This window comes from Panthera leo, chromosome A2, assembly GCF_018350215.1.
Source record: "Panthera leo isolate Ple1 chromosome A2, P.leo_Ple1_pat1.1, whole genome shotgun sequence".
Taxonomy (NCBI): domain Eukaryota; kingdom Metazoa; phylum Chordata; class Mammalia; order Carnivora; family Felidae; genus Panthera; species Panthera leo.
In genome coordinates this window covers 1,280,960-1,403,850 of record NC_056680.1, presented here as the reverse complement: position 1 = coordinate 1,403,850, position 122,891 = coordinate 1,280,960, and the positions used below count along the sequence as shown (strand labels likewise).

The following is a 122,891-nucleotide window of genomic DNA, read 5'->3' as shown; positions in this document are numbered from 1 at the left end:
TGTCATCGGTGGAAGGGGGGCTGTGAGTTCCCCAGCACTTCTGGCCTGCCACAGTCCTGGACAGTCCTCACGCACGAGGTGCGGATTCTGGCTGCTGGAGTCTCGACACCGAGGTCATGTCCAACAGAAAAGGTCAGGGCAGCAGCAGGGGCAAATCCGGTCCCCAAGTGACCTGACTCATCCTGTCCTATGGTTCTAAATTCTCCCGGAGCCTTCAGACTTCCACCCACGATTTTAGTCTTGAGCTCTAGAGTAAACCACCGGCAGACGACCCACACCTTCTCAGGGGGCTGGTCGGCAACTCCTGTCATTGATTGTAAAATGCACCCAGATCTCAAAATTGTGAACGCGGAAAGAGACTGGGACATGTTCAAATCAAAGACATACATTATTACCTTTGTTAAATACACGCTTAATTTTAGAAGAGTTAAGATTGACAAAAAAGTTGCAAAGTTGGTACAGGATATTCCTATGCCCTGGCATCCTGTCCCCCCCCCTCCCACCCCACCCCCATTTTCACATGTTACATTAGTAAGATGTACTTGTAGCAGCCAAGGAACCCATATCAACACATTATTACTAACTAAAGCCCAATTTTTATTTGAATTTCCTTAGTTTTTCCCTAACATCTTTTTCTGCCCCAGTGTCCTCTGGGCTGTGAAGGTTTTGGTACCTCGAAAGTTTTCAGGAGCACTAGTCAGGCATTTGGTCCCTCAATTTGTTTGTTTTTCTGATGTTTGCTGTCCTTCTTTCTTTCTTTTTTTTTTAAGTTTACCTGTTTTTGAGAGACTGAGAGAGAGAGTGAGCAGGGGAGGGGCAGAGAGAGAGAGAGAGGGAGAGAGGGAACCCCAAGCAGGCTCTGCGCGGACTCAGAGCTTGAACCCAGGAACCGTGAGATCATGACCTGAGCAGAAATCAAGAGTCTGACGCTTAACCGACTGAGCCGCCCAGGTGCCCCATTTTTCTTCTAGTTGGTGTGGGGTTATGGGGTTTGGGGGAGGAAGACCCAAACAGAGATAGAAGGCTATTCTCATCAGATGACATCTCAGCGGGTCGATACCTATGACCCAGATGTTGACATTGGCCGCCTGGCTACTATTATCTTTTAAATGATGGTGGACATTCCCCTCCCCCGAGGAAGCAAAACTAAAGAGGCTGACAACGTCTAGTGTTGATAAGAACGGGGAGCCACCGGAACACCTTTCCTGCTGATCCCAGCTGGAGTGATCCATTGGAAAGCTGTCGGCCGGATCCACTGGAGTTGACTGCACACACCCCACGTCTCTGGGATCCCCCCCTCAGTGCATGCCCAAGAGAAATGTGTCTGAGTCCACACTAAAAGACGTGCGCTGGGGCGCCTGGGTGGCTCAGGAGTTGAACATCTGACTTCGGTCACGTCACGATCTCACGGTTTGTGAACTCAAGCTCGACTTCAGGTGAGCCCCACTTCTCTCTCTCTCTCTCTCTGCCCATCCTGGGATTCTCTCTCTCTCTCTCTCTCCCCATCACTCACTTGCACCCCCCGTCTCTAAAATAATAATAATAAAATAATAATAATGATAAGAAAAGACGTGCACTGAAATGTTCACAAGGACTTTATTTACAATAGTCAATCACTGGAAATGATTTTTTGAAAGTTTTTTTCATCTCATTTATTTGAGAAAGAGAGAGAGAGTGAGTGGGGGAGAGGGGCAGAGGGAAAGAAAGAATCTTAAGCAGACGTGGGGTTCCATCCTAACACCCTGGGATCGTGACCTGAGCCAAAATCAAGAGTGGGACGCTCAACCCACTGAGCCACCCAGGCGCCCCTTGGAAATGATGTAGATGTCCTTCCAGAAGAGAGTGGGTGGAGAAAGTGTGGTGGTACGCAGGGAAAGGGATGCCACACGGCGCCGAAGAGGCAAGAAGTGACACACGCCAGCGTGGGTGGGCCACCAATGCGGTGGCCAGGTAAAGGCAGTGAAACAGCACGAGAGGGACTTACCTTTTTTCTTCTTCTTTTTTGAGCAGTTAGTTCATTTGTTTGGCTGGTGTTTTGTTCATCATCAAGTTTTAACTTTTAGTTCCAATGTAGCTTCCACACAGTGTTACACGAGGTTCAGGTGTGCAACGTAGCGACTCAACAATTCTCTGCGCTTCTCCCCGTTCATCGGAAGGGTGCACTGCCCCTGTTTCATCCGCCTCCCATCCCCGAAAGGGACGGACTTCTTAACTCCGTTTATGCGAAGGTCAAAACCAGGAAAATGAACGAACGGTGTTGGAAGTCAGGTACAGGTTGTCTCCAGGGGTTGGGGTGTTGACTAAGAAGGGGCTGGCTGTGTTCCAGCTTGTGGTCCGGGTGCTGGTGACTTGGAGATGGAAGGGGGGGGGGGATTCATCAAGCTAGAGTCACTTGAGAGTAGCGAGTGCACTTCTGTCTGTTTTGTACGTATGTCACCCCTCATATGAAAAGAAGAAAGAATAGGGGCGCCTGGGTGGCTCAGTCGGTTGAGCGTCCGACTTCGGCTCAGGTCATGATCTCGCGGTTTGTGGGTTCGAGCCCCGCGTCGGGCTCTGTGCTGACAGCTCAGAGCCTGGATCCTGCTTCGGATTCTGCGTCTCCCTCTCTCTCTGCCCCTCCCCCGCTCATGTTCTCTCTCTCTCTCTCTCTCTCTCTCTCTCTCTCTGTGTCAAAAATAAATAAACATTAAAAATTTTAAAAATAGGGGCGCCTGGGTGGCGCAGTCGGTTAAGCGTCTGACTTCAGCCAGGTCACGATCTCGCGGTCCGTGAGTTCGAGCCCCGCGTCAGGCTCCGGGCTGATGGCTCGGAGCCTGGAGGCTGTTTCCGATTCTGTGTCTCCCTCTCTCTCTGCCCCTCCCCCGTTCATGCTCTGTCTCTCTCTGTCCCAAAAATAAATAAAAAACGTTGAAAAAAAAATTTTAAAAATAAATAAATAAATAAAGAAAGAAGAAAGACGAGAATAAATGAAACCAGGTCTGGGGTGGTGGGAATGTAAAATGCAGCTGCTTCTATGGAAAACAGTTTTAGAGGTCCTCAAAAAATTAAACATAGAGTTACTGTATGATCCAGTAGTTTCGTTCCCAGGTATATACTCAAAAATATTGAAAACAGGGACTCAAACAGACACTTGTACACCCATGTTCACAGCAGCGTGATTCACAATAGCCAAAAGGTAGAAACACCCGGAGCGTCCATTGATGGACGAGTGAACACGGTGTGTCCATCGACATGCTGAAGTAGGATCCAGTCTCAGGAAGGAAGGACGTCCTCCCACCTGCCACCACGTGGATGGACCCGGAGGACAGTGTGTGCGGTGACAGAAGCCAGACACAGAAGGACACGTCCCGCGTGACCCCACTCACAGGGGGTCCCTAGAGGAGTCCCGTCCACCGAGTCAGAGAGTGGATGGTGGGAGCCAGGTGGGGGTGGGGGGGGTAGTCCGTGCTTCATGGGGACACGGTCTCAGTCTGGGGAGATGGAAAGTTCTGGAGATGGATGGTGGGGGCGGCTGCACGACAGTGTGAGCACGGCTGATGCCACTGAGCTGTGCACTTGGAAACGTTACAATGGCGACCACATTTACGGGGGTGAGCGATTCATAATGTATATAATTTTCAAATCACTATTTTGTACACCTGAAACTAACATATAGTGTTATGTTAACTGTGCTTCAATAAAAAAAAAAATTTAAATGGTTAATATGGTAAATGTTAAGTGTATTTTATCACAATTATTTATTTATTTATTTTCCTAAATGGCTGTTTTAGTTTTGAGGGGGTGGGCAGAGAGAGAATCCCAAGCCGGGTCCGTGCTGTCAGCACAGAGCCTGATGCGGGGCTTGAACTCACAAACTGTGAGATCGTGACCTGAGCCAAAGTCAGCCACTCAACCGCCTGAGCCACCCAGGAGCCCCATCACGATTTTTTAAAAAGCGGTAGCAAATATAATCATAACAGCCAGATTTTGAGACCAGGGTAGGCTTCTGCCCCAGAAATACAGAACCCTCTGGGAGTCTGCATTCCTGTTGTGTCATTTGCTTGCTCCTAGGGTCAATGAGATCACTCTTGGCAAGACGGGATGCATCTGTGTTGCAGGGAACAAGGATTACAAAGCTGTATGCCAAGTTAAAGGTCATCCAGCAGATGAAACTGTGGAAAGATGTCCTCGCGGAGAAAGATTTACACGATGTGTGATGTGAAGAAAGCAAGGTGAGGGTTAGCGAGCTGAGCAAGTTCATGTTTGTATTTAAATATATACATATATACATACATAAACACGCTTGCATATAAGTAGGGTCTTTCTGGCTCACAAGAAACACATCGCAGGGGTTGCAACTGGAAAGGGACAAGTAGACTGTTGGAGTCTCCCGACGATGGGCCTACGCACGTGCACACCCTTGGCCATGTGACTTTGCAGGGTCTCCCGGTAGAGCTGTCAAAACATACATCCCGGCTCTGTGAACTCTAGGCCTAACGACGTGTATCAGTCATCCACTGCTGCGTAACAAGCCGCTACGAAACACAGTGGCTGCGAACAACCATCATGTAGTTTGCTCCTTGCTCTGTAAGATTAGCACATTGGACTGAGCCCAGCTGGACAGCTCTCCTGGCGGTCTTGCCTGGGTCTTTTTACACACACGTGGTCGTTCAGTGGGTCAGCGGTAGGCTGTTTGGTCTAAAGGGCTTTAGGTGGGCTGGCTCATCTCTATTTTCTGGCCTCATCCTCCAGTAGGCGAGCTCACGGTAAGAGGACAAGAACGGAAGCGTCCAGACCTCTAGAAGATATTTTGGGAGGGGCTTTAAGGGCCCATACTTTCTCCTCTAAGGAGAGTTGGCTTAGGACAGGGTCTAATCCAGTCCACCCCTTATTTTTGTAAATAAAGTTTTATTGGAAACAAACACACGCATTCACTTACACATCATCCAAGACTGCTTTTCCACCACCACTGGACGGTTGAGCTGTTAGAGCCAAAGTATCGACTCCCTGGTCCTTTGCGGAAAGTGTGCCAGCCCCTGACACAAGACATAACATGTGCCTTTTGGAAACAGCTGCCTAATCATGCCTGCCATGCTTGCAGGGGGCTGGGGCAAAGCACCCCTGGACCCTCAAATGTAACAGAAAGCTCCCCAACGTTCTCCTGCTGGACTCGGCCCCAGGGACTGTGGTTTGCTGACCCCCTGCTTAAGATTACAGGAGCTCAGGGATGCCTGGGTGGCTCAGCCAGTTGAGGGTCCGACTTCGGCTCAGGTCATGATCCCACAGTTCATGGGTTCGAGCCTGGCGTTGGGCTCTGTGCTGACAGCTCAGAGCCTGGAGCCTGCTTCATGTTCTGTGTCTCCCTCTCTCTCTGCCCCTCCCCTGCTCGCTCGCTCTCTCTCTCTCTCTCTCTCTCTCTCTCAAAAATAAACATTAAAATATTTAAGGTTTTTTTTTTTTTTTCATGCTAAAGACCAGCATGCACAGAATAACTTCTGATTGTCAGGTGCTTTGGAAAATCTCAGTGAATTCACCAACTTTCCCCCAGCGGGGAAACCATGGAGCTGCTGGCTCCTGGGGCTCCCTTTAAAGTCTCAGAAATGACAGCAGTAACTGCAGAGAAGTGAAGAACTGTAGGTTCCTTCTGTTCCAGGATCCAGGCCACTGTCATCTCTGAAGCCCAGGGTTTCTCAGTTCCCTGCAATGGGAACTCTACCATTTCCAGTTATTGAGCACCAACTGTATGCCCGGGCTAAGCCAAGCACTTTACACACAGTCTCTCTTGACCCTGCAAGGATCCCAGGAGGGATAGTCTTTTCCTGTCAGTTTCCTGTGGCTGCTGTAGCAAAGGACCACAAACTGAAACCCACAAATTTACTACTATATGTACATTGTATCTGGAGAACCCTGACTAACACACTGGGCTAAAATCAAGGTGTCAGCAGGACCTCACTCCCTTCTGGAGGGTCTAGGGAAGGATTCATTTCCTTGCCTTTTCCAGCTTCTAGAAGCTGCCTGCATTCCTTGGCTTGTGGTCCTTCCTCCATCGTCAGACCCAGCAGCATCTCAGGCCGCTACCTCCCTGACCATCTTCCACTTTGAAGGAGCCTTATGCTGACCTTGGGTCCCCCCGGATAATCCAGGATAAACTTGTCATCTTAAGGTTGGCTAATTCACAACTGCAGTTCTATCTACAACCTTAATTCTCTTCTGTGTAACCTATTCACGTGTTCCTGTAATTAGGATGTGGACATCTTGGAGGAAGGGACATTTATCTACCTGCCATACCTTATAAACATTCCATTTTGCAGGTGAAAAAAGTCACCAAGGCTTAGATGGGGTTAGTGACTTACCTGAGTCACGAGCAGCTAGTCGGTGGCCAGGCTGGGTTGATCTAACTGCAGAGCCTGTGAACGAGTGCTGTTACATGCAGGACTCCAAGTGCCTGTGGGCAGAGGGAGGGCAATGGGGGGCTGAATATAGGGTTTAGAAAAGCGGGGACCCAGTCTCTCAATAAGTGAAGTAGGCAGAACTATTGGAGGGCTCACCACGCCCCCCGCAGTAAACTCACTGTGGTCTGAGGTTGCACCTCTTCCGTCCCCTCCGTCCCGGCCACTGCACCTGCCCCCCACAAACTTTGACGGGATCTGGACGCTGATCTTTTTCTGGGCAGCTCAGAACTATCCGTGGTACTGAAACACCCCCCCACTCCTTACCCCCCACCACTTGCCTGTCTTGGCCAAGTGTTTGGGTCTGTAGCGTTCTAACTCCTGCTTTGTCTCACTAACTACACCCCAGGACTCCTTTTTTTCTTTTCCAGGTCCTTCCTTGGCATCAAGTTGGGGAGAGGTGGGGCGTCAGCCTTGAAATCTAGGGCGGCCCAAGAGCTTAGAGCTTTCCTGGAATCTCTAAATACTTTCACATTTGGAGAGTCCCAATGGTTGTGCAGTAAGTAGATTCATGATGGAAGAGTGCCCTCCCTTTAATGACACGTCTCTTAGTCACTCCTGGACAACCTCAAGGGTCCCCACGTTCTGGCTTCAAATTAGACCAGTTGGTTCGAGCGTGCTGATGAAAAACAAGGCGAAACAAACAAAAACAAAACTCTCTTCTGTTATTTTGACCGCATGGCAGAGCCTCCAGAAGCCATCTGGTCAAGCACATAGGTTTCTTGGAGTCTGTTGTTGTTGTTGTTGTTGTTGTTATTGTTGTTCTTAATTGCGGCAAAATACACATGCCATAAAATTTATCATTTTAAAAAACTGTTAAATTTTTTATTTATTTTGAGAGTGCGTGCTCAAGAGTGGGGAAGGGGCAGAGAGAGAGAATCCCAAGCAGACCCTGTGCTATCAGGGCAGAGCTGTACTCGGGGCTCAATCCCACAACCGTGAGGTCGTGACCTGAGCCAAAATCAAGAGTCAGGTGCTCAACCGACTGAGCCGCCCAGGCGCCCCTAAAATTTACCAACTTAACCAGTTTTAAGTGTACATTTTAGTGGCATTAAGTACACTCACAGTGTTGTGCAACCATCACCACCATTGATCTCCAAAACCCTTCATCTTCCCAAATGGAAATTTCTCTCCCCATTAAACACTTAACTCCCCCCTGCACTCCCCCACCCTTTGGTCCCATCACCTACTTCCTGTCTCCATGACTTTCCCAATTTTATGTCACTTTTATGTTCCAGGATCCCATCCAGGGTACTGCATAATACTTAGTAGACATATCTTCTTGAGCTCCTCTTGGCTGAGGCGGTTTCTCAGATGTTCTTGCTTTCGATGACCTTGACAATTTTGAGGAGTGCTGATCAGGCATGTTACAGAATGTCTCTCAACTGGGGCTTGTCTGGAGCTATGGGTTTTAGGGAAGGAGGTCACAGAGTTGAAGGGTCATCCCACATCAAGAGTCCAGCTATCAACAAGACTTATCACTCTTGATGTTAATCTTTGAGGTATGTTGTCAGGTGTCTGCACTGTAAATTTACTCTCCCCTCCCCCCTTTCCATCCTGTACTCTTTGGAAGGACGCTGTTATGCATAGCCCACGCTTTGGAATTTGGAAGTTACGTTCCCTCTCCTTGAAGATGGAGTGTTGGTGTGAATTGTTTTGAATTCTTCTGTCTGGGAGGGCTATTTTCCACTTATTTCTTTAATCATTTATCAGTACGGAGTCATAGATATTCATGTCGTGTTTGGGGTTTAATCCAATATTGCTTTATTTCATTGCAAAAATTGTTTTAGCTTTAGGGACTCTTTCAGTGGGTTCCCGTGTCCCGTTGACATACCCTTCTGTGATTACAAGATGCTCCAGGCTCATATTATGTATTTCCTCAGTCTAGAACCAGCCATCTCTCCACGGAGCCCTGGTTCCTTTTGTTGGAGAATGGTGTTAGAAACCCAGGTCTGGGTGCTGGGCGTCGTGGATTTTTGTGTTACACATGATGGGACAGAGATACATGATGTGAGTCTGCACAAGTGGCTTCTGTTAAGCACATCAGAGTGTGGGACAATGTTGTTCTCTAAAGTCATAGTCTGTCAGAGTTTTTGCTATTTTCAGTCTTGGTGGAAATACAACCTCTTCCTCTTGTCTGAAGGGTCTGAGCCCTCCAGGTCACTTCGACCCAGAGAAGTACTCTGGATTTCCAAACCAGGTGCAGAGCGTCTAGGCTGTCTAGACACAACATTTCACACAACAGTTTCCAAGGAAACAGGACCTTGCGTCGGTATCTTAGCCCAAGCTTCACGGCAGCCTCTTTACTCGTAAGTCTGCTGAGCTTTGAGCCCATCAGACTCCACTCCATGTAAATATCACCTAAACTCTGCTTTTCCCATAAATCTTATCATCTGTTTCCTTTTTTTCCTTTTCTGGTAAGACACTCCATTCCTCCTCTGTTATGTGGTCTCCTGCCGTAGCAAGTTAAAAAGCGAAACCTTCTGGGACCACAGTTGTGTCCCTGGAGGTCTTTAGATGGGTTTTAACAAGTGAAGGGGACGGTGGTGGGGAAAAGGCTATTTCTGAAACACAGAGAAAGAAGCTGGGATTAGCTTTTGCTAATGTCGGATGAGCCATCCGTAGATCCGGGCCACAGCTCTAGCCTGAGCATAATGGGGTCAGGAAGTTTGTTCATTGTTCAAACGTCCAGTGGATGCTGCGATAATCAAAAAAAGGAGAGAGAAATGAGACATATTTCCACATCCTCTTTATGGGAGGAAAGAAGGGAAGGGTCCTGGGCAAGAGTGGGGTTGCAACATGGGTGGGAGCAGGCAGGGCCAGGATTGACCACCCAGAGACTTAGTCCCCATCGTACAAGGATAAAAGTCCTCACGAGCTTCTTCTCCCTTCTATGGGTTCCCCTCTTCTCCCTATGAACCGTCCGCAGTGGAGAGTCCCTGGAATTAGGATTGCCAGATGTAGCAATTAAATATACAGGATTCCAAGTTAGAGTTGATTTCAGACAAACAATGGACAATTTTTGTTATGTAAATATGTCCCGAATATTCAATGGGTCACGCTTACACTAAACAAAATTCACTGTTTACCTGAAATTCAAATTTAATGGGCAGTCCTGTATCCTAGGTGGCATTCCTACCCAGAAATCCAAACATCTGCCAAACACACACCAGCCTGTTGGGGGGAAAGGGCCGAGTCCCTTCCTGAGTAGCCATATTTATTATCACGTGACAAAGTCATGTGATCATACTTCCTTAACGGGGATTGGCTCCCCAGCCAAAGCAACCAGCCATAGGTTGGGGAAGCAGCCTATCAGGTGGGCAGGCGTTCTAGCCAATAGAGGTTTAGACAGTGACTCAGTGGCCCAATCGCAGCTTCGGTCTGTGAGAATATTGCAGGTGGATGTCCTAGGTTGAATGTGAGTTCAAATCCTGTCTCCGGCAGTTGCCTGTTTTGGAGGAGAGTCATCAGCCTCTGATTTTGATATGAACCCCATATGGGCATTAAGCGAGATGCTATAGATGAAGCTTACAGTAAATGCTCCATAATTATGCCCATTATTATATTATCATAACTACCAATGTCAATATAATTAACACTTTTGCTCTCCCTTCTCCCCATGACATTAGGCCAGCAGGGAATAAATATCATTACCCCACTTTACAGCTGAGGAAACCAAGGACAGGGATCCGCTGTCTGGCTGAGTTCCTGGTGGAGCGGTGGCTGGGACCAGGCCCTTCCGGGGTCCAAGGGCCACCTCCCTGGAAGCCTGGCTTGCACCTCGGTTGCCACCTCACCTCGGCACCCTCCCAGCAATCCTGGTCCCTGTGACCAGGAACACAGGTGACGCAAGATGATGGGTTCGTTGCTGGGACCTCCTCTCCGGCTACCAGGGGACTGAAACAGCCTAACTGGGGTCTCTGGGGGCTAGAAGTGCCAAATCATTCACGCCGACACCAGGCCTAGCCCTAGGGACTCCACCCCTCACAAGCAGAAATGAAAGGCGTTTTCTCACTCGGAACCAGAGGACTCATTAGAGACCACCTCTGTCTCCAATATCTAGGTTCCTCACCTGCCAGCTGGCACTGTAACAATCGGCCACGTGGGTGTATTCGTTGGACGCTTGAGACAGACAAGTGTGGGCACGAATGTCATAGCTCTGGAACCTCGGCCACTGCGGCAGGGATGGGAAGTTCGTACGACACTTTGGAAAACTGACATCATCTACGAGACGTGAACATACACTTACCCATGACCCTGGATGTGAAGCCAGGAGAAACGAGAGCACTTACCCACCAAAAAATATGCACAAGCATGTACATCATTTAGACAAATTACACGTCATCAGAATGAAAACCTTTTGTGCTTAAAAGAGCTCCACTGAGAAAATGAAAAGACAACCCACAGAAAGGGAGAAAATATCTGTGTATCAGGTATCTGATAAGGGACGTGTATTTTGAACGTGTAGAGAACCCTTACAAGTCAACAGTTTATAAATAATCCAACTGGGGGACACCCGCGTGGCTCAGTTGGTTACGCACCCAGCTCTTGATTTTAGCTCAGGTCATGATCTCGCGGTCCGTGAGTTCGAGCCCCGCGTCGGGCTCTGTGCTGACAGCTCAGAGCCCGGAGCCTGCTTTGGATCTGTGACTCCCTCTCTCTCTCTGCCCCTCCACCGCTCATGCTCTGTCTCTCTCTGTCTCTCAAAAATAAATAAACATTAACAAAAAAAAGTCTCTTACCGTTTGCCTCCCTCCCTCCCTTCCTCTCTGTTTGTCACTATTTTTTTTCCCTTCCCTTCCCCCATGGTCTTCTGTTAAGTTTCTCAAGATCCACATATGAATGAAAACATATATCTGTCTTTCTCTGACTGAATTATTTCACTCAGCATAATACCTTCCAGTCCTATCCACGCTGCTGCAGACGGCATGATTTCATTCTCTGGTGCTCTTATCTACTCAGGAAAAAGTATGCTATATTTTTTTTAAAGATTAAAAAAAAGCTTTTTAGGGGCGCCTGGGTGGCTCAGTCGGTGAAGTGTCCGACTTCAGCTCAGGTCACGATCTCGCGGTCCGTGAGTTCGAGCCCCGCGTCGGGCTCTGGGCTGACGGCTCAGAGCCTGGAGCCTGCTTCCCGTTCTGTGTCTCCCTCTCTCTCTGCCCCGCCCCCATTCATGCTCTGTCGCTCTCTGTCTCAAAAATAAATAAACGTTAAAAAAAATTAAAAAAAAAAACTTTTTAATGTTTACATTTATTTTTGAGAGAGAAAGAGAGAGAGAGAGCGTGAGAGAGCATGAGTGGGGGAGGGGCAGAGAGAGGGAGACACAGAATCCCAAGCAGGCTCCGGGCTCTGAGCTGCCGGCACAGAGCCCGACGCGGGGCCCCCATCTGTGATACTTTTGTATCACAAAAGACTCAGACGGTATATGATGGTCCACCACTGCACATCTCTTTCCAACTCTGTATTCAGGGCTGTCTCAAAGGTCGATTGAAAATCAGCTGCGGTGGGAGCATTTACACCACAGAAATTGGGGAAGGCGACAACCTCCCCCCACCTCTAGATAGCTGTTAAACATTCAACAGCACACCGTGCTTGGAATATAGGTGGGGCAACATAAATCTTGGAACCAGGACCAACTAAGATACAGTTAGCTCTACGGATGCCCCGCTGATTTGAAGATGGGAATAGATGATTACTGTCTAAGCCACGGAGCTTTGGTGTAGTTTGTTACCCAGCGTTAGCACAACACTTGCCAACTCATACACCAGGCGTTCACCTTATTGGACTGAGAGAGCTTCAAAGCAGTGAAGCCAAGTGAAGATGAGAAAATCTGTTAAAGGTGACACAGTTGGGTTCAAAGGTAGCTGGGATTAGGAAACAAACATGAGCCCTGGGTTCAAATCTAGAGACTTAATAGCTGTGGGGTTTGGGTTCATGGACCTCACTTCTCTGAGCCTCTGCCTTCAAGACAAAATTGAAATGACCCTCACTCATTATCTCAGAGATCAAAATAGAAGAACACATATGGGAAGTAGCACAGGCACTCGGTGAATGCTCTCGTAAGCTGATGCCTACTGACCTTGCCAAGCTCACCTTCCTCTGTCCCCCTCTTTGCTCGCCCTGCTCCAATCACGCCAGCTCTCTCTCCGTTCTTCCGTGCTAACTTTGTCCTGACATCTGCCTGGTCATTTTCCCCAAAGCTTCTCTTGGCCATGACTTTGTTCTCCTGCTCATTGCCAAAGTCGGCACAGAGTAGACACTCAGTATGTTGTTATTGAATGAATGGATGAATAGACAGAAGGATGGACAGACAGGAGGATGGCTGGCTGGCTGATGGGTGATGGATGGATGGATGGACAGATGGATGGATAATGCATGGATGGGTGGGTCATTTATGGATGAAAGAACTGGTCGGGATGGAGCTGGGATTGATCACATGTGTCCAAACCTCTGGCTAGATGCCATGCTGGGGGCTCCAAGCCAAGATCATTTCAGAGAACAGTGGCCCCTTCTCTGAACCTGGCTAGCACTGCTCTCTGCTGGATGTCCTAAATATTGCAGTAGTCTACCAGAATCCCATAGGCAAAAATTGGCCCTTGTTCAAAACCATTCTTCAGTACACCCTGGATCACAAGTCCTACTAGGGTCTCACTGGGCTAAAACCCGGGTGTGATCAGGGCTGGTTCCTTCTGGGGCCCCAGGGAGACCCTCCTCAAGCCTTTTCCATCTCCCAGAGGAACCGCCTCCTTGGCCTGAGGCCCCGCCCATCTCTTTGACTCTGACCCTTTGCCTCCTTCTCATGAGGACCTCCTGAGGGTGCTGCCCTCCCGCCCGACTGGTAGTCCAGGGTCATCCTCGTCTCAGGGTCCTCATCTGTAAAATCCCTTTAACCATATGAGGCGACCTATCTACCTCATACGGTAAAAGATTAGGACGTGGACATCTTTGGGGGCCATTATTCTGCCAACCACAGCATCCAAGACATATCGGTAAGTGAAGGCAAGCAACGGATCAGCACGCTGACATGTTTTTCAGTGTTTATTTATATTTATTTTGAGAAATAGAGAGAGAACCCCGAGCAGGCTGTGCACTGTCCGGTGCCCCAGCATGTTCTCATTTGTATGAAAATGCATTCACCTCCAAACGGACCAGGTAGAGACCAACGTGCATAAATGTAGAGAGAAGGGTCTGGAAGGGAACATCCCCAACTGCTAACCACTGTTAGCACTGTTTTCCTCTGGGAAGAGGATATTGAGGCGTGAGGAAGATGGGTTTTGGAGAAGGCCATGAGATAGAAAAGCCAAAAGGTATGCTGTGTCCCTGCAAGTCTGAACTCAAAAGATGCGATAAACACTAAAATACTAGAGGAAAAATAGGATGAGAAACAAGATATTACATAATCTCAAAATATCTCCCCTAAGATATTTATTGGTAAATGAAATATCTCCCCTAAGATATTATTGGTAAGGGGAGCGACAGATCAGCTTGCTCTCATGTGGGTTTTTCTTTACGTTTATTTGTTTACCTTGAAAGAGAGAGGGAGAGGCAGAGAGAGAGGGAGAGAGATTTTGAGGTTTTACAGATATCTGTTTTTAATTTCCAACCTAATTACATTGTAGGAAACTATTCTGCATGATTTCAATCATTTTGTATGTATTACATGTTTCATGACCCAGCTCATTATCCAATCGTCTTGATGAATATTCCATGTGTTTTTGTCTTTAATTAATTAATTTTGTATAGCTCCACGTGCTTTTGAAGAGAATGTACATATTGCTTTTGTTGGTTGATAGTGTTGCTCAAATCATCTATATCTTAACTGATTTTCTGTTTACTCTACTAATTATTGAGAGAGGGATATTGATATCTCTTATCATAATTGTGAATTTGACTTTTTTCTTCTCATTCCAGTCAAATTTTCCTTCATGTATTTTGAACACAGTTATTAGGGGCATACATGTTTAGGATTGCTACGTCCTTTTGATGAATTGTTAATGACCTTCTTTATCCATGTTAGTATTCTTTGTTCTGAATTCTTTTTTTTTTTTCCTAATAGAGATATAGCTACTCCAGATTTCTTACGATTAGTGTTTGGATGGTGTATCCTTTTTCCATCTTTTCCATTTTTTTCCTGCCAATGTAAAGTCCCCCCCTCCATCACTTGTAGCATTCCCCACCTCAGCTTTATTTTTTAAAAAAAAGTTTTTTTTAATGTTTATTTATTTTTGAGACAGGAGAGACAGAGCATGAACGGGGGAGGGTCAGACAGAGAGGGAGACACAATATCTGAAACAGGCTCCAGGCTCTGAGCTGTCAGCACAGAGCCCGACGCGGGGCTCGAACTCACGGACCGTGAGATCATGACCTGAGTGAAGTCGGACGCTTAACTGACTGAGCCACCCAGTCGCCCCCCCACCTCAGCTTTATTGAGCTATACTTTACATACAATTAAATTCACTTTACTATAAAATTACAATTTGATAACTTTGGGCCATTATTTATGGATGTATAACCACATCATGATCCCAATATAGGATATTTCCGTCACCTCAAAGTTTTTTCTCCTTTGCAGTCAACCCTCCCCTCATCCCTGCCCTCAAGGCCACCACTGATATGTTTTCTGTCAATATTGTTTTCCTATGTTTTTTTAATCCACTTGTCTGTTGGTGGATACTTAAGTAGCTTCCACTTTTTGGCTGCTATGAATAAAGATGCCATGATCATTTGCCTACAAGTCTGTGTTTGGAAATGTGTCTTAATTTCTTCTGGGTAAATCCCTGTGAGTGGAATTGCTGGTGCATATGGTAAATGTATCTTTAACTTTGTAACAAACCGCTAAGCCATGTTCCAGCGTGGTGGTGCCATTTTGTGTTTACTCCAGCCATTCCTGAAAGTTCCAATCTCTAAGCACCTTTGCCAATACTTGGTGTTAATGGGCTTTTAAATTTATTCTTTCTAATAGATATACTGTGATAACCCACTGGGGAACATTTCTCTAATGACTAATTCTGCCAAGTATCTTTTCATGTGCTTAAGGGATGGCTATCCATAATCTTCTTTGGTAAAAGTATGTGCTGTTCAAATCTAATTTATTTAAGAAATTGTGTGGCTTATTTTCTTATTATTTCTTAGTATTTTCTTTTCATTTGTCACATGTGTATTGTGAATACTTTCCCCAGGTGGTGCTTGTCTTATCACTTTTTAAACATTTTCTTGAATAGCATTTTCTTTTTAACTTTGGTAAAGTCTACCTTATTGCTTTCAAAAAATGGTTTGTCCTTTTTGTATCTTATAGAAAAGAAAGAAAGAAAGAAAGAAAGAAAGAAAGAAAGAAAGAAAGATCCGTGCCCAAAGTCATAAAAACTTTCTCTTGTGTTTTCCTCCAGAAGCTTTAAACTTTTAGCCTTTACATTTAGGTCTGTGATCCATTCTGAGTTATATTTGTGTATGTACATTAAGAGTAAAGGGGTGCCTGGGTGGCTCAGTTGGTTAAGCGTCCAACTTCAGCTCAGGTCATGATCTCGCAGTCCGTGAGTTTGAGCCCCGCGTCGGGCTCTGTGCTGACCGCTCAGAGCCTGGAGCCTGCTTCGGATTCTCTGTCTCCCTTTCTCTCTGGCCCTCCCCTGCTCATGCTCTGTCTCCCTCTGTCTCAAAAATAAATTAAAAAAATAAAAATAAAAAAAATTTAAGAGTAGAGACGCGAGGGTGCCTGGGTGGCTCAGTCGGTCAAGCACTGAGTTTGGCTCAGGTCATGATCTCATGGTTGGTTTGTGAGTTCGAGTGCCTCATTGGGCTCTGTGCTGACATCTCAGAGCCCGGAGCCTGCTACAGATCCTGCGCGTCCCTCTCTCTCTGCCCCTCCCCCTCTCATACTCTGTGTGTGTGTGTCTCTCTCTCTGCCTCAAAAATAAATTAATATTAAATCATTAAAAAAAAAAAAAAAAAAAAGAATAGAGATAGGGATGCCTGGCCAGCTCAGCCGGTAGAGCATGCAACTCTTCATCTTGGTCATGAATTCAAGCCCCATGTTGGCTGTTGAGATTACTTACACACACACAAAAAAAAAGATTAAGGACAACTTTCTTTCTATTTTGATATTCAGGTGTTACAGCAGCAATTGCTGAAAAGGCTATTGTTTCCCACACTGAGTTATTTGGCAGTTTTGTTGCAAAGAAATTGACAATATAACCGTGAGTCTACTCCTTGGACTCTCTCTCTCTCTTTTTTTTTATTGTCTTGATTACTATAAGTTTACAATAAATCTAAGAACAGGTGGTCCTCCAGGGGTGCCTGGCTGGGTCCGGGGGTAGAGCATGAGACTTGGAGTCCTGTGTTGGGTGTAGAGATCCCTAAAGAAAATAAATAAACTTTAACAAACTTCAGATAGTCCTTCAATCTTGTTCTTTTAAAAATTGTTTTTAAGCCTTTATATTTAAAGCCCAACCTATAGTTGGGGCCATGCTGACAGTTTCTGTCCCTGGACTAGTGTTTAGACATTTATATTTAATAGAAGTATGGTTATGGCTAGGTTTATTTGTTTATTTTAATGTTTTATTTATTTTTGAGAGCAGAGGAGGGGCAGAGAGAGAGGGAGAGAGGGAGGCACAGAATCTGAAACAGGCTCTAGGCTCAGCTGTGAGCACAGAGCCGGACGCGGGGCTCGAACTCTGACTGCCAAGATCATGACCTGAGCTGAAGTCGGATGCTCAACCAATTGAGCCACCCAGGCACCCCAATATCAGTTTCATTTTTTACCTATAATTGCTTTGTTTTATTTTATTTTATTTTATTTTATTTTAAGTGTTTTTTTTTTTTTTTTTTTGAGAGAGAGAGCGAGAGCAGGGGAAGGGCAGAGAGAGACAGAGACGGGAATCCCAAGCAGTCTCTATGCAGCAGAGAGCCTGATGCAGGCCTTGAACTCATAAACCACAAGATCGTGACCTGAGCCGAAGTCGGATGCTTAACTGAGTCACCCAGGCTCCCTGTTTTATTTTATTTTAATTTTTTATTTAATCAATTTATTTTTTTAAGTAGTCTTCACCCCCAGCATGGAGCTCAACGCCGGGTTTGAACTCACAACCCCGGGATCAAGAGCTGAGCTGAGATCAGGAGTCAGATGCTCCGGGCATCTGGGTGGCTCAGTTGGTGACGCAACTGACTCTTGGTTTCAGTTCAGGTCATCATCTCACGGTCATGATCTCAGAATCGTGACATTGAACTGGGCTGGGCGTGGAGCCTGCTTGGGATTCTCTCTCTCTCCCTCTTCCTCTGCCCCTCCCCTGCTAGTGTTCTCATTCTCTCTCTCTCTCTCTCTCTCTCAAAATAAATAAACTTAAAAAAAATGCTCTAGGGGCCCCTGGCTGGCTCAATCAGTTAAGTGTCTGACTCTTGATTTCGGCTCAGGTCATGATCTCACCATTCGTGAGTTCGAGCCCCACGTGGGGCTCTGTGCTGACAGTGCGGAGCCTGCTTGAGATTCTCTCTCTTTTTCTCTCTGCCCCTCCCCACCTCTTATATGCTCTAGAATAAATCTCATGATACATTGCCCTTACTTTTTACGTAGAGTCAATGATCATTTAAAGAAATGAAGAAGTAATCCTATTCCTCACGTTTGAAACATTTCTTAGGCTCTTCCTTCCTTTGCGTAGATCCACATTTCTGCTTGCTGTTATTTTCCTTCTGTCCAAAGAACATCCTTTGATATCATCTCTTTCAATGTCAATCCACTGGTCACAAACGTACTTGGCTTTTATTTGTCTGGGAATGTGTGTCGTCTTTGCTGCTAGGTAAAGAATTTTAGCGTTTTTGTTTTGATTGCTTTGTTCCTTTTGGCACATAAAAATATCGTAGCCCAATGTCCTCCAGTGTGAATTGTTTGTTAAAAATTTCAGTCATTCTGGGGCGCCTGGGTGGTTCAGTCGGTTCAGCGCCAGGCTTCGGCTCAGGTCATGATCTCCCGGTTCATGAGTTCGAGCCCCACGTTGGGCTCTGGGCTGACAGCTCAGAACCTGGAGCCTGCTTTGGATTCTGTGCCTCCCTCTCTCTCTGCCCCTCCCCTGCTCGGTCTTGCTCTGTTTCACAAAAATGAATAAATGTTAAAAATTGAAAAAAAAATTGAGTCATTCTTATTTTTGTTTCCATGCATGTAATGTGTCTTTTTCCTCTGATGTTTAAAAAATATTTTTTTCTTTATCTTTGGTTTCTGGTTTATTTTAGTTTTTTGAAATAATCTCCAAACCCCACATGGGACTGCAACGCATGACCCCGAGTCAGAAGTTGCACGCTCCAGGGCCTGAGCTAGACAGATGCCCCCCTAATCCTTTTTTTTAAATTTATTTTTTAATTTACATCCAAGTTACTTATAGTGCAATAATGATTTCAGGAGCAGATTCCAGTGAGTCAGCCCCTACGGATAACACCCAGTGCTCATCCCAGCGAGTGTCCTCCCTAATGCCCCTTGCCCATTTAGCCCATCCCCCCACCCGCGACTCCCCTCCGGCAACTCTGTTTGTTCTCTGTATTTAAGGGTCTCTTAGTGTTTGTCCCCCTCCCTGCTTTTATATTATTTTTGTTTCCCTTCCCTTATGTTCATCTGTTTTGTCTCTTAAAGCCCTCATATGAGTGAAGTCATAGGATATTTGTCTTTCTTTAATTTCACTTAGCATAATACCCCCCAGTTCCATCCACGTAGTTGCAAATGGCAAGATTTCATTCTTTTTGATTGTTGAGTAATACTCCATTGTGTGCGTGCGTGTGTGTGTGTGTGTGTGTGTGTGTGTGTGTATACACACCACATCTTCTTTAGGCATTCATCCGTCTTCGGTGGACTTTTGGGCTCTTTCCATCCTTTGGCTATTGTCGATAGTGCTGCTATAAACATGGGGGTGCATGTGTCCCTTCGAAACAGCACACCTGTATCCCTTGGATAAATGCCTAGTAGTGCAATTGCTGGGTCGTAGGGTGGTTCTATTTTTAGTTTTTTGAGGAAACCCCAGACTGTTTTCCAGAGTGGCTGCACCAGCTTGCATTCCCACCAGCAGTGCACAAGAGATCCTCTTTCTCCGCATCCTCGCCAACATCTGTTGTTGCCTGAATTACTGTTAGCCATTCTGACACGTGTCAGGTGGTATCTCATTGTGGTTTTGATCTGCATTTCCCCGATGACGAGTGATGTTGAGCATGTTTTCATATGTCGGTTGGCCATCTGGATGTCTTCTTTGGAGAAGACATGTCTATTCATATCTTTTGCCCATTTCTTCACTGGATTATTTGTGTTTTGGGTGTTGAGTTTGATAAGTTCTTTATAGATTTTGGATACTAACCCTTTATCTGACGTGTCATTTGCAAATATCTTCTCCCATTCCGTCGGTTGCCTTTTAGTTTTGCCGATCGTTTCCTTCGCTGTGCAGAAACTTTTTGTTTTGATCAGGTCCCAACAGTTCATTTTTGCTTTTGTTTCCCTTGCCTCTGGAGACGTGTTGAATAAGAAGGTGCTGTGGCCAAGGTCAAAGAGGTTTTGCCCGCTTTCTCCTTGATTTGATGGCTTCCTGTCTTACGTTTAGGTCTGTCATCCATTTTGAGTTTATTTTTGTGTCTGGTGTGAGAAAGTGGTCCAGGTTCATTCTTCTGCATGTCGCTGTCCAGTTTTCCCAGCACCACTTGCTGAAGAGACTGTCTTTATTCCATTGGATATTCTTTCCTGCTTTGTTGGATTAGTTGGCCATATGTTTGTGGGTCCATTTCTGGGTTCTCTATTCTCTAATTCTTTAGTTATAACATGACTGGGTATGCTTTTCCCTATTTTTTAAAAAAAGAATAATACCTTTTTAAAAAGTGTTTATTCATTTATTTATTTTTGAGAGAGAGACAGAGAACATGAGGGGGAGGGACAGAGAGAGAGAGAATCCAAAGCAGGCTCCAGGCTCCGATCTGTCAGCACAGAGCCTGATTCAGGACTTGAAGTCACCAACCATGAGATTATGACCTGAGCCGAAGTCGGGTGCTTAACCAACTGAACCACCCAGGTGCCCCTGCTTTTCTCTATTTTTTATTATTCTTGGCATTCATTAAGGTTCGTAGACCTGTGGGTTTATGGTTTTCATCATATTTGGAAATTTTTGGCCATTTGGGTTTGTTTGTTTATTTGTTTGTTTGTTTACAGAGAGACTGAGCGAGTGAGCCAGTGCTCGGGAAGGGGAAGGATACAGAGAGAGAATCCCAAGCAGGATCCACGTTCAGCATGGAGCCCCACTTGGGGCTCAATCCCACGACCATGAAACCATGACGTGAGCTGAAATCAAGGGTTGGATACTTAACCGACTGAGCCACCCAGGAGCCCCTTGCTTGTTTAGTTTCTTTTTCTTTTTCTTTTTTCTTTTTTTTTTTTTTTTTTTGGTCATTCCTTTTCCTCTTTCCTTATGGAGCTCCAATTATATGTATGTTAGATTCTGATATTATCCTGCGGGTCACTGAGGTTCTGTTCATCCTGTAAGCATTCTTTGTCCTCTGTGTGTTTCACTGTGGATAGTTTTTATTATAAAATTTTCTTTTTTTTTAATTTTTTTTTAATGTTTATTTATTTTTGAGACAGAGAGAGAGCATGAACGGGGGAGGGACAGAGAGAGAGGGAGACACAGAATCTGAAACGGGCTCCAGGCTCTGAGCTGTCAGCACAGAGCCCGACGCGGGGCTCGAACTCACGGACCATGAGATCATGACCTGAGCCGAAGTCGGACGCCCAATCGACTGAGCCACCCAGGCGCCCCTAAAATTTTCAATGTCACTAGTGATCTACAATTCCCAATGTCTACTCTATTGCTAAGTCCATGCAGGGAGCATTTTTCATACTGTACTTTTTGGATTAGAGGTTTATGTTTTATTCTCCCCCGTTTCTCAGCCGCTGGTTTTTGGCCTGGCCTGGTGGATCTTCACCATATGCACGCGCAGTGACATTCAGCAAAAGACTCATGGGGACGCTTATGAAAATTTATAAGTTCTTTCTCCAGATAGCTCTCTGCTCTCTGCTACATTGTTCTGAAAATTCTAGCCACCTGGACCTCCCTCATCTCCCGTCTTTGTCCCCTCACTTCATGAACCTGTTGTGCTCTGTTTGGGTTTTCCCGCCTAATCACAGTCCGGATGGTGCCTACAGTATTTTAGCCAGTTCTCCTGCTGTTTAGCGTGGGAGGGCAAGTCCCATAGCAGTTACCTACTGTATTCTTTTAACAGTTGGTCAGGAATCTGTTGCATGTATATGCCAGAACTTACACATCCAGTCTCCAGTTCTTCTCTGTACGGTTGGGTAACCTCTAAGGAGTTATGTAATACTTCCTACCATAGGCCGGTTTTGCCCGTAATTGAACTTGACATCGATAGGATCATATCATGCACACTCCTTTGTGTTGGGCTTGTTTCCTTCCACATTGTGTCTGTGCAATTTATCCGTTTTGTTCTGTGTATTAGTAATCTGACCTTTTTCACGGCTGCGTAGTACTCCACGGTATGGTGGCCGCAAAGTTGTGCATCCATTTTCTGTTGATGGACATTTGGGCTATTGTGGATTTTGGACTAATAGAAATACAGCTCCTCCGAGTCTTTGGTGGAGGTATTTCTGCATTCTTGTTGGGAACAGTAGTGAAATTTCTGGGGCATAGGGTCTACGCGTGTTATCTTTAAAACGTAACAGCCAGGAGTGCCTGGCTGGCTCAGTCTGTGGAGCAGGTGAATTTTGATCTCCTGCTCCTGAGTTCATGCTCCGCGGTGGGGGTAGAGTTTACTTAAAAACACAAGCAAACACAGACAGCCAGGCAGATTTCCAAAGAAGCTGTGTAGTATTACATGCCTACCTGGACAGGAAGAGCAAAACTTCGGGTGCTCCACAACATTACAACTCTCGACAGTGTCATTCTTTCTGATTGTAGCCATTCTCCTCCCGGTACAGAGGCGTCTCATTGTCTTTTAAATTGGTGTTTCTCCGATATGACCAAAGAGATAGAGCAACTTTTGCTTTTTATCTTTTGGCCACTGGGGTGTTGCCTTTTGTGAAGTGCATGCCATATTTTAACTGGGTTTTCTCTTCGTGATTTGTAGGAATTTTTGTTTTGCTCTGCTTTTGTGGATTAAAGTCCTTAGTCGGATGTATAAACATTGCAACTATCTCATCCCAGCTGGTGGCTTGCCTTTTTGCTCTGGTAGGGGTGCACGCGGAGGGCGGGCGCCGCGTGTCTCGTCGCCCGGCACCCACTAGGCCCCCACGAATGTGTGCGGAGCCAACCGGCCTCGCTGGACCTCCAGCTCCCGGCCTCCGTTTCTCCACGTGGACATGTTATTCCCGTCCGGCCCGTGTCACGGGGTTTTCAGAGACGCGCTGGAGGCACCGCATCCGCTCCCCGCTGCGTCGGGTTTGGGGCTTCTCGAGCAGTGTCAGCTTTTCGATTCAGGAAAGGCGGAGCTGGATTCCTTCCCAGGAACTTGCCTGAGAAGCTCCACGTGGGAGCCCCGCCCACAGCAGGCCCCACCCACTGCTGTCACTTGGTTCAGGGGCGGGGCAGGGAGGGCGCTCCTGGGGGGCGTGGTTAGAACCCGAAACAAGGAAGTGGGTGGAGTTATGGGGGCCGCTGGCCAATGACAGAGAAGAGCCCAGAGCCGGCGCGTGCGAAGCTAAGCGGACGGTGAGGGCGTTGTCTGCGTTTCCATTGGGCGGCAGGCGTCGCCAGGGAAACGTGGTGGCCTGGAGATGTAGGGGCGGGGCCCTTGGGGGAGGCGGGGCTTCCGGGGGCGGGTCGCCGGGCCTGGGCTCCTGTCGTCAGCTGACCCGCCGCCATCTTGTCCGCCATTTGCCAGCGGCGCGGCGCGGAGCCGGAGGGGAGCGGGAGTGCGAGCGCGGCCTGCGGAGCGGGTCGCCGCCGCCGCCGCCGCCGCCGCCGCCGCCCCGCGGACAGCCGCCGACCTGGCCTGGGAGCCCGCGCCACCGCGGCAGCCGGCAGCGCAGCGCTCCGCGGGCGGCAGGCGCGGCCCCCGGGCCCCCGCACGGTGCCCTGCCGCGGGCCTCCCGGGGCTCGAACCCGGCGGCGTCCGCCGCGATGGCCCTCAAGATGGTCAAGGGCAGCATCGACCGCATGTTCGACAAGAACCTGCAGGACCTGGTGCGCGGCATCCGCAACCACAAAGAGGACGAGGTGAGCCGGCGCGCCGCACCGGGCCGGCCTGGCTCTGCCCGACCCCGACGCCAGTACCACCCGGGACCCCGACTCCGGCCTCCTGCTCGCCCCCGAGGCCTCGAGCCCCGCCTGCTTGCGACCCGGGCCGCCGCTCGCCTCTTTCTGCCTGAGCCTCAGTTTACCCCTGGCAGACGCGAGCAGCGATTCTCAGGACCTCCCGTACCTCCCGTGTGTGCCGGATCACCTGGGGGCCCTGCCGCTGGGTGCCCTCCCCCCACTCCCCCCCCCGTAGTCTCGGTTTACCCTCTGGGCGATGGAAGCCCGCCTCCCCGTCGCCGCAGGTGGCCCGGGAAGAGACTTTGGAGGGCTCTAACTCCGCTCCAGGCCTCTAGACTCCTGGTTGGGGGGCCCTCCTCTCCGCGGGCCGCTCCCGGAGGAGCCCATAATGGGATTGGTATGCGTCCGGGTGGCCCTCTGGGGCCCGATCCGGGAATCGGGCCTTGCCTCCTGGGCCCGCGTCCCCGGGAAGGTGGAGCCGCCCCTCTTAGGGAGGGAGGGGAGACCGCGGGAGCCCTGACTCAAAATAAGGAAGCCGCTGGGGGGTCCTGGAATGGGGAAGCCGACTTCAACCAGAAAGCCGAAAGTCGGGGCGAGGAAAAGGCCGTCCACGAGTAAAATCGTAACCGTGGGCACCGTTTCCTTCCCTGCGCCCCTCCCCCCAGCCAGTGACCTAGATTTGAGAGGAACGGGGACGGTCAGTGGCCACCAGGCCGCCGGCTTCCTTGAGGAGGTGTCAGCCCACACTTGCACAGGGGGTCACGAAGGCGCACCCCGCTTTCCCAGGTGGAGGGGGAGGCTGCCCGGTGGCGGGCGGTTGTTGCGTGCGGTGCGGGTCCCACGGGTCCCACTGCCCGACGCCATCCGCCCTCCTCACAATGGCGCCGGGAAAGTCGGGCACGCCAGGGTGGGAAGTGCAGGGAAGGGAGGGAATTTGCCCGAGGCACCCGCAGCCCCCGGGCCGTGTACCGGCCGGAGTTCCTGCCGCCGTTGCACTTTTTCAGAACGGGCGTGACCTCGCTGGGCGGTCATTTGCACCCTCCTATCCTTCCTTGGCTGTCCCTGGTTTTGCACCGTTAGCCGCTCCCGCTCGCAGGGGTGGTTACGGTGCGCGTCTCACTGGGTCCTGGCCTTCAGGTTCGGTGACGGGAGAGGGGCTGGTTGGCCTGGGTTTTGTCTCTCCCAGCTGGGAGGGGCCGAGTGAATCTGCAACCTGTTCACACCGCACGTTTCTTTTGTGCGCTGGTTCTCCTCCTGATTTCCCTGGGTCAGCGGATGTCGCTGGGCCGCCTGTTCTGGGATTGCGAGGAGGCACCGAGGCCGCTCCCGTTCGGGCGCCTGGTGTTTGGGGGAAGCTCGCTGTCCCCGGGCAGTTCCCTGAGCCGAAGTTGATTCATTGAGAATCGCTGGCACCTTTCCGCGGGCTTGGAGCCCTTTCCACGGGGATGCTGGAGGGGGAAGAGTCTTCGAAGGCCCGTGTCTGTGTGGGTCCTGCCCTCCACCTGTGGGCGATTCCCAGAGGACGTGGTGTGTTGCCCCCCCCCCCCCGTTTCCTCGTCAACAGATCGGGGTGACCTGGAGGCTGGCTGCTGGGGTGTTCTCTAGTCGCCTCGCCGCTCGGCTGCTTCTGCACCCTCTGGCTGCACTGGGTCCTCCCCTGCTTCCCCACCGCACCCCAGTGAGGACTCGACACTAGGCGCTTTCTCCGCGGCACTTTAGCGCACTCCAAAGTTGGCTTGATGATAGGTTTTAGCCGAAATCTTCGGTGCGGCATCCTACAAGTGAGGCTCGACGGGGCCTTGAAAGGCCACGTGGAAATGCAGCATGATCTCTGGCGATTCAGTCGTGTGGTTGGACATCGGGAGGCTTGCGTCCAGGTTCTCGGGCTTATTGACTGGGTGACGAGGGAAGTGCCTCTGGTACAAAGTGGGGGTGGCAGCGTCTGGGTGGCTCCGTCCGTTAAGCGTCCGACTTCGGCTAAGGTCGTGATCTCGAGGTCCATGGGTTCGAGCCCCGCATCGGGTCCAGCTCTGCGCTGACAGCTGGGAGCCTGGAGCCCGCTTCGGATCCTGTGTCTCCCTCTCTCTCTGCCCCTCTCCCGCTTGCACTCTGTGTCTCTCTCAAAACAAATAAGCGTGAAAAAAAACATTTTTAAGTCGGGTGACAGCCACCCCCTTCGAGTGCTTCTGAGGATGCTGCGGGTGACGTAATGCAGGTTTGCACCAGGGCACCCACGAAGCTGTCTGCTTGGCTGTTTCCAGACCTCAGCCTCTGACCCCTTAGTGGGTTGTGAGTTCAATTTAACGAGTTATGTTGAAAGAGAAGCTAGAAAATCCCAGTCCCGCATGCACATAGAGTCACTGCCGTTCATCGAAGCTTATTTCAGCTACGCGTGTGCATGCACGCGTGTTGGGTTATTACGGAAACACGTCTCTCAAAATGAGTCCAAAAAGTTTGAAAACAGTGGTCGAATTCATATGTGTCTGGGGTGCTTAGTTTATTTTTAATCTTTAAGACACAGCACAAATAATGTTGGCAGGGAGGGCAAAATCCACTTACGGATATCCTTGCTTCTAAACTTTGGATATGACGGGGGGGGGACCCCAAATGACTTCTAAAGTTTGTGTTTAAATTTTTTTTAATGTTGATTGTGAGAGAGAGAGAGAGAGAGCAGGAGTGGGCAGCGAGAGAGGGAGAGAAAGAAGCCTAAGGAGGCTCCGTGCTGTCGGTTCAAAGCCCGACATGGGGCTCAAACCTACAGTGAGGTCATGACCTGGGCCAAAGTTGGATGCTTAACCAAGTGAGCCACCCAGGCGCCCCTAAGTTATTCTTCTGGGTACTCTTCATATTTGGGGGAAAGCTGCTTTTTCAATCTTTTTAGGTTGTAAAATCACACCCATACTTTTAAAAATGTACTCGATGTTTATTAAAGAAACAGGGGAATGCTCCTTCCCTGTAAATCAATTTGAGGTATGTGTTTTGAGTGTTTTTTTCTGTGCTGAGAAATGATGAGCATTTCTGAGTGTTGAGGTTTCGTTCTGCATCCTGGGCGCCTGGCCACGCCCAGTGGTGACTCTTGATCTCAGAGTTGTGAGTTTGAGCCCCACTTGGGTGTAGAGATTACTTGAAAAAAAGGTTCTTTTGGGGGCGCCCGGGTGGCTCAGTTGGTTGAGTGTCTGACTTCAGCTTGGGTCATGATCTAACGGTTCATGAGTTCAAGCCCCACATCGGGCTCACTGCTGTCAGCACAGAGCCTGCTCCGGATCCTCTGTCCCCTCCCTCTCTCTGCCCCTCCCCCGCTCATTCCCTCTCCCTCCCTCTCTCTCAAAAATAAACAAACATTTAAAAAAAAAAGGTTCTGTGTGCATCTTGCTTGTAGGGTCGTGGTCCTTACTGACTGCTTCCCAGGATGCAGCATATGAAGACGCCCCACGGTATTTTTAACATCTGCCTAGTCTGGATGTGCCTTAGTTTATTTGCTTGCCGCCCCCCCCCCCCCCCCCCCCCCCCCCCCCCCCCCCCCCCCCCGCACTGAAGTGGCTTCACATTGTTAGGCACAGGCCCTGATTGGGTCCACTAGTATCTGAGTAGTATTGTTCTGGCTTGGGTATAAACATTTCCAAACCATTTAACTGGTGTTTCAGAACTTTAAAAATTCAGTTTGTGTAGAGTAATATTTTGAAATGAGATGTAACCTAGGATTAAGATTGAGCTGTAGGGGCCTGGGGACTCCTGTCGGTTGAGCGTCTGACTTCAGCTCAGGTCGTGATCTCACAGTTTGTGGGTTCGAGCCCCGCGTCAGGCTCTGTGCTGACAGCTCGGAGCCTGGAGCCTGCTTCCAATTCTGTGTCTCTGTCTCTCTCTCTGCCCCTCCCCTGTTCACCCTGTGTCTCTCTCTCTGTCTCTCTCTCAAAAATAAATAAACATTAAAAAAAAAAAGGCTGAACTGTATGCAAGAGCTCATATTCTGTTGTTTCTCATCTCAAAAATGGCAGTTTCCTGGGGTTCAGCCCAGGAGGTTTGTGGGACCCGCCAGGCTGTGAGGTGCATGTAGAACCTAGATGGGATCGGGTCTCGGGACTGTTGTTGAAGCACGTATCTCGTCTGGCCCAGGGCAGGCCCTCCGTTTGTGAGAGATCCTTTTGTTTCAGTGACTTCTAGGGAGAGTAAAGATATGAAGTTTGAACTGAGTTCTTTTCCTTTTCTTTCTTTAAAAAAAATTTTTTTTTGATGTTTGTTTATTTTGGGGGGGTGGGGGAGAGAACAAGTGGGAGAGGGCCAGAGAGCAAGGGAGACACAGAATCCAAAGCAGGGTCCGGGCTCTGAGCTGTCAGCACAGAGCCCGACACGGGGCTCGAACCGACAAGCCGTGAGATCATGAACTGAGCTGAAGTTGGATGCGTAACCGACGGAGCCACCCAGGTGCCCCAGTTTTTTTCCTTTTCTTTAATAACATTGGTCATTACCCTAAATCAGGATCTCCCTCGGCACTGCCGACATTCAGGACTGGATCATTTTCTGGGGGGCTGGCCCAGACTCTGTGGGGTTGAGCAGCATCCCTGGCCCCGCCCACTCGATGCCAGGAGCACCCTCAGTCTGACAACCACAGATGTCCCCAGACATGGCCCAGGAGAATCTCTGACCCAAATTGATAAGAAAAATCTCCCTGAATTCCCTAACATTCTTCCCTTTCTCCGGGCACCCTGTGTTTCCCACGTTGTCACCATGTTGTTGGACCTTGTGGTATTGTGATACTGGAGATCGGAGCTCCTGGGTGGCTCAGTCGGTTGAGCGTCCGACTTCAGCTCAGGTCATGATCTCGTGGTTCGTGGGTTCGAGCCCCGCGTTGCTCTGTGCTGACAGCTCGGAGCCAGGAGCCTGCTTCCGATTCCGTGTCTCCCCCTCTTTCTCTCTGCCCCTCCCCTGCTTGCACGCTGTGTGCATCTCTCTCTCTCTCTCTCTCAAAAATAAACGTTAAACAAAATTTAATTAAAAAAAAAAAGGAAATATATATTTTGGTCCTCATCCCTGGCTCTAGGCAGAGCTTCTAAAATCTTTGTAATTTCCTAAGCAATAAAAGTACTAGGAACATCCTCATTTATTTTTTGGTCTCCGACCCTGTTCCTGACCCTGAGCTCCTAGATCTCTCGGCATTTCCTGGGTGACAGGAGTGACTTTTGTTCTAATGAGATGACTTGGTGGCTCCTGGGTGGGCCATCTTCTGGGAGGGGAGATGGGCCAGGGATTGAATTAACGACCTGTCCCGCCTGGGTGATGACGCCTCTGCAAACCTCTCCAAACTGTGTGTTGGGGGAGGGTCTTGGTGAAAGCGTCCCCGTGCCGGGAGGGCGACGCGGCGGCTGGCCCACTCCTACCCTCGGGACCCTCCTGGAGCCCTCCCTGTGTGTGTGTGTCATTTGTCACACCCTCTGTTACATACTCGACTGGTAAACGTGACCGTGACCCGGCCATGACCGGGTGCTTCCCTGGGTTCCCTGTGCTGCTTTGGCACCTTAGCCGGGCCCGAGAGGAGGGGGTCTTTCAGAGCGCGGGTGACCACGTGGACGGGGCTCTGTACTGACCAGGCGGTGTGGCCACCTGACGGCGTCACAGCCGGGTCCGGGTCGTGCGGGGACCCACCCTGCGTGTGGCAATCGAGGAAGACTGTTCGCGGGCAGACGCAGAGGGTGTGCTTTCCAGATTTGCTTTGCTCCTCATCCTCATAAGTTGCGGGGCGATGGCACATAGCACGTTACACAGTTCAGTTAACGTAATTGCCTGAAGTTCTTTGAGTGAACCGCTTTGCTGGTGAGTTTATCGCCTAACCTCGTGTCCCTGCCCGGTGCTTGCTTCTGCCTGCACCGAGCTCTCTGCCGCTGGCTTCTGGCCGCTGCTCCGGCTGATCTCGGCTCAGGTCATGATGTCGTGGTTGTGAGATCGAGCTCTGTGTTGGGCTCCACCTTAAGCGTGGATCCTGCTTGAGATTCTCTCTCTCTCCCTCTCTGCCTCTCTCTGTCTCTCTGTCGCCAAAACAACGGTGCGTAGCTGTCAGCACAGTGTCACTTTAGGACACTTCCGTCACACCCAAAAGAAACCCGTGTCCGTCTACAGATACTTCCCCACCCCCTCCCCCAGCCTCCTGGATCTGCTTCTGTCTTCATGGATTTGCATCGAAGTGTTTTGAAGAGCGTTCCTGCCCCTTAGGTGGACCTTGGTACCCCTTGGTCGTCTGTCCCGTGTGAGACCCGAGGGTGATGCGGGCCACGAAGGTGACAGGAATGACCTTGATTGGCTGCCAGGCACCGCCTGTTGTGTGTGCAGGGTTGGGGGGGGTGCTGGGGGCTGGCTGTGGGGGAGGGGAGAGGGGTGGGGCTGGGAGGCTGCCGGAGTCCCACCGTCTCCAGTTACTGGGACCGAGTGGGTCTGGGGCGGCGCGTGAGGCCTTCCCCGAGGTGGCCGCGGCTCCTCTTGGCCGCAGGGGCGTTGGAGCCCGTCCAGGGCACAACGCTAGCGTGGCGTCCTGAGTTGTCGCTGACACTCGAGTGTGGTCGGTAGAACAGCTCCCTTCGTTTCCCAACCGACTTTTCCTACGTTTTGGGGTCAAAATGTATCGAAATGATGGTGATGGTGGTCAGCACCCTGGTTGTTCTTCATAAGGCGGAGAAAGCCGTCCCCACCCTGTCCCAGTTGTCGTGAGGACTTGACATTTTCTGGTCTGAGAAACTCGAGTGGCTCAAACACTGACTTACACTCCGGCGGAACATCCCGTGCATGCCAGGCTCTGGGGGTCGCAGCCCGTAAGGGGCCCCGGGCTCACGCTCATGGACAGGGTGGTGTGGGCTCCAAGACCCTGAGCCGGGGAGCCAGTGGGGCCCGCGGACAGAGCTGAGTGTTTGGGACAGTCCAGAGAACCTTGTGAAAACGTCAAGGGCTGGAGGAAGTGTGCTGCCCCTTCAGCAGGTGAGCGGATGGACGAACTGGCCCACGCAGGTGACAGACAGACCGTGGCCCGTCCGGCACTAAAAACGGGCCATCGAGCCGCACAGAGACACGGGGGACCCTCAGACGCACAGCACTCGGTGACAGAAGCCAGGCTGAGGAGGCGACACACGGGGTGGTTCCCAGTCCGGGATGCTCTGGACGAGGCAGGACCGCGGAGGCACGGCTGCCGGGGTGGGGGAGGGTGAATGGGAGGAGCACAGGAGTTTCAGGGCCGTGGGTCTACTCCGGACGACACCGTGGTGGTGGGCAGGTGTCCGTGACATTCGTCCGAACCCACGGGGTGTGCCGCGCCGGGAGCGACCTCGTGTCCCCTGTGGACCGTGGTTCGTCACGTTCGGTGCTGGGTGGGGATGTGGATGATGGGGCCGCCGGTGCGTTTATGGGGAGAAAGTGCTGCAGGGAATCCTGCTAGGTGACCAGGGTCGAAATGGCTACTTACAATAGACCTGAGGAGTCCTGTAGAAGGGAAGTTTGTGTCCTTTGTTCGAAATTAAATTCTCTAGCGAAGAAGGTGCAGAGAGGGCATCGTCCATTTCAGTGCTCGGTTTGCTGTTTGAGAGTCCGAATCATGCTCGCCCCTCCGATTTCTCTCTTTTTCACTAAACGGCAAGGATACGTAGCTATTCGTACCTTAGGCTTTAAGCTCTTTCTAACGTATGTTTTTAATAGCGTTGTCTGGACGCGGATCCCGATCCGCCCACCCACCCTGACCAGCCTGTTCCTTGTTAGCGATGTTGCGTGTAAATGAGAGATTAACGTGGCCACGGGGCTCCGCTTGCCTTCCTTCGACTTGCTGCGACCCCGTTCGAGGTCAGTCCTGAATCCTCCTGCGTGAGCACGTGCTCTCCGGTCCTTCGTCACCTCCCCGCCTTTCCCAGGTGCGCGGGCCGTGAGCCAGGCGCCTCCTCTCTACCCACAGCTCCAGTTCAAGCAGGCTCACGTGTCCCTCCGCCCGGGAGTGCCCCGAGGTGCAGGGACAGATGTCATCGGCCTGGCCGGTTCAGCCAGTGCAGCACGTGGCTCTTGATCTGCGAGTTTGAGCCCCACGTTAGGCATAGAGATTACCTAAATAAATAGATAAATAAAGATTCTCTCCTGATCTTCAGTTTTTGGCCGTTTGACTTGGGGATGTGTGGGTGTGGTTTTCTTTCAGTTTTCTGTTGGTTGGTGCTGAGCTTCTCGAACCTGTATGTGTACATCTTTCACTGAATGTGGGGAGTTTCAGCCGTTCTCGTTTCAGATGTGTTCTCTGTCCCCCCTTCCTTTCCTGGGACTCCGATTACATGCCTGTCCTGCCGCGTGCTCTTGTCCCACAGACCTGGGGCTCTGCCTCTCTTTCCTCGAACTTTTCTCCCCTTCAGACCGGACGGTTACTATTGTCGCACCTTCCAATGCGCTGACTTCTCTCTCCAGCTCCAGTTTGCCCTTCAGTCCGTTCTGTGCATTCTTTGTTCCAGAAATTATCTTTCTGGAACCTCCGCTTGCTTATTTTATACCACTTGTGTTTGCTGAGAGTTCTCCTCCTCCTCTTTGTGAGCGCCTCCTTTTCTCTGCTTCCTGAGAGCACGGTCACAGTGGCCAAGCTGCGGCCTTCGTGTGCTAATTCCATCCTTTGGGCTACCTCCAGGCCAGTGTTCGTGGATTGTCTCTTTTTCTTGGGTACGGGTAACATTATCCTGTTTCTTGTTTTGAGTAGCTTCAGACCGAACCCTGGACGTTGTGACTGATACGTTTTTGGAGGCTCCAGACGGTGTTATTTTCTCTGAGGCGTGTTGATGGGGGGGCAGGGTTACTTTAAGGGGCAGTTAGCTTGTTGTCTGGGCTGAGACTCCAGCTCTGCCCTCCTCGCTGTGGGCAGGGGCGGGTGCAGTGTGTTCGTGTCTTTTTGCTTTAGCTGGAACGTGCCGTGCATGCCTAGCTCTGGGGTCAGCCTCGGATTTGGGCTGAGTTTCTTTTTTTTTTTTTTTTTTTTCAACGTTTTTTTTATTTATTTTTGGGACAGAGAGAGACAGAGCATGAACGGGAGAGGGGCAGAGAGAGAGGGAGACACAGAATCGGAAACAGGCTCCAGGCTCCGAGCCATCAGCCCAGAGCCTGACGCGGGGCTCGAACTCACGGACCGCGAGATCGTGACCTGGCTGAAGTCGGACGCTTAACCGACTGCGCCACCCAGGCGCCCCTTGGGCTGAGTTTCTATGTTAGCGTGTGGGCACCATCGCCCCCCCACCAGTTCCCCACCCCCTGGGATTTCCTTCCTTGAGTGGCAGCTGCCCTGTGTTCTGGTTCTGGAAGCCAGGAGCCCCAGGCCTTGGCTGCTCTGTGGGGTGCTGGAGATAAAAGCCAGGAGAGACATTACCCGGTGCTTTTGTGTCTCCAGATAGTTTTAAAGCCACATCTGGGGGAGCCTGGGACTGATGGGAGCTCCGTGGACGGCGGCAGAAGTGGACTCTGGCTCTCCTGAAAGCCGGGGTGGGGAGGTCCCTAGACTGTGTGCAAACGCGTCAGCAGCAGCAGAACATTTGAGTTTGTGCTTAGGGGCCGTCACGAGTCCTGCCACTGCACGGTCAGCCCCCCCGTTCTTGAGTGTGCGCCTGGGAGCGCTGCCGGGCCATCACCTGGCCCCGTGTTCCGTGCGTAAGCATGAGTCCCCCCACACTTGTCACTGTCTGCCTGTTCTTTCCATTTCATTCATTCGTTCATTCATTCATTCAGAGTAGGCTCCGCGCCCAGTGTGGGGCTTGAACTCTCGACCCTGGGATCAAGAGTTGGATGCCCCACCCATTCAGCCAGACAGCCCCCTGTTTTTTCCCCTTTTACATGGTTAACGGTCATGATCCAGGATGCAGGAAGGGCCATCTGTGTGCAGGGACAGCAAGTGAAGATTCCCAAGTGGGATTTAGTAACCGGAAGCCTGTTGGAAGGATACAGTGACACTCGCTCCATTGCACCGACACTCGGTCGTAAAATATTCACGAACTCCTCCCTGGCCGAGAGAGGGCTCCGATGGCTCCTGTCCCCAGGAGCCTGTGCTTCAGGCAGAGGAGCGTCTCGGGGCCGAGCGGGGTGTGGCCTCGGGGGACGGGAACGCAGGGTGCACGGCCACCATACAGGACACTTGGGGCAGGAGTCCGCCACGGGCTTGCCACCCTGGTCTCTCGGGATGCGGTCACCCTGGGGACGGCATCCAGGGGCTGACCACTGAGTCCTGCCGGCAGGTGCCCAACCGGGCACATCCTAGCGGTGGTTGCTGTTGGCAGCATAACAGACGGGAGGCTCCTCGTGCTGCATGGAGTGCTGGGCACGTGCGGGGCTGGGGCACTGACCCGACAAACTCGTTCCGAGCCCTGCGGTGGCCACTCGCTTCGTGGCTCCTCTCTGAGGCCTCTTCGGGGCAGGGGTGAAAGGAGCCTTGCGCCCCCCCTCCCCCCCAGAGGGGCACGCCAGTGGCTCTTGACTTCGTGTGTCAGTACTGCTTCGGGTCAAGCCCGTTTGAGTGGTAGATGTGCTGAATCAGCAAGGAAACCCAAGGGAATCCTCAGACCGTGTCCCCGCAACCCCTGCGGCGTGACTCCTGGAGTCGAAAAGGTGGGCGGTTTGCAAGTGTCCATCCTTCAAACGGATAAACACGAGGTGGCCTACGTGTGTGGGGGGGAGACCGAGCAAGGCACAGACCCTGTGCTACCGCGGGCACGAGCCCCGCCATGGTGCCCGTTGAGAGAAGCCAGCGGGCGCCAGGGAGACGCCCAGACGAGCTCGCTGCCGCCAGGGCAGGACCGGACGGGAGAGCTGGGTGTCGAGCAGCCCGCGTCAGCGGGTGGACGGCGGGACCTGGGGGTTACTTCCGGGCCTTGTGCGAGTCTCAGTGCGAGCTGTTAAAACTAGCGGACCCCGTGCCGGACCCCGTGCCTTAACGTTGTTCTGCGTTGAAGTTCTTTTTTAACTTTTAAAGCGCTGCGACACAGAAAACCACCGCTAGGGGGCGCCTGGACGGCTCAATGGGAAGAGGGCATAGGATTCTTGGTCTGGGGGCTGTGAGTTAAGCCCCGCGTTGAGTGCAGACGTTGCTTTAAAAGAAAGAGAAGGGAAACGTCAGCTGTGCACACAAGTTGCGAAAGTGGAATAACATGTTGAGGCACCTGCTTCCGTGGCAGGGAGTCCGGCTCTCGCCGTCGTCCTGTCCTCTCAGGACTGAGGGGCCCCCGGGCGTCTTGCCGAAGCGGCTTCTTTAAGTGCCAGCTCTGTTAGACGCTCGCGTGCCGTACGAGTCACCCGCGCGGTTCCTCGCTGGTGCGTTCAGGAGTCGGGCAGCCGTCACCGCAGTGAGCTTCAGGGCACCGTGTCACCCCAGCCCCCCTCCCCAGCCCCCGACACCCACCAGCCTGCTTCCTGTGCGTGTGGATGTGCCTGCTCGGGGCGTTTCACGCCAGCGGAATCACACGGCGGGCGGCCTCTTGTGTTTGCCTGCTTTCTTGACCGTTTTAGACACTTGGGATTTTCCAACGCTGTCTGCTTCCCTTTTAGGCAAAGTATATCTCTCAGTGCATTGATGAAATCAAGCAAGAGCTGAAGCAAGACAACATTGCAGTAAAAGCCAACGCGGTCTGCAAGCTGACCTACGTAAGTACCGCGGACTGTTTGCTCAGGCGGTGCCCCCCCAACCCCGACGCCGTCAGGCGGGTTGTAGATTCCACCATCCCTCCATCCGTCCTTCTGTCCACCGTGCGCTTCTACCCGCCTGCCAGACATGGACACCGTCAGCCCCAGGCGCCTGCCTTGGCACAAAGTTGAGGGAAGGCACGCCGCGATGACCCTGGGGCTCGGGGCATGGCGGGCCCCGCCTGGCCTGGGCCAGGCCCCCCTCTTCTGGCCCCTCTGCTGGTCAGAAGGGAGGTGGAAGGCTTGCCAGGGGCGCCTCGTCACTTCGGGGGTGTGGGGAATTTTAACCAGTACTCCTGGATGCTAGTATTTCAACCACAGGCCTTCATCCTGTGTTTGTGATTAACGTGGCCCTGTGGTTTTCACTGGGAAGGCAAGCCCGTCAGAAGGAGAAATGAAATGCCCCGGGGTGTGTGCGTGGAGAGGCCTGCCTGTTCGGGAAGCGTGTGGCGGTCCTGTAGGAGCTGAGACAGAATGTTGGACGTTGGGGCTCAAGCCTCGGCGTGCGAGTGAAAATCAGTGCGCCTGTCTCTTCAACAGTTACAGATGTTGGGCTATGACATCAGCTGGGCTGCCTTCAACATCATAGAAGTGATGAGCGCCTCCAAGTTCACGTTCAAGGTGAGGCGGACGAGCTTGCTTTGAGACCTGAACCGCGTGGTGGCAGAGGGTGAGGGTGGCCGGGGGCCACGCCACGCAGAAACAGAGTGCGGGACACGAGCGTCCTGTTCCAATCAAACCTCCACACCTCAGACATCACCAGCTCACGTTTGTCACGTTATTTGTTAGCACCATTTGTGTGATTTCCTTTTTCAACTTCGAGGAATGTCAGTGAAATGATGGGTCTGTAGGATTATGTATGTGTATCTCATTTTTAGTGTTTATTTTTGAGAGAAAGCGTGTGCACGGGGGAGGGACGGGGGCGGGGGGACAGTGGATCCGAAGCAGGCTCTGAGCTGACAGCAGCCAGCCAGATGCGGGGCTCAAACCCACGAACCGTGAGATCATGACCTCAGTTGAAGTCAGATGCTCAACTGACTGAGCCACCCTGGCGCCCTATGTTTTTTGACGCCAGGAAAGATAAATGTGTAACTGTCCAAAAAACAAGAAAGCACCGACGGTCTTGCACAGAGGCCACCACTTGTCACCTGGCCCCAGGGCCTCGTGGTCCTTTCTGAGCGTTTTCGTTCACCTCGCAGGGGTCCTGCTTGTGAGGGATCTGGAGCGCTGCCTCCTCACTCGATATCATAACTCGTAAATATTCTGAAAAACGATCGGCCGTCTGTGTGGCCCAGTTGAGGGCACTCCGTAGTCTTCCTGGGGTCTCACCAGCCGGGCAGCGGAGACCACTTCCAGGTCCCCGGGGCCTCGCGCCCGCCTAAGGGTCACTGCCTGGGTCAGCCCCGCGCTCCCTCTGAAGGACACCGTCATCCTGCCCACCGGTTGCTCTCGGTGAAGAAACAAAATGTTGTGTTGCCAGAATCGGGAGGCGCTCTGCACGTGTACGAGAGCATCTCGTCCGTGTGCCAGTGTGACGTAGGTGTCTGCGTCAGCCTGGCAGAGGGACCCGAGTGCTAAGAAAACCCAGTGCCTGTGATGACTTACAGATTCGATGTAAAGGGAGCTCCTGGCTGCCCAGGAGGCTGTCAGGACACATGCTGGGGAGAGGACCGGCTGGTCTGGCGGACCTTATGAGAACTTGCATTTCAAAGGCCGGGTCTGGAACTCAGGAGCAGTTTCCTCCTCCTCCTCCTCCTCCTCCTAGAATGACTTTCTGGCACCCACCCACCAGTGTTCCCGCGGCCAGCTGCAGGCTGTCACTGCCTGACCAGGGGCTGCTTGGCACAGAGCTCGGGGGGGGCGCCCGGCCCCTGCCTCGTGTGTGACGCCCTGTGTCTGACTCACAGCGGATCGGCTACCTCGCTGCTTCCCAGTGCTTTCACGAGGGGACCGACGTCATCATGCTGACGACGAACCAGATCCGCAAGGTAGGCTGTCCTTGGCCCTCACCGAGTGCCCTCGAGTCACCCTGTCCCCGTAGTATCCTCCACGCTGGCTTTTCTGCTGCTCCGAACGAGCGGCGAGGCCCACGAGCTCTCGCTGTCGTGACTCCCTTCGCAAGCCCGTGGCTCGTGAACGTGGCCACGGCATCGGCAGGAGACGCCCAGGAGTGGTGTGGCGGGCCGTCTCCCTGCCCTCGGGCAGTGGCGAGCTGGAGGTTGCCAGACGTCCCCCTTCCCTGTCCCGGGAGGGGGGGGGGGGGCGGCTCTGGGAGTTGGAGGGCTGTCTCAGGCCCCTGTCCCTCTGGGAGTGCTCCTCGGGGCTGCACGCCCTGCCCGCGGGGGCCTCCCTGCCCGGGGCCCTTTTAGTCACGCTGCGTACACATCTCAGTCGCGTGTAAGTTTTTGTGTCTTAGTCTCGAAGATCACCGAGTGGTAACTTTCTTCCTCGGCCGCAGAGCTTCGAGCATCTTTTGTGCAGTAGTGAGGGGGTGTCAGGGAGAGGCAGAGCTCACCGGCGGTGGGGTTTGCGGGCCGGACCCCGTGAGTTGCGGTCGCCCTCGCGGGGGCACCTGGTGACCCGGGCCGGGCTCCCGGCCGGGGTGTGTGTGGGCGCTTGGCGTGGGCCAGGCCACTGGTCTGAGCGCGCGAGCCCGTGGTCGTGAGGAGGTAGCGGTGGTCAGGCTGTATGGCAGAAGTGGACGCCACAGGGCCTCGAGGGGCAAGCCCGGCCGGGAGCGGCCACTGGGGGAGCCTACCGGGAGGAGGGGGCCCCTCCGGCTGCTTGGACCCCCAGGCGCCAGCCCGCCCGCCCGGCGAGAACGGTCTCTGGCCCAGTGCCAGGGCGCAGCCGTGCCCCCACCCACCCCTTTGTAAGGACCTCCGTTCAGACGTCTCCGCCTGGACGTGTGCTAGAGGCGGGTCGCTTGGGTCTCTGCTGTCAGCACAGAGCCCGACATGGGGCCTGATCTCACAGACCCATGAGATCACAACCTGGGCCGAAATGAAGAGTTGGACGTTGAACCGACTGAGCCCCCACGTGTGTCATTTAAATAAACCCGTGACTTCTGAAACACGGCTTCCACAGACCGGCCCCACCCCCGTCCCCTTGGCTGGGGCTCCTCCCACTTAATGGTGACGCAGGCGTCCTCCCCAGAAACTTCTGTCTCTGAAAAGCCCCGCGTAAGTCTCGCTGAAGAAGGAGCCTGGCCGTCCAGGGCCTGGGCTCCCCCTTGGTTCCGTCCCGTCAGCCTGGGCTGGAGTGGGTTTCCCAAGTTGGCCTCTTCAGGTTGTCCCCACAGTCTGGAAGGTCAACTCCTAAAATGCCTCTCAGTCTGTTTTTACCACGTATAGATGGGGTTTGGGGGTTCCTTAGGAAAGCATCCCCAGGGCAGGTTTCTGGCACAGACGATGCTTCCCTGGCGTGGAGGCCGGGCCCTTCTGCGCTGTGTAACCAGAGGCCTCTGGCGGCTGCCCGCCCGAAACACGAGCCTTGGGCCGTAGGTGCCGTGCCTTTGGGCGGGGCCGGAGGAGTGGCCCCTGGTTCTGGTCTGGGGACCCCCGCCGCAGGCCTGGGGGGCGGTTAGGGCCGGCCGGATGTGCCTTCCCCTCACGTCGGGGATCACAAACAGGCGGGCAGTTCGCGAGCCAGGCACTGGTACAGGCTCGGCCCCGCCTGTGGTCACGGCCTTGGGACGCCGGGCTGTGTCTGTGCGGAGGGCGGTGCCCGCCGTGGGCCTCTGTGCCCAGCGGGGCGGGGACGGCTCTCCCACCGTCCCAGCTCTTCGGGGACAGTCCCAGAATGGGCTGCTGCTCGCTACTCCCCAGACAGGCACAGCCCCAGACTGCGGGCCGGGAGCCCGTGATGCCCGGGTGGCACCTGCCCGCTGACCCTCCTCCTTCCCTTTCCAGGACCTGAGCAGCCCCAGCCAGTACGACACTGGCGTTGCACTGACTGGCCTGTCCTGTTTTGTTACCCCAGATCTTGCCAGAGACTTGGCCAACGACATCATGACACTGGTGAGTTTGCGAGAGTACCCGACCCCCCTTGGCCTTTGCCCCGTGACGTGACTTGGTCCGTCCAGGTGCCTGGAAAATGGAGGTTAACCGTCACACCAGGGACACTCGGGCACGTGGGAGTGGGCCGGGTTCCCCCGGAAGAGACGGGGCACCGGGTTGCCGTGTCCCCCACCCCCTCACCGGTGGGGCCCCGGGCTCCGGCTGTCTCCACCCTCACATCCCTTCGTCACCTTCTTTCACTAGCCCTGCCCGGGGCCCGGGGCGAGCGCCCACGTCCCCCGGCGCGTCCCTGCCACTTACTGCCTCCCTGCCCGGTGGTGGCCGTGGCGGTTGTGGCAGCAGGCCCTGCACGTGGTTAGCGTGGTTCTTCCGGCTCCATCCCTGATGCCGTGTTTCCCTCTGGCCACAACTTGACTTCCGGTGGTTCGGTCACCTGAAGGGCCAGGGCCCCACCCAGGGCTCCTCTCTAGGCTGTCAGAGCATCTTTCTAAAACGCAGATGTCCTCTTAGAAGTCGTGGTCCTCAGGGGCACCAGCCGTACACCTGAATCTTCAGCTAATTGGGAGGCCTTTTCCCATCCGGTTTTATCTGGGCAGAGCAGAAGGGCGGCTGCGTTCCGCCCCCGGACAGGTCCGTCCGTCCAGGTCAGCCTGTTTGCCGTGTGGATGCATCAGTCTCAGCCTGTGGTCTCAGACTGTGTGTGCCAGCAGCTTCTAGAACGGGGGCCGGTGTGCCTCGGCCCTGCCCCATGCAGCTGGCCCGGTCGTAACTGACTTTGCCCACACTCGCCCCCGCCCGCTCGTTCACATCGTGTCCCTGGTGGCTCTCGAGAGCCAGAGCAAGAGTTCTGCCCTTCCGGCCCAGACGGTGCTGGGTCGTGGGGCTGGGAGCTGTCTCGGGGCAAGGTCCCCAGGGCCCATGCGCGTCGGAGGCAGGAGGCCTTTCTGGCCAGAGCAGAGTCCCGAAAGGACAAGAGTCCGAGACGGTCACGTGTGGAGGGGACCCTGGCACCCTGCTGTGGGAACGGGCCTCGGCAGCTGGAGGCTCGTGAGGCAGAGGCTTGCTTTCCAGTTCAGGGCCCCGTCCCTCTGTCTGTCCCTCATCGGGTTCCAGCCAGTGTATGACAAGGGTCTCAGCCTCCGGAGGGCGGACCTGGGGTCACAGGCACAGGGAAGCAGGTTTCAGTTCTGTCCACGACACTATCATGTGACCCCTGGGCTGGGGGCAGTGGAGCAGGTGAGCAGGCCTGGTTTGGAGGCCAGAAACCAGATGAGCTGGAGAGAGGGCTTTCCTTCGGGTGATGGAGGGGAGACTCGGGCAGATGCAGGACAGGTGAGCAGGACAGGTGAGCTGGGTGGCTGCGGGGAGGGCGACAGGGGCAGCGGGGGAGGTGAGCAGGGCCGGCGCCGGGAGAGTAGCGGTGTGGCGGGGAGGCTGACCGGACCTCTATCCCTGCAGATGTCGCACACCAAGCCGTACATTCGGAAGAAGGCTGTCCTGATCATGTACAAGGTGTTCCTGAAGTACCCCGAGTCCCTACGCCCCGCGTTCCCCCGCCTGAAGGAGAAGCTGGAGGACCCCGATCCCGGTTTGTCGATTGGCCAGGGGGGTGGCTGGGGGCGCGGGGCTCCGTGGCATCTGTGAGCCCCTGGTGCAGGATGCTGCAGGGAAAGCGTTGAAGGGGCACTGGGTCCCGGTCTCGCGTCCTGGGATCTCTCCAGACAGCGCCTCCTTCCCTTCTGGCACCTGCTTCCCGCGCTCTGGCCTGGAACCCGCCGTTTCTCCGAGGAGCCTGGCCCCGTTTGTGGGCCAGGTGTGGGGTTTAGGCGCCGAGCTCTGGGTGCTGGGTGTCCGTGTCCCCTTGCCGCTGGGCTGCCCTTTTTCCAGCCTCTCAGCAGACCCCCGCCGTCCCCACACTGGGGAGTGCCCGCTGTCTGGTCACACCTTAGCGCTCATGACTTGATGCCGGTGTCTTGGCCCCAGTCCCCGCCACGGGGCTCGTGCCTACTTGTCCTCTACAAATCCTTCCTTCGTTGAGGACTCCCCAGGCTGAGCAGTGTCAGGTGGCTTCTGTGACACAAGGCAGGTCCCAGCTTGTCTCTCGGGAGAGCCTGCCTTGTCTTCAGGAGAATCACAGGCCGTGGAAAGTTTTGTTAGGAAAGTAGGAGCGAGGCGGCAGGCGTGGTGGGTGTCCTGAGCCTGGAGTTCCTTGGGACCTGCAGGGGAGCAGCCCACAGACTCAGGCGACGGGCCGTGTCTGTTGCCTTGGCTTTGGCCGCTGGGAGCCTAGCCCTGACGTGACTGGTACTTCAACCCGGCCCACAGGTGATGGGCAGTGTGCCAGGCACAGAGCAGGGCTCCCTGCACTTGGGGGGACCAGCCTGAGGAGGACGCCCCTCCTCGAGAAGGCTGTACCTCCCCGTGTCGTTGAGACTCTTAACTGCTGCAGAGGGACTCCCTTGCTGATGGGACACCCCCTTATTTCACAGGGGTCCAGTCGGCCGCAGTCAATGTCATCTGTGAACTGGCCAGGCGTAACCCCAAAAACTACCTTTCCCTTGCCCCCCTGTTCTTCAAGCTGATGACCTCCTCAACCAACAACTGGGTCCTCATCAAGATTATCAAACTGGCAAGTATCCCTCCTGACCTTCCCTTCCTCCCACGCAAAACGGCCCCGGCGTGTCCTAGGAGTCCCCTGGGCGTGTGGGTGCGGGTCGGAGTCCGCACGGTTCTGTTCCTGCCACGAGTGATCCCCCCCGGCTTCTGTCGTCCCTAGTTTGGTGCTCTGACCCCCTTGGAGCCAAGGTTGGGCAAGAAGCTGATCGAGCCTCTCACCAACCTGATCCACAGGTGAGCCCTCGACCCCCACGTGACCTCGTCTGCCGCACGCAGCCCCGTGCCCCCTCTGGGCCCTCGGGGGGACCCGGGGAGAGTCCTGGTGGCAAGAAGCAAACACACGCCATGGGACTTGGCTCTGGACCATGAGCTGTGCCACCGAGGCTCATGCCGGCCCTCCCGGGACACTGGGAGCTGTGAATCCGTTTTTGGAAACAGCACCAGTGAAAACAAAAGGAAGGAAGACCCCTAGCTTACCAGTAGGCCCTGGCCGTCTGGCTGGGTCTCTGGCCAGTTCCGGAACGTTGCAAGAGCTCCCACTCCACTCTGGGTACCTGCGCTTGAAGCACGGACGCTGAGTGGCGGATGGCACCAGAGATCTGCTCTCCAGGGGACCTGGGAGGATGGGCGGTGGGAGGAACGGGGGTTTCGTGGCCACATCAGACCTAGCGCCACGTGCCCTGCGTGAGGCCTTGGGCTCAGAGCATCTTTGGTTTTAAACGACAGGCATCTTTGCATGTGGTGCGGCTCTGTGGTCTTCAGAGGGGATTAACGGGGAGCCATGAGTCTCGTGACTATGGTGTGGACGGGCTGCTGGCCCCTGTTCTCTGGGACAGGTGGCGGCCATGCTGTCAGGTTTAGGTGACTCGGGATCAAGAGCGTCACCTCGGAGGATGTCAGAGTGGAGTAGACGCACCTGGTGCCTGCCCTTGGGTGTCACCCTGGGCCGTACTGGATGCCCCCAGGGGTAGCACTGGGGCCACGGACGTCTGTGCTGTGCCCACCTGTGTGTGGGCCCCTGAGGCGGGGCAGGGGGCCGTCCCAGGTCCGGAGAGACATTTAGGGCAGGTGGCATTCCCTCACGGACATCACAAAACGGGTTCTGGGGACATCAGAGGTCACCGCCGGCGGTTAGAAAGGGAGGGTAGTGTCCCCCGGGGACTGCCGCGGACCCAGGCGACGGGAGCGTGCGGGGCCACCAGGCCTGCCTCCGCCTCGGGCCTCCCGGTCCTCACCCTCTGCTCTTCCTCCGCCAGCACATCCGCCATGTCTCTCCTGTACGAGTGCGTGAACACCGTCATCGCAGGTGAGGGGCCCGCCCTCCCCCATCGGGACCCCCGGGGGCCACAACCGGCCGTGGGACACATGCGCCCAGGGCCCCTGCCCGCCTCCGGCCTCCAGTGCCGCGTCCTGCCGCCCTCGGCCACGCACCTCCCCTGCCAGCAAGACTCTCCTTCCTGAGTATTCTAGAGCGAGGCTCCGGCCCCGTGCCGTCCCCCGTGAACCCTCGAGCACAGAACCTACCGCGGGAAGGTTTCACAGGGCGGGATCGGAAGGCGCTTCCCTGGTTTGAGTCCGGCTGTGGGCCACACAGAGTGCTGGGGGGGTGCGTCTGCCCCTCCACCTGCTGTGTTTGGCGGAGCCAGAGTCGTTGCCCCAGGCCGGCTGGCCGTGTCCTAGTTTGCCGTCTGGGTCACTTGTTCCTGGATGTAGTGGCCCATGGGTTCACCTGCTCTCTGCCTGATTATCTGGCCCAAGCTTTTGGGAAGGCAGCCTTCTGGTCCCTCCTCACAGCCCCGTGGACAGCCTGAAATACATCACAGGAGGCTGGCCCGGGGTCCACACTTTGTGATTGGAACTTCGTGGGCCATGGGTGTTCAGAGGCTCAGTGACACTAGTGGAAAGGGAGGGCGGGTGGGTGGGCATTGGGGCAGGCTGGCACCCAGAGGCAGCAAACGCAGAACGTGGAGAGGTTTCTCTGTGTCTGGAGGGGTCGATGGGGGAAACCGAGGTGTGGCAGGATCAGAGCTATCCTTGGTGACGGGCAGGAGATCTGGGAGGAGTAGGCCAAGGCGGGCCTGGCACGTTGCAGGGTCGTGGGTCTCAGGTGGGGGTGGAGCAGGCTCTGGAAATTGCCCTGGACGGGGGTGCCTGCCTCGGGGCTCTCTCTCTGTGTTCTTGGCCACAGAGACCCAGCGCTCAGGTTCTCACCGGGGGTCGGTCAGCAGGCGCCTCTGCCGGGCTCGGGCGGAGACCCCAGACCCCAGGAGGGGAGCAGGTCCTCGGCACAAACCTTGTGTCTGCACGGACAGCTCCGGGACACGAGCCCCCTGCGGGCGAGGGCGGCGGGAGCCCCGGAGTCAGGTTCCAAACGCGGTCTCAAGCCGGCCTGTCCTGGGAGAGTGCCAGGCGTGCCTGTGCTGTGTGGCGCCCCGACCGACGCCCCCAGAGGACGTGAGGCGAGGACTGGCGAGTCCCTGAGACAAGGTTTTCTGTTTCAGTGCTCATCTCCCTGTCCTCCGGCATGCCGAACCACAGCGCCAGCATCCAGGTACGCCCCCCCACCCCCCTATCACGACGCGTCGTGCCCTGCGCCAGGCCCTGTGCGGCGCGCGTCTATGGAGTTGACAAGGGAGCAAGGGGAACACACGTTCGTGCCCCTGGAGTGTGTACGTGGGCGGTCCCCAAACTATGTCCCTGTCGGAGCCCACAGGCCGCCCTCCTGCCGCGGGGAGCAGGGCCGGGTGTCCCCCTGCCCCTCCTGGTCCCAGGAACCTGTGAGCCGGACCAGGGCGCGCGGCAGGCCTGGGGTCGCAGGATTCACTGTTGTCTCAGAGGCGTGACCACTGTCGCCTTCTCCTCTGCAGCTCTGTGTCCAGAAATTGAGGATATTGATAGAAGACTCCGACCAGAACTGTGAGTTCCTCTCTGTACCCGCACCCGGAGCCTGTGTGGCGCTGGGGCTCTCGATCCCGCACGAGCACAGGCGCTGGGGCTCTTCCGCTGTGCCCCCTAGTGTGCACGGGGTGCCGCGGGCTTCGGCAGCGTTTTAAAGAAGCCAGTCTTTCTCCGCTTGGCCGCAGCCCCTGCCCGCTGCCCTCGTGCACCACCGTCTCAGTGTATGACTCAGTGGTGACGGCCCCTCCCGCGTTCAGCTGGCGGAGCTTGAGACCGTGGGTCGTGTGCCCACGCGCCCGGGGAGGTGCGACCCGGGCGAGGTCCCCGAGCCCCAGTTCCAGCGTGGAGCTAAGGGGGCTGCTGGGGAGACGCAGTCGGGGGGTCAGAGGAGAGCTGCAGGGTGAGGCCTCCCCGGGACCGTCCAGGGGGGCCAGCTCCCCCGTTGGCCTTGCTCGTGCGCCTGCGTGTTCTATAGACGTGCTCCATCAGGGCTCCTGGCCTGTCACGCGCCCCGGAGCCCGGACCGGAGCGTCAGGGGCTTCTGAGGGCCCGGGAGCACTGGCCCCACGTTTTCAGTCCAGATCTGTTTGCGGCAGGGGCTGCCGGACCTGTCCCGCGAAGGGCCAGACAGGGCCCCGTCGCCCCCACCGTCGTGACCACGGGCCACGTGCTCACGCGAGGCTTTTACAGAAACGGGCTCTGTTGGGACCTGGCCCGTGGAGGCCCGCGCTTCACTGCCCTGCTTCGGCGACCCCGTGTGTGGGTCGCTCAGGGGGAGACAGTGGCGCCCCGCGTGCGGGAGGTCACCTGGCCTGCAGCGCCCACTGTTGAGGACACCCGGGGGCCGGCGTGCGGCCCGTCCTGGCGGCGTCCACGTCGTCGCTGTCTCCGCACAGGCCCCGAGGGCTGTGAAGGCGCGTCCGGGCTAACGGGGTCTCGCCGTCTCCGCAGTGAAGTACCTGGGCCTGCTGGCCATGTCCAAGATCCTCAGGACGCACCCCAAGTCCGTGCAGGCCCACAAGGACCTCGTCCTGCAGTGTCTGGACGACAAGGACGAGTCCATCCGCCTGCGGGCCCTCGACCTCCTGTACGGAATGGTGTGTGCCCCGCCCCGGCCTGTGCTCCCCGCTCCCCCGCACGCGTCCCCGGGCTCCTCCCTCACCGGCTCCTCCCCTCCCCCCAGGTGTCCAAGAAGAACCTGGTGGAGATCGTCAAGAAGCTGATGAGCCACGTGGACAAGGCCGAGGGCACGACCTACCGCGACGAGCTGCTCACCAAGATCATCGACATCTGCAGCCAGTGCAACTATCAGCACATCACCAACTTCCAGTGGTCCGTGCCCCACAGCCCCGGGGGGCGGGCGCCGGCACGGGGCGCGCTCCTCAAGGGCTCCCTCCCGCAGGTACATCAGCGTCCTGGTGGAGCTGACCCGGCTGGAAGGCACCCGCCACGGCCACCTCATCGCCGCGCAGATGCTGGACGTGGCCATCCGCGTGAAGGCCATCCGCAAGTTCGCCGTGTCGCAGATGTCCGCGCTGCTCGACAGCGCCCACCTGGTGGCCAGCAGCACCCAGCGCAACGGCATCTGCGAGGTGCTCTACGCGGCCGCCTGGATCTGCGGGGAGTTCTCCGAGTGAGTGCGCTCCCCAGGGAGAGGCGTGGCGGCTGCCCCGGGCCCCCTTCCTGGGCCGCCGTCTCTGGGGACGGCGCGGCGTCAAGTGCACATTTCCGACCACGAGCCCCAGCGAGGAGCCGGTCGCGGCGTGGCCCGGGGTGACGGGGTTTCTCCCCAGTGTCCTCTCCTCCCTGCCCGTCGCAGCCGCGGAGGTTCTGTCGCTACAACGATGCTGTCGAGCTGGTTTTGTTTTCTTTTCGTTTTTTTTTTTTTTTCTTTTTTTTTTTTTTTTTTGTGCCGCTACTCCGTCATCGTCCCGTCGTTGCTGTGGCTTCTTCCCTAGAGTCCTGTCCATCTGGCCTGGTGCCTGGGGATGGGGGAGCGCCCACGTGACCCCTGTGGCGGGGCGGCCTGCTCATCGGGCCCTTCTTGTCCGCAGGCACCTGCAGGAGCCCCAGCAGACCCTCGAGGCCATGCTGCGGCCTAAAGTCACTACCCTACCCGGCCACATCCAGGCCGTGTACGTGCAGAACGTGGTCAAGCTCTACGCGTCCATCCTGCAGCAGAAGGAGCAGGCGGCGGAGCCGGAGGCGGCCCAGGACGTCACCCAGCTCATGGTGGAGCGGCTGCCCCAGTTTGTGCAGAGCGCGGACCTGGAGGTCCAGGAGCGGGTGAGCGTTCCTCTGGGGTCTGCCTCCGGAAGAGCCTGTGTCTCTCGTTTGTGGCCGGCTTCGCCTTTCCCAGAGGGCATCTTGGGAGAAATCTGCTTTCCGGGGCTCCCTCCCGGCCCCGGGGATGTGGGCGGGTTCCGGGCCCCCCCCCCCCCCCCCCCCGGCGGGGGAGGCGCCGGTTGGTCCTCCGCAGGTGGAGTGCAGCGAGAAGGGGGCAGGTCGTGAGAGAGAGAACGAGGGGGAGGTGCCGGCCTGCAGGGGAAGTATCGGAATCAAGCCGGTTGGCAGCAGGTTCCCGGGTGGGGTGGCGGGTGGCCGGGGACCGGGCCGCTTGCTGCGGGGACACTGGTCTGGCACGTGCTGCCTACAGCAGGCGGGTGGGAGGGAGCTCGGGGGGGGGGGGGGCCGTTTCTGGTGCCCCGGGGGCAGCGGACGGCTCTGTTATCCAGACCTCACAGAAGCGTTCAGTGCCCCGGCCTGGAGCCCTGCGTCAGGCTGGGAGCCACACTCGAGCCGAGTCCCGGGTCGGGGTCCGCAGAGGACGGGCAGCACGGCGGCGCCCGGTGCCTCCTGGAAGTTGCGGTTTCGGCTTGTCTGGGTCTCGGAGGACAGTGCCGTCTCTGCTTGTGACTCCGTCTCGTTTGGGGGCCCGTTTCAGTCTCTGTCTCCTGCAGACTGACCCGGCGGCCAGGGCTGCTATCTTCCTCCCCGGGTGCTTCTGTGTGGCCCGTGGCTTCTCTCGGTGCCTTTGGTACATACGTACACGCGCGTATGTTTTCTTAACGTTTATTTGTTTTGAGAGAGCGCATGCGCACAGCAGAGGGGCGCAGAGAGAGAGGGGACAGAGGATGTAAAGCAGGCTCCATGTCGACAGCAGATAGCCCGATGTGGGGCTTGAACTCACCAGCCTTGAGATCACACTTCTTGTGCTGCTCTCGGTGCCTTCTAGACGTTCTCAGTAGGGTCAGACGAGAGACAGCCACTCTCCTGGGCTGGGCAATGCGTTAGGGTGCTAAGTGGCCTATAGGGCCAGTCCTCCGTGACCAAACTGTGACTCCCCTGTGGTCTCCTCAGGCGTCCTGCGTCTTGCAGCTGGTCAAGCACATCCAGAAGCTTCAGGCCAAGGACGTGCCGGTAGCAGAAGAAGTGAGTGCCCTCTTTGCTGGAGAGCTGAACCCAGTGGCTCCCAAGGCGCAGAAGAAGGTTCCAGTTCCTGAAGGGTGAGCTGCGCGGCCCGTCAGAGGACTTGGGCCAGGATGGCAGGAAGAGCAGTGAAAGAACCACAGTGGGGTCTTGACTGGTGTCCCTGTCCCAGCTGCCGCCCCCCGGAAGTAGACGGGGCAGCCCTTGCCTACAGATACCGGGTATGACGAGCCGGCACGGGGTCCCCAGAACACGAGGAGGGTCACGAGGGGCCCCTAGACTCTCACTGGGCAGCCATGATCTCAAGCGGCGGCCTAGCTTTTGCGTCCTCGTCTCCGAGAGGACAGGGGTGTCCCCGTCTCATCTGCCCCATGAGCGTGCGAGGCTGGCACTCGGGCTGGAGCTGCCTCGTGACCCCCCTGCATCTTATAGCCTGGACCTGGACGCTTGGATCAACGAGCCGCCCTCGGACAGCGAGTCTGAGGACGAGAAGCCCAAGGCCATCTTCCACGACGAGGAGCAGCGCCATGCCAAGCAGCGGCAGCCGGAGGCAGAGGAGGAGGAGCTGGCCCGGGTGAGCACCGGGTGCGGGGAGGCCGGGCTTCGTTCCCACTGGGGCCTCCGGGGCGGACGGCCTCGCTCAGGGCAGACCCTGGACCCTGAGCCCCCAGGTGGCTGAGCATGTTCCTGTCCTGTCCGATCTGAGCTTTGTCCCAGTCCCCTCAGGGGAGCACTGAGCCAACCTGGGAGGTCTGGGTTGGGTTTTGTGCAAATGAGAAGCGGTTTCTCTTAAGGCCTGAGCTCCTCAGAGAGAGTCATAGGGCCTGGTTTGGCAGGCAGGGGGTTTCACTCGTGCTTTCCGGGTGGAGGGTTTTATTGTCTTTTATTTTAAGAAAATTTTTTTAATGGTTATCTTGGGGGTAGAGAGAGAGAGAGAGAGAGAGTGCATGTGCTCATGTGCACAAGCGGGAGAGGGCAGAGGGAAAGGGAGGCACAGACTCTGAAGCAGCTCCAGGCTCTGAGCTGTCAGCACAGAGCCCAACGTAGGGCTCGAACTCCCGGACCGTGATATCATGAGCTGAGCCAAAGTCGGACGCTTAACCGACTGAGCCACCCTGGCCGCGCCCTTGGAAGATTTTATTTTACTTTAAAAAATGTTTTTTCTTGGGGCGCCTGGGTGGCTCAGTCAGTTAAGCGTCCGACTTCGGCTCAGGTCACGATCTCGCGGTCCGTGAGTTCGAGCCCCGCGTCGGGCTCTGGGCTGACGTCTCAGAGCCTGGCGCCTGCTTCCGATTCTGTGTCTCCCTCGCTCTCTGCCCCTCCCCCGTTCATGCTCTGTCTCTCTCTCTCTCTGTCTCAAAAATAAATAAACGTTAAAAAAAAAAAATGTTTTTTCTTAATGTTTACAATTTACTTGGGAGAGAGAGACCGGGACAGCGTGAGTAGGGGAGGGGCAGAAAGAGAGACACAGAATCTGAAACAGGTTCCAGGCTCTGAGCTGTCAGCACAGAGCCTGACACGGGGCTCGAACTCATGAATTGTGAGATTGTGAGCTGAGCCAAAGTCAGATGCTCAACGCACTGAGCCCTGCAGGCGCCCCTCCGGTGGAAGGTTTTATAACAACATGCAGCATTCAGACAGCTCAGAAAAGTCCAGAGATACTGCATCCCCTCAGCTCCCCACCACACCATGCCTTATTGTCCTGAAACAAGGGGTCCCCTCGTGGCCTGTCCTGCTCTCCTCCTGCCCATCTGCAGGCTGAGCCTTCAGGCAGTGTGATCTGACTCCCAGCTCAGCTCTTCTTCGTGACTGAGCGACCTCAGACAGCTCACCCAACCTCTCTGAGCTCACATCCTTGAAACAGAAGGCCATCTCCACATCCCGGGGTCATTTCTGAGCTCTTGCTGTCCCCCCACTTGTTCCTGCTGCGGTCTCCCTATTGGTCAGGGGCCACCAGTAAAGTACTGGGGCATTCCGGGCCCACCTGGGGCCTGGAACATGGACGCAGTCCGCGCCTGGAAGGGAGGGTCTGTTCCACGAGCATTCACTGACTTGCACTTCGAATCCTGTCCCTGCAGCGTCGAGAAGCCCGGAAGCAGGAACAGGCTAACAACCCTTTCTACATCAAAAGTTCCCCCTCTCCCCAAAAGGTGAGGCTGGCCCCAAGTCGTCCTTGAGAGACACTCCCCTACCCCTGAGCCCCACAGCGCCCCCATCCGCTCTCGGGAGGACACCAGGGGCCCCCAGCTCCAGGCCAGTGTTTGGTTGTCACGGTAGGTCCACGTGGCCCAACTGCCAGGTGGGTCTGAACACCAAGACCCGGGAGCGGGTGTGGATGTGGGGTATTCCACATGACTAGAATGTTCTAGATCTTAATCCAGGTGGTGCCTGCTGCCTTCCTCCGTGTCCTCCCCCCGCTGGGCTCCCCCCGGTCGACACGGCTCCATATGGGTGCTCCATTGCCCTCCTCTGGGGATTGCCAGGTCACCTCGTGGCTCCGCTCAACTTTCTGAGGGGCCGAGGTGGCCCACACCTGGCGTGCACCCTCACCAGCTCCTGTGATGTCTGACTTTGATTTTAGCGCTCGCAGGGGGTTTGGGCTGCATTACTTTTCTGACTCGAAGTAGGTGACGCAGACAGAAAGCTGTGCCTCGGCCCTGTGCCTGTTGGTGCTGACGGACCGTTCCCCAGTCTTAGGGGGCTGTGCTCCCCAGGGTGCCCCGTCGCATTTGCAGCGGTCCCGCACACCGCCGGCTGCGTGCGTGTGTCCTCCTGGGCCGTGGCCCCACCTCAGGAGTCTCCGTCTGTCCGTGCGTCCTGCCCGGTAACGCTCACTGCTTGCTTCTCCAGCGGTACCAGGACATGCCCGGAGTGGAACATATCCCCGTGGTGCAGATAGACCTCTCGGTGCCCCTGAAAGTGCCAGGCAAGTATTTGCACAGGCGGTGTGAGCCCCGGGAACCCATGAGCGAGGGGGTGGGGGCCCGAGTCTGGGTCCCGGATGCTGCCAAGGGCCAGCCTTACCAGCCCCGGACCTGCCCCCTCCTGCATCCTTGGCTGGAGTAGGTTCCAGATTGGAGGGTGAGTGGGGGGTACACGCCAAGGGCCCCAGCCTCTCCATGCTGGCGCCGCCTCGTTTCTCCCTGGACCCTGCCGCGCCCCCACCGCCGCCCCCACCGCCACCCCCACCCCCGCCGCCACGCACCCGCACGTCCGCACTCGGAAAGCCTCTGCCTGCTCCCGGGCAGCCACGGTGGCAGCCCCTGTGAGCTCCCTCGCCCCCTTTTAGCGCAGACCACGGTGGGCCGTGGGCCGCTCGCCCTGCTGAGCCCCCAGGGGCCACCCTCCCGCACGTGGCTCTCGGGGCCAGGGCGGCGCTGAGCACCGTGGGGCGCACGCCTGCAGGGATGCCCGTGTCGGACCAGTACGTGAAGCTGCAGGAGGAGAGGGAGCACCGGCAGAGGCTGGAGAAGGACAGGAGGCGGAGGAAGAAGAAGGACAAGGACAAGAGGGGCAAGCCGCGGCGCCACAGCTCGCTGCACACAGAGAGCGACGAGGACATCGCCCCGGCGCAGCGGGTGGACATCGTCACCGAGGAGATGCCTGAGGTCGGCCCGCTGGGGCCACGACGGGCGGGGAGCAGGTTCCCTCCACGGGCAGGTGTCCCGCGGGCACCACCGCCGCTCCCGGGGCCACGCTCGGGCGGGCCTTCCCGTCACTGGCGTTCTCGGGGGGCCCCTGGCATCCCGACCTCTTGCCTACGGAGTGCCCGTGGGGGGGCGGGGGCTTCACAGACCCCGGGGGGCTCGGGCCGGACGGACTGGATGCGCTTTCTCTCTCCCCTCAGAACGCTCTCCCCAGCGACGAGGACGACAAAGACCCCAACGACCCTTACAGGGCCCTGGACGTCGACCTGGACAGGTAAGCACGGGGGCGGAGCCGGGCCGTCCTGTTTCCTGTGTCCCCGTCAAGTGCTCGCTGTGATGCACCCGCCTGCCCCCAGGCCCCTGGCCGACAGCGAGAGGCTGCCCGTCCAGAAACACAGAAACGCCGAGACTACCAAGTCCCCCGAAAAGGAGGACGTCCTTGTCGTGGAGAAGAAGATCAAAAAGCCCAGGAAGAAAGAGAAGAAGCACAGAGAGAAAGAGCGAGAGAAGAAGGAGAAGAGAAAGGAGGAGAAGGAGGTGGGCGCAGGCAGCCGGGTGCAGGGACCCCGCAGCCCCCCACGCTGAACGCCACATCGCCCCACGCCGGCCCGCGTGGCCACGGCGGGGCAGGCCTGGGGGTCGTGCCGGTGGGCGGCCGTCCGGGGCTGCCCGCCGTGGCGCCGGTAGGGCGGGAGGTGCCGCCCGGTCTCCCCACGCGCGGGTCCCCGTGGAGCCGGAGCGGCCGCGTCCGGTCAGGGCGGCGCCGCCCGTGCTCCTCTGGAGCCTGCGTTGCTGCTTCACCGAAGGCGCGTCTTCCTGTGGTTCCAGGGCGAGGACTTCGATTTTTGGCTGTCCACCACCCCGCTGCCCGCCGCGGCCCCGGCCCCGGCCCCGGTAAGAGCCTGGTGGCCTGTGCCGGCCCCACCCGGTCCTCCACTGGACACACGGGTGCACATCCGGGCTGTCCGCCCCAAGGTTGCGTGGGCGCACAGACCGGCGAGGTTGGGGCCGGCCCAGCCGGTGGCTGTAGGAACGGCCCCCGTCCCAGCCTGCAGCCCCTCGGCCGGGCCGGGCCGCCTCTCCCCTCTGGCGGCCGTGCGCTTCGGTGCCGACCGGATGCCCCGTGTGCTGAGGGAGGCCGGGCCGGGATGCGGGGCTGGGGGCGCAGAGGACACCCTGTCCCGGGTGCCAGTTGGCTCCTCGAGCGCTGCTGCCCGGCTTCCTGCAGGGAGACCCTGGAGCGAACGCCGTCACCGCTGCCCCTGAGGGAGGGGGCGAGGAGCCCAGGAGAGAGGAGCGAGGCGACGATGAGGACGGAGACAATGAGCGAGACCCCGAAAAGGTGAGGGCGCGTGCCTTGGCTGCCCTCGTGGAGTGGCCGCGTGGCTGTGCAGGAGAGGGTCGTTCCCGAATCCCGCGAACGGGGGTCATGGGGGTCCTGGTGGCGGCTTCTCGTTTTTACGTCTTATTCGGTAGTAACTCACCCATGGGAAGTCGCACCTTTTCACAGTCTGTGGTTCAGGGGCGTTCACCGTGTTGTGTTACCATCACCGGTGCCTAATTCCAGAACATTCCCTCTCCCCAAAAGAAACCACGTCCCCACCCGCGGTCACCCCCCACCCCCTCCCCGGCCCCCACGAGCCCCCTTCCTGTCCCCGGATGAACCTGTTCTGGACATTTCACACGCGCAGACTCACACCCCGCGTGGCCCCTCGTGTCTGGTCCCCTCCCTGAGTGTCGTGTGTTCGGGGTCCGTCCTCGGGCAGTGGGTGCGGACGCCTCGTTTCTGCTTGCGGCCGAGGGACGTGCGCGTGTGCGGTGGACACGTGCGTGTCCGTTCACCCACTGAAGTTTTCACCTCTTGGTTGTCGTGAGTCGTGTTCCCGCGAGGGTGTGTGTGCGGGTTTGGGCGTGGACGTGTGTTCTTGTGCCTGCGCTGAGGAGCTGCCGGGCCACGTGTCCACGTGTGGGTTCTGGCTGGTCTCCCTGTGCGTTTTCACCCGTCGGCGGTGAGCCGCTAGGTCCTCGCCTGCTCCCCGTGGACCCGGGGCTTGCTGGTCTGTGCACTCTGCCGCGCGTGCTCCTTCCCTCGGCTCGCTAGCCCTGCGTCTCGGAGACGTCGTGTCGTCGCGACGCGTCCGCGGGCTGCCGAGTGGCCTCGGTGCGGGTCGTGCCTCGCTGGGCAGCAGCGGCCAGAGAGCGCTGAGGGTTGAGCCTGGTCTCTCTGCTCCAGAAGGCTTCGAAGCATAAGAAGAAGAAGCACAAGAAGGAGAAGGAGGAGAGACCCAAGGACAAGAAGAAACCCAAGAAGAAGCAGCCTCCAGGTGAAGAGGCGGCAGAGCCCGTGGAGAACGGCGCGCTCGCTGACGAGCCTCTCCCGGTGAGGGGTACTTCACTCGCCCCCCGCGGGCCGGAGGCGCCCCCACGGCCCGCCGAGGCCTCGACGCAGGGACAGACCCGGGCCGAGTCTAGGAGCCGCGTCTGCGGGCCGGCGGGCAGTGGGGCCTCGGTGGGCGCGGGCGGGTGACCCCGGGGCTGTGGGATTCGGGGGGGTGGCGCTCTCGTGTGGCGGGACGTCCCCGAGGTGCAGGCGTGCGCTGCCCGGGACCCCCGGGGGCTCCCCGGACCCCGCTTCTCGTCGGTCCCGACGTTCCCACCGGAGCGCTTGGCAGCTGGCGACGGGCCCGGCCCGTGAGCCGCCGCCGCCCTCGGGTTCTCGCTGGCCGAAGCTGAGCGTTTTCCTCTCTTCCTAGCCCATGTCCAGCTACTGCCTCCTGGCCGAGAACTCCTACATCAAGATGGTGAGTGCCGTGGGCATCGCAGGGGGGCTGGGGCGGCCTTGGGCTCCTTTCTCGGGGCGTGAAGAGGGACGCGGTAGGGCTCGGGGGTAGTGAGCGAGCCTTTCTAGGGAGAGAGGCGCACGTGGGCGCTTGCCGCCACGTGGGCCCGCAGGGCCGGCTGGCCGTGGGGGCCCCGAGGGCCGACGTGATGGCCAGCGGCTCTCAGAGAAAGGGCGGGAGCGGCCGGGACCACGGATGGGACCGGAGCGGTTTCCCTCGCGTGAGGGTTCGAGCACTTTCCCCTCTCGGACACGTTGTACGTTTGCACGGCGGGGTTGCCGGCACTCCCGGGCCCCTCGTGCGGGCCCCGGAGGCTGAGGCCGGCCTTGCCCTGCAGACCTACGACATCCAGGGCAGCCTGCAGAAGGACAGCCAGGTCACCGTGTCCATCGTCCTGGAGAACCAGAGCAGCAGCTTCCTGAAGGGCATGGAGTTCAACGTGCTGGACTCGCTCAACACCAGGCTGGCCCGGCCAGAGGGCTCCTCCGTCCACGACGGCGTCCCCGTGCCTTTCCAGTTGCCCCCAGGTGCGTGGGCCGTCAGGCAGGGCGTCGGGGCTCCCGCCGACCCAGGTCCTCTTAGTCCCAGGAGCCCCCTTTCCTCCTGTCACCTGCTTCCCGACCGGGGCGGGCAACGCTGACGACAGGCTCCGGGCGGGGGCAGTGCCGGACCCCAGCTGGGCAGCGCCCCGTGCCGCTCTCGGGACCCACTCCTTGTCCCCTTGTCCTCTTCCAGGCATCTCCAACGAGGCCCAGTTTGTATTCACCATTCAGAGTATCGTCATGGCCCAGAAGCTCAAGGGGACCCTGTCCTTCATTGCCAAGGTAACGGGGCTGGAGGCGGGGCCCAGAGCCCACGGCCGCGTCCCCGCTCCGCGGCCCCCTGCGCCCCCCTCACCCGGTGCCCCCGCTCCCACAGAACGATGAAGGGTCGACCCACGAGAAGCTGGACTTCAAGCTCCACTTCAGCTGTACCTCGTACTTGGTCACGACGCCCTGCTACAGGTGCGTGGTGCCCACCTCCCTCCCGCTTCCGCTCGTCGCGCAGTTAGCTGGCAGACACCCCTGGCCTAAGGCAGGAGGGCCCGGTCTGCCGTTGGCGCAGAAGGTCGGCTCTGGCGAGCGTCCGCCAGCCCGGGCCACGTGGCAGATACACGGGCCTCGTGGCCCAGGCGGCAGACGGGTTCTCTCCTGGTGCCAGAGGCCAGAGGCCGCGATGGAGGGTCGGCAGGGCTAGACGCTTTTCGTGCCACGCTTGTTGGCGTGCAGGTGCCGTCTTCTCCCCGTGTCCTCACGCGGTCGTTCCTCTGCGTGTCTGCGTCCTGATCTCCTCTGTTTAGAAGGACGTTGGTCTTACTGGTTTAGGACCCTGTTTCCAAATACAGTCACATCCTGAGCTCCAGGGGTCGGGAGTCAACATAGGAATTTGGGGGACGCGGGTTACCCCGTGACATCGTACAGGACCGTCAGAGACCTCGAGCCGCAGGCACACGAAGGAAGGTGTCACGCCTGGGGCTGGGGGCCCACCGGTCGTCAGCCTTCCTGTCCTGTGTTCTTCTCACAGTGACGCCTTTGCCAAGTTGCTGGAGTCTGGGGACCTGAGCATGAGCTCAATCAAAGTCGACGGCATTAGTATGTCCTTCCAGAACCTTCTAGCAAAGATCTGTTTTCATCATCATTTTTCCGGTAAGGCCTCCGACGTGGCCGGCAGATGGGGCGGCTTTACGCGTGCGCGGTCGGCCCTCTGCCCCCCGCCCCCCGCGGGCCGGCCCGGGCCTCAGCCTGCGCCCTCTGTTACAGTGGTGGAGAGAGTGGACTCCTGCGCCTCCATGTACAGCCGCTCCATCCAGGGCCACCACGTCTGCCTCCTGCTGAAGAAGGTGAGCCCCGGCCCCCCCTCCCCTGTGCTCTCGAGGCCCCAGGGCTTCTTGGGTTTCGGCGTCTCGCTGAGCTCAGCCCGCCTGTTTCGCTGAGGGCTCGTGAGCCTCCTTCCGAGAGGAGGCCGGCCACCTGCTTCCCCGGCCTGGTCTTGGCGTCAGGCCTGGCAGCCCGCCCGTCAGAGTCGGGAGGGGCGCCCGGTCCTGGGGCGCCTCCTCACCCGGTCCTCGGGCTTTCCAGGGGAGCCGTGTGGGCCTGGGGGCGGCCTCGGTGAAAGTTTCCATCGGGCGGTGTCGGGTCCTTTCCTCGGCGGCCGTGGGTCCTCGGTCCACGAGCTGCGTCTCGGGCCGGCCGCGGTGGCGTATGGTCCCTCCGCCCGAGTCGCCGAGTCCGCGTGGGTTGTCTTCCGTGGGTCTCTTCTGTGGCGCCCAGCGGGTCCCAGCGGTACCTTCCTTCGCTCCTGACGGTGACAGTTTGTGTCTTTTCTCGTTATTCTTGGCCGTCCTGGCGGGCGGTTTATCGTTTTTCTTGATTTTTTTCAAAGGTAAATTTAAAAGCTACCCTTTAAGGAACTTTGTTTTTTTAAGGCAATAAATAAATTTCGTTCAGCTTTGTTTTTCCTTCCCTTTTTCTGCCTGCTTTGGGCTTATTTTCTGTTTTGCATGTTTGTTCAGGTAGGAGCTGAGGTTTTCCTTCTTTCGAGAAGAGTTTAATGCTTCGTTTACCTTGAAGCCGTGGTTTAGCTGAACGCCACGGGTGTTTAAATATTTCGTGTCTATGTCTAAACAGTTCTAACGTTTTCTGATTCCTGCTCCCAGGTCCTGTAGAGTGCACGGGTCACTTAGAACCGTGTTGTTTGGTTTCCCGTGTTCAGATGGCTTTTTGCTTCGGGTTTGTAGCGTGATGCCACCGTGGTTGGGGGACACACCGCTTCTGATTTCGATCCTTCGAAAGTATTGAGATTTGCGTTCTGGCCCTGGACGTGGTCATTCGTGGCAGGGGTGGCGCTCGTGGATGCGTGGAGGCAGTGAGTGTTCTGCCGGTGGAGCGGGCCCCACCGGTGGTGGTCTCGATTCTTCTGGGCCCTTGGAGTCTGTGTTGCCGGCCCGGCGGCTGCCTGAGTGGGTGGTGTGAGGTTAGTGACAGGTTGTCTGTCCCCCCAGAGTTGTTGGCTTCGCTCTGTGTGTCTGCTATTAGGTGTGTGGACCGAGAAAGTCGTGGCGTCTTGACATGTGCACCTGTTTGTTTATCCACGTCGACCTCCTTCTTTATCTCGGGTTGTTTTCTCTGCTGCGAAGTTCTCCGGTCTGATGTCGGACAAAAAGCCACTCTCGCTTTCTCGTGACGGGTGCTGACGCGGCGTGTCTTCTTGAGTGCGTCCTTCCTGTGTTGGAAGGCGTTCTCACCGGTGGGTGCCGTCATCCCACTGACGACCCCGGGTCTCCTCCTCCGTCTGGTCTTCCGCTTCTCCCCTGCCCTCCCTCTCCTGCACACGCCATGCCGCCCGCTCCACACCTGCCTCCAGCCGCTTCTGGGACAGGCCTGGGGGCCGCGGAGCCTCGTCCAGGGCTAGTTTTGCTGGGCGCGTTAGCTTGGCAGATCTTTGTCTCAGTGCTTTAAAATCACGCCGCTTCCGGGGTGCCTTGGCGGGCTCAGTCAGTGGAGGGTGTGGCTTGATCTCGGGGCTCTAGAGTTGAAGCCCCACGCTCGGTACAGAGAGGACTCACTTTTTTTAATATTTATTTTTGAGAGAGAGAGACAGAGCATGAACAGGGGAAGGGCAGAGAGAGGCAAAGAGAGACACGGAATCTGTCCAGGCTCTAAGCTGTCAGCACAGAGCGTGACCAGGGGCTTGAACTTGTGAACCGCGAGATCCTGGCCTGAGCCAAAGTCGGACGCTTCACCGATTGAGCCACCCAGGTGCCTCGAGAGGACTTAAAAGTAAAATCTTCCAGAAGATCGTCACACTGCCTCGTTTCACAGTCGCAGTTTCTGGACGAGAGCTGCACCCCGTTATTCTTTTCACAGAGAGGCGCCGTGTCCTCTCCGGGTTTTTCTTGGTTGGCGCGGACTTCTCCGGGTCTGTCAGGAGTGTGCTACGCCTCTTGAGTGTTTGCAAAATTCGGGAAGTTTCCCGCTGTTACTTAAGTCCTTTCTTAGCGCCGGGTTCTTCTTAGCACCGGGCCTGCCTGGCCCCGCCCTCTGCCGTGCCAGCCATTCTGCCCGTGGGCCCACCCGTGGGTGTCTCGTTTTGACGACTGTGTATTCCAGGTCTGGAACGTCCGCCGGGCGTTCTCGAGATCTTGCCTGTCTTTGCTGGGATGTTCCGTCTTCCTGTTTGCTTCAACAGTGCTCCTGACTGCGTGTTGGGGGGTGGTTTTTTTTTGTTGTTTGTTTTTTAATTTTTTTTTTTTTAGTGTTTATTTGTGAGACAGAGAGAGACAGAGCATGAACGGGGGAGGGTCAGAGAGAGGGAGACACAGAATCTGAAACAGGCTCCAGGCTCTGAGCTGTCAGCACAGAGCCCGACGTGGGGCTCGAACTCACGGACCGCGAGATCATGACCTGAGCCGAAGTTGGCCGCTTAACCGACTGAGCCACCCAGGCGCCCCATGGGGGGTGTTTATAGTAGGGACTTACAAGCCTGTGTCCCATCGGAAGATGCCACGTCCTCCTCATCCTGGCCTGGCCGTTGGCTGCCTTTTCCACAGAGCTGAGCTGAGGTCTCCCGGGTCTCTGGGTGCCCAGTAACCGGGGCCTTGTTAATCCCGCGGGGAACACGGCATGGGCTGCAGGTGCCTGACCTTTGGTCCCAGCGCCCGTCTGTCTCTGTGACCTTTGTCCCGCTTGTCGGAGCTGCCGCACGCGGGCACCGGCCCTGGGACCAGGGGGACAGTGGCTCGCAGACACGTTTACAGGCCGCTTTCCCCAAGGCCCCCCAGCCAGAAGGTGGGCCGTTGCCCAGATTGGGGTTCTCCGGTCCCAGCCTCGGTGGCGGGGGGCGGGGGGGGGGGGCTGGCGCTCCGGGGCACCTCCCTTGTCTGGACTCGCGAAGCACCAGCACCGAGGGAGGTGGTGACAGACACAAACGGCACATTCGGCCACGAGGCGGCCTCTGGGCGTCGCGTTCCACACCCTGCACAGGCCTGACGGCCGATTCCCCTTTTCCAGGGGGAGAAGTCCGTGTCGGTGGACGGGAAGTGCAGCGACGCGACGCTGCTGAGCAACCTGCTGGCGGAGATGAAAGCGACGCTGGCCGAGTGCTGAGCCCGGCCCCCCGCCCCCACCCCGGCCCCCGCTCGGGTCGCGAGGTGACACGCTGTACTGACGCATCTTGTCGGCGTTCCTACTTTGCCTCTTCCCGTCTCTTCAGCGAGGAGCCCCGAGGCTGCCCGAGGAGCCGGCTGCGGCGCCCGGTGGACCGTGTGGGGTGGCGCGCCCTGATCCCGCGAGGCCACCCGAGTGCCCCACGGCCCCCACACTCCCTGCCTGGGGGCGCCTGCTCACCCTCCTCCCTCGCGGCCGCGGGCCAGGACACCCGGTGGCCCCGGGGCCGTGCAGGCTGCTGTCGTGTTCCCCGCGTCCCACCCACGTGTTCATGCGTTGCCACGGCTGCCACCCAGGGTGGGGTCTAGTCGGGATCCCTGACGGAGTGGGGCCTGGACCTTGTTGGTTTACATTTCTTTCCTGTCCAGTGAAATGTGTCTCGGTCGGTGGTGTTTGGCGAGTGGTGGGGACTATTTGCGATTCTAGGTCCCTCCTGTCGCCGAACGCTCCCCAGGCTTTGTCCCACACCGTGCCCGCAGCTGCGGGGAAGGCCCGGTCCTGGGGGGGGGGGCCGGGGGCCCGGCCCCTGGAATGCACCTCACGGGGCGGGGCAAGGGGACCCCGGACCACCCCGTCAGAGATGATGGTCCTCAATGACGTAACTTCCTTTTGACGAACACTGTCACTTTAGCATGTAGGGTAATCTATTACAGAATCCTGTGCAGTGATTCCAGAACCTCAGAATTGTATGATGTGTTCTATAAGAATTGATTTGCTATCGACATTCCCAGATAAAGGACAGAGAGACATATCACGCTGCTGTAATGATTTTGTGTCGAGATGATCCAATAAACTTGTAACACAGACGTTTGTCTGTCGCACCTCCTGTCTGTGCCGGTGTGCACACCCGGTTACAAGAGGGACTCCGGACCATCCTCGAGCTGCCTGGGGCACCCTCGGGAGGTCACACAGCGTGCTGGGGATCCCTGTCCCCACCTGCGAGCGCGCCCTTCCCTTCGTGATGAGGTGAGGTCATCCCCACACACGGTCCAAGCCCCAGCGGGGAGCCACGACCCCACCCACGGGAGGTCCACCAACGTCGCGGACCGCACCCTCCTTTCCCTTCCCAGGGAACCCCACTAGCGGCGGGTGTGTAGGTGAGCGGCAGAAGCAGGTGCCGGAAGGCAGGCCCTGCCCGTGCTTCAGTTTGCCACATTGCCACTGTCTTTACTGACGCCATGTGGCCAAGGGACAATTCAGGACCGGTAAGGCCGGGTTAGCAGACGGAAAGCCGTCCGACCCCTACGCGGACCCGGTGCCGGGCAGCCCCCGCCTTCCACCAGCTTCTCTTCCTGATAATCGCCCGCCCGAGCCAGACCCCTCGCGGGTCCCTCCGCTCCCTCACCAGCACTGGGGCAGCAGAGGCCCCATTGACGCCTTGAGGCCGTTGTTGGCCGGTAAGACTACCGGCCCGCACAGCCTGCCGGAGTGGTGTTCCACGCCCACCCGGCCCTGCGGACTCTTCTGACCTCCGTGTACCTGCTCCTGGCAGGACTAGTCCCCGACTTCTCGCCTGCCAGGCGCATCAAGCCATTTACCGTGGGTCTCTCGTAACGCACGTGAGTGTTTGCGAAAGGAAACGACGTGCTAGGGACGCTTCCTGTGCTCCTTCGGCTGAGGTTTAGCCCGGCGTGGCGAGTCAAGAGCACCCGCTCGCGCCGAAGGCTTGGGTCTGTCAAGCCTGCCCGGCTGTGTTGAGACGGGTTGCGGTACAATTGGCATGGAAATCCCGGGGCCGTCAGCCCTGCCCCAGTGCCCGTGACCAGGATGTGCCTTTCCTGGGGACCCAGCCCTGGTTGCCCCAACACGGATACTCTGTGATGAGAAACAGGGACGTTTAATCATTGCCTCTAATAGCCCTACGGCTCCGCCCGGCGGTGATGCCCTCTATATACAAAGCCACGCGCCCTCCCCGGCCCCGGTCCCAGCCTCTGATGGCAGTGCAGGGACTCAAGGCAGCAGTGAGCCTGCTCCGTGGGGTCAGGCTGGGGCAGTCCAGCTGAGTCCTGACTCCACCTCGAGGCTAGGGCCAGTCTGGCGATGGCCGGTGGCCGTCAGTGCTGTGTCAGGCACTCGGAAGCATTTTCCAGAGTCAAGTTGGCCAGGTGTGGGGGCTCAAGACATGTGAAACTCGGTGACATCAGACTGTTGGGGAGACATGGGTGCCCTCAGATCTTCTCTCTCTGCTCCGCCTCCCCCCCTCCCGCAAACCAAGGTCTTTGCTACGGGCCTGGGGCATGTGACAGGGCTGCAGACAACCCTCAAAGCTCAACTTGGAGGTCTTGTGGCCTGTACCCATCCCCTAAACAGCATCGGGGCCGAGCCCAACTCTCTTGCAAGGGGCTGCAAAAAGGGGGTGGGAGGCTGTGGCGAGCTGGCCATTGGGTTTTGATCTCTGGCTTAGGCTCAACCCTGCCTACAGAGCCCACCCAGGTCTTCAGAGCCTCCCTCCTCTGCGCCACTCACAAAGCTGGAGTGGTTCTGTGCATCCAGGAGAGGGGAGGAAGATCCGATGTTTATTCGAAGTGATCATTGGGTGTGGTTGCAGGGGTGACATCCAGCTTGTCCCAGGTGCAGAGAGAGCCCTGCCGGCTGTGTCTCCCTAGCCAGCCCCTCCCCGTCCATCCCTGACTTAGAGGCCCCCGTGCCACCCCTTTCCTGACTCCCTCGTGCTCCCCTCCAGAAGGCCGGGCCAGGGTTTTGGAGAGAACAGACGGGGTGGGGGCCTTACCTTGTGTGGTCATCCTGTCTGAAAGACATGACAGGGTCCCAGTTAGACCCAAGCTTTAGGGCTGTGCTGTGCCTGTGGCCCCCGAGTCCCTCCACTGGGGCACATCCATCATGGGCCGCCCCCCCCCCCCCCCCCCCCCCCCCCCCCCCCCCCCAGCTCTGACCACAGCCCTACCAGCTGCTTAGGGCAGGGGTAGGACCAGACTCTATGGAAACCTTTAACTTGGGTGTTGCGCCCCCTGGTGCCAGCTGAGCGCAGAGGAAGGGCGGGCTGGGGTCCTGAGCACTGGAGCAGGTGCCGCCTCCCGTGGCCGCCCTCCGCATACTCACCCGCAAGGGCACATAAGCACACCGCCTCTGATAAAAGTCATGCTGGGTTTGGGGACAGGGGACTTACTTGTGCCACTTATTTCTACAACGACAGCAGGATTGGAATCAGAACGTCAGTGGTGGAGGAGAAGGTCCCCTCCCTGAGCCCAGGGGCCCCAACTCACATGTACCGGAGGAGGCCCTGCACAGCTGTTTCCCACTGTGCCGATGACCTGTGGGGACACGGGGCGTGGAGACGGGGCGCCCCAAATCCAGAACTCAGGGCCTGCCGAGGGGCTACCACCCCACCCGACCCCGGTGGAGACAGGCCAGGGAGGAACAGGGAGGGTCCCAGGAGAGCCTCAGACCCACGGGCACAGGGCCCTTGCTGGTCACCACCCGAGCCTGAGCCCTACTCGCAGTTGTAGCCAAAGCAGACGACGTGCGAGTCCGTGCAGTTGGTACAGGAAATGGTCTCGTACTGGAAGATGCCTGCAACACAGGAGACGCGGCCACAGGCTCCCCCCGCCTCGGCCTCCAGGGCTGCCGCCACCGCTGTGCCCCATGGACCGGGCAGGGGCTCACTCACCACAGTGACGCTGACAGTCGATGCGGCCTGTGTGGGGACGAGGGCACTGATGGCACTTGTCCCCCGCCCCCACCTACCCTTTTTATTATTTTTAATTTTTTTTTTAGTGTTTTTGAGAGAGAGAGCACGAGTAGGGGAGGGACATAGAGAGACGGAGACACAGAACCCGAAGCAGGCTCCAGGCTCTGAGCTGTCAGCACAGAGCCGGACGCGGGGCTCGAACTCACGAACCGTGAGATTATGGTCTGAGCCGAAGTCGACACCTAACCGACTGAGCCCCCCCAAGCGACCCCCGACCCAGCCTTCTTGCCCTGCCAGAGCCTCACCTAGGGTTAGGCTGGCTCTCAGCCTGGGAGGAGGGTAGCAGCCCTACTCAGCTGCTTCTCCAGGGACAGGCTGGGGGAGGGCTGGGGTTTATCCAGGCCGCCTGCTGCTGCCCACGGGAAGGAAGGGCCCCTGCCTCAGGGAGCTGCCCTTCTTTCTCTCTGTTGGGAGCCGGCTGCACTGAGCCAGAAGCCCCAGTCCTGTCACGCCAGCCTCTGCCACCCCCTGGCCGGGGCCCCTGGCTCCAGAGGGACTTCTGAAATACCCCCGCGGCGCTCCCCAAGCCCTTCCTTTGCTCACTTTCGATGATTGCATTCTGGATGAGGTGCACCTGCTCCCGAAAGATGGCTCGCAGCTCGTTGGGGAAGTACCCTGTGGGGGTAGGCAGGAGGGAGGTCAGGCTCCGGCGCTGGGCGGAGGGGAGCTGTCTCGGTGTCCCGCGCGCGCGCGGCGCCCGCCCCCTTACCGGGGAAATACATCTTCCCCTGGTACAGCTGATCCATCTTCTGGTACACGGCGTTCGCCACTTGGTTCAGCTTCTCCCGGGCTGGAGGCCGGAGAGGGAGGCCGGTGAGCTGCGCGGGCCGGGGTCAGGCCGGGGTCTGGCGGGAGTCTGGCCGGGCCGGGGGGCGCGCCCGGGCGGGGCCCCGCACTCACTGATCTCCGCGGGGATGGCCAGATGCAGCTCCTTCATCGTGTCCTGGCTCCAGTCGCTGAGCAGCGAGCCCGACACGGGGATGTCGCCCACCCACCAGGACTTGAGATTCACGTGATGGCGGTAGAAGGAGAACTTCTCCGAGAAGTTGCCGTGACAGTGCAGGCAGCCGCGGGCCAGCGCCACGGTCAGGCCGAGGCACAGCAGCAGAGCCATGGCCCGCCCCGCCCGCCGCCCGCCAACCAACCAACGGCGCCTCCCGCGCCACGCCCCCAGCGCCGGCCTCGCCCGCGCAACGGACAACTGGCTGCACCGGCCCCGCCTCCGGCCCCGCCCCCACGCCGCGCCCCATGCCTGCGCGCACGGCACGCGCACGCGCACGCTCTTCCTTCTGGGCTGGCCCTGTCTCGCGGACCCGCTCGCGCTCCTGGCACTGCGCCAGTTCCGCCGGTCGGCCTTGAGCCCCTGGCCCGGGCCAATGACGTCACCGCCCGTTTCCGGTTGCCCGGCAACAGAGAGCGCAGCGGCGGGGAGCATTCCCCTCCCCCCGCTCTAGGCCTCGCCCCCTTCGGCTCCGCTTCCGGGGAGGCCTAGGCCGGTAGCGGAAGTGGACCTGGCTGGGCGGGGCGGCGGGGGCGGGCCGCGGGCGCTGTTCCTCCTGTGCGGCGGAGGGGACCGGACGGAAGACGCCGGACGCGGGGCAGGCGCGAGACCCGCTCGACCGGTGGGGGCGTGAGACCGCAGGTGGGTCCTCCGAGGGGCGGACGCGGGCGGCGGGGAGGCCGGGTCCCTGGGGAGCGGCGGACGCGGGCGGTGGGGAGGCCGGGTCCCTGGGGAGCGGCGGACGCGGGCGGCGGGGAGGCGGGGTCCCCGGGGAGCGGCGGATGGGAGAGGTACGATGGGCGTGAACTTTTGCATATCGCACACCCCGCGAGCCCACTTGCGCTTTCTGGTTGTGGACTTGATTCTGGACACATGGTCCCGCCAGCTGCTTCCTCATTCGTGCCTTCTTCCACCCCACACAAAGTTCGGGGGCTCCTATTGGCCCGGTTACAGGTTCAGCGGGGAGTGGTAACGAAGGTCCCAGGCCTGGCCAACATCGGGACAGGGCCCTGCAGTCTCCCCAGGTCCTGACCCCCGTGCTTCCGAGTTGACTGCTCAACCCCTGCGCCTGCGTGTTTGGGGTCGCCTGGCGGGTGGTCTGTAATCTACAGATTACCAGTGGGGGGCAGCAAGCGGAAGTGCCCGCTCCCCCTGCCCCATTCGGGCGCCCGCCTCCTCCCCTCCCTGCTGGGGGCACCCACCTCAGACAACAGCCATGCATCACTCCAGTCTCCCCACACGTGGCTTCCTCTCTCATTCACCCCTCGGCGCCCCGTGCCATGTGTGGCCAGTGTGCAGTTGGAACGCACCTCGTGCAAACTGGGGTGTGCCGCACGTGCCGAATATAAGTCTCGGAGACAAAGTATGTTTAACAGCAAAGAGCAAAATGGGTCTGTGACGTTTTCTGTGTCCGTCAGGTGTCGAGATGGTATTTGGCATTTTGGGGCTAAATGCCATACGGTATTAACGGCGACTTCACCTGCTTCCTTTCACTTTTTCGCTTCTCACTGAGGCTCCTGGAAAATTCGAAACTATGCCTGTGGCAGATGTCACGTTTCTAGTGCTTTTTCTGACATTCTGTCCGCAGATGGGTATCCAACTCCTGTTCCCCAGGATTCGTTGTCCTCTGCGGCTTTAGGTGCTTCCTAAATAGAGTAAACTACTGGAAGATTTAACCAAATGCTTGGTGGATCGTAATCGAATCAACCTTACTCATAATTTTAAGTCGAGTTTATTTTTTTAGAGCAGCTTTAGGCTCACAACAAAACTGAGTGGAAGGTACAGGAAATTCCCATAGACTCCCTTTCCCCATAAACGCACCGGCGGCCCCATTATCCACATCCCCACCCAGCACCGAACGTGACGAACCACGGTCCACAGCGGACACGAGGTCGCTCCCGGTGCGGCACACCCCGTGGGTTCGGACGAATGTCACGGACACCTGCCCACCACCACGGTGTCGTCCGGAGTAGACCCACGGCCCTGAAACTCCTGTGCTCCTCCCATTCACCCTCCCCCACCCCGGCAGCCGTGCCTCCGCGGTCCTGCCTCGTCCAGAGCATCCCGGACTGGGAACCACCCCGTGTGTCGCCTCCTCAGCCTGGCTTCTGTCACCGAGTGCTGTGCGTCTGAGGGTCCCCCGTGTCTCTGTGCGGCTCGATGGCTTACTTTTTACTTGAACTTTCGTGAAGGACAGAGCGCCGTTACCAACTTTACCCCGCACACCGCCCAGCATGGTGTTCGAGTACCAGACGCCCTTAGTAACCTGACGGGTTGAATTCTAGGTGCGCCTCCCTCTGTCTCAGCAGAAGCAAAAGTGGTTATTTTAGTCCCTCAGGGGCTTCTCAGAGATGCCAGTGCAGTTCCTGAATCTTTTCTGAACAGTTTTAAGTCTCTTTGTTTCGTATGTACAAATGCCCCAAAGCCAAGACAGCTCAGTGAAAAGTCAGCCTTTAATCACGTTTCCGGGCGCTGCTCTCCCTTCCCCAGCACTTCATAAAGTGGGGGTTTTACAAAAATTCCCCAGGCAGCCGGCTTAGAAGTTGGGCTTTTACTCTGGGAAGTTTTAGACACGCCCCAGCTGGAGGGCCCTGTTCCTGATTTCCTAGAATTTCGAGGCCCGGATTGCTTAAGCGAAAAAGGGGAATCCAACGTCAGAAGCCAGATTCTGGGAAGGAGACGGGCGTTTCTGTGTCTCCTGAGTTCAAAATAAGACATCTGTGACTGGGTCACTCTGGGGGTGTGCGGGCGCTGTGGGGGCTGAGCACCGTTCCAGGCCCCCGTGCTCGATGCCAGGAACACCCCAGTCGTGACGGCCACAGACGTCTCCAGACATGGCCCACTGTCCCTGGAGCCGGAGCGGCCCCAGGCGAGACCCTGGCACAGCTGGGAGCTAGGCACAGCACCCTGGAGAGAGCGCCACCTGTGAGTGGATGGGCCTGGCCTGCTGTGGACGCACTGTGTCCGTTTCAGACCAGGGTCTTCTCAGAGTCCAGTCCACATCCTGAGCATCCTGACGTTAAAAGGAAGCTTGGTCAGCCAGCTAGCGGAGTCTGCGTCGGGACGGGAGCGGAGCGGCTTCCCCTGCTGACCTGCGGGCCTCTGCTCAATGAAAGGGCCCCTTGAAACCTCAGGCGGAGGCCTAGAAGGAAGAGGCGTGGCTCCTGAGCAGACAGCCACCCCTGGTCTCTGTCACACTGTGCTTTCTGTCCCCAGGGGACACGGTTTCATCACAGTCCTTGTATATCTGCCTCTGTGGTGGGAGAGGCCCAGCGTCCGCGGCGGCCCCAGTGCACCCAGCACCCCCCAAGCGCAGGCAGTGGGCGCGGGAGTCCTGGGCTCAGATCCCTGGCCCGCCTCCTACTTGCCCTACGATCTGCCCCTCAAAGCTCCAGGAAGGGCCCTTCCTGCCTCTCCCAGCTCCTGGGGGTCACAGGCCATCCTGGGCGTCCCTCGGCTTGCCGACGCATCCACGGTCACATGGCCGACTTCTCCGAGTGTTTGTCCGGATTTCCCGGTTCTCGTACAGATGTGTGTCCTTGGATTTAGGGCCACCCTGTCCGGTATGACTTCATCTTGACATCTGCAAAGATTCCAGTTTCCCAACAAGGGCTCACTCACAGGTGCCAGTGGTTAGGGCTTGAACATCCGTTTGGGGGGGGACACGATTCCACCCATGATAGACGGATGGGGAGTGACTGCTGATGGGCAGTCTTTTGAGGTGATGAGAACGTTCTGGAATTAGTGGTGATGATTGCACTATTCTACGATCTTACTAAAAACCGTTGAATTGTGTACTGTAAGTTACTTATGTGTGAACTATATCACAATTGGTTAAACCATAAAAGAACTACCGGGAGGGCGGGAGTATATAGAACCCCTCGATGGCACCCGGCCTGGAGTGATCTCTGCAAACCACTTCCTGCAGGACAAGTTGGGGAACTTGGCCCCGAAAACAAAGACATGAGGGCTGGATGCCAGCAAAGCCGCACACCCCGGGGGGGCGGGGGGCTGGGGCCACCTTTGTGTGAGTCCTGCAGGACGGCAGGTGGCCTTCCCACTCAGCCAGCGGTGGGGACACTGAGAAGACAGCGCCGGGGGGTGTGGCCTTTGACAGGACAGAGCCTGGGCTTCCAGCACCTTCCAGCCGAACCTCAGCCGCTGGGCCAGGAGCCGGGGTTTGCTGATCTGGAACATACGGGACCGACCTCTGAGGCTGGGGCTCGTTTGTCTGGAGCCCCAGCTCCAGGGCAGGGTCCCCTTAACGGCAGCATGTCAGGGCCAGGGCCAGGGCAGGGTGTGGGGGCACCGGAAGGAAGCGGCAGCCGCAGCTCTGGGCCTCTGCGAGGCAGGGGGGGAAGGGGATGCTTAGAGGGACTGTGTTGTGTTTGGTTTTCAGAATAAAAGGGGGGGTGAGGAGGGTGTGCGTAGGGGCGGGGGAGTTTGTCGGCTTACCTTCCTCAGTCTAGAAGTTTCTGAGCACCGCCACATCTCGTCTGTGGGAAGCACCAGGACAGCCCCCGGAGCCTTTAGCACCGAATCCCCTGCCCCACCCTCCCCTGCGCCAACCGCGGAGGTGTTCCGGGAAGAGCTGGTAATGGGACCAGGGGCGGCGGTGGGGGGGCTCCCCCGGCACCCTGGGCTCCTGCCGCCCCTCAAGGCAAAGGCACCTTCTGGGGGCCGCCGCCCCTCGGCCGGGGGTCGGGAGGGGGGTGCATGTGTTCCTGAGAGAAAGCTGTTTGCTTTTGAGGGGAATTCTACCATCCTGGGGGTAGAAGGGAAGTTTTTTAGGAAATCATTGCTTCCACTTAAAAAACCTTCCCACTTCCTGAGAAGAGACGAAAGCAGGCAGGAGCCCTGTAAGCCCCCCACTGCCCTGCCCCGCCCCACCTTCCAGAACCATCCCCGTGTGCGTCTGGTCCGTGGCACGAAGGCGTGCAGACAGACCACCGTCCTGCAGTACCCCTGAGGCCGCACTCCCATGTCACACGGCGTGCTTCTGTCCTGTGTCCCCAGGTGACAGGGTCTCAGCTTAAACTCCCAGAGCCATCCCCGGGAGGCCCCAGGTAAAAAGCGACAACAGGGCACTGGCGGGCTGTGTTTCTCTCGCCCCCCCGGGATTGCTGTCCGGGGCGTAGCTTAGCCGCGGTGAATAAGGAGCTGGGGAATCAGGCGACCCACAGGAGGGGCTGCGGTGGCCCCCGTCTGGCTGGACATAACCCCCACCCTGTCTCCTCAAGCGGAAGGGAGTCTGCAGGTTGAAGACAGACCTCGAACGAGGAAGTATTTAAGCCGCGTCGTCAGAGGAGCAGAAGGTGGCCCACAGGGGATTCCTGTCCCTTGACCTGTCCCCAGAGGGGCCTCAGAGCGGCCAGGTTTGCAGCGCGACCCCCCGGGCAGGTGTGCAGGCCTCTTGGGCGTTACTGGGCGTAGGCGGGGAGCGGGTTCCGCACCGGCGTGTCCAGCACAGGCCCACCAGGGGCACACAGCCGGTGTGACAGAGGGTCGGGGTGGGTGTGGCTGCACCCCGTCCTCTGAGGCACCACCTTCCCACCGCCCAGGCCCTCCCGCTGGAACCAGGGAGGGTCGCCTGCCCCGGCCACACCGGTTCTGTGCTGGCTTCACAGGGACGCAGTGGGGACCGGCCCCGGCCCGGAGGGGGGCTGGCACTGGCTTTGGGTTAGGCCGGCAGAGGCCCGAATAATGGAGAGGGGGCCCGTCGTGGCGGCACGCGGCCGGGCAGAAAGGGTGGTGGCTTCACCCACAGCCCAGGGGGCCAGCTCTGGCCCCTCCCCCTACCCGCCACCAGGATGGAAACTCCGACCTAAGTAATTGTTGACCAGGCAGTACAGAGACATGGTCTTCTAATCCAGGGTCTCGCCCGAGGTGACTCGGCCCCCAGGGGACCCTGGTCACAACGGGGGGCGGGGATGCCACCCCACAGTGCCCCAGGGAGACCCGGTCGGCCCGCTGTCGGTGCCGCACTGCTTGGGGGTGACCGTAAAGCCGAATCCACCAAGGCGGCCGGGAGCGTCGATGGTGCCAGAGCCCCCGGGCCACCCTGGGGAGGGAAGCGGACGCGCTTCTCTCCGTTGTCGCCCCGTGTCCTTGTCAGAGCACAGGCGCCTCGAGCCACCGGCCGGGGGTCATCACGGGACCTCCCTGCTTCCAGTCGTCCCGGCACCGTCTACTCTCTGTGCCTCTCGGTGGCTGTTCCAGGGCCCCGTGAGCGGAGGTTACAAGCCACGCCGGCCTCGGTGCGAGCAAACAGGGACGCTTCAGCCGTTTAGGGCCCCGGACAGAGGCCTGCCCGTGCCCCCCCCTTTCTCAGATAACATCCGCGTGCCTTACGCCCACTCATCAACAGCGCACAGCCCTGTGTCTTCAGTTCACAAGGCTGTGCAGGCACCTCCTCTGGTTCCAGAACATTCCATCACCCCATAGGAAACCCGGTCCCCATCAGCCGTCACCCCCACTCTTCCCCCAGCCCCCACGAGCCCCCTTCCTGTCCCTGGATGGGCCTGTTCTGGATGTTTCACACCCGCGGACTCACACTCCATGTGGCCTCTCGTGTCCGGTTCCCTCCCTGAGCATCGTGTGTTCGGGGTCCGTCCGCGGGGCGGTGGGGTGGGCGCCTCGCTCCTGCTCATAGCCAAGGACGTGCACGTGCGCGGCAGACCCAGCTGGTTCATGTGGTCACCCGTTGATGGACGTTTGGGTTGTTTCCACTTTTTGGTGAACGTTCTGAATTGCGCTGCCGCGAACACGCGTGTATGTTTCGTGTGCGCGCGTGTTGTCGCCTGTCTTGCCCGTGGATCTGAGAGGCATCGCTAGGCCCCGGGGCAGCCCCGTGCTGGGCTGTTGTCCCCGGTGGTCGCTGCCTTCTACGCGCACACTGGCCAGGCCCGAGGGTTCCGGTCTGCCCGTCCTCGCTGGCGCTGGTGACGGGCTTTGTGGTGACGGCTGTTGTCGTGGGAGCGCTGGTTTCTCCGTCCCTCTGACCCCGCTGTCTCCGGTCAGCTCTTGCGACCCTGATGCTCACCTTCTGTGTTTTGCGCGGTTCCTGCGCCTTGAGCGTGGCTCACCTGGGCCCAGAGGAGTGGTGGGGCTTTGCCTGTCCACGCAGAGGGTGGGAGGCCTCGCCAGCCACGCCGCAGCCAGGAAGGGCCCGGGCCCACGGGTAGCCAGGCTGGGCTGCCGCGGTGTCATCAGCAGCGAGTCGCTGTGCCCCACAGGGCCTGTTAGCCGGTGGCTCCTGAGTCTCCTGGGGCCCCTGCAGCAAGTGACCACAGATTCCGTGGCCTGGAGCCACACATCTCTGTCATCTCACAGTTCTGGAGGTCGTGAGTTCAAAGTGGGGTGGGCAGGGCTGGGCTGGAAAGTTCTAACACCCAGGCGTGGGCAGGGCTGCCCCCCCCCCCCCCGGGCCCCAGGGAGCCCCCTTTCCCCCCTTCTCTGGCTTCCAGAGGCCCCGCATCCTGGGCCCGCGGCCCCTCCTCATCCTCCCGGCCAGCAGCACGGGGTCTGCCCATCTCTCTGCCTCCCTCTCGTGAGGACCTCGCCGGGACGCTGGGCCCCTGGGGCACCCAGGGTCACCCCCGCCTCAGGGGCCTTGACAGGGTCCTCTCTGCCACGTGAAGTGACAGGTTCCCGGTCACAGAACCAGGACGGGGACACTTTTGGAGGCCCTTATCCTTCCCACCGTCTCCTGCCCACTCACCAGGGCAGGGAGCCTGCTTCACGCTCTTGCACATCAGGTGCTGCCTCAGCCCCGGGAGCAGGCCCTGGGGACACACCGAGGACAAGGCCGACACTGGCCGGGTTGGGCAGCTGTGAGCAGGCGGGAGGGTGGCAGTGGGGTCCCTCCATCTCTGCTGCCACCTCCCATTTGGCCCCCGGTGGCCGCAGAAGGACCAGCTCTCGAGGCTATGCTTGGGTGCTGGCGCCCTTCAGCTGCGAGCAATCTCTCTTTAAGTCTCGTGGCCGAGAGTCCACACGGCCCAAACCGCTCAGTTGGGGCTCCCAGCTCGGCCACAGCGGGCACAGAGTCGGCCCAGTTCTGGCGAGGCAGGTGCTCAGGCCGCACGTGGCCCCAGAAATGCAGTCGCCGGCTCCGGGGGCGCCTCGTCAGGGCCCAGGGTCCCGGGAGGCCCCTTCTTCCCACATCCTGGCAACAGAGGGCCACGGGCCGTGGTGGAGCCACGACAGCTCTAAGTGTTTGCTGGGAGCCCAGGTGCCCCCATTGCCAGCCCGCCGTCTGGGTCACCCTCCCTGCAACCCGGGCCGCTGTGTGCACTCATCCGGGCTCTCCAGGAGTCTGGGGACCCCTGCACCCGGACAGGTAGTGCCTGTGCTGCACGTTCTCTGTGGGGGCCGCCGTGGGGGCTGGGGGGTGAGTGGGGTCCCTGCAGAAGGGCGCTTGATGAGGGAAGCAGAGGCCAGAGCCATGTGGGCTGATGGCCGAAGATGTGACGCCCTGGAAGCCGGGAAAGGCGAGGACTCCCAGGAGGGCCGTTTCGGACCTGCAGCCTCTAGAACTTTCTGATACCACGGTTGGGCTGTTAGGAGCCCTGAGTCTGTGGTACTTTCCTAGAGCTACGTGCTGGATCTTGAGGGGTGGAGTCAGAGGAACGAGCCTCCCCCCCCCTCCCCCCCCCCCCCCCAGTTTAAGTAAAGGAGAAGCTGAAGCTGGCGGGGGTGGGCATTTGCAGTGAAGTCGTAAACCGTTACTTGTAGGCAGCAAATGGAGGAGGGATACGGAGGGCCGCAGGGCGGGGCCGCAGGGCGGGGCCTGGCACTTCCGCCTCTCCCCGGGCTTCCCCTTTTGCGCCTTCTGTCTGGTGAACTCCCAGGACCCCGGCCCCGCCTGCCACTCTGGCACCCGGCCTCCCCCATCGCAGCCCGGCCTTCGCTCCCGGGACAGTGTGGGGTGATGGGCAGTGCCAGGCACAGCATGGTGACTGTGTCCCGCATGAGCACCCGGCCTCACGTGCTCCATTGCGCTCTGTCCCACTCCCTGACGGGGGCCTGTACTGTCCCAGGTAACAGGACACGGAGCACAGAGAGAGGCTGGAAGAGTAGGGGGAGTAGGGCCCTCACTGCCCTGGGCAGGGCCGCGTCCCCAGAAGCCAGTGGGCACCCATCCTGGTCCCAGCTTGGACACACAGGACCCAGACGGGCTCGCCCGGGCCTCTTAGGCAGGCCCTGTGGGGCAGCGTGTCCCCCCAGAATTCCCGTCCGTCCATCGGGAGCGCGGTTTCTGCGCATGCCCTCAGGGTGGTGAGGTCTGCTCCCGGCTCTCTCCTGGCCCTGGCGGTGCGGGCCAATCCTTGGTGCCCCCCCTTGACCTCCATCCTCATGCAGCCTTCTCCCGTGTGTCCGCGTGTCCTTCTGCGAGGACAGCCGTTATCGGACTAGGGACACCTGGATAACCAGGAGGAGCGCGTCCCGAGATGCTCAATCACCTCCGCAAAGCACCTTTTTCCAAATAAGGTCCGTTTGCAGGTCCCAGGGATGGAGACCTCCCTTCGCCCTTGGCCGCCACTGACCTGCTGCGGTCGCCGTTGGCCGCTGCGCGGCTTTGCACACGACCCCTCCCGCTGTACAGCGGGACTCCGCCAGCTCTGGCTCGTTGGGGGCTTTGCCTCAGCGCCTTCTGCCGAGGTGGCGGACCATTGTGTCCACCGGCGCCCTCTCCGTGAAACTGAAAACCACGAGTCTCGGGGGCCTCCCAATCCAGCCCCTTGTGCTTCCGGAAGAGGGTTTCCAGAAACAGGTGACCCTTCTCCCCTTTCTGTGTTCCAGATCTCGGGCGAGGCCGGGGACGCCGCGAATCTCCAGTCCCCCGTCCCCGCGGCTGACAGCAGCGCCCTGCCCGGGGCCACTGTGCAGAGGCCTCGCCGGGGAGCACGGGCCGGGCACGGGGCCACCATGTCCAACCCCTTCCTGAAGCAGGTTTTCAACAAGGACAAGACTTTCCGGCCCAAGCGCAAGTTCGAGCCGGGCACCCAGCGGTTCGAGCTGCACAAGAAGGCCCAGGCGTCGCTGAACGCGGGGCTCGACCTGAAGCTGGCCGTGCAGCTGCCCCCCGGCGAGGAGCTCAGCGACTGGGTGGCCGTGCACGTGGTGGACTTTTTCAACCGCGTCAACCTCATCTACGGCACCATCGGCGACGAGTGCACGGAGCAGTCCTGCCCGGTCATGTCCGGCGGCCCCAAGTACGAGTACCGCTGGCAAGACGAGCACCAGTTCCGCAAGCCCACGGCGCTGTCGGCCCCCCGCTACATGGACCTGCTCATGGACTGGATCGAGGTGCAGATCAACAACGAGGAGCTCTTTCCCACCCACGTTGGTGAGTCGGGGCGGCCGGGCCGGGCGGGTAGGATTCGCGTTCGTACGGTCGGCCCGTCTAAAGCGGGCAGTTCAGGGGCGTTTCGTAGTATGTTCGCAGATTTATGCAAGTGCCACAACTGGTTCTGGAACATTCCACCACCCTGAAAGGAGCCCCCTCCCCCAGTACCCCCTCCCCCAGCACCCCTGAGCCCCCTTCCTGTCCGTGGATGAGCCTGTTCTGGACGTTTCACACGCGTGGCCTCTCGTGTCTGGTTCCCACCCTGAGCGTCGCGTTCAGGGTCCGTCCGCGGGGCAGCGGGGGTGGGCGCCTCGCTCCTGCTCACGGCCAAGGGATGTGCACGTGCGCGGGGGACACGGTCGTCTGTGGACGTGCGCGTGCACGGTGGGCACTTTCCTCTGTGGACGTTTGCGTGCGCGGTGGGCACATTGTTCTTTAAGTTAAGGACCCTGAGATGGGAGATGACTCTGGATCGCCCTGCTGCGGCCTGAGTGTCGTCACAAGGGCCCTTGTGAGAAGGAGGCAGAGTGAGATCCGACTTGAGAGAGAAGGTGGCGCGGCAGCCGGGAAGGGGGAAGGGGTCGTGGGCTTCCAGAGGCAGCAAGGACGCAGACTGACCCCGGAGCCTCCGGAGGGAACAGTGCCTCCAGCACCTTGACCAATATCAGGCCAGCGACAGACTCGGAACTTGTGGCTTCCGGCATTTAAGCCGCCAGGCCGGTGATAGTTTGTTACAGTGGCACCGGGAGACTCCCTGGGACACGGCTTCGACTGTCCCCGCCAGCGTTGACACGGCATCCCCGAGCAGCAGCAGGGCAGACAGGTCTCAGGCCCGGCCCCCGGGGCCCCCTCCGCGTGTGCACTCCCTCCGTCACTGTGGCCGCCAGCCCTGCTGGGACCCCAACAGGTCCCACCCGCTCCTTGGGGGGGGGGGGCACCCTAGAGCTTGAGGCCCCAAGCCTGCCCCTCGCCACGGAAGGTGACTCCTAAGCTTACCGAACAGGATACCGACGAGAGGCAGAGAAAAGTAACTTGGCAGGTGCCTCGCAGCCGTCCAGTGGGACCCTGAGGCCTCACGCAGGCCCTTGTGCTTCAGGCTCTCGGGGCCCCAGGCCCGTCCCACACGGTCACATCGGGTGGGGGGTCCGGCCTGGCCAGCGGCACCCTGAGGCTTGCAGGGCCCTGGCCAGGCAGGCAGAGGAAACGCTTCACGCAGAGTGGTGTCCCGTGTGCCGGGCGCCCCCTGGGGCTGGGTTTGTGGCTTCGCAAGGGAAGGACGGGGTTCACGCTTCATCCTGGCTCCCGTGTGGGTTCCGTTCACGCTTGTGCGTCCGCTTGGGTCTCGAGCCACCAGCCTGTGCTGTTAATGTCAGACCAGGGGTTGCGCACTTTTCCTCGTGGGGACCAGTTGGTAAATCTCTCCGGCTTGGCCGGCCACACGGTATGTGTCTTGACGGCTCACGTCTGCGTCATAGACCGAAAGCTGCTGTAGGCGGTTCATAAACAAATGGGTGCACCTGTGTCCCGGTGTCACTTTATTTGTAAGAGCAGACTGGGCCGGGTTCGCACCCCGCGGGAGAGTCCTCGGGAGCGTGTGCGGCGTAGTCCTGGGAGATTCTGTGTCAGGCCCATCCAGACCAGCCTGCTTTAAACTGCCCCCCTTCACCCAGGAGCGCCCTTGGCGGCTCCCGTCCTAGGACAGAGGCGCAGCGGGGGCCGGGGCGGCCTCACACCCTGGCCCCGTGTGGGTTTGGTGCCGAGCCGGGCTCCCCGGGGCTCCGTTTGTCCGCTTGCTGTGGGCCTGATGTTCCTTCTGAGCTTAAAGCCTCTTTCCACTACGAGGGGCCCCAGCGCGTGGGGACTGCCAGCCCTCAAGGTGACTGTCCCACCGCATGGCTTCCAGGGGCTTTCAAGGAAAGCATCTGCTCCGCAGGGACCCACAGACCGTTCGGTTTCACGTCCAGAGTCGAGGGACGGGGAACGTGCACAGGCCTCAGTGAGCCTGAGCAAAGCCTCCACAGAGTCGGCCGGGAACGGCCCGTTCACCACGCTCGGACGCTTGCCCGTGACCGAGGGCCGGCACCATCGTTCCCCTGCCCCGAGAGGCCACCTGGGCCCAGATACAGGGGAGGAAGCAGGGCGGCACCCGGGACGCGCAGGGTCAGGCTGCACCCGGTCACAGTCCGCTCGTAGAGAGCCTTGTCCCTCCCACGTGCCTCCGGGTAGAGGACAGCCCAGTGGGCCCTGCCGCGTGGGGCGCTGGCTGGCCGTCCCGCTCTCGCTGCGGCGCCGTCCTGAGAGCTTTCCCGCACCCGCATCCCGCACGCGCCAGTGTGTCCACCTGGGGGACGTGCGCCCGGCACACGGGGGCTTCCCGCAGGGCACGGCGTCTCTGTGCGTCCTCTCCCTGGGCTGCTAGCCCCTCACGTCGGGGACGGGGGCCCCTCGCTCTTTCCGGTCCCGGGCACGCACCTGCCCGGGCTGGCTGCACCCCGTCCGTGCCGCGGGACGGAGGGACGTGAACGGATGGGGGTGGAAGGGGCACGCGGGGGCGCCTGACGCGACCCACCGTGGCCCAAGGAAGCGTCGGTGCCGGCCAACGAGAGGACGTGGTAAAGACGAACCGGGGGTGGGGGCAGGAGGACCGGGAGCCCATCAGGGAATCCGCTAAGGACCAGAAGCCTCACCGGAAACCCGCGCGGCGCTGGCGCCCACGGGCCGGAACCCAAGCGGGGTCCGGAAGGGGAGGTGGGCGCCCCGCCCCGCTGAGCCTCTCGCCCCGCCCACAGGCACGCCGTTCCCCAAGAACTTCCTGCAGGTGGTGAGGAAGATCCTGTCGCGACTGTTCCGCGTGTTCGTGCACGTGTACATCCACCACTTCGACCGCATCGCGCAGATGGGCTCCGAGGCGCACGTCAACACCTGCTACAAGCACTTTTACTACTTCGTCAAGGAGTTCGGCCTCATCGACACCAAGGAGCTCGAGCCGCTGGTGAGCGGGCCGGGACCGGCGGGCGGGGGGACGTCGGGGTCCCGGGCTGGTCCGCAGGGCCCAGACGCCCGGCTTGGCGGCGGCCCCCGCGGCTCCACAGCCCGAAGTCAGCGGAGGGGAGCGGAGGGGGGTTCTTTGGGCCCGGGCCCAAATTTGTGACGCAGTGACACTCGAGTGGAGTGGGCCGTTCGGGTTCCTGGCAGGCACACGGGACCACCACCCCCCACCCCGGGCTTACTTTTGGTTTTTTGGTTCTGGCTGCTCCGTGCCCCCCGCTGGCGGGCATGGCAGGGATGTGGCTGCCATGCCCTCGGGGACCCTGGGGAGGTCACCCTGCAAACACCAGCGGCCCGGTGGCCGGCCCGGACATCCCAGTGTCCCCCACCCTTGTCCTCACTGCCTGGCTGGAGACCAAGCAATGATTTCTTTCTTTCTTTCTTTCTTTTTTTTTTTTAATGTTCATTCGTTTTGAGTTAGAGGCAGAGCGGGAGTAGGGGAGGGGCAGAGAGAGAGGGAGACACAGAATCCAAAGCAGGCTCCAGGCTCTGAGCCGTCAGCACAGAGCCCGATGCGGGGCTCGAACTCACGAATCAAGAGATCATGACCTGAGCTGAAGTCAGACGCTTAAAGGAGGCTGTTTGTTTGTTTGCTTGTTCATTTTAATGTTTACATATTTATTTTGAGAGAGAGAGGAAGTGGGGGAGGGGCAGAGAGAGGATCCCAAGTAGGCTCTGCACGGTCAGCGCAGAGCCCAGTGTGGGGCTCGATTTCACGACCACGAGACGCTCACGACCTGAGCTGAAATCAAGTGTCGGATGCTCAACCGAGTGAGCCACCCAGGTGCCCCGATTTTTTTTTTTTGCCTTCGTGCCTCGATACCCTCATCATTTCTCCCGTATCGATGCTTCCAGTTCTTTCTGGGGCCAGCGAGACTTCCCCAGGCTGTTTTCCCCAGGCTGTGTGTAAAGGACGTGGGCTGGTGCTGATCTGCCCGCTACTCCTGCACACCGAGGCTCCCGGGGTCTTGCCGTCGTGCAGAACGTGGCAAGATGTCTTCGTGCCTTAGCGTTTACGCGTTGCCGCAGCCGCTCGCCCTCGACAACACTGCCTTTTTGGCCCTTCACAGAATGGCTTGGGCCCCCCCGACCCGGTTATCTGTTCCGTTGTTCGTACGGTTTGGCGTAAAATGAAGCCTGCGGGTCCCTTGAGACCGGATCTGCTTTTCTGGGGTGTGGTTTCTGTCCTCCTCGTCTCGATACCTGACGTCCCGCTCGTTCTTAACAGAAAGAAATGACTGCACGGATGTGCCACTGAGCGCCGCTCGGCCCTGCGGCCACCGAGGCAGTGCCCAGGGGACACTCTAGCCTGAGGGCCACGTCTCCGGAACATGGGCCCGTGCTTTCTAGAAAGCCCAGCAAGTGATCGGAGCTCCATGCTGTCGCGGCTACGCTGAGCGCCAGGGTCGAGTCCTCCCCGATCCCAGATGCAGCAGCCGTGGGTCTGGCCACCCTGAGCCCGTCTCCTTGGCCGGCATTGAACTTGGACTCCATGGTTGTGTGTGTTGGGCACCTGGGAAAACCCACTGTGTTTGTAAAGCACTTGCGTTTGCCCAGTGGGCCCGCACGGACCTGTGCCCTGCGGGCAGCCGGCGCCTGGGAGCCCCGTGTCTGCTTCACGACAGGTACGACAGGGACCCCACGGCCTGCCTCCCGGCCCCCCCGGGCCCCTTCGTGGATCATGAAAGATACGATTTTTCTTTTCCTATACGTGAGCCTGCCTCCCCCTTTAGAAAAATATCCCCTGTCCCGTGTGGACAACACAGGATGAGTCCCCTGGAACCGCTCTCCTGGGCGGGATCTTTGAGTCTTGCCAGATGGTAGCTGGAACTAGTCCTTCTGCAGAGCCTGCCAGCTTCACATCAAAACCCTCTGTTTGCGTGGCCCTGTGTGGCTGTGGGATCCGAATCCCACCACTGTCTCCCACGGACCCTGGGAGGGGTGGCCAGGGCCCCGTCGGGGGCTGCACCGAAGCGACCGCGGGAAGCCCCGTTCTGCCCCGAGTTCATGCCTCTGCCTGCCCACACATGCTCCGTGGCCTCTCACCGTGGCTGCCCTTCCAGTGTGGCCCGTGCCGACTCAGTACCTCTGGGTGTCTGGGATGCTCGCAGACGTGAGGGGCACCGTCACCCGACACCGAACAAGTGCAATTAACAAGAGCTCGGGCCTCGGTCCTTCTGGAAGCCTCCGGGGCCCAGCTCAGGGGGGCGCCTGGCAAGACAGCCTCCCAGGACGAGGAAACTGTCCAGTCGAATGTCGCCCCTTCAAATGCAAGACCACAGCCAAACCGCAGAACCACTGTGCGCCCCAGGGTTCCCAGCTGCTCCCGCCGTGCGGCCAGGCCGGGGACGGTGGCAGGGACCCTCAGCATCCTCCCCGCCCACGGGTGTTCCCACCCGAGCATCAGAATAAATTGTGCCATTTTTGTACCCGCGGCTGCTGGTGGTCATTTCCATTTTCCTGGCGGGGGGGGGGGGCGGTGTTGGGACACATCACGGCCATTGTCCCCAGGGTGCCCTCATCCCCAAGGGGCGAGGGATCCCAGATGTCACGATGGCCGGTGGCCCGCCAGAGTGCCCCAGATAGGTAAACAGACGCCCAGGCTATGGGTGAAGTTAGGATTTCTTGGGGTGGGAGGATGGAAGTCCCCGGAAAGCAGGCTGAGAACCGTAGGGAAGGCACGTGCTCTGTCTCCCGTTTCTGTTTCGTCAGTTGTCGCCAGTGCTTAGGCACAATTTTAACTCTGCCTTTCGGCTGTGCGGGAGAAGGAGCCAGAAAATGTTGAACCCACTGCAGCGTGATAGGGCAGAACCAGCCAGGAGTTTTCTGGGCAGCCAGCTCTGAGCGGACACCTGAGTCATTCACCCCGACTGCTCTTTCTTTTGTGCAAGATGGGGTCCCTCTCAAATGCACGTGCCCGGTTCCGGGGCCCCCAGGCGTGGGTCTCTGGCAAGTGGGAGCAGACGAAGGGGCGGTGGGTAGGGCTGCGCAGGAACCAGGACAGGGCTGGCTTCTCGCCCCTAGAGGGCGTGCTGTCTCCGTGGGAATTGAGCGGCTTCTCGGGAATCACGTTATCTGGAAACACCTTCTAAAGGAGCCATGGCCTCCTTACCCATCGACTTTGCAAATGCACCACAATTTCCAGAAACAGCTAAAAATTTGGGAGCTGCTATTGTCATTTGTAATCACCCCCAAAGATGTCCCCTTCCTGGTCCTGGGACCTGTCGCCTCATGGCACAGAGGGGACCTTGTCAAGGTCCCTGAGGCGGGATGACCCTGGGGTTCTGGGGGAACCGGCCCTGCCCACACCTGGGTGTAAGGACTTCTGAGCCCAGAACTGTCAGAGAACCATGGTGTGTGGCCTTAAGACCCCCCCCCTGCCTCGGGCTGCTGGGAACGCAGGGATCTGAGGCCAAACGGGGTGCGTGGTTCACGCCAAAACCCCAGAAGCTGTCCAGCCGGGAGAGGTAATGGGGGGCAGGTGTTGGCATGGAGATGTGGTCAGACGGGGAAGACGAGGGAGGGCACGGCGGGGCTGCTCGGACAAGACCGCTGGCCGAGCCCCCTCCTGGCCAGCAGGGACTCCTAGGAGTGGCGGGAATCTACATCATTCCCGTGGAAACGACGCGGGAGGCAGCCTCTGGTGTTCGTGAAGGAACGTTCTGGTAATTCGGGAACAGCTGGGCGAGGCCACCTCAGAAGATCAGGAGCCCCTGTCACTGGAAGTCGCCCCGGGGCGGGCTCTACCCCTCAGAACCCCCTCCTTAGTTGCACCAGCCCTCTCCGGAGCCTCCCCAGGCCCTGTTGCTTTGCGGTGATTCCTGAGGTGGAAGCAAAGTCAAGGTGGGAATGACTTGGATCCTTTCTTTGTCCTAAAAACCGGCCGTGACGCACTGGACCGAGATGCTGGTTCTGGTCTTGACCACCAAGTGGAGAGGCAGGTGGGGGCCCCGGAGCGGGGGCAGGCCCAGGGTGACGCAGGCGGACAGGCGGTGTGGACAAGCCCAGGCACGCACCGTGCAGGTGCCCCATCGGTTAACCGATGCCTCCTGGTCGTTGCCGTGACTTTGGCGACAGTAAATTCTCTAGTCAGATCTTTATAAATATCCCCGATTGTGGATACAGGTAAAATGCCAGGGTTGGTGTCTGTGTGTGTCAGAGGGCATTACCCTGGGGGACATTTTGATGAGTTGTGGAGTACCCTGCAGAAAGGGGGCACTAATTTACATCCCCATCTACACAGGTTCAGGGATCCCACTTCCTTATATCCTCCCAAAACTGGGTCATTACCTATTTGATAGGAAAACACTCTCACCGCACGTTGACCGTTTATATTGCCAATTTTATATCCTTTGTCCTTTTTTTCCATTGGAAAGTGGTCTTTTCTTATTGGTTTCTAAAAACTCTTTACATGTTGGGTGTAGAGACCCTTTAATAATACTTGCTTATAAAAGCTTTTTTGCATATGATTTGCCATATATGTTTCACAAATTTCTCCTGGTTTCTTGTTTAACTTTGTTTATGATCATTTCAACATACTTTTTTTTTTTTTTCTTCTCTTTACCAGCTTTCACATTTTTGGTCATTCTTTTCCTCGACATTTTCTGCCCTTAGTGACAAGCTTACAAACTTTGGCTGGGGAGGCCTTTATGTAAATATTCACCTCTGTTTTCTCCTGGTTCTTCATGGTTTTCCTCTTTTTTTATTTTGTAGATGTTTATTTATTTATTATTTGTTCGGGGGGGTGGGGGGCGGGCAGAGAGAGACAAAGAGAGAATCCCAAGCAGGCTCCGAGCTGCTGGCACAGAGCCTGATCAGGGCTTGATCTCACAAACTGAACCGTGAAATCATGAGCTAAGCCAAAATCAAAAGTCAGATGCTTAACTGACTGAGCCACCCTGGCTCCCTGTCTGTTTTGGGGTTTTTTTTAATGTTTATTTATTTTGAGAGAGGGACAGCATGGAGGGGGAGAGAGAGAGAGGGAGAGAATCTCAAGCAGGCTCCGAGCTATAAGTGTAGAGCCTGAAGCAAGGCTCAAACTCAGGAACTGTGAGATCACAGCCTGAGCCAAAACCAAGAGTCAGATGCTTAACCAACTGAGCCACCCAGGTGCCCCTCTTCTTTTCTCAAATATTAAACGTTAGATAAACTTGAGAGTTTCATTTCCACGTATGCTGTGAGGTAAGGCTCTAGAGACATTTTTATTTTTTTTAATGTTTATTTTTGAGAGAGAGAACATGAGCAGGGAAGGGACAAAGAGGGAGACAGAATCCAAAGCAGGCTCCAGGCTGTCAGCACAGAGTCCGGCGCGGGGCTCGAACTCACGAACCATGAGATCGCAACCTGAGCCGAAGTGGGACGCTTAATCCACTGAGCCACCCGGGCGTTCCGGAATTTTTATTTTTTAAATAACAAGGAACCCCTACTGCAGCACAGCGTGGCCCTTCCGCACAGATCAGGAGTGCTATGTATTTACACGGGGCTCTTTCTGGGTCTTCTAGCAGCTTCCTCCAGCTCCAATTTTAATGTACCTTGTAAAGTTAGAGTAATGGTTGTATCTGCCAATAGAAATTCCTCGTTGTTGTTTTTTAATATTTTCTGGACTATTCTAAGTATAGATTGCCGATGGACTTTAAAATTCCTTTCAGTTCCAGAAAACTTGCTTCTGTGATTCTGGTGAAAATGGTTAATTTGCATAATAATGTTCCAGGTTCATTCTGGAACATAGGTCGATCCCTACGGTCCCGCGTATCTCTCCATTTACCCCGGCCACACGCGTCCCTCTGTCATTTCCAGCACTCAGCACCTGTGCACAGTGCATTTTCCTTTCTCTTTTCTTCATATGATTTTAAAAATTGAGGGGCGCCTGGGTGGCTCGGTCGGTTAAGCGTCTGACTTCGGCTCAGGTCATGATCTCACGGTCCGTGAGTTCGAGCCCCGCATCGGGCTCTGTGCTGACAGCTCAGAGCCTGGAGCCTGTTTCAGATTCTGTGTCTCCCTCTCTCTCTGCTCCTCCCCTGTTCATGCTCTGTCTCTCTCTGTCTCAAAAATAAATAAACATTAAAAAAAAAAAATTTTTTTTTTTTTTAAATAATAAAAAAAAAAAAATAAATAAAATAAAAATAAAAATTGAGGGGCGCCTGCGTGGCTCAGTCAGTTAAGCATCCGACTCTTGATCTCAGCTCAGGCCATGATCTCACAGTTCGTGAGGGTCAAGCCGCGTGTTGGGCTCCACAATGAGCATGGTGCCTACTGAAAAAAAATGATACACGTGACATACTCTAAAATTCGCCATTTTGGGGAATGCAAGCTGGTGCAGCCACTCTGGAAAACAGTGTGGAGGTTCCCCCAAAAATTAAAAAGAGAACTACCTACCCTGCGACCCAGCAATTGCACTAGGCATCTATCCACGGGATACAGGTGTGCTGTTTCGAAGGGACACATGCACCCCCGTGTTTATAGCAGCACTATCGACAATAGCCAAGGTATGGAAAGAGCCCGAATGTCCATCGGTGGATGAATGGATAAAGAAAATGTGGTATGTATGTATGTATATATAATGGAGTATTACTTGGCAATCAAAAAGAATGAAATCTTGCCATTTGCAACTACAGGGATGGATGGAAAGACAAATCATATGACTTCACTCATATGAGGACTTTAAGAGACAAGACAGATGAACATAAGGGAAGGGAAACAAAAATACTATAAAAACCGGGAGGGGGACAAAACATAAGAGACTCATAAATATGGAGAACAAACTGAGGGTTACTGGAGGGGGTGTGGGAGGGGGATGGGCTAAATGGGGGAGGGGCATTAAGGAATCTACTCCTGAAATCATTGCTGTACTATATGCTAATTGGGATGTAAATTTTAAAAGTTTAAAAATAAAATTTGAAAAAAACTTAAAAAAAAGAAAAAAGTAAAATTCGCCATTTTAAAGTACGAATTCAGTAGTCGTTAGTGCACTCAGAGTTGTGCGACCATTAACATCAAATTCTTGAATATTCCATCACCCTAAAAAAAACAAAAAAAACTGTTTCTGTGAGCTGTGACCCCCATCCCACTCCACAGCCCCTGGCAACCATGAACCCACTTTCCGTCTCTGTGGATTTGCTTGTTCTGGACATTTCATATCTGCACGTTTCTTTTAAAGTTAATTCCCAGTTATTTTTGGTTGTTACTATGAATGTTTTTCCATGACGTCCTTTTTCCCATTGTACTTTCTAAATGATTATGTCTGACATATATAGGAAGCCTCTTGCTTTTGGAACTGATTCAGTAACTGGCTTCTTAAATTTTAAGTTGATTCTCCTGCAATTTCTAGACAGAGATTCACATTTGCAGACGATGTTAATTGGATCTATTCTTTCTTTTTTTTTAAGACTTTATCTTTTTTCTTTTTTTTTAATTTTTTTTTTAACGTTTTATTTATTTTTGAGACAGAGAGAGACACAGCATGAACAGGGGAGGGGCAGAGAGAGAGGGAGACACAGAATCGGAAGCAGGCTCCAGGCTCTGAGCCATCAGCCCAGAGCCCAACACGGGGCTCGAACTCACGGACCGCGAGATCGTGACCTGAGGTGAAGTCGGCCGCTTAACCGACTGAGCCACCCAGGCGCCCCTTAAAGACTTTATTTTTAAGTAATCTCTACACCCGACATGGGGCTCAAACTCATAGCCCCAAGATCAAGTCACATGCCCCACCGAATGAGCCAGCCCGGTGTCCCTGAATATATTCATGTTTTTAAGGCCAGAATCCGTAGATACTATTTCACAGATGATGATATTGGCAAAATTAAGTTCAGTATGCTTATACGTACACACATACGTTTGTATATGTACACGCAGATAGTTAGCCACTAATAAAATGAAAACTAATATATATCCCTTCAGATTAACTAGAGAGACAAAGACAGGATAAACATCATCTACAAAAGAACGAAAATTCGGAAAACAGCAAGGATGAACACTTTAAAGCAAGCGCCCAAGACCAGCTCACAACAAAATTGAACACATCAGTCACCCATCAGGATTGGCTGCATGGAGCCCGCTGTCCGTTTTGGTAGATAAAGTTTTATCGGCACACGGCTCCGCTCATTCATTTGCCTATGACCCAGGGGGCCCCTGCGCTACGGTGGCAAAGCCAAGCGGCTATACAGGGACCCCTAGCCCCACAGAGCTGAAAACAGCCACTACCGGCTCTTACGGAAGTTTGCCATCGCCCGACGCCACAAGAGACACAGACTGATTCTCCCGCGAACACCGAAGAACCTCACGTAAGACGCAAACCAACATCTTCACACTTTGTTCTTTCCAAATGGACACACAGTGATGAGGGGGGCACAACTCTGAGTGTCCGACAGCCCCGAGCTGCACACTTGAAACGGGAGAATCTCGGGGCGCCTGCGTGGCCCGGTTGGTTGAGCCTCCGACTTCGGCTCAGGTCATGATCTCGCGGTTCATGGGTTCGAGCCCCGCGTCGGGCTCTGGGCTGACAGCTCGGGGCCTGGAGCCTGCTTCGGATTCTGTGTCTCCCTCTCTCTCTGCCCCTCCCCCGTTCATGCTCTGTCTCTCTCTCTCTCTCTCTCAAAAATAAGTAAACATTAAAAATTTTTTTGTTTTATTTATTTTTTTTTTTAATTTTTTTTTTCAACATTTTTTTTTTAATTTATTTTTGAGACAGAGAGAGACAGAGCATGAACGGGGGAGGGGCAGAGAGAGAGGGAGACACAGAATCGGAAACAGGCTCCAGGCTCCGAGCCATCAGCCCAGAGCCTGACGCGGGGCTCGAACTCACGGACCGCGAGATCGTGACCTGGCTGAAGTCGGACGCTTAACCGACTGCGCCACCCAGGCACCCCAAAATTTTTTTGTTTTAAATAAAGTTACTTTTGAGTGTTTTCACCCGGAGGCTCACCTGGGGAGGCACCTGCTTGAGGTCCCGTGGTTGTCGGCAGAATTCGGCTCCCGGCAGTTACAGGACTGAGGGCTGCAGTCTCTTGCTGGCTGTCGGTCAGAGGCCACCCTCGGCTCCCTGCCACATGGGCCACTTCAACACGGCCTCATGCTTCGTCAGAGCCAGCAAGAGAGAGACTGGGCCAGACGAGGTAGTTGCAGCCGTTCATCCCAAGAGACAGTACTGCTGGAACATTCTAGATGTTTCCTGCTGCACCCACCTGGGGAGAGTCTCTCCAGACAGGGGTCTGCCTTCCCCTCCCCCACCCGCACCCCCACCCCCAACGACGGTCAGGGCCGGATCGTTCTCTGGAGGGCGTCCTGGGCAGTGTGGGGTCAAGCAGCACTTCTGGCCCCACCCCCTCGATGCCAGGAGCCCCCAGTGCGATGACCACAGATGTGCAGACGTGGCCCCTGCCTGGACAAGGTCCCCTGGGGCAGAACCACCGCCAGATACAAAGGCTGTAGGGGACGTTCCTGACCCAGGGTGCCGGTGCCCGCCGCGTCGCTGGGGAGCGCGGAGACCGCAGACGACTTGACACCCTCCCAGCCATGTCTGTGCGCACACGATCCGACGTTTCTTGTGAGCGAGGCGTTTTCTCGAATGCCTGGTCTCCTGTTGCCAATCGTGTTCAGAAGCTCAGCTCTCGATCTGCAACGTGGCAGCCTCTCACGCGCCCGCTGGCCTCTTCCGCGTTCACGCAGATCCTTGCCTGCGGTGACCCGCCGCGGCCAGGAAACGTGCCAGGCGCTGGCCGGCACTTGCGGTCATCTGCTGTGCGTCCCATCCGGGTTAGCAGGGCAGCAGGCGGCCCTTCGCGCCCGCCCAGTGCTGTCAACCCCTCGTCCCCGGTCACCACGCGCCATCACAAACCACCGCCGCGCTGGCTTCTGCCGTGGTCAAACATCTCTACTGAGGTGTCACTGACATGCCATACAAGTCACCCAGTCGAGGTCAACAGTTCGGTGGCATTTGGCACATTTGCAAAGTTGTGCAATCATCACCTCTATCTAGTTCCCGAACATTCTCACCTAACAGAAACCTCATCGCCACCCGCCGGCACCCCCTCCCCCGGCCCCGGGCCCCCACGAGCCCCCTCCCTGTCCCTGGATGAGCCTGTTCTGCACGTTTCACACACGTGGACTCACACCCCGTGTGGCCTCTCGTGTGTGGTTCCCTCCCTGAGCGTCTTGGGTCCGGGGTCTGTCCTCGGGGCGGCGGAGGTGGGCGATTCTCGCGCCTGCTCGCGGCCGAGGGACGTGCGCGTGCGCGGTGGAGGCACCTGAGGGGCGTGCGCGTGCACGGTGGACACGTCACGTGCAATTGTCAGACTTTGGGGCTGTTGTCACCTTTGCTGTCCCCAGCCACAGCAGAGTTTTGTGCAGGTCTGCTGTTTTGAAGCCACTGTTTACATTACACTCTGCTGACCTTCCGATGGCACTGCCGGTCACCACCCAGGGAGGGGGGTGCGTTCCTAGATATTTCTGGAGCCATCTGCCCTTCTTTCCAAAGACAGTGGATGAAAAACAAAACCAGCTGCTCGGCTCTGCCCCTCCCTGCTGTGGGCCTCCCGTCCCTAGATGGGGATGCCGTCCGCAGGAAGGCCACCAGGGACGACAGCCTGGAGACAGCTCTGTCTGTCCCGGGGGCGGGGGGGGGGCGGGGGGGGGGGCTGGTCCCCACCACCTTGCTGCCCAGCCCCAGGCCTGTCTGAGCTTCCGTCAGATGCCGGGTTGACCTGGATTTCACACTGGTGACACTTGGCACCCTCCAGCACTTTGCTGGAAAGTGGCGATATAGTCAGGTGGCCACCCTGTGTCCCCCACCCCGGGACCTCCACCCGGGACTTACCAGCTTGCTGATTTTCCCTCTCACCGGGCACCGGATCCCCAATCCTGACCTCAGTGGGGGATGGGTACGGGGCCGGCTGGGACCCCACAGCAAGGTCCCTGGTCCGTCACGACACAGGAGGTGGCCACGAGCCCGGGGTCCCGGCAGACACCCTGCATCTGCTCGCCCCGCGGCCCTTTCTCCGCCGTCCAGCCCATTTCCTCTCTTTGTGTGAACAGATCTTCCTGACTGTTCTCTGCTCGGCTCTGGGAACAGCCGTGAGTTCCAGCCACCCGGCCAGGCCAAGGCCAGAACAGGCATTTTGGTGGGAGTCCTGGAGGAGAAGCCCAGAGCAGGGGGACCCCACCGCACCCTCTGTCGAATGAACGTACTCTGTCAGTCCAGTCTCCAGAAGCTTCCAGGGAAGATGTGCTGCTCTGTCACAGCAGCAAGGGGAGGCTGGTGCAGGCTCATCCCTAAGGATCAGCCTGGGGGGAGGGCACGGTGTCCTGGGCCCCTGTAACATACCACCAAAACTTGGTGCCTTAAAACCACACACATTCTGGGGCGCCTGGGTGGCTCAGTCGGTTGAGTGTCCGACTTCGGCTCAGGTCATGATCTCACGATCTGTGAGTTCGAGCCCCGCGTTGGGCTCTGTGCTGATGGCTCAGAGCCTGGAGCCTGCTTGGGATTCTGTGTCTGCCTCTCTCTCTGCCCCTCCCCAGCTCACGCTCTGTCTCAAAAATAAATAAACTTAGAAAAAAAAAGAAATTACTTAATAATAGTGGTGTGCTTTCTTTTTTTAATTTTACTTCATTTTGAACTAGTTCTAGACTAAACAAAATTTGCAAAACTGAGGGTTTCCAGGTACCCCCACCCAGTTTCTCCTAAAGCTGACATCTTACATGGCCAGGGAACCAGGCTCAAAGCAGGTCGTCCCAGGTAGTGGTGTCCAAGGGGGCTGAGGTGAGGGTGATGCAGGGACAGGAAGGAAGGCCACCAGAGGGGGACTGGGTCCACCCCCCAAAGCCTGACGTGGACCAGGGCTCTGCCCTGCTGTCCTTCTCCCCAAATCTGTGGGTCCTGCCACCTCTCCAGATGCCAGTCCCAGTCTTTGAGAGCAGCCTCGGCAGGGGCCCTGGCCGCAGACATCTCCAATCTCTGAAGGCCACCTCGGGGGACGCTCCAAGCTGGGGACACAGAGCCTGGTGAGTGGTTTGGGGTAACACTTCAGCGGCTGTCTGCACCCAGGATCAGCCAATGTCACTGCTTACCCCTGATTTGTATTTTCATTGACCTGGACCAGTTGAGAGAAAGGAGGGCCGGTCCAGGGTGGAGGGACACTGTGGCCATGGACACCGACCCTCAGAGCCCTTGGGGACCAGATGTTCATCACCACCCCTTTGTTTTCCGCTGTCGGATACAGGGCTGGAGGGGATACTGCCTGAGACCTAAAGCCCAGGGGAACCAACCTCCCGAACCCTGCAGGTCAGGAAGGGGTCCTTGTAAAGGCAGTTTCCTGGCCCCAGGATTAGAAGGGTGGGCGCAGGGGCCCAAGCCTGGGGACAAATAAGGTTCCCAACTGCGGTGTGGCTTTCTGAGGGCGTGCTTGCCCTAAAGCCGAGGAGCTTGGGTGATCCTCATGCTGGAGGTGCCTGAGGTCTAGGTGCACACCGTGGCGCCGCATAAATGCGGGGGTTCCCTTCCAGGGAGCAGCGGACTCTGGATGCTCCATTCACGTGCCTCTGATATGCGCACCTGAGGAAACTGAGGCACAAGGAGACACACACCCCCCCACCCCCACCCCGGGGCCGGCCCTCCGACCCTCACCTTGGGGTCGCGCCCTCGGGGCAAGCAAAGCAGGAGAGATGTGCGCGGTCCCTTTAAAAGGAGCGCGGCCCTTCTTGCGCGACCCTGAGGAGAACAATCCCATTGGCTGAATTGTGGGGCTCAGCCACGCCCCCCGCGCTCAGTCCTTGGAATCCTATTGGCCCAGCTCCAGGGCCCATCTTCCACACCCAGGGAGCCTGGGCACCACGCCAGGCTCGGTGACGCAAACGCGTTGCCCGGCAACCGCTCCCGCCTCGGGGCAGAGGGGCCCAGCGCCCGAGCCAGGGCGCAGGCGCGGCCGCAGCGAGTTCCCCTGGGCGAGCGGCCTGGACTCCGGAGTCCACCCCGCCCGCCCCTGTCGGCGCCCTCGCCCCCCTCCCCCCCGCCACCCCGGGGTCCCGACGTGCGGATGAGCAGGAGGAGGGACCCTGGGGGCGGCAAGCCCGGCGGGGGTCACGGCGTGGGAACGGGCTGGGCGCCGCGGGCGTCCGGCTGCAGAGGGCGAGGAGGGTCCAGAGGCGCCGGGTCACCCGCTGGAGCTTTTAGCAGCATTAGCAAATCCATCCCTGGGGGAGGGCATTCCCGGAGGCTGGAGCCGGGTCCCTGCACCAGCCGCTTTCGGCCACAGGCACTGGCCCGGAGTCCAGACTTCCAGGCCCCTCCTGCCTCCTGGACACATCGCCACTGTCCTCCGCCCTCTCGGCCAGGTTTGCCTCCTGTGGGCCTGGCTGGACCGGCCTCACTGTGCTCATCTGCAAAATGGCAACGCCAGGCGTCAATGCCTGTGTGAGCCTCCCAGGACTACTGTAAGAATTACCAGATTCGGGGGCTTAAAATGGCAGAAATCTATTCTGTGACACTTGTGGAGATCGGGAATCCCACACAGGACTCGGGCTAAAAGCCAGGTGAGGGCTGTTTCCTCCCGAAGGCCCAGGAAGACACGTCTCAACCCCCCCCCCCCCCCCCCCCCCGCAGCTTCTCCCTCCATCACGGCCAGCAGCAGCGTGGGGTCTGCCCACCTCTGCCTCTGACCCTCTGCCTCCCTCTCTTGAGGACCTCGTGAGGACTCTGGGCCTCCTGGGAACCCAGGGTCACCCCCACCTCAGGGCCTTAATCTCATTCGCAAAGTGCCTTCTGCCGCTAGGGTTCACGGCCACAGACAGGTTGCTGGCAGTAGGGCAGGACGTGTTTGTGCTGTCACTCCGCTGACCCCAGGGCGTGACTGAGCTTTCTGAGGCATGGAGCCACCTCTGCCTTCTGCCTGGCCCTAGGAAGAGGGGAACCTGTGTGTCACTAGGACATGCAGAACTCAGTGCCCCTCCCCCCCCAGGCCTGGGACCCAGACTGGCCAGGAGCAGCCCCAAGGAAGCAGCCTCCAGATGGTGTCTGGGGTCAACCGGCAGGGAGAGGCCCTGGGCTGCAAGAGGGTTTGGGGCAGGTGACCTGAGTGGTGTGGCCTGGCCGGGCATTCGATGTCCCCCTGCATCTGCTGCCCTCGCCCTCCCTAACCTACCACTTTTTTTGTGCTCCCGTGGCCTGGCCTCCCAGGACCTGCACGCACACCCGAAAGCTCCCCACCCTCCTCAAAACCGGGGGCTCTTGTACATGATGCCCCAGGTTATTGTGGGAGAGGTCAGCTGGGAGTGGGGGCCCCGGATTCCCCAAGAGCCACCTCCAGTGCCTTGGAGGAAGGGGCAGAGAGGAAACAAGATGACAAGCCAAGGGCCCCATCGTGGGTCACTAGGGCAGAGTGGTGGCCTTTGGCCATCTGCTGGGCCTGCCCTGCCAGCCCCCAGCCCCACCCCTGCCCCCACCTTGGGGACTTTCAATGACTGACCCCCCAAGAAACCACACGCGCCGCCCGTGGCTCCCGGAAAGACGCCCACAGCCAGAGACACCCACAGCCAGGCAGGCAGCGCAGCCCAGAACTCCTGGCCACGCCCACCCCTGCTTTCCCTTCTCCCCGCCCTTCCCCCACCCTCACCGAGGCCGGCGGCCCTGGCTCCGTCCCCAGGACTGCTGAGCCACCGGAATGGAGCGGGCTGTGAGTCAGTCAGCAGGAAGGGACACTTACAGCCACTTGCATCAGATGTTCCTGCCGCGTGGTCCCACAACCTTCTAGAAGCCCCAGCTCGTGACCCTCGCTTTTCTGGGGATCTCCTCGGGCTTGGGGTTCCTGTCCATGGGGGACCAGACAGATGGGAATGGGTGGAGAGGGTACAGGCTAGGCTGGGCACCAGCTTGGGACTCTAATTCCACGAGTCCCCTACCCCCACTGCCATGCTCACCCCAACTCTCAATCCTGATCCCAGCACCCTGGTCCTCCTTTGAGGCTGCGCTGGGACCCAGGTGTCCCACACCAGCTCAGGGCTTTAAGGCAGCCCTGTGCCCCCTCTGAGTCTCAGGGTGCCCAGCTCTGAGCAGGAGACGGAGAGGCCGGGGCCGTCCCCCAAAGGCACTGCTTGTGAGCACACTGAAGCCATCCCAGACATGCCCCACGGCACCCAGCCCCGGACACAGGCCCCGTCCTCTCTCCGGCGTGTGCACACCAGCAGGTGCATGGGCCACGCACCTCCACCCGGCTCCCACGCCCCACACAGACCCAGGCTCATTGCTTCTCTAAACGTGCACAGACAGACCTACACACCCCAATCTGGTCACACTCACACATGCTCACACCAGACCGGCGCCTTGTTTGTAATGCCGGGGGAGAAAGGTCTTTGCCCTTGCCCCCTGGTAGTGTTGTCAGGTAAGCTACAGGGCCCCACCGTTACCAAGTTAAATTTGAATTTCAGAGAAGTGATGAATAAGGTTTGGGATATTTGTATGCGCGGGACTCTCTCTGAAAAGTATTCATTGTCTCTCCGAAATTCACATTTAACTGGGTGTTCTGTAATTTATTGGCTAAATCTGGGAGCCCTGCCTGCTGGGATGTGGAGGCCCTGAGTTCCCGGGGCTCCCCCAGGCACTGCCCAGGAGGTGAGCACCCAAGCCCCCGCAGGGGCCCAGGGCTCAGGCCAAGGAGGGGATGGTCAGAGGGGAGACCACTGACCACAGAAGCTTGCCTCCTGGCTCAGAGGAGGCTGGCAGAAGCAGAGACCCCAGGATGGAAGTCAGGACTTGCCTGCTGTCTCCTCTGGGGTGTGGGGGAGAGCGCACATACGGCATAGGCTGAGAGTCACCCCGCAGAAGCGAGGGGCTTCTCAGGGGCCTGGCTGGGTGTAGACTCTTGGAAAGAGCAGAGTCCCTGCACGTTTGGTCTAAGCTTTGCCAAGCTGGCTTCATGACTGCGGCGGGAAAGGGGGTCACCACCCCCCTCCCTGAGCCCCTAGGGAGCCACAGGGGCGGCTGGAATAAAAAAAAAAAAAACTGCATGGGGAAGTGGGGGGGGAGGGGAGGGTGAGGCCCAGGAGCCAGGGAATCATTTCCCGCTTGTCCTCCTTTTTCAGGCCAGTACCTGCGGCTCTGGGAGCCTCAAAGTAGCCCCTGGGCCCCCAGGGCTGTCCTGAGCCCCCCTCCCAGGCTCTGGCAACCCCCTCGGCATCTGGCATCGGAGGGGTGGGAAGCGGTGTTGCCCTGGGCCCTCCCTGTCCTGCCCACCAGCTGTGTCTGTCCCTTGCCTCGCCTCGGCTGGACTGCACCCTCCCCCGCGCCCCAGTGACAGTCACCAGGAGCTGGGGAGGTGTGAGGAGCAGGGGCCAGGACATCGTCTTCCTGCCCTCACCTGCCTGGCAGATTCCTTCCACCCCCAGAGGAGGTCAGAGGCGGGGACCGAGACCCCTGGGGGTCCAAGAGGAGGGAGGCAGGGTGGCTGGCAGGTACCTCCCAGCCCTCTCTCTCCCTCGCTCCCTGGCCCCTGGGCACCCGGCACCTCTGGGACCTCAGCCCATAAACAGGGCCTCCTCCAGGAAGATGGTAGGCTTTGGCTGTGGGGATCTGTGGGGCTGGCCCACGGCAGGACAGGGCCTAGGCCCGAGAGCCTGCAGGCTGGGCACAGGCGCCCCTCCCCTTCCTACATTCCCCCTGCCCGTCCCTGTGGCCACCAGCGCAGGCCAGGCTAGGGCCTGCATAGCACAGGCACCCACAGGCACCTGTAGCGACGAGGTTAGGCCCGGCTCTCAGACCCAGGGGCTCCGGCATCTCTGCGGGGGGAGGGGGGGCGTCTCTGACCTGACCTGCTCAGGGTATGTGGGCGAACTGATTGAACATACCCCTATGCAGCCCGGGGTGCGCACAGAAGCCTGTACGTGTGTGCGCGTCACGCACGGGCCCCACCCACTTAGGGGGCCCACCATGTGCATCGCGGCCCCTCCCAGCGCTCATACAAGTGTGTGCTCCCCTCGCGGTCCCCACCTTCTCACACACGGGGCAAGGGACTGCAGGACTCAGCAGGGGACACTGGTGATGTCTGGGGACATTTGTGGCTGTCATAACTCAGGGCGTGCTCTACATCAGGTGGGAGGGCACGGACACTGCTCAACACCCCGCAGTGCCTAGGACGGCCCCCACGAAGAATGACCTGCCACTACGTCACTACTACTGGGGAGACCTGCTGGAAAGGCCCCAGAGGCAGGGCCATCGTCCTGTCTGCCCACCTACAGCCTGGGGCCCACAAAGGGACCACCTGTCTGGGCTGTGTGACGCTGAGGCAGCTTGTCTGAACGGTGCCCAGTGCTGGGCCCGGCTTCTGGCTTTGGGAACAAGTCTGTCCCCACTGGCCAGGCTCCAGGATCGGCCACCAGGCCCTGAGCGTGGCTGCACCTGGGAAGATGGCCCTGGGGCGAGGCCCTCGTTCGTTTCCGTTCCCTGAGGTCAGTGTGAACGGCAACCCCACACAGGTGCACACGTGAGTGCGGACGCAGCTAAACACCCACACTGGGGTATAGACCGACCTTCCTGTCCTGGGCTGAACCACGTTCCCCAGAAAGATACGTCCACGACTCAACCCCTGGAGCCCGTGAATGTAACATCTGGCGACAGGGTCTTGGCAGGTATAACTGGACAAGATGAGGGGTGCTGGAGTAGGGTGGGCCTGGTGCCACGAAGCAAAGAGCAGACGCAGAGGAGACGGCCACCTGAAGGTGGAGGCGGGGAGCAGGGGGAGGCGTCTATAAGCCTGAGGGACTCCAACCCCGGAAGCTGGGAGAAGCAGGAAGCATCCTCCCCTGGAGCCTTCCGAGAAGGTGTGGCCCCGCGGAGACCTTGATTTCAGACTCCTGGTCTCCGGAATGGGAGAGCATGCATTTCTGTTTCAGGCCTCCCCAGTGTGCGACGCCGTGTTACAGAAGCCACAGAGGCTAACACACTTACACGAGCCCCGTAGGCACAAACACACAACCATGCACACACAGACGCTCAGACACACCTATTCCTTCCAGCAATACTCAGTGAGCACTCCCTGCGCCAGGCCCCGTGTGCTGGGCTCTGGACGGGCAGTGGACAGGGCTGTGCTCTTATGCAGCTGACCTGAGGAGGGGCAGTGACCCATCTGTACCCCCCTGAGCCACCCGAAGCGCGTGAAAACCTGCAGGTAACCATGTACACACAGAGAGGGCTCCTGTAGAGGCAGAGGTGGGAGGGGACAGCCAAGAAAGGAGGGAGGGAGGAGGAGGAGGCAGCTTCGAGGTGGCCTCTCCGGGGCAGGCAGGTCTAACAGCCCCACCCCAGGCACTTGAAGCCAAAGTGCGTGTCTACACAAACACACACACGCACACACACGCAGGGGACAGAGGACTTGGGGCTGACTGAAGTCAGGTGTGGCCTGAGCTGTGGCCTTGGCAGGCGGCACACAGAGGCAGCCCCCTGGAAGGGGACAATTCAGTTTCCGGTCAGCGGGGCCCGGTTGGGGGACAGTTGGGTTTGGGTGGTGGCAGGGCGAGCTGAGGTCTGGAGGAGACGGAGGTGGGTTCACCCCACAGGCTTGCGCTTCCATGCGCCCAGGCTTTGGAGTCTGAGGACTTTGCACCACAGTGCTTCAGGGACAGGGAGCTGGCCCAGCTCCGGAAGGGCCGATTCTACCAAGCCTGGGTGGCGGGGGCGCCGGCCCAAATGGGATGGCATTTTATCTCCTGTCCTGGCTGCCCCCCACCCCCGGGGCTCTTTCTTGGTCCAGGGTCCCAGGTTGTGGCATTAATCAAGAGAGAGCCACAGCACGCTCTTGCTCTTCCGGGATTGGGGAGCTGCAAGAGGGAGCCATGGTGTATTCTAGGGCAGGGAAGTCGCCCAAAGGAGTCGGTGTGTCCCAGGCCCTGGCCGGCATCCCGGGGGAGTTGCCAGAGCGTAGGGCCCGGCTTCAGCTCGGTGCCGGGGATCCGCGGGCCTCCCAGGGCCTCAGGCGGCCAGTCCAGCACCCACACCCCTGCCCACAACCGCCAGCATCCCTCCCCGGTCCTTCCCCTGTAGCCCCGCGCACCTCACTGCGCAGGAGCGCGGAAACCCCTCCAGGCCCGAGTGCGCAGCCGCACGCGGCCCGGAGAGCTCTCCAGCCCCGCCCCCGTTGTGCGCTTGTGGGCGGGATTGGCGGAGGCGGGGCATGCGTATTGGGCGGGGCGAAGCCTGGCCTATAAAGGCGGCGGCGGGGCGGTGCGCCCGGCTCCTCTCGGCGGCGGCGGCGGCCCAGGCAGAGGAGTCCGCGGTGGTGGTGGCGGCGGCAGCGGCGGCGCTGTTCCCCGCGCGGTCCGCGCAGTGGGGTCCGGGCTGCGTGTCTCGGGCGGCGGCGGCGGTGGCACTGCGGCCCCGGCCCGAGTCCGACCCCGGTGAGTGCGGCCCGGCGACGCTGGCCTGGCCCCGACCCGGTCTCGGGGATCGGGCCCCGCGGAGCCTCGGCGTCCGGGGCTCACGGCGCGCTGGCCGCAGCCACTCACGTTCTCCTTTGTCTGCTCCCGCCTGCAGGGTCCCCTACCCGGCCGCCCCCCGCCCACGGGCCGCTCTCCCGGGCCCGCCGTCCCCTCCCCCGCTGGCGGGGCCCGGACAGAAGATGGTGCAGAAGAAAACAGCCGAACTTCAGGGCTTCCACCGTTCGTTCAAGGTGAGGGCCGGGTGGGTTTGGGGTCGCCTGGGGCTGGACCACTCGAGTGGCCGGTGGGGGGCGCGTAGCCCCCACCCCCGGGATCCACCCGTGGCTGCTGCCCGCCCTCCCCGCCCCTCCCCCCCACCCCGCCGTGTGTCTGGGGCTGCCCCAGCCGGGAGTGCGCTCGTGGGGGTGGTCAACGGGCCACAGTCCAGTCCCCAGCGCCCTGGGGACTGTGAGGTCTTTCCTCTAGGAACCCCAAGCGCGGTCAGGGCCCCCAGGCCCTTGGGAGCACCTGGTTGTGTGTCCCCTGCAAACCCCGGTGCACTGCTAGGGAGCTCAGGCCACAGTCCAGTCCTCAGCGCCTTGGACCTGTGGGTCTGTGGGGTCTTTCCTCCAGGAATCCGAGGTAGGACTGCAGGTCCCAGAAAGCCCTCCTAGGTGGTCCTTGGAATAAGGGAGTGAATTGGATGCCCCTCAGCCCTGCGCCTCCCAGACAGTCGGGCCCAAGTGCTATTTCCTGTGGGAGCAGGAAGTTTCTGCGGTGGCCCCACGGCTGCAGTCTTGGTCTCAGATGAGCGAGTCTGGGGGGGGCGGGCAGGTGCTGGGGAGGGGCCCCACGGGGCTGGCTCAGGGGACGCAGTGATGTCAACGGCCTCCCCACCCCACCAGCCGCGTTATGTAATGGCTTCCCTGGGCCTTCTTGGGCAGGGACCTGTTGCCCTGTAAAGAAGGCAGGACCTGGGTGTGTGTGGGCACGCGCACGCGCGTGTGTGTGTGTGCGTGCGGCGCACTTTCATGTGTGTGTGTGTGTGTGTGTGTGTACACAGGCACTCCCAGAACCGGGGTGGGAGGAGCGAGCTGAGACTGTTTGGGTTAGAATTCCCAGGCCTGTCCAGCCACATCTCGGGCCAGCGTGCCCCACCCCTGCCCACACGCCTGTCATCCTCGCTTTACCCCCTGCCAGGGGAGCAACAGCCTTGGCAAGTCCAAGTGTCCGGGGCCGGGCTGAAGCGGGGGGTGGACCCGAGACGTCACCGGCAGTGGTCTATTCCCTCCTGGGGCTAGGCATGAGCTAGGACAGGGTCAATGTGAGGGGCCAGCACGGCAGCCAAAGCAAACTCGAACTTTCTGGATGATTCCAGCTGCCTCCTGCCAAGGCCTGCTGACTGGAGGCCTGAGGCCAGCCCCAGGCCCAGCCCGCCCACATTGCTTGGGACTGGAGGCTGCTCCCAGGTGGGACCATGGGAGTCCTGAGGAGTGGGAAGGACACTGGCCAGGGAGCCTCAGCTATGAGAAGGTCCTCTCAGCCACTCTGGGACTCCCCTCCCGCCATGCTGAGCTTGCTTCTTGGGCTGGGCCTTGCCCTCGCGCCCCAGTCCAGCAGCAGCACTGCCGGGACCCTTTCTGCTGCTGGGCGTCTCCCAACACACTTTCCCCATTTTCAGTTGGGAAATCGGAGCCTTGGAAAGAGATGTTTGCCCCGAGTCTCCCTGCAGGTGGAGACAAGGACACAGGAGCTGCTTTCATCAGGGGTGGCCAAGCCACCAAGGTGGAGGCTGGGACAGGCTGGTGGGGGTGGCGAGGGGACCCGTAGGCCCCTTTGAGGGTCCTCGCACTGTTCCTCGGTCCGAGGAGCTACAGGCAGCTTCCTTCCATCACCCAGCCACAGACGCGGGTCAGGCCCGGGGCCGAGGTCACTAGACGGAGGTGAGCGGCTGCTGGCTGCTGGCCCTGAGCGCCCCCCCCCCCCCGCCCCCCGCCGCTGTCCACCCCTGTGTGGTTACCCTGGGGCCCCTCCTCCCAGGTAGAAGTAGTGACCTGGCCCCTCTCGAGACCTCTGGAGGAGCCCAAGGCAGGGTGCCGGTTTCTGGCGTTGGTGACTGTGTGCCTGCCTCCCCACGGAGGCCAGACCCCCACCGGGCAGGGCCAAGGGCCGGAGCACTCCCTTCTCCCGTCTGCCTGGCCTGGCCCAGCCCAGGCCTCCTCGCAGCCCTGCACAGGGGGGTGGGGAGGCTGAGAGGCCTGCGCCTGTGTTTTCAGCCGCTCCCTCTGACCTCCGCCTGCCCCCTCTGCTGCCGGCCTGGCTTCCGGGCCTCCCGTTTGTAGGAATCTGGCCCAGCTCCTTCTGCCCTGGGCCCCTCGGTGTTTCTCTGGGGCTTTCCTGGAGTTCCTTCTCTGGATGATCCTCCTGCTGGAGCCCCGTCCCCAGTTGTCCTGAGGCCCCAGGGAGGGGCAGTGACCTGGCTCGGGTCACCCAGCGTCAGCAGCACCACCGTGCACAGAGGCCCCCTCACCCACCTGAGGCCCCGGCCACCTAGTCGGCCAGGGTGCAGGGAGCTAAATTAGAGCTATCTCCTGAAGGCCTCTGCTGGGCCTCAGTGTCCTGGCCTCAAAGGCCTCACATCTCAAGCCAGGGGCCATCCGTCCTCACTGTGGCCCATCTGCTCTGCAGAAGATTATTCCAGCAGCTCTCTGGGGCGGGTAATACAAGGTTTCTCCAAGCCCCAGCTGCCTTCCTTCCCTGCTCAGGGTCTAGCACCCTTCCCCCGGTCCTGGGGACTAGCGGGTGACCTCCAGTGGGCCTTTCCCTGCAGGGCTGGTTTCTTAGCTGGGCATGGGGGCCTGTGAGGAGCTCTGTCCTGGTGGCAAAACGGGACAGTGCTGGCTGTGGCCCGGGCAGGGCTGGGCAGAGGGCGGTCCGGTGTCTACACTGTTGCAGCCGGAGGCCTTGGAGGCCCGTCCTATGAGCCACGGTCGGGCGACAGTGGGACCTCAGAGGGAGCAGCGCATGACCAGGAGGGCAGTGGCTCCCTGTTTCACAGAGGGAAGACTGAGGCCAGAAATTCAGGGCCTCGTGCTGGAGGCTGTGGGAAAGCAGGCAGGGTCACCCCTGCTGGGAACCCCGCCTAGAAGCCAGAAGCCGGTGACTCACCCCCTCCCACTGACCGCCTTGCTGTCTTTGATCCTCTGCAGCCCAGGGGGCCAGTTGGGCTGCAGAGGTTGTCCCGGGTGAGCCGCGAGGCCTGGCCTGGGCACCATAGTGACTCACGCCAGGCCCTCTTGCCTGCTCGGGGCCCCTCCCCACAGCGCATCCCTTTCCTGGACACCCCGAGGGCCCTGGGGTTCGGGGGAAGAAGGACCATTTCCTTACAGTCAGGCAAAGCCAGGCTTTTGTCCCCCTGGACTTGTGGATGCAGACGCGGAGGCTGGGTCACTCTCTGGGCAGGTCCTGAGAGCCCTCCTGTCCCGTCCCCTGCAGGGGCAGAACCCTTTCGAGCTGGCCTTCTCCCTAGACCAGACCCACCTCGGGGAGACCGACTTCAGCCTGGAGCATCCCGCCCGCCCTGGTGAGGGCCGGAGAGGAAGGTGGCGGTGCGGGAGGGCCGGTGCGGGAGGGCAGCAGGGGCTGCCTGCTGAGCAGGGCGGGCCTCACCTCCGGGTCTCCCAGTGCAGATATGCCCGCCAGCCAGCCCATCGACATCCCAGACGCCAAGAAGAGGGGCAAGAAGAAAAAGCGGTGCCGGGCCACCGACAGCTTCTCGGGCCGGTTCGAAGGTCAGTGAGGACTGCAGGTAGGGGTGTAGGGAGACGCGGCCAGCCCGGCGCGGCTCTCACCGCACCCCTGCTCCCCAGATGTCTACCAGCTGCAAGAAGACGTGCTCGGGGAGGGTGCCCACGCCCGAGTGCAGACCTGCGTCAACCTCATCACTAACCAGGAATACGCCGTCAAGGTGAGCACCAGCGCCCGGCCGGCTCCCCGCACCTCTCCCTGCAGCGCCTGGGCTCTGGCCCTGGCCGCGGGTGGCGGGAGGAGGGAGCTGGCCTTCGAGCTCCCGGACCAGCAGCTGGGGGCAAAACTAGTGTCTAAAAATGGCCCCAGGGCCAGTGACTCAGGCCACCCCTGGGAATCTAGGTCAGCCTGCTCTGAGCCCCTGGGTCTGGGCAGGAAGTGACCGTAAGGAGCCGCTCCCTACACAGGTGGCTGAGGACCTGGTGCCAGGGCGCCTGAGAGCTGGGGGCTTCGGTCAGAGTTGGCTCTTGCCTGCTGGGTCACCCCAGGCCACTCCTCAGCGACCAGCGTTCTCCGTGTTGGTTACAAGGGTTAAAAGGCAATGCTTTACTTGGGGCCCAGGGAGGCTTGGCATCTGGGGAGACCAGGGTGTGGCCTCGAAACCTGTGTCTCTTGGCCGGGCAGTACGGCCCTGTGCTCGGAGAAACCGTCCGGTCTTCCCTGGTGACCCTGCATCCGGGTGGGGTGGGGTCACAGGAGGCTGGCAGACCAGGCATGAGGACCGGTGCTCCCCGGTGAGCGAGGCTGGCCAGAGCCCAGCGCTTTGGTAGAAGTCTGATGGTAAAAGTGGCCATCGTCCCTGCCCCGTGAGTTCCAGGTCGGGCGGCATGATGGTGCCAGAGAACCGGATGCTTAGCTTTGAGCGCTTTCTGTAAAACAAACAGGCAACGCACTGAGTGTTTTCCTCTTAAGGACCGTCGGGCAGCCTGGCCTCCTGTGCCCCTTCGACAGTTCGGAACGAGGCTCTGAGGGGTTAGACAGCCTGAGTCAGACCTTGTTTGGCCTCCTGTAAGGTCATCCCTCTCCCCCGAGGGACTGCAGTTTCCTCCATGAGGTGGGGTCCTAGCCAGATTCCCAAGGGGTAGGATGAGGTTCTTCAGGAGGGCATGGATGCTGGCATTGTGTCACGAGGCCCCGACATCTGGTTGGTCTGCCTCTCCGAGGCACGGGTGCGTTTGTCACCAGACAGGTGGGACAGCACGTAGGCTGGGCCCTGGCAGCACGCGGACACCATGCCTGCCTGTTGCAGGGGCGAGCTGGTGGCACACCGTGTTCCCCTTCTCCAGGCCGGCAGGGAACCCCGGGCCTGCCCCGCCTGCCCAGTGAGAGGGGCCTAACATCCAACCTGGGAAGACGTTCCCAGTGGGTGCCCGGGGGCCAAGGTGGCCCGGAGAGAGCCAGCTGGCACCTTCTGCCCCCACTTCTGTGGGCGAAGGTGTCTCGGGGAGAATCCGGGAGGCAGGTGGGCCCAGAGCTGCCAGGTGCCGGCGGGATCGGGGGCAGAAGCTGGCTTCCGGAGGCTCTGGAGTCACGGGGAGACTGTCCCTGTTGGTTGACGGGAGGGCCAATCTGGGCTGGCATGAAACAGGCCTGGGCTGAGGGGCCCGTGGCAGCTGCCCAGACTGTCACAGAACAGGGGAGGTGGGACTTGGCACCAAAGTGGGCAGGGACGGCTTGGCTGGCAGCCAGGCACCCCAAGGCCACTCTAGTCCCCTGTGTGGTGTGGGAGTCCGCACAGTGGCCACCAGTCTTCCAGGCAGGGAGGGGATGCTGACACCCTGAAGGGACATTTTGCAGGCGTCTCAGGCCCCAAACATGCCCCCGAGGCCTGTGGGGTCAGGAGCGGAACAGGCCCGCCTCTTTCTGCCATTCTTGTCCAGCTTGTCTCTCCCCTGATACCACTTGGGAAACATGTTGCAACCCCCACCCCCACCCCCCTCCCCCCAGCCTGTGCTGACGCCATAGTTCTGACTTCTGGCAAATTCTGGGCCGCAAGAGGAGAGCTCTGCTTAGAACTTAAGGTCTAAGCTCGAATGGGGTCTCAGCTGTGGCGCAGGGCAGGTCTCTGGTGGGAGCCCCTTGGGCTTTGGGAGGGGCTCTGGCTGACCCACTGCTCTGTCTCCTGCCCGCCCCTCCCCCCCCACTCCCCCCCCCCACCCCCCCACCCCCCCCCCCCGGCCTTAGATCATCGAGAAGCAGCCTGGCCACATTCGGAGCAGGGTTTTCCGGGAGGTGGAGATGCTGTATCAGTGCCAGGGACACAGGTAATGTGACCCACCTTGCCACAGAACCGGGCCCTTAGCCATCTTTCCGTGTGTGAATGGGCCTGAATGCCTCCTCACCCCCAGCAAGCATTTGGGGAGCATCCAGTGTGTAGCAGAGGCTGTGCAGGGTGCACTGGGGAAGACCCAGCGTTAGGCAGGCAACCCAGAGTGGGCAAGGTGGAAGCAGGCCCGTGGCCCCAGTCCCAGCCTTCCTGTGCACAGGTGGGGGTGGAAAGGGTGGGCCCCTCCTGGGCTGGGCTGTGGGTGCACAGGGGCCTTAGGAAGCCTCCCTCCTCTCCTGCCTCTCCAACCCCCCACACCTCAGGAATGTTCTAGAGCTGATAGAGTTCTTTGAGGAGGAGGATCGCTTCTACCTGGTGTTTGAGAAGATGCGGGGCGGTATGTGGGGCCTGGGGGACGTTTGCAGCTGTGTCCTAATGGGCTGTGGGCTCGGCCACCAGGGAGGACTTTTCAGATGTGCTCCTCCTGCACATCAGAGGGGGCTTGTGGGGTCCGAGCTTCCTGTCCACATGGCAGCTCAGGGTTGAAGGCTCTGAACCCAGGGAGGCCAGAGCGGGCACTTCCCTGTCGGGTGGAAGCGGGCGGTGGCCTGGAGACACGGAAGTGACGCGTATGTGTTTTTCCTCCACCACGGCCTGGCCCCAGGCTCCATCCTGAGCCACATTCACAAGCGGCGGCACTTTAACGAACTGGAGGCCAGCGTGGTCGTGCAGGACGTGGCCAGTGCCCTGGACTTCCTGCACAACAAAGGTGGGTGGTGGGGCTCCCTTGTTCCCTGGGATGTCCAGCCTCGCTCCCTGTCCAGCTGCCTGAGACTCCTAGAAAATGCCTCCTCTCCCTCCACTGAGTCCCGGTTCTCACCGCAGGCATCGCACACAGGGACCTAAAGCCAGAAAACATCCTCTGTGAGCATCCCAACCAGGTGAGGGGCGCCGGGGAACCACCTTCCCTGCGCCAGGGCCCGGGCTGGGTTGGCCTGGACCAACGCCCCCCCCTCCCTTACCGCCTTTTCCCACCCTTCCTAGGTGTCCCCTGTGAAGATCTGCGACTTCGATCTGGGCAGCGGCATCAAACTCAACGGGGACTGTTCCCCGATCTCCACTCCGGAGCTGCTCACCCCGGTGAGGCGCCCAGGCAGCAGGCACGCAGCGACCCGCTCCGTTCTGCTCTGGGGCTGCGCGGCCCGCTGCCCCTGCGGCCCGCTGCCCCTGCGGCCCGCTGCCCCTGCGGCCCGCTGCCCCTGCCGTTGCGTAACCTCGAGGTGCTGGCTGCTCTGCTGCCTAGCCCGTGGAACTGGGGCTTTTGCTTAGCAACAGCCACTGATTGGCCCGCGGAAAGTGGCGGGCGGGGCCACGGGCGGGAGGGGAGGGGCGGGCTCCCAGCACCTGCCGCTGATTGGGTGGCTGGGCGGGTGGGCACCTGCCACCTGTTGATTGGGCGGGTGTGGGGGGCGGGGCCTGCCCCCAGCCCGTCTCTGATTGGCCAGGCTGGGCATCGGGCACCGCAGGCTCAGGTGACCCAGTGTTGGGGCCTTCACGTGATGCCGGGAAGTCCCGGCCTGCTGCAGTCCCCTCCTCCCCTCCACGGGCCCTGACGCCTCGTCCCGCCCGCAGTGCGGCTCAGCGGAGTACATGGCCCCCGAGGTGGTGGAGGCCTTCAGCGAGGAGGCCAGCATCTACGACAAACGCTGCGACCTCTGGAGCCTGGGTGTCATCCTCTACATCCTGCTCAGCGGCTACCCGCCTTTCGTGGGCCACTGCGGCAGCGACTGCGGCTGGGACCGCGGCGAGGCCTGCCCGGCCTGCCAGGTGCGAGCGTGCGCCCCGTCCCCTGTGCGCCCGGTGCATCGCAGGCCTGGTCTGTGCGCGCGTGCGCCCCTTCCCCCCTTGTGCCAGTCTCTGAGCATGTGCGTCCCCCACCCCCAGCACCCCTCTGTGCCCTCCCCCAGGGCCTGCTTGCTGCCGAGATCCTGGCCTGTGATGCCTGATCCATCCACCGGGCAGTGCTGGCCTGGTGCTCCTGGGGTTACACAGACTCCTTGGTTTTATGGTCTAGGAGAGGAAGCATTTGGAGGTCAGGAATCTGCCGTCCGGCAAGACTAAGATTTAGGGTTTGGGATGATCACGTTTCAGCCTTGTGGCCTTCTGCTCCCATGAGCCCGGCTGCCAAGAGTTGCCTTTCTGCTGCTTGGCTTCTCTTGGGCAGAGTTCACTGAGCACTCTCCTGAGGCCAGGTCTCTAGTCCAGCCTGCTTTCCTCTCAGGCATTTGGCCCCCCAGAGCCCCCGGTCCCGGCAGCTGACCTCAGGGCCCCCACTGCAGCCCCTGCCCACCCCCCCTTGCTGTCTGGGGGCCAGCTGTTCAGGTCACGGGTTAGGCTGCATGGCTGGGTCTGGGGCCTACGGCAGCTTGTTACCGAGCAGCGTCATGGTGTACCCCGTTGCGTCCAGGCCGGTGTGGATGTTGGGGTAAGTTGGCTGCAGCTGATTTCACCCCCTTGCCCCTCCCCCACAGAATATGCTGTTTGAGAGCATCCAGGAGGGCAAGTATGAGTTTCCCGAGAAGGATTGGGCCCACATCTCCTTTGCTGCCAAAGACCTCATCTCAAAGCTCCTCGTCCGCGACGCCAAGCAGAGGCTGAGCGCCGCCCAAGTCCTGCAGCACCCCTGGGTGCAGGGGGTGAGTGAGCCCTGCTGGGGACCTCCTGCCTCTGGCCCGCCTCCGATGGGCAAGGGAGGGACTTGGAGCAGGGGTATGAGCATCCCCGGGGAGGCCAGCATCGACACCCCCAGATGCAACGTGGGTCTGAGGCCCAGCCTTGGGGTCTGCAGGGGCCCCAGGCGCAGCAGTCAGACCCACCACCTGCTTCCAGCCGGGCGCCAGGACTGCAGAAACTGCTTGAGCTTGTGCCCTGGAGGCATCGGGGCCTCTTCCCGCCTGGCACAGGGAGCAGGCTGAGGTCGTGCAGGTGTTAGGCAGGTGGCAAACCTCGGGCAGGGCCCGCCAACCCCAGTCCTGCTCCCTGTCCCCCCACCCCCAAGCCGGGAAGAGCCTGGCGTTTCTCTGGCCAGCAGTGCCCCGAGCCAGGCTGCCTGCCCAGAGCAGGGAGGGCCCACGGGCAGGAGTCTTAACCAGACGTTGGCACCGGGAGCGCACAAGAAGCAAAGGCTGGGGCCCTGGTGTCAAGGCCAGCCGGTGGAGGGGCTCCCAGCCCCTTCTGGGGCACCGGGAGACCTGTGGGGCGGGGGAGGGGGCAGGGTGCGGGTCCAGAGAACCGCTCTGGGCTTCTGCTACGCCCTCCCCCTGGCCTGGCTGGGCTCCGGCAGATACACCCCCCCTCACCTCCGTCGCTGCCAGCGGGGCCCCGGGAAGGCAGCTGGGCTCTGCTTTCAGCTCCGCCTCTCCCCTGTCCTTCCAGTACGCTCCGGAGAACACCCTGCCCACACCCATGGTCCTGCAGAGGTGAGACCCACGGGGGAGGGTCTCGGGCCCGAGAGCGGGGGGGACCCCAAGTCGGGGGTGGTTAATGTTAAGATGATTAAAATGACAAGCCGTCTTTAAGTCGGGGGGCTGGGAAAGCCATCTAAGCGCTTGGGTGTCCTCGTACCAGTGATGGTGATGGATTGGGCCCCTGGCGGGGGCCCTGGTCCCCCAGGGAGGCTGGGCATGATGCCTGGGGCCTGCAGCCCCTCCCCCCGAGGTACTGCACAGACTCTAGGGGTCCCAAGGGGATCGGGCCCCGAAGCTACCTTTCACCTTCTTGGTGACCGCCCCGTCCCCAGGAACAGCTGTGCCAAAGAGCTCACGTCATTTGCGGCTGAGGCCATCGCCATGAACCGGCAGCTGGCCCAGCGGGAGGAGGACGCGGCCGAGGAGGCGGAGCAGGGCCAGCCCGTGGTCGTCCGAGCTGCGCGCTGTCTGCGGCTGTCGCCGCCCTCCCAGAGCAGGCTGGCCCAGAGGCGACAGCGAGCCAGCCTGTCCGCGGCCCCCGTGGTCCTGGTGGGAGACCACGCGTGACCCCTCCCTCCCTCTGTACATAGGTCACTCCCTCCCCTACCCCCCCATCAAATCTAAAAAGTTTTTTAAGCTATTGCCAGCCGGTGACCAGCAGGCTGCCCTCCCCTGGCTGGACTTCGAGGCGCTAAGCTCAGTTGGGGGGGCTCTTTTTATATGAGGTTTTTGCTGTTGGCTTTTTTTCTTTTTTCTGTCTCACCCCCATTTTTTTTCCTTTTAAAGGTGTTAAAAGCAAAGCAGGCACCTGGGGAGGAGATTGGAGGGTGTGTCGCCGGGCTTGTCCCGTCCCAGCCCCAGATACTCACCTCTACTGTGAAGGGTCCCCACGCCCCACGCCCGCCCTGCCCAGATGTGACTCAGGAGAGGAGGGCACTTGTCGCCTTCCAGAGCTGGGGGCACAGAAGCGCACCCCTTCCCCAGCCCTCACAGTATTTGCAGGGACGGGCCACCCCCACGTCTCCCCGGGGTGACACAGCACCTCTTTAATCCCTCACCCTGAAGCACCCTGGTCGCTTGGCGGGGTGGGGGCTTCTCAGGTCTCCCTTGTGGCTGGAGGGGGCTTGGGTGCGGGCAGGTGGCAATCACGGCTGCCTGCCGGGCCCCGCCTCTGACTGACAATCGGGGCTCCCTCGAACCTTGACCTTAAGCTCTCGCCGCCCCCTCCCCTGCCCTCTCCAAGGGGGACCCTGCCCACCCAGGAGGGCAGTGCCAGAGGAAGTGGGAGGGGTTGGACAGGCGCCCGTCAGCCAACGTGGGGGTCCCTCAGACCCCCACCCTGGGCACCGGAGTGCCCTTTCTCAGGGCTCAGTCTGACCATGGCCACGTCCTGCCCCTCACCGCCACCCCTGGGTCTGGTGAGGAAGCTCTGTCACCACCCCCCCCCTTACTCCTCCTCAGAGCCAGGGCCCAGCCAGGGGTCCTGCTAAAGCCCCCCCCGCCCCCAAGGGCAGCGTTTCTGCGTGCCCACCTTCAGGAACACGGCTACAGCTGCCACGGCCTCCTCCCGGGCACCCAGGAACCTCCGTGCCCACCTCCACCCACCTTGGCGCCGGGGTCAGATGTTGAGTGACCGCCGGGCTCGGGGCGACTGACCCCCCTCTTCCCTCGGGTGGGAAACACTATGCAATACAGGCTTCCCTCTTCTCCATGTTCGTGTGCTTCTGCCGGTGGGGAGGGGGGTCTCTGCAGCCCCCCCACCAGGGCAGCCTGGCCCCGGGGTCTGGGCGAGACTCCGCGGCAGGCCGGGCCTGGATCGCCCCCCCCCCCCCCTCCCCGGCTTCTAGTTGTTCGTCCCGTTTTGTTCGTTTTTTAAAGACATCGGTTGACTTCCCTTCCCTGTTCTTGAATACTTGAATGTTGGGGGGCCTTGTGGGTTGGGGGAGCTCACATGCCGCTTCTGTGGCAGTCTCTGGTGGCCGGTGGGGACTGACTGCCCCTCCCGTCCCCCGCCCGCCTGGATCTGTGGACTGGCCTTTCCAAAGACCCCGGGGGGGTGGGGGGGAGAAGGCCGCCCCGCCCCCTGCTTCTCGCCCATCAGTGATTTCTACGTTTTGCAACTGGGGATTCTGCCTTTTTGTAAAAAAGAAACGCACCCCCCGCCTGCCGCGGGTGCCGTGGCCGTTTTAACTCTGGAAAGCTGAGCTGTGAGGAGCTTTTTTTTTTTTTTTTCCCCAAAGGTGGGGCAGCCACTTCCTCCCCGTCACACGGACAGTGTGGCCCAGAGGACTGTCAGAACCGCTACTGTGAATGGGCGCCCGGCCCCTGGCCCTGGGGGAGGGGAACGGCAACGTTTCAATGTTCAGATGTATAAAAAAGACAAAAAAAAAAAAAGAACCTCAAGTTTTTTAGAAGTGGGGGGGAAAACATCAAGCACTTTAACTGTACTGCACCAGGTGAACCGATACAGCTCATCTTCCTTACACCAACGTCAATGCCGGACTTTTGTATTGTTTTGTAAGGATTTAATAAAAGTCATAAAAACTTGGGGGCCCTCGTCCTGGTTTTCTGTTGTGTGACGAGCAGCCCCAAACCATTTGTCGATCGTCGGTCTCGCCGATGCCGTTGGAGTCCAGGGTTTGGACGGGCGCCGAGGGGGTTGGCCTGATGCTCGGGGGCCCGGGCCCTCGTCTGTCCGTGGCGGCTGCGGGCCCGGCTTCCTCCCGACGTGTGGGTGGCTGTGCCAGACTGAGCGGACAGCCAGAGTTGCCGGGGACCGAAGCGGGAGCGGCCAGGCTGGCCTGCTCTTGGACGCCATCACGTCCCCGCATCCAAGGCCGGGCCCTCTGCTGTCCCGGAGCCGAGGGTGCGCAGAGGCGAGCAGCTTGGGGTGGTGGGGCTGCTATCTTTGGCCCCGATGCAGCCCGATGAAACCCGGTAATTCCAGCCTGTCCCGTGTGGCTGGCCCTTGGCCATCATTAAATTCTTGCTGCAAGCAGGCTTTTGTGCTGGATAGCCGGGGCTGACCAGATCCCGGCAGGGAGGCAGTGGACCAGGGAGGGCTTCCTGGAGGCAGGAGACAGTGGGGGGGGGGGGAGGGGCGGTGAAGTCGGCGGTTAGGGGGCGTCAGCCTGGGCTGCCGCGTGCTCCGGCTCATCTGAGAAGCCAGGCAAGGTGATGAGATAGCAGGGCGCATGAGCCACCCGGGGCAGCTGCAGGTGACCTGGGCCCTGTGGGGCGGGGGGCCGGTCCTCGAGTGTGCCAGGCTCAGTTCCTGGAGCTCCTGTGTCTGCTTCCCTCCATGAGCGTCCTGTGTCCAGGATCCAGCCAGGGGGCAGGCGCTAGGATCGCCTGGGCCAGCAGAGGCTGTGGGTCACCCCTCCCGCCCGGACCCGGGGCTCAAAAACACAGCCTCCCCCACCTGGCATCCCTGAGCCTGGCCCCACCCCTGCTTCTGTTCAGCTCCCTCCTAGCCCTCCCCCGAGACCCCATGGCTGCCCTGCCCAGGACTGGACCGCCACCAGCACCCTCCAAGGCCACCCCCCACCAAGTCCCTCTCTCGGTGCCTCTGGGCCCCTTCCCCAGCTCTGGCCCAGCCTGACATGTGGGTGGGTAGGAGCCCTGCGGACTGATGCCCTCTCCCTGTCCCCTCCCTGCCCCCTCCTGCCCCCTCCTGCCCCCTCCCTGACGGGCCGGCATAGGTACAGCCTGTTCTACCAGTTGAGTTGTGTTTTCTTCCCGGCTGATCCCGCCCCTTCCACGTCTCTCTCTCCGTCTCTCGCTCATGGAGTGGCAGGAAAATCCTGAAGCTGGAGGACCCAGGAGCCTTTCCCATGCTGATGACTGCGGCGCCCCACCCGCCTCCACCTGAGAAAGAGGAGGTGCCAGCCACGTCCGAGGCGCCAGGGAGGTGACGTCTGTGACCAGGGTCTCTGCGCTGCACAAGACGGTGGCTCGCGTTGGAGCTACGTGCGCGCAACGGGGGCTGGGCGGGCGCATGGAGACCCTCATCTTCACAGTTTTTCTGTAAAGCTAAAGCTTTTTTAAAAAATAAGTTTTACTTAAAAAAAAAGAAAAGTAGTGGGCGCCTGGGAGGCTCAGGTGGTTAAGCGTCTGACCTCGGCTCAGGTGATGATCTCCCGGTTTGGGGTTCAAATCCCGCGTCGGGCTCTGCGCTGACAGCTCAGAGCCTGCTTAGGATTCGCGTGCTCTCTCTGCCCCTCCCCTGCTCATTCTCTCTTTCTCTCAAAATAAATACATAAAACCTTAAAAAAAAAAAAAAGCCAGGCGTAAAAGGCCACGTGGTGTGTGAGTCCACGTGTGTGAAACGTCCAGAACAGGCTCATCCACGGACAGGAAGGGGGCTCGTGGGGGCCGGGGCTGGGGACGGAGAGAGGGTGACTGCTGATGGGGACAGTGTTTCCTTTGGGGGCAATGGAACTTTCTGGAATTAGGCAGCGGTGGTGGGTGCACAACACGGTGACTGTACTACACAGCACCGATTTGTTCCAGAAACTTCACCTCAATTTAAGTTAAAAAGACGAGCAGAGCAAGTCTGTGTAGGGTGGGTTACATCGGGGAGTAATTTAGCACCCCAAGGTGGGGGGCACACAGGCACCTCCCTCAGAGCTGGGGACTCCTGCAGGTTTTGTCCCTGTCGTTGTCACCAGTGCCCATGCCGAGCCCTCCATGTGCCCCCACCCTACCCCTCCCCACCCCCAGCTCGCCGGTCCTGCTGTTGGGCAAGGCCAGAAGAGAACATTATGGAATCGAGTCAGACGTGAGGAAGAAGCTGCCTGGATGGGGTAAGCCAGCGTGAGGGGGGCGGGGCACTGCGTTCCCAGGGCCTGGGACACCCCGCGAGGTGGGCCATCGGCCTTGACCGTTTCCAGCATGCGGCTGCCTGCACACATGCCCTCGGTCACCCGGGCCTTTCACTCCTCCCCACGCGGGGCTCGGGGTTTATGGCAACCTCGGGAAGATGCTGTAGGGTTTCTGTCACGTCCATCATTTCCCCCATGAGGACTCACTTTCCCCAAATGGAACGTGACGGTAATGGCTCCAGCTCCCCCCCGACTCCGTTTCCCTTTTGCGACCCCCTGTGAAGCAGCAGGAGGCGGGGACACCAACAAGGGTGGGGGAGGACGGGGTTCTTGCCCAGCGCCGCAGCCTTGGCTCGGGGGTCAGGACGCTCGAGCCTGAGGCCCTCGGGGAGAGCACCTGGCCTGAGGCTGGCAAGTCCCCAGAACAGAGTCACAGACACACAGGCGGAGCGCGGCTCTGTCAGTGTTCTATCAGCACGTTCCTGGCGGCACCTGAAGGTGCCAGGGCCGCCGAAGCTTGTGGGTCTAAGCCCTGGTCGCTCCTCACCCAAGGTCATCAGCTCGGTGACTCGACCCTGCAAGTAGGAGCCAGGACCAAGGACAGGTGAGCGAGAGCCTCTCCTGGGCACAAAACCTCAGGGGCTCCAAACACGGGGTCTTCAGGGTCTTCCGGAGACAATTGCAGATTCTGGCATTCAAGCAGCCCCCGGTTCCCCCAGTGGTAACATTTTGCAAAACTGTGTTACAATGTCGCAACCAACACGGCTTTGCTACAGTGCAGCTGGCCGCCCGAGTCCCGATTTCCAGGTGTCTCCGCGGGCTCCTGCCCTCCGCCCCGGGGCTGCAGCAAGAGCGCCCTGATTAGCTCCAGGAACTCCCTCCCCTCTCTTCTCCTTTGGAAATAGAAATGCATCACACTGGACTGTCGAGCTGGGGGCCTCTGACGGAACTTTCTGGAATGACGGACATGTTCTCCCTCTGAGCTGCCCAAGACAGCAGCCACCAGCCACGTGTGGCCGCTGAGTGAGATGTGGTCAATACACATGAGGAACTAAATGCTTTCATGTGTTTCTTCTTATTTCGTTTCAATGTATGGAGCCTGGCAGGCTGGTGGGTCTCCAGCTAGAAACCCTCCAGCGGGCCAAACCCTCCCTTTCCAGGCCTCTGCACTGTCTGCGGTTGGTCCCCAGTTCCTGCGTCCTCAGTCCTTACATCCTGAGCCCTGGGTACACAGTCGGCACTCGATAGATGCTGGTGGAGGGAGAGGTTGAATGAGTGAGGTCTCTGGACCGCCCCCCCGCCCCCACCATCTAAACTGACTGTGGCGCCTCCGTGTGAAGCTTGGCTTGCCCTCCGGGGCCTCACTTTGCCCCATCTGGATAGTGGGGCAGGGGTGTCACGGACCAGGGCAGGGTGTGACCTGTCTTCCATACCTTTATCCCTCGCTGGTGCGGTTCCTTGGGGGTTCACACCCTGTGATGGCCACCCAGGGTAACATACTCCACAGCAATGCGTGACATCCGGGGGTGTCCCCTGGACCCCCACCCTAGAGTGAAGGACAGAGCAGGGGACAAAGACCCAGTGGGAACGGAGAGCTCCCGGCCCTGTATTTGGGGCCAGAGTGGGTATTCCAGGACGCAGTTTTTGGATGGGGAAACTGAGGCACGGAGAGGTCAAGTCACTTGCCTCCGTGCAAACAAGCAGCATGCACAGCTGGGGCCGCAGAGCCCTGAGAGCACACACTCCTTCCCCGTGTTTTACAGTCTGGCCTCCCCTGCCTGCCCCGTCTCTCTCTCTCTCTGTCTTGTCCCTCAGGACACCTCCCTCTCTCCCTCCTTTCTGCCTTTCTTTCTCTAATAAAAGCAGCAAACATTTGCGACATATCCAGAACTATTTTATTTCCCAGAATGAAAACACATAAAATATATTTGTTTTAAAAAATGTGTAAGTGGGGGCGCCTGGCTGGCTCAGTCTGTTAAGCGTCCGACTCTTGGTTTCGGCTCAGGTCGTGATCTCACAGTTTCGTGAGTTCGAGCCCCGCATCAGGCTCTGTGCTGACAGCGCGGAGCCTGCTTGGGATTCTCTCTCTCTCCCTCCCCCTCTGCCCCTCCCCTGCTCGCTCTCTTTCGGTCTCTCTCAAAATAAATACTTAAAACATTGTTTAAAAAAGTTTTAAGTTAACTAAATGTAGGCATTTATGGTGCCTGTCCTGGGGAGTGGTGATAATGGTTTCCCTGACGCTTGGGGGGGGTCGGGTGGGGGGAGGTCTCTGCCTGCAGCCTGTTCTCCCGACCGCTCTCCAGCCTGTCCAGCAGCGTCCTTCTGTCACACGATGTCACCTGCAGGGCTGTCTCCCGGGCTTCTGCTGCTCCTGTCGGGTGGGTCCTGACCGGGTTGGGGGCAGGAGCCCGGGAGGGCTGGGGTTTCTCTGTGCAGCCAGCAAGGAGAGTTTGGGAATCCAGAGCCATCTGGGGGGGGGGGGGGGGGGGCAGGAGGTGAAAGCTTGAAGACAGGGAAGCAGAGGAGGATGGGGGCGTTTAGATGGGGTGCCCTGTGTCCCCATGTTTGCCAGAACACATGCAATCGATCGCGAGGGGTTTCCCTGGAGGGCTGATAGGGGCTGGGTGATGCAGCTGGGTGCGTGTTGGGGGGAAAAGACCAGACTGGGGACCCAGAGAGGCGTGTCCAACACGGACGACGCCCTGCCCCCTCCCCCCGCCCCCGGGCCTGCTCTGGGGACCGTCCAAAACCAAGACAGGGCAAAGGGACGTGCTCCAGCTCATGGCTGCATGACAAAGAATCCCAAAGCTCACGGCTCAAAACAACCATTTAATTTTCTCATGATTCTGTGGGCCGGGAATCTGGGAAGGGCTCAGCGGGACGGCTTGTCCCGGACCCAGAGGGACCGCCTCCAAGATGGCTCTTCGCTCACGTGTCTGGCTGCACCACCGTCTTGGCCTGTCTCTGTAGAGTGCTCGCCTTCCAGCACTTTCCGTGCACGGCACACATCTCTGGCATGGCTTCCGGAAGCCCAGGTGAGCCCAGGGAAGGGAAGCAGAAACTGCTAGGCTCGAGCCGGCACATCCTCTTGGGCAAAGACAAGTCGGGTCCCAGGGACGGAGGGAAGAGGTCCCCAGGCCCTCCTCCCCCAGGTCAGGACCAAAGTCGACAGGTGCGTGTCTGCAGCCTCTGCCCCGCGTTCGACCCCGAACACACGACGCTCAGGGAGGGACCCAGACACTAGAGGCCACACGGGGTGAGTCCACGTGTGTGAACCGTCCAGAACAGGCTCATCCAGGGACAGGAAGGGGGCTCGCGGGGGGGGCTGGGGGAGGGGGTGGGGGCCGTGACTGATGGGGACGGGGCTGCTTTAGGGATGATGGAAGGTTCTGGAATTGATTGTGGTGATGGGTATACACTATGTGGATATATAAAAACCCTGAGTTGTGCACTTAAAATGGGTGAATTGTAGATCAACAAAGCCACGGCGGGGGGGGGGGGGGGGGGGGGGGGGGGACATAGGCACAGGGGCCACACGGTCGACACGACCTAAGCGTCCGTTCGTGGATGAAGGACAAACACAATGTGTCCATCCACACGCTGGAATGTGACCCAGCCTCAGGAAGGACATTTCTGGCCGGTGGGGCCTCTGACCCTTTCTCCCCACCCCTCCCCCAGGGTCTCCCCCCCCCCCATTTCCAGCGGGCGGAGGGGGAGGGGACAGGATGGGGAGCATCTCACCGGTGGGGTCACCCGCCTGGCGCTGGGCGCTCGGGGCCAGCCGGGTCTAGGGTGGGTGCTCTGCGGCGGGGGGAGGGGCCAGGACTGGGCGGGGCGGGGGCGTGGCCAGCAGGCGGGACCCCCCCACCCTGCCTTCTCCTTCGGGCCCGCAGCTGGGGGCGGGGGGAGGCCCCCTTCTGGCCGCTTGGTACTCAGTTTGCCAACCTCTCCTCCATCCACCCCCGGCCCTACTGTGGAGACCTCCTCGTCTAAGACGCCGTCCCCGCCTCGCCCTCCGCGGTGAAGGTCTGCGGAGCTCGCGGACTTGGCCTCCCGCTCGCTCCTGTGACCCGGGCCCCGCGTGGGACCCTCCCAAATGCTGCCCTGGGGAAAGGGACATTACAACCCTCAGGCCTCTGGTGCCTCGGCTGTTAACTGGGGGAGGGACGGGGAGGGACGCAAACCCCAGTGCCAGGTGTCACCAGTAAAGACTCGTGATGCAGGGGACTTTGGATTTTCCACGTCCTGGGAGAGATACGTCAAGGGCGGGGGGGGGGGGGGGGGGGAAGGAGTAGGATCCCCGTCACTGTGGTTCCTGAGGGCACCTCCTTCCTGAGAAGGGCGGAGTGCTTCCAGAACATTCCAGAATATTCCCGCTTGTATCCTCCTCCCTGGTCAACATTCCCGGAGTGCAACAGTCAGCCTGGAAGCTCGTAAAACGTGAGGTGGGCCGGCCTCTGGAGCGTGTGTGGTGTAGGGGACAGACTTTGCAGTGTGGTCAACAAGTCGGTGCGTTTATCAGACCCGTCTCGCTGAGTCTCAGACGCCCTTCTGCTTATTCGGAAAGCGCAGGCCCCAAACCTGGTTGTCCCCCTCCCTGCCTCTCCCGGGCCAGGCTTCCCGGAAGCACGCAGCGAGACAGGCATGGGGGGAAGGCTTTCTTTGTTAGGGTTCCCTGGGAAGATCCGGTAGGGCGACGATTCTCAACAGGGGTAACCGCCCCCCACCCCGGACACTGGGCCACGTCTGGGGGCATCTCGGGGGTGTCACACTGGGGTGCCCCTGGCATGGAGCATGTGCTCGGCCCCCACAGCGACTAGGACGCTCCACAACTGAGAACCATCCAGGCTCCTGTGTTAGCAGTGCCTGGGGTGGGGGGGGGGGGTGGGGGCAGGAGCCAGAGGGGAAGGCAGGCGAGCAAAGCGGGGACAGCACAGGTGGCCCGAGGGGAGACAGGAGACCTATTTATTTATTTAAAAAAAATTTTTTAGCGTTTATTTATTTTGGAGACAGAGAGAGACAGAGCATGAACGGGGGAGGGGCAGAGAGAGCGGGAGACACAGAATCTGAAACAGGCTCCAGGCTCCAAGCTGTCGGCACAGAGCCCGACGCGGGGCTCGAACCCACAGACCGCGTGATCGTGACCTGAGCCGAAGTCGGACGCTTAACCGACTGAGCCCCCCAGGCGCCCCAACAGGAGACCTATTTAAAACCCTGCCCTCCCTGTTGGGATGAACACTGGGTGTTGTATGGAAACCGATTTGACAATAAATTTCATAAAAAAAACCCAAACAAACCCCTGCCCTCGCGGTCCCACCCAGGCCGCCTGCCGTGACTTGGGGGCCTGTTTGGTCCCTTTGCTCCAGGTGGGTCATAGGCCCCCAGGATAGCTCCCCACCACGCTCACGCTCTCATGTGGCCCCCACCCACGCAGAGGCAGGAGAGGCCCGGGTGAGCCAGGCTCCGGGGGCGGCCAAGGAGTGGGGCTTCTGAGGGCCCGGTGGCCTCCGTCTGGCGCCTCTGGGGCCACTGGCTGGAGGGGGCTCGGGCATCTCTGTGCAGGTGCCCACGCGCAGGACCCATCAGTCCCCCTCCTGTCCCGACTTCCTGCAGAGACTAAACCCCTGGTCCTGCAAACACCGCCTCCTGGCAGGTCCCCCAGGGCTTCGCTTCTGAGAGGAGTCGCTCAGCTTGTTTTCTGACCCGCTGAACTTCCCGTAGGCGGGAGGCTAGACTCAAAGCCTAGATTCGAATCCAGTTAGCACTTTGGGCTGGAAACCTTCGTTCAGAGCTGGTGCGCCCGCCCGGCGAAGTCTGGTGGTTTCCACGCGCTCGGGCCCATCCTTGGACCGGGGCGCTGGGAGCCCCGTGGGCGTGAATGGCCGCTGTCATTTGAGATGGGACTCTGTGCGCATACAGCGCCCCGCGCCCCTTCCCGTGACGCACCTATGGTCTCAACACCACTGCCCGCCGCTGCTGGACTCCAGAGTTCCGTAACAAGCTGCTGGTCTCGGTCCAAGGTGTCCCCTTCCTTTCCCCAAACCCAGTCACATACTCAGTTTGTGACCTAGGGAAGCCACCTTCTCCCCGTGGGTGAACAGTCCGTTCTTTGCCCAGGCAGATCCCGTAGTCTGACTTGGCATGAGACTATGGCCCAGAGATTAAATCCAGACAGAACCCACTGGCACCCGACTGGGCTGGGCCTCACCCGTTCGGGGTCACTGACCCACTTTGAGGAGGTGCCTTCCCGGGTCGGGATGTCAAGGAGAAGGCTGGGCTGGCTGGTTGGAAATGTTTCCACCTTCAGCCCAGGCTAATGTGAGCCAAGTGGAACCAGGAAGCATCGACAAACAGCAGTTGTGTGGGGGAGGGAAACCTCTTCCTCTACCCTCTTAGGTTCTGTGCCCGGAGGCTTGTGAATTAAACTGGTGAAAGACATTAAAAAAGATTTTTTTTTAATGTTTTATTTTTGAGAGAGAGAGAGAGAGCGAGCACGGGAGGGGCAGATAAAGGGAGACAGAAGATCTGAAGCAGGCTCTGGCCTGACAGCACAGAGTCTGACGTGGGGCTCAAACTCACAAACCGTTGAGATCATGACCTGAGCCGCAGTCGGAGGCTTAACCGAGTGAGCCGCCCAGACGCCCCATGAAAGACATTTTAATAGGAGCCATACGAAGTTGCTTATTTTTAGTTTTACGCGCTCAGCCATCACGGAAAGAAGTAAGTGTGCGAAGGAAGCGTGGGGTCTGAGGCTCACACACCACCGTAACAGGAAAAAGGAGGTGACAAAGGCCACTTGCGGGAGAGCAAATGAATTTTAGGAAAAATAAACAGGCCGTTAGGAGAGTGGACAGGAGGTCTGATGGTCTGTGACAAAGTCTGGGGAGGGTGCTAGCATCCCTTCTCCGAGAAGAGGGTTTGCTCCCTGGAAGGGATTTATGACAAATGAGTTCTTTTGGGAGCCTCTGGTTTTCGGCAGATGAGGGATTGCGGGAGCTCAGACGCCCTCAGCTCAAAGTAATTCTTACACCAAAGTGGAGGCTTTTGGGGTGGCATGCCTTGGTCCCCTTCGGAGCTCCCCCTAGATTTTCTGCTAACCCTCCATTTTTTTTCTGTTCAGTGTCAGGCATTTTTGGTGTGGATGATGTTATCCCTGCGTGAGATCCAGGCCCTAGAGACAGGGCAGAAGGGTGCGGGGGACGACACCCGCCCTGCTCCCCAATGATGGCTTCATAGAAAGAGTGTGCCCCCTTGGGACACCTGGGTGGCTCAGTCGGTAAGCGTCTGACTTCGGCTCAGGTCATGATCTCACGGTCTGTTGAGTTCAAGCCCCGAGTCGGGCTCTGTGCTGACAGCTCAGAGCCTGGAGCCTGCTTTGGATTCTGTGTCTCCCTCTCTCTCTGCTCCTCCCCCACTCACACTCTGTCTCTCAAAAATAAATAAACATTAAAAAAAAATTAAAAAAAAAGAAAGAGTGTCCCCCCTCCCCCCAAACGAATCCCCATTCCTGGGATTAGCTTGTCAGCAGTGCCCCCTAGAGGCCACCACCAGCTTGAACAGGGCTGGGCGCCAACCAAAGACCCCTGGATGCAAAATTCGGAACCTTCTCACCTCCTCAAGGACACTGCAAGGGACCGGGGACAGGCGTTTGGTCAGCAAGCAGCGTAAAGTGTCCATCAGATGAGACAAAATGGCCTGCTGTCCTTCCCTCATCACCCCTGGGGCTGGTGTGTCCTCATGGCCTACGTCTGTGTCTTCTAAAGGAGACCAGAGCACAGGTAAAAATGTCATATTTTCACATCAGCTGAACTTAACTGAGATATAGTTTACTCACAGTGACGTACGCAGATCCTAAACACATCTGGATGGGTTTAGGCAACTGAGGAGGGTATGTCACCCACACCCCCATCGAGATCTAGAACACCCTGGCCCCTGGAAAGTTCCCTCCACTCCCCAGACAACCATTTTCCTGATTTCTGTCTCCATAGAAGTTATACCTGTTCTGGAACTTGATCTAACTGGGACCAAACGGGATGTCCTCGCCATCTGGCTATAGAGCTGGGACTTTGCAAATGTATGGCATGAGGTAAGAAAGTTTGCGTTTGGATATACCTAAAACTTTTTGTTGTTGTCGTTGTCTTCACTTGAAACAGAATACCCTTTACTGATAGATGCATCGCTCTCTTCTCTGGCCAGGCATGGACACACAAGATGTTTAAAAGATAAATAGAGATCGGGGCGTCCGGGGGGCTCAGTCGGTTAGGCATCGGACTTCAGCTCAGTTCATGATCTCATGGTTCATGAGTTCGAGCCCCGTGTCGGGATCTGTGCTGACAGCTCGGAGCCTGGAGGCTGCTTGAGATTCTGTCTCCCTCTCTCTCTGCCCCTCCCCCACTCACACTCTGACTCTCTCTCTCTCTCTCTTTCTCTCTCCCCCCCAAACATTAAAAAACTTGAAAAAATAAGTGATTATAGCCAACATATGACCCCTGTCCAGACTGTTGCCCCCCTCACACTCCCTACGTGGGTCATCTCCTTAAGCGTCTCCATAAGCGTCTCTTATGAGACGCTTCCCCGCGAACTCATAAAGGAGAAGAACTTTCAGGACGTACAAGTATCCTACGCAGTGTCCCTACATACGAGACCGTGATGCTGCCTCATGCCTTACAGACCAAACTTAAGTCCTTCGTGCTGTCTGGTTTCTTATTATTGATTGATTGATTGATTGATTGAGACAAGTGGAAGCGGGACAGAGAGACAGGGACACAGAGGATCCCAAACAGGCTCTGTACTGATAGCAGAGAGCCCTGGACAGAGCCGGATATGGCGCTCAAACCCACGAACTGTGAGATCACGACCTGAGCTGAACTCAGACGCTTAACCGACTGAGCCGCCCAGGCGCCCAGAGTGTATTTATTTTCATGACTGTATATATTCCATTGTATGAATACACTATCAGACTATTTACCCATTTGACTTGGGTTGTTTTTGGTTTGGGGCGATTACCAAACATTTAGAAAATGCTGCTGTGACTATGTCTGGGCTCTGTGTTTGCATGTGATTCACGAGGGTACGACGTAAGAATGGAATTACCGGGCTGTAGCAGTTGTGTGCATTCAAACTCCATAATGCGAAATTCTTCCTCAAAATTGTGGCCTGGTTTATCACTTCCCAGCATGACAACAGTTCCTGCTGCCCCACACCTCTGCCATCGTTTCTTATTAGCACATCTGAATTTCTTTTCCCAGCCTGTGGGGTCTGTAGTGCTATCTCACCGTGATTTCAAGTTCTGTGTCCCTACTCACTAATAAGGCCGAACACCTTTTCATAATTCGTTGCCCATTTGGGGTTCCCCCTCTGTGGCTCATCTAGTCAAGTGTAGCTCAGCGTTCAACCCGGTTTCCTAATGTTCTCTTAACGATTTCCAGGAGCTCTTTGTAGATCCCAGAGACAAACCACTTGGTGCACACAGTACAGACACCTCCCGCTGTGTGTCCTGCCTTTTCGCTCTCTGGATGGGCTGCCTTTTTAACAGTTCTTAATTTTAATATAATCCAATACACCATTCTTTTCCTTTATTGTTACGTGACCTGTTTCAGAAATTCTCACCACAGAAGCATTATCTTACATCATCTTCTAAAATGTTATTGTTCTGGGGTGCGCCTGGGTGGCTCAGTCGGTTAAGCGTCCGACTTTGGCTCGGGTCGTGATCTCGTGGCCCGTGGGTTCGAGCCCCACGTCTGGCTCTGTGCCGACAGCTCGGAGCCTGGAGCCTGCTTCGGGTTCTGTGTCTCCCTCTCTCTCTGCCCCTCCCCCGCTCATGCTCTGTCTCTCTCAAAATAAATAAATAAACATTAAGAAAAGTTTTCAAGGGTATCGTTTTGTCTTTCCTATTTACATCTACAGTCTCACCCAAATTGACTTTGAGTATGGTGTGAGGTAGGGGTCACGTTGTGTTTTCGCGTGGTGACACCCAGTTGTCCCAGCGTGATTTGTCGAGGACGTGCGTTTTTTCTGTGATTCAGTTAGCCTGAATCACCCCCCTGGATGCTAACAGGGTCTGTCTTGGGCTCCTGATCTCTCTGTCCATCTGCAGCCCCTGCCTTCGTGATTGTAGCTGTTCGAGAAGTCCTAATCAGCAGTACGAGGCTGTGCTGTGAGTGAGGGGAACCCAGCACGTTTGCTCACCCCCCTTCAGCAACGCACCTAACTCAGCCCCGTCAGCTGCGCCCCTCAGCTTTACCAGCCTTTGCCTGAATCCACACTCTCAGGAAGAGTCGCGGACTCTTGGGAGTATCAGCTCACAAGCCCTTCGACGTCAAGTGGGTGTGATGAGATCGGGTGCGGCCTGAGCAGGCTGTGTGCACTGGAATCTTCACTTACCACCCTGCACAAATTCCACTGCGGGTGGGCATTTGCAAGGCTCTTCGTGAAACCTTCAGGCATTGAATGGCTCCCACTGTCTTCCCTCTGCTTCCTAGGGTGAGCTGCTCAGAGCTGACCTCCCCGACCCTCCAGGAGCAAAATGCCATTGGCAGACAAGAATTGATGGCCTGAGTAAGAAGTGTCAGGAGTCACAACAGTTTCTGTCTGAACCTGGATTGCACAAGCACAAAGCCCTCCCATTTCTATGTGCTCCCTTTGCAAGGAGATGGTGTTCCTCCTGTCCAGAGGGGGTTCTGTTTCCCCATCCCATTAGTGTTTGTTTATTTTTGAGAGAGAGAGAGAGAGAGAGAGAGAGAAGGGGGGGAGGGGCAGAGAGGGAGGGAGACACAGAATCCGAAGCAGGCTCCAGGCTCCGAGATGTCAGCACAGAGACCGACGCGGGGCTCGAACTCCCGAACCGTGAGATCATGACCTGAGCCAAAGTCGGACGCTCAACTGACTGAGCCACCCAGGTGCCCCAAGGACTTCAAATTATTATAAAAGAACATGAAGATTATACAGCTATACTTTCTGAGTTTCTCAAACTCATTCCATTTCAAAAGCCGCAGGCTAAGTTTACACGTTAGAATATTCATGAGGCCATTCCTCCTTTGTACGCACCTATAAAAATCAAAAACGAAACCA

The 122,891-nt window shown here is 58.6% G+C and overlaps 4 protein-coding genes across 15 annotated transcripts; 3 read left to right on the top strand and 1 right to left on the bottom strand.

The window, feature by feature from the left end:
* The first annotated feature begins 23,424 nt into the window (after positions 1-23,424).
* AP3D1 (adaptor related protein complex 3 subunit delta 1) lies at positions 23,425-60,761 on the top strand. Of its 3 annotated transcripts, none has more exons than XM_042927858.1 (32): positions 23,425-23,605; positions 35,168-35,263; positions 35,843-35,923; positions 37,210-37,290; positions 39,214-39,321; positions 40,780-40,909; positions 41,811-41,950; positions 42,098-42,171; positions 43,194-43,243; positions 44,439-44,488; positions 44,805-44,853; positions 45,787-45,932; positions 46,019-46,167; positions 46,238-46,468; positions 46,890-47,121; positions 48,196-48,341; positions 48,697-48,838; positions 50,343-50,414; positions 51,115-51,190; positions 51,670-51,872; positions 52,112-52,185; positions 52,268-52,448; positions 52,740-52,805; positions 53,140-53,253; positions 54,145-54,291; positions 54,665-54,712; positions 55,089-55,278; positions 55,487-55,575; positions 55,670-55,755; positions 56,315-56,436; positions 56,551-56,630; positions 59,800-60,761. In XM_042927858.1, the coding sequence occupies exons 1-32, from the start codon at positions 23,510-23,512 to the stop codon at positions 59,893-59,895; spliced, it is 3,645 nt and encodes a 1,214-aa protein (XP_042783792.1). In that variant the 5' UTR covers positions 23,425-23,509; the 3' UTR covers positions 59,896-60,761. The 3 variants fall into 3 exon arrangements, with proteins under 3 accessions (XP_042783792.1, XP_042783791.1, XP_042783790.1); XM_042927856.1 differs by having other exon boundaries at positions 23,442-23,605; positions 54,148-54,291; XM_042927857.1 differs by lacking the exons at positions 56,315-56,436; positions 56,551-56,630; positions 59,800-60,761 and having other exon boundaries at positions 23,439-23,605; positions 54,145-54,235.
* A 1,015-nt stretch (positions 60,762-61,776) lies between these two features.
* IZUMO4 (IZUMO family member 4) lies at positions 61,777-64,847 on the bottom strand. Of its 5 annotated transcripts, none has more exons than XM_042927859.1 (10): positions 64,565-64,841; positions 64,374-64,454; positions 64,208-64,279; positions 63,584-63,610; positions 63,411-63,486; positions 63,180-63,227; positions 63,083-63,097; positions 62,687-62,704; positions 62,422-62,436; positions 61,777-62,100 (listed from the first exon to the last, which is right to left on the bottom strand). In XM_042927859.1, the coding sequence occupies exons 1-10, from the start codon at positions 64,776-64,778 to the stop codon at positions 62,010-62,012; spliced, it is 657 nt and encodes a 218-aa protein (XP_042783793.1). In that variant the 5' UTR covers positions 64,779-64,841; the 3' UTR covers positions 61,777-62,009. The 5 variants fall into 5 exon arrangements, with proteins under 5 accessions (XP_042783793.1, XP_042783796.1, XP_042783798.1 ...); XM_042927861.1 differs by having other exon boundaries at positions 62,008-62,100; positions 62,422-62,516; positions 64,565-64,846; XM_042927862.1 differs by lacking the exon at positions 63,083-63,097 and having other exon boundaries at positions 64,565-64,843.
* A 355-nt stretch (positions 64,848-65,202) lies between these two features.
* Positions 65,203-80,518, top strand: MOB3A (MOB kinase activator 3A). 5 transcript variants are annotated; one of them, XM_042927854.1, is made up of 5 exons: positions 69,140-69,258; positions 69,905-70,064; positions 74,469-75,015; positions 77,805-78,007; positions 79,292-80,518. In XM_042927854.1, exons 3-5 carry the CDS (start codon positions 74,595-74,597, stop codon positions 79,319-79,321), a joined length of 654 nt encoding a protein of 217 aa, XP_042783788.1. In that variant the 5' UTR covers positions 69,140-69,258; positions 69,905-70,064; positions 74,469-74,594; the 3' UTR covers positions 79,322-80,518. The 5 variants fall into 5 exon arrangements, with proteins under 5 accessions (XP_042783787.1, XP_042783788.1, XP_042783786.1 ...); XM_042927853.1 differs by lacking the exons at positions 69,140-69,258; positions 69,905-70,064 and adding an exon at positions 65,203-65,306; XM_042927852.1 differs by lacking the exon at positions 69,905-70,064 and having other exon boundaries at positions 69,156-69,258.
* A 16,779-nt stretch (positions 80,519-97,297) lies between these two features.
* Positions 97,298-109,546, top strand: MKNK2 (MAPK interacting serine/threonine kinase 2). Of its 2 annotated transcripts, none has more exons than XM_042927849.1 (14): positions 97,298-97,437; positions 97,574-97,709; positions 100,954-101,041; positions 101,148-101,249; positions 101,328-101,425; positions 103,450-103,529; positions 103,855-103,928; positions 104,196-104,300; positions 104,417-104,472; positions 104,576-104,671; positions 105,164-105,358; positions 106,063-106,227; positions 106,967-107,010; positions 107,331-109,546. In XM_042927849.1, exons 2-14 carry the CDS (start codon positions 97,659-97,661, stop codon positions 107,563-107,565), a joined length of 1,389 nt encoding a protein of 462 aa, XP_042783783.1. In that variant the 5' UTR covers positions 97,298-97,437; positions 97,574-97,658; the 3' UTR covers positions 107,566-109,546. The 2 variants fall into 2 exon arrangements, with proteins under 2 accessions (XP_042783783.1, XP_042783782.1); XM_042927848.1 differs by having other exon boundaries at positions 100,954-101,060; positions 101,143-101,249.
* Positions 109,547-122,891: the final 13,345 nt, after the last annotated feature.

Excerpts from the sequence above, each read along its gene's own strand:
- MKNK2 (XM_042927848.1), top strand. The coding sequence starts at position 97,659 with ATGGTGCAGAAGAAAACAGCCGAACTTCAGGGCTTCCACCGTTCGTTC. Across the intron at positions 101,426-103,449 it reads ACCAGGAATACGCCGTCAAG|ATCATCGAGAAGCAGCCTGG; the intron begins GTGAGCACCAGC and ends CCCCGGCCTTAG. Across the intron at positions 103,929-104,195 it reads GTTTGAGAAGATGCGGGGCG|GCTCCATCCTGAGCCACATT; the intron begins GTATGTGGGGCC and ends GCCTGGCCCCAG.
- MOB3A (XM_042927853.1), top strand. The coding sequence starts at position 74,595 with ATGTCCAACCCCTTCCTGAAGCAGGTTTTCAACAAGGACAAGACTTTC. Across the intron at positions 75,016-77,804 it reads GCTCTTTCCCACCCACGTTG|GCACGCCGTTCCCCAAGAAC; the intron begins GTGAGTCGGGGC and ends CCCCGCCCACAG. Across the intron at positions 78,008-79,291 it reads CCAAGGAGCTCGAGCCGCTG|AAAGAAATGACTGCACGGAT; the intron begins GTGAGCGGGCCG and ends CGTTCTTAACAG.
- IZUMO4 (XM_042927859.1), bottom strand. The coding sequence starts at position 64,778 with ATGGCTCTGCTGCTGTGCCTCGGCCTGACCGTGGCGCTGGCCCGCGGC. Across the intron at positions 64,280-64,373 it reads GGGGAAGATGTATTTCCCCG|GGTACTTCCCCAACGAGCTG; the intron begins GTAAGGGGGCGG and ends CTACCCCCACAG. Across the intron at positions 63,487-63,583 it reads CGACTGTCAGCGTCACTGTG|GCATCTTCCAGTACGAGACC; the intron begins GTGAGTGAGCCC and ends CCTGTGTTGCAG.
- AP3D1 (XM_042927858.1), top strand. The coding sequence starts at position 23,510 with ATGGCCCTCAAGATGGTCAAGGGCAGCATCGACCGCATGTTCGACAAG. Across the intron at positions 53,254-54,144 it reads ATGAGCGAGACCCCGAAAAG|AAGGCTTCGAAGCATAAGAA; the intron begins GTGAGGGCGCGT and ends TCTCTGCTCCAG. Across the intron at positions 55,576-55,669 it reads CCCTGTCCTTCATTGCCAAG|AACGATGAAGGGTCGACCCA; the intron begins GTAACGGGGCTG and ends CCGCTCCCACAG.